This window comes from Hevea brasiliensis, chromosome 14, assembly GCF_030052815.1.
Source record: "Hevea brasiliensis isolate MT/VB/25A 57/8 chromosome 14, ASM3005281v1, whole genome shotgun sequence".
In the NCBI taxonomy this organism is placed as follows: Eukaryota; Viridiplantae; Streptophyta; class Magnoliopsida; order Malpighiales; family Euphorbiaceae; genus Hevea; species Hevea brasiliensis.
The window spans coordinates 56,455,282-56,599,460 of record NC_079506.1 but is presented as its reverse complement, the minus strand read 5'-3'; positions in this window follow the sequence as shown (position 1 = coordinate 56,599,460).

Here is a 144,179-nt window from a genome sequence, read left to right as displayed (position 1 = left end):
AATAGGTTTGGTTTGCAATTAGATTGCAAAGTCCCTAGCATGACTTAAAACCAAATCTAGATTATTGGATGTATAATATAAGTTAAATTTATATTTAAAGTGTTTAAATATGAATTTAATTAATAGAGATTAATTAATTAATTTATATTTGATATAAATTAATTAGAAGAAGAAAAATAATTATTTTGGGTTGAGAACTCAAAATTAAGACACAGGGGCATTTTGGTCATTTTGCAGTGTGACACGTGGCACCATGAGATGGTGACACATGGGATTACACATAAGCTTGCCAAATATTTTTTAATCAAGTAAGATGATTAAAATCAAAATTAAATATAGGTTTGACACTTGGCACAATGTGATTGGGTCACTTAAACCTAGAGCTAATCAAAGGGTGACATGTGGCAAGGGTTTTATGTGTTAACCTAGCTATTTAAGTGTTGTTATGAGAAAATAAAACACAACCAGCAGCCACACTCCTTTGTCACGCCACTTTGAGGGTTTTTATCTCTTCTTCTTCATCTCTTATCAATTCAAAGAGATTAGCCATCAATCTCTTGAATTAAGAACACTAGGAATTATTTCTAGTGTCCTGTTTACATCTCTAATCTCTTAAAAGGCAGAACTTGAATTTCTAATTAATAGCAAAGGCTTTAGAAGCTGTTCAAGGGCTGCCATAGGTGTTCTTGGTGTGGACAAGCTAGAGGGACAACATCTGGTGTCTTGAAGACGAATCTCAAAGGCGCAGACACGCTGCAGTGCATCAAGAGGTTAGTGTAATCGTTCTTGATTTAATCTAGGGTTCTAAAATTAATCTGATTAATTTTAAAATCTTAAATGGCAAATATAGATCCAAAAACATATTAAAAGAGTTTTAATATGTTGTTTATCATTGAAATCAAATAGATAAAAATAAATCTTGCATGATGCATGTGACCCTAGGTGAAAATTTTGAATTCAATGGTATAAACTTGTGTTTTTCACGCTTCCGTTCCTTCAGCAAGATGGACTCACCCAGTCTGCGGTTTACTGGGCTCACAATCAGTATCTCCAGAACCTACGCGTGGCAAAAGCAACGCGCTAAGCAATAATGCTTAGTGGTGCAATAATAGAATAAAAGGAATAGCAGAAAATAAATATGTATTGAATGTATCGATGTTTTACTGGTTTTGTACTTGTTATAATCATTTATTTTATTAACTTTATCCACTTTCATTCTTTTGGTTGCCCAAGTAACCTATACTGAACGACTGGACTGGATAAACGGGTAAACTGGCACTGGGTATCTAGTACCTCGGGCCGTCACACCATCGGTCACATATGCATCTCCCGGAGTGCAACAGAATAGCTAACAAGCTGTAAATAATATTAGGCACGAGGCCAAGTCTCAACACAATATCAAAATGGCTAAAAGCCATAAAATCATAGAATGGCATAATGCCATGTGCAGTACTGCTAACTGAACCCTATTGGCATGCCAAACTATCCAACCCAATCTTGTTAGGTATACTAGGGCATTTGATACTTTTAAATTCTTCAATTTTTGAATTTCAAGTTTTGGTGTCACTATTCACCTCATTGGTCAACAAAAATGTTGACTTTTGGATAGAAAATAGGTACATTGGTTTTGACACTCCCAACATACCACATTTTGCATTGAAAACTTGTTGGCATTAAGCATTAATACCATTTCTAAGCTTAAACCAAGGGAAGCAAAATTTTCAGTTTTTGTAACCCAATTTACTGTTCTATTAGGCACTGTTGCAGTGGGAATTTGAGGAAATGGTAAACATGAAAGTTGTTTCTTATTTTGTCTAGTTGAATTTCCTTTTTTGAATCACTTCATTTGGAGTTTTGTAGCTCCAGATATGGTCCAAAAACCACAGCTGCCCTGATGGCAAAACTGCAGAATTGACCATATCTACAGTGCAGTGAACAGTGATTGCCACTGCCTTGTTGGATGGGTTTTGGCCATAATTTGGGGTAGGTTTCTTCATGAAAGTTGTTTTTCTATGTCTTAACTTGTTGCTGTAAAAATTTCAGGTAAATTGACCATATCTACAGTGAGTTAAGGCCAAATGAACAGTTACTGTTCATTTGGTCATTCTGCAGATTCTGGTTGCAGGGTATCCGGATTGGGGCCAACTTTTGGTCCACTTGCCTTGGTCTTTTGGACATGGTTTCTTCAGAAAAATTGTGCCATTATAAGTCTAGTTTCATGTCCAATTGGCCAAACACCAATTGGACCTACATAGCCAAAGATGTGGCAGTCCAAACAGGCTGGACTCACAGCCTCATTGCTGCTGTCTCTAGGCAGCCTTCCCATTTCAGTTTGCCATGCATTAGTTCACTCCAAATTATGGTCAACTTACCTTAAATGGTCACTAATTGACCATTAGAATGTTCACTAATCATTTCATAAGCCAAGTCAAGTTTTCACTTCCAAAACCCTAATTTCCCATTTCAATTCACCCATACACCTTAGATACACACTTTCATTCATTATATATGTGTATATACACTTTAAACATAATCTCTAATTCATTCTAAGTCCATTAAAACAATCAAACTCATTCCTTCCTTAGGGCTGCCGAAATTCATGGTATATATACACATGAGTTTTAATCCATTTAATTTACAATTTCATACTAAATTTAAGTCCCTAACATGGAAATAAAGAGTTTTAGGTATATAGGTGCACTAACCTCTTGTAGGGCAGATTTTTCCAAGCTTAAACTTCACTTCCTTTCCTTTTCTTGGCTGCCAAAAGGTTATGCAAGGTGCAAGGATGAATTTTAGTGAAAGGAGTAGGAGGATTTCTAGTGAAACAAAGAGAGAAATGAAGCTTTTGAAGGTGTTAATGGAAGTTTGGTGCTAAGCAAGGTTTCGGCTGGTTGGGGAAGATGAAGATGGCTGTTGTTGCTTTTAATTTTTTTTTGGTCTCAATTATCTCTTTTATTAGTTAGTTGAATGTTTGTTTAATTGTGATTGGAGGGGGCTTTTAAATGACATCATAAAGATGTCATAATTTGCTTTATTTTGATTTTTCTTTTATTTTCATCTCTACTCATTTTCAATTTAATTTTTAGTAATGTTTATTCATATTTTATGTCATAATAATTATTTACTCAACTGGACAAGTCGGCCAAAAATCGTCTCTGAAGGCGAAATGACCAAAATGCCCTCCGTTTGGCTTAACGGGTCAAAATTGTCTGTACCGATTGAAAAATTTTTCTAAATATTTTCTTGGCATTCTAATGCTATAGGGACCTCAATGACCCTTCTCTGGAGTTCCAAAAATTATTTTATGAATTTTTTACCTGGGTCTAGGGCTCCTAGTTGCGAGAACCGCAACTTCCCTTTGGGTTACCCATCGCTTGGGCACCGGCTCATTTGACTTAGTTGTATTTTATTTCTAAAATTTTTACTAAATTTTTCTTATTAATATTTAAGTTAATTATGGTTCCTAACTTTAGTTTAAATATTTTTCCGAACGTTCTAGCTGTCCGGACCGACACCGGTCACCGAAACAGTAGAATGTATGGAGTTGCTACCGGGAGGGTGTTACAGAGAGGATCTCCTTTAAGAACTTCGCATAGGATGGCATTTGAGATAGTGCTTTAGTGAAGGGAATGTTAAAGTAAAGTTTTGTAAAACTTCTAAAAAATTTTCAAATCGCTTATCCAACTTGGCCTTCTGAAATCTTTGAGGAATAGGTAGAGTCGGTTGGTATGGCTCAGATAGCTTCTTTTTCTTTTTCTCCTCCTCTTCCTTATCCTTTTTAGCTTCTTTCTCTTCTCCCTTCATTTAGTTATTAGAATTACTAGAAGTTTCCTCTACTGATTTTTGCTTATCTTCTGGTTATTGATCCTTTAAAATTCTACCACTCCTCAGATTAACTGCTTTGCAATGTTCTTTGGGGTTCATCTCTAGCTGACTTGGCAATTTACCAATGGCTTTGCTTGAAGAACTAGCTTGCTGGGCAATTTAGTTCTTAAGCATTTTGTTGTGAGTAGCCAGTTGCTCCATTCTGGAAGCTAGTTACTTTATCATCTCATTTTTGTTGTTATTGTGCTGCTAAAAAGCTTTCCATCATGGATTTCATAGTCAACTTAGATTCAGGCTATTGAGCTTGAGGAGATGGTGGTGGCTGAGCTAGATTTTATCCCCTATTATGAAAACCTAGTGGTGGTGGTGGTCTGTATTCTTGTTGCTTATTAATGGGCTAACTATGTTGGTTCTGTGAGTTTCACCATGCAAAGTTAGGGTGATTCCTCCATGCAGAGTTGTGAGTGTTTGAGTTTGGGTTGTTAAGCTGCCTCTAGTTTAAGTTTCCTCCATCATTCACATAGTTTATCTATTCTATGGAGGGCTTACTATAGCTATTACATTCTAAAGTCATGTGGCCTCCTCCACAATTATCGCAGTTTTGATTACTTGAACCTACTACATTAACTTACATCTTGTCAAGTCTCCTTGTGAGTTGGTTAAACTGGGCATTGCTCATACTTAAGGCATCCAACTCTAGGATCCCAACTATTCTCCTCATGTCACCTCTCTCATTTGACCAATTGAAATTATGATAAGCAACCCTCTCTAGAAGTTCAAGAGCTTCATTTACTATCTTCTTCATGAGGTCTCCTCCTGCTGCTGAATCAACTATACTCCTTGTGGATGGTAGCAATCCATTATAAAAGTTCTAAACTAAGAGCCAGTCCTCTATGCCATGGTGTGGGCACTCCCTTTGAAGGTCTTTGTACCTTTCCTATGCATCATACAATGATTCTCCTTCCCTTTGCTTGAAAGTATTTAGCTCTACTCTCAATTTCGCAGTCTTTGCAGGTGGGAAGTACCTTTCTAAGAAGGCTTGTGAAAGAACCTCCCAAGTGGTGAATGTTCTAGTTGATTAAGAAAGTAGCCACTTTCTTACCTTATCCTGAGAGAGAATGGGAATGCTCTGAGTCTGATGGCCTCATCAAAGACCCATTCATCTTGAATGTGTCACATAGAGCAAGAAAGCATTGAAGGTGATAGTGTAGATCTTCCGTAGGTGAACTTCCAAACTGAGTCTGTTGAATCATATGGAGCCATATTGGTTTAAGCTCAAAGTTGTCGGCCTCCACTGTGGGCCGGTAACACTAGATTGGAATCCTTGGATAGTTGGGATTCCATAGTCCCTCAAGGGTCTTGACCTGTTATCGGTGGCCATGGTTAGAGTTTTAAAAACTACTGGTTCTGATTCTTGATGTCTCCTTCCCCTCTTGATGGCTCAAGAGTCTTATCTATTTCAGGGTCCAATTCAAGTAGCTCCTCCTCATGTTTGGTCCTAGTCATAAACTGAACAAAGGGCCTAAAAAAAGAATAAAAAGTTAAAATGAATAAAGTAATTTAAATAAACAAAAATAAATGCCTAAATCAGCTAAATTGCTTATCACTCAATATTCCTAAATTCCCCTTTAATGACACCAAAAACTTGTTTGCTAGTTTACAACACCACAAGTAAACGGATCATAAATAAGTAATGTAGTAGTGAGAAGAGTATCATTCCCATGAAGAATTTATAGGTGTAAGTATGTTAAGGGATTAAATTTGAATTAACTAAAGATGTGAAAAAAAAAAAAAAGACAAAGCAATAAACTTAGATTTAGAAATCAATTAACTAAAGCAATTCCAGAATTAAGATTTCACACTTCAACCTTATTATAGACTTAATCTTACCTATTTAACAGATTGAGAGTTGTTATCTTGAGAGAAATTAATCCTAAGATATCTCAAGTCCTCTCTTAAGGCACCTAAGATGTATTTTAATTAACCTAAACCCTACTTTCATAGTGATTAATCTTAATTAAAACTCTTTAAGCTCTTTGATTAATTATGAGATTTCACAAAGGATTTCAGCCTATCTCTAGGTTAGATTTACTAAGTTCAAAAATCCTGATGCATTAAGAACATAGAATATTAAATCAAATAACAAAATTCAAATCCATTAAATAATTTTAGTATATATCCATAATAGAAATTGAAAGTGCTACTCCCCAAATCATAGAATTAAACAAACTACTCACTCATTGTGAGTTTAACAAACATAATGAAATTAAAATGAAAGAAAATAAGACAATCTGAAGAAATAAAATAAAAGAACTCAGAACTAAGATCTGCAACCTTGGACTTTTGAAACTTTAGCTGGGAGTCCTTCGCCTTGAGCTTTGATTCAAATTCTCTTCAAATTGCTTAGAAAACTAAAGTAAAGTGAACTCCTCATGCTCTTCTATCCATTTTAGTCTTCTAATATTTATAACAAGTGCCTAAAAGTCATGTTTCAGAGTCCCAAAAGCCTTAGAAGTTTGTTCAAAACAAGCGCAGGAGAATCCAGATCAAAATAGAAGTCTTTTTGGCACTACCCTATCATAGCCTGTGTAATTCTTTGGACAACTTCATGCTTCACACTTAAGGGAGGATAGTAGGTTACACAAGGGTGAACAAGTTACATAGGGCAATTCACGCAGCCCATATAATGAGGTCCTTCCTTGGTTATTCAGGTTTTGATGGCTAAAAAGTTACATGGGTCATGGTCCATGATTACACGACCCATGTAATGTTGTGTAGCAGGCTCCCTATCTTTTCCTAACTTCTAGGCCTTTCCAATAGACTTCTATGCCTTGGATCTTCTGTAACGCCCTCATTTTACGTAGTCTGTATATTTGACTGTTCTGGTGACCTAAAGTCTGCTCGGACAAGTCAGGATGTCTGGGACTACACTTCAGTGATAGTGAAAAGGCATAAAATGATGAAATAAATAATAAGAAAATAAAAGAAAATTTAAGAAAAAATAAAAGAGAGGAAATGAAACTAGGTTAAACGAGCTGACATCGTAGCGATGGGTGACCGCACCGGGAAGTTACGACGAAGGCAATTATCGATCCCAAGACCGCGGGGAACCCTCGGAAATAAATTTTGAGATATAATTAAAGGCCTATAGAGGTGTAATTGACATTAGAAATATCAAAGAAATTAAAGAATTAGTACAAAGAAAAATCAAAAATCAAAAAATCGATAAAAATCGGTGTTATCAAAAAATCGAGAATACAACCCGAAGAGGGGCATTTTGGTCAATTGACACATAAAGTTGACTTTTGACCTAAATGTCCATGGAAAATTAGTAGTATTAAATTTTGAAAATGCCATAAAAATTGGGAGTCATATAAATAGAAGAATTAAAGAGAAATGAAGGGATGTAATTATAATTAATCAAAGTTAATTATTTAAGTGTTAATTGAAATGTAGTGGAGCACTATGGAATATTTAAATTCACTAGTGGACACCTATATAAACATTATAAAACAACAGCCCACCTCATCCTCTTCTTCTTCTTCAATTTTCATTCTTTGGCCGAATTGAATTGTTCCCAAAAAACTCCATTGCTGTCCCACACAACCAAGCTTCATCCACCATGATTTAAGCCATGTTTCTTCATACTTCCTTCATTAAACTTAGTCTACACATCATGGGCAGCATATTGGGAGTAAGAAAGATAAGTTTTGATGAAGTTTGATGAAGCTCCACAAAAGGGTTAGTGCTAGTTTTCTTATATTCCTTAATTAAACTTTGTGTTAAGCTTGAGACAAGTTAAATGGTTAAGAAATTGTGAGGAAATATTTGAGCTTTGCTACACCATGATTTCGGCAGCCATGAAACTTGGTTTACTTGAGTTTGTTTCTTACCTCAAATAGATGGGAATTAAGGTTGATTAACTCAAATTGAAGTGTAGCAAGTTAATGCCCATGTATATATATGTTAGTGCTTGAAATTAAGAGTTTAAAAAGGGAATTGAATACCTTAGTAAACTGCCATGGTTGGCAGCTTGTAAACCCTTGAATTTGCATGTGAATTGATGAAAATTATTCATGAAATATGATGGAGTTGAATTGGGGGCAGTATGTGTGTATTTGTTATGGGAGTGTATATGACAATTTGATGAGTATGTATATTGAATTTGAGTTAGCTTACATGTTGAATGTTAATGGAGTATTGTAAACTTTGAAATCTTAAGTATTTTGCCCAATTTACTTTGCTGGAATTGTTTTGAATAAATATAAAAGTGCCAAGAATGAACATTGAAGTATTGGGATGAGGAGGATTGCCAAATTGGGAGTGTAAATTCTCTTATGCAGGTTGTGATTATTGGCAGTGTATAAATTAGGTTATAAGTGTAAAGTTGTGACTCCAATTGGTATGAGGCCAATTGGAGGTGAAACTAGACATAAAATAGGCCAACTTTCATGTAGAAGTGTTTCCCAAATTCTGCCTAGAAGTGACCTAAAAAGATTGACCAAATCCGGATTGGTGACTTTGCAAACCTAAAAATTGACTATTTGAACAGCAGTCAGTATTTGGGCCATAACTCATTCAAAACAGGTCCAAATGACCTGAATTTTATACCATGGAAAGCTTAGATATAGAGCTACAACTCTTATGAAGACATAAAAGCCTAGAAATGACCATAACCAAGTAAAAATGCTTGCACAAGTTGGGTTACAAAAACTGACCGAATTGACTTTGACCTAAAAATGACCTAAACTTTGCAATATAAGTGCAACTTGACCAGCAATAGTAAAATGACCATAACTTGGTCCATAGAACTCCAAATGACATGAAATTAGCCCCAAAATTTCAATAAGATATAAATCTACAATATTTGTAATTTGACCAAAACCCAAAAATCAAGGGAACTAGGTCAATTAACTTGATTAATTTAGCACTTAAAATCTGGAATTGGCACATTTAACCATAAAATCCAGAAAATTCAAATAAGCATATCTCTCACAAGAAATGTCCAATTTAAATGAGTCAGACCAATCTAGAAAGCTAAGAAAGAGACCTAAAACATTGTTTTAGAAAACTTCCTCAAATTATAAACGTATAAGGTCAGAATTTAAGGTCAAAGCCATTGACCTAATTGAGGACCATGCCAATATAGGACCTTTGAGTCCAAGTTAACAATTTGTCTATAAAGAATTCTATAAGACTTGAAAAATGGTAAGCAAAGTTTCTGGTTGTCCCTAAGACATAGGGCAACAATACTTATGAAGAATGTTAGAGCTCAATGTGATTACAAACAGTCCAAATAAATTAGTAAATTCAGAACCGAAAATGCCTAAAAAGGAAACTAAAATTTAGATTTGACCTAATTATGGTTAATTGACCATCACTAGAGTTATACAACTCCAAATGGAGTGATTCAAAAAGGAAATTAAAGAAGACACAATGAGAAACAATTTAATGAAGAGAAATCTGCTAAATTTATACTGTGGCTTGGTCCAATAGACAGTAAACATTGGCCATGAAATCTAATTACAATAAAAATGCGATAAGCTTTAAAATGAAATTGGCAACATATAACAACATGTGAGGAATGAAAAATGGAACATATTAGTGACATTAAAACTAGTTCACCTAGTGTGCATTAAAGGTCAACATTATAGATTGACTAATGAAAGGAATAGTATTAATAAAATTTAATTATTGAACCTTATTGTTTGAAACAATTTAAATGAGTACTGAAACACTTTAAATTGTGTGTTTCAGTTAGAAAAGACACTGGGAAGGGAAAAGACCCACTGAGTCAAGGCCAAGAGGCGACTCATCAGAGGTTTGTGCACAACTAGTTTTCAATTGATTTTGTTCTAAAAATTTCATATGATTAAATGACATATTTCCTTATGTATTATGTTTATCAAGTATTGGATTTAATTCAATGATTATTGAAATTGTTATAGTATGTATGAATTTAGCTTTGTGAAATGGTATTTCAACAAGTATTAAGTATTGTTGTGGATTGAATAAATTATGTTTTGAAAAATTATGATAGAATATGTTTTGAATTGTAATGAGCATAAAAATTATTGGATATTGAAATTGACATTGAATTGAATTGTGTTGTGATTTATGCTCATAAAAAGGACAAAGAGATTCACGATATTGTTTTATATCTTACTATAGATGCTTGACTAGGTTATTACCCGTCTCTCTCATTTGTTGAGAAGACAATGGAGTTAGCTTTGTTTTGATTACCATGGTACGTGCACAGGCTTAGATTCTCCTCTTATTAGAGGTTAGATCTAAGTTTATATGTTATGGCCCTTTCGAAAGTTTCATTATTGTGATGTGTACTGTACACGATGATTCGACCTCCCCGACCATAGGGAGTTAGAATACGATTCGTCCTCCCCGACCATAGGGAGTTAGAATACGATTCGTCCTCCCCGACCATAGGGAGTTAGAATACGATTCGTCCTCCCCGACCATAGGGAGTTAGAATTCGATTCGACCTCTCCGACCATAGGGAGTTAGAATCACCCAGAAGATGGCCCTTACGGATTAGTCTTGCATAGTTAGTGAGATAAAGAATAGTTTTTGAATAGTAAAGAATTTCGATTTCAAATGGGATTTATGCATAATTGATTTTGCTGAAATTAATCTTTATTTCCATGATTGCTGGAATTACTTTAAATGTCCAATTGTGATTTGATAAATTGAATTTCTTGCTCAAAGTCATTTTAACTAATGATTTATATTATTGGCAACGAAGATTTTGACTTTTGGAATTTTATTGAATTTCGAGACTTTCAAATTAATTGTTATAATTTTGTCATTGTATATTGTACTATATTTTAAATTATAGTTGTGCACCACTGATTTCACCACTTAGCAATAGCTTTGTATGCTATCGCAGGTGAAAAGAGCATAGAGCAGTTGAGTAGGCTTCTTTGAAGACACATTCAGATCAGCTCCAAGTATATCATAGGTATACCCGTGTACATAGGTTTGATGTATGCATGTAATAATATGTATGTACATAATTTGAGCAGTTATATAAAAACTCTTGTAAAATATTTTGGTATGTAATTAAATGTAAATTATTGTAATGTAAATTTGAGATTTCATTTACCTGTATAGTTTTGTAATATTAATTTTTGAGTCTTATAATCAATGAAATGTTTCTTTTATGATAAGGTTGGTTTGAAAATGAATTGATTTGATTATTGAGATTTGAATTGTGAGATGAAATGAAGTTTATTGGGGTTGTATTTGAGAAATCATATTGGGAGTGTTTTCCTTTTCAGGTTTGAAGAACTGTTTTCTCAAAATACGACCGGCACTCTGCTGAAATTTGGAAAAATTTTTATAACACCAGATTTTAATCGATGATTTAAATTTCATAAGAATTGTTTTAAAATCCCTTGTAGTATATTTAATGGGTTACCGGTAGGCGAAGTACGGTAATTCATTAGGTGTACTACGGGATCACGTTACATCTTACAGAGGGGTAGGGTGTGACATCTTCATTAAAACACCTAAAAAGATACAAAAAAAAAAAAAAACGAAATTATGCCAATATTAACAAAACTAACAAAAACTAATGAATCAAAATAAAATGTATGCAATTAAATACCTAAATGCTATGAAATGCAATGCAGAAGTGCCTTAAAATACCAATATGATACAAGTGTATCATATATGTGCGTTGTAGATGGAAGAGCAAGGCAAGCAATATGAATTGCGTGTGACGTTGCATTTTAGAGGTAAGTTTTGTGAGGGTAGGTAGAAGAGAAGGTGCTGCGTTTTCATAAAGAGGTATTATCGTTTGGATAAAGAAAATGAACTATTTTCTTTCCTTCTGAATAGCAAAGATTTTTCCCTTTTTCTTTTTTTTTTTAAAGACAATTCCTCTCTTGATTCCTCTTTTTCTCCACTTTTGAATAATAAAACTTAGATATTTATAGAAGGTTAAAACCCTAAAATAAAGGGTTGGGATTTAAGATACTAAAAGAAGGGTTGAGATTTAAAAGTACCTGTCACACCCTACCCCTTCGTAAGGCATAACATGATCCCATAGTATATCTAATGAATTACCAACTTTGTCTACTGATAACCCATTAAATACACTACAAGGGATTTTAAAACTTTTCTTACTTCTTTTTACAGTGGTGAGCACTATTGACAGGTGTTACAATTTTTTTTTAACTGAAGTGAAACCAAATAACACATTTAAAGTATTAATAATTTATGTAAAAATTTTGGCAGAGTACCATCTGTATTTTGAATAAAATAGTTCTTCAAAAACCTGTAAAAAGCACTTCCAATAAGTTTTTTCAATCCCCAAACTCCAATAAATTTGTTCAACATAGTAAATTTCTCAACATTATCAACCCAGTTCAACAATCAATTTTTCAGTGTTTCCAAAAGCTGAGATAAGATAAATTTATCACAATACTTTTACAGGCCAAAATAGTTTACAATTTTAGTTTACAACTGCTCAAGACCAAGTACAATATATATATACAGTGCACATACATTACAACAAAAACTACACAATATGGTATACTCGATATACCCGATGAAATCTCAAAATGTGGTACAAGCAGCCTACTCTGCTGCTCTGTCCGTCTATCTACCTGCGACAGCAATGAAAAAGCTATCACTGACTAAAATTTACTCAATGGTGCACAATAACAATTTAAAATGCAGTATATAAAACTTTTATTGATAATTTACAATTCAAACAATTCACAATTTTTCAAAGCTCATATAACACAAATTTGATCAAACAATTGAATAACACAGTGTTGCCAATCAATAACACAATTTAGGTCATGACACAAAATTTTCCGAACATGCCGTGTGTATATCACGACAAGGCACACTCACCCCAATAATCAAAATCAATGAGGGAGGAAGCTAGCTAGATAATGAGAACTCATCCACACTCACCTCAGACTGGCAAGTCAAAGAGGGAGGAATATAATCACACTCACCCCATAAATGGAGGAGGAACATAGTAATATTGTCATGCCAAGTGTGAATCAAAATAATTTCAAATCACAATATTTAAATATTTCATACAAATCACAAATCATATTTTATCTCAAAATTTCTTTTTGCAAAGTAGGCAACACAATAATTTCCAAATAATATTCCCAAAGCCAAAACAATAAAAAACTATTCATAACTCATTTCTCCAAATAAATTTTCTGGTAAAAACAGTGAATATAAAAAGTATTGTGCACAAACACAATTTAAAACTATAATGTTCAATTAAATTTTTAAGTAGAAAATGAGAAATCAAAATTATTGTGCACAAACCTCTGATAAATGCCTCTTGGCCCTGACTCAGTGTTCCTTATGCTTCTCAATATCCTTTTCAACTGAAACACACAATTTACAGTGTTTCAGTACTCAATGAATTTGTTTCTAACAATAAAATCCAATATTTAAATTTTCTTGATACTATTCCCTTCAATTCATTTCATTAGTAAACCTATAATGTTGACCCTTGATGCACTCTAAGTGAGTCAATTCTAATGTTACCAATATGTCACATTTTATAGCCCTTAGTGTTGGTATATGTTACCAATTTCATTTCCAAGTGTATTGCATTTTATTGCAATTTATCGGATTTCGGTGTACTATTTTGACCTAGCCGGACGACCTAGTTCCCTCGATTTTCAAGTTCCGGTCCAAACTACAAACTTGTAGGTCTATGTCTTATTGCACACAGGGCAAAATTTCAGGTCATTCTAAGTTGTGTAGACTAAGTTATGGTCAATTTATCAATGCTAGACAGAATACACCAAAATGGTAACTTTAGGTCATTTTTATGTCACTTTTGGTTCGGCCAGTTTTGGTACCTAAATTTGTGCAAGCTATTTGGCTTGGTTCTGGCCATTTTTAGGCTTTGGTGTCTTCATAAGAATTGTAGATATATGTCTAAACTATTCATGGTAAAAATTTCAGGTCATTTGTACCTGTTTTGAGTAAGTTATGGTCAGAACACTAACTGCTACTTAAATGGTCAATTTTCAGGCTTTCAAGTCATTAATCCGGATTTGGTCATTTTTCAAGTCACCTTCTAGGCAGAATTTAGGTAACATTTTTACATGAAAGTTGGCCTATTTGGTGTCTAGTTTCACCCTCCATTGGCCTCATACCAATTGGGTTCACAGTTTGGCACTTATGACCTAATTTAGGTACTGCCATCAATACACAACCTGCACAAAATACTTACGCTTCCAATTTGATATTCCGTCACCTCCTCATTACTTCAATATTCAATCAATGACACTTCCATATATATATATATATATATATATATTGTACACAATTCTAGCAAGCATATTGGGCAGAAAACCAAGTGCTCAATGCACACAATTCACCATTCAAGCTCAACATTCACTTCCACCAAAATTCAACATATCTCAATATCAATATTATACATACACTTCAATATACTCATACTTCAATATCACTTACACATGCTGCCCACAATTTAACACTATCATATTTCATTAATAAACTTCATACTTACACACAAATTCATGATATTATAGGCTGCCAAACATGGTAGTTTGCCAAAGCACCAAGGTCCCATTTCAAACCCTTAATTCAAGCACTAACATGCACATACTTGGACATTAACCTACTACAACTTTTATTTGAGTTAATCAATCTTAATTCCCATTCAATACATATAAGAATAAGTCACTAACCCTGAATTTCCATGGCTGCCAAAATTAAGGTTCACCAATACTCATCTTTTTCTCAATTTTTCTTAGCAATTCAACTTACCCAAAGCTCAACATAAGGATTATTAAAGGAAAATGGAAAGATTAAGCACTAACCTCAACTTGAGCTTGAAAAATCCTTGAAATTTCCTCTCCTTTTTACTGCCTATAGGTTGCCCATGGTGTAAGGATCATTTTTCATGAAGGAAGCTTGAAGAAATAATGGCTTGATCATGGAGAACTTGAGCTCATGCATGAAACGGCCATGGTGAATTTGGGAGGATTTCATTTCGGCCATGGATGAAAGCTTGAAGAAAATGAGATGGTTTAGTGGAACAATCTGTCCCAATTACTTATATAGGTGGCTCAAGATGAGAGTTAGTGGAGCACTTAGGAATAATTTAATAGTTATTTATTTAAAGTTTCCAATTTTTGCAATTTGGCCACCACACTTTCACTATTTACATAATGTATCTCCTTTTAATTTTTCATGACATTTTCAAAGTATAATGTCATTTATTTTTAATGGACATTTAGGTCAAAAGGCAACTCGGGATGTCAAATGACCACAATGCCCCCTATTCGGGTTGCATTCCCGATTTTTCGGTAACACTGAGTTTTGTCGATTTCTCGATTTCTCGTTTTTCTTTGTACTAATAAATTAATTTTTTCTTTGATATTTCTAAAGACATTTATACTTCAATAAGTCTTTAATTATGTTTCGAAACTAAATTTTGAGGGTTCCCTGCAGTCTTGGGGTCGGCTATTGCATGCGCCGTAACTTCCCCGTACGGTCACCCATCACTGCGGTGCTGGCTCGTTTAACTTAATTTCATTTCATTGTCATTATTTTTCCTTTGTTTTTCTTGTATTTTCTTTTCTTATATTTCATTATTTTATGTCTCACTAACATTTAAATGTAGTCCTAGGCATCCTAGCTGTCCGGACAGACACTGGTCACCGGAACAGTAGAACGCACTACCGAACATAGGGGTGTTATAGCATCAAAATTTATTATTATTATTATTATTATTATTTCTTTACCCTAAATTTAATAGTCAAAAATTAAAAAGATAAAAGATCATAGGTTTAGAATAAATTATGACTATTTTACTTTTATTTATTTTGATCTAAGGGTCAAGAATTTTTCCTTACAAATTAGATCAATGGCTACAATTAAATTTTACGAAATTTGTCTTCTTTACTTTAACTAATTCTTGATCTAATGGTGTAAATTAAATCTCCAAAAAAACAAGAGATGGGATTTAATAGTACTAAAATTTGTCTTTATTTCATTAACAAACTCCTAACCTAATGGTCCAAAAGTAATTCTTAAAATATTTAATGGCTAGGATTAATTTGGGATTATTTTGTTTTGTTACCTTTGATCTAAAGGTCTAGATTTGCAACGCCCTCACTGTAGGTAGTCCGTACATTCTACTGTTCTGACGACTAATGTCTGTTCGGACAGTCAGAATGTCTGGAACTATACTTAAACTATAGTGAGGAGACATAAATTGATGGAATAAATATTAAAAAAATATAAGAAAAATTAAGAGAAAATAAAAGAAATGAAATGCAATTAGGTTAAATGAGCCGAGGGTCCGACGATGGGTGACCGTACCGGGAAGTAACTGAGAAGTCAGTTGTCGACCCTAGACCCGCGAGAAACCCTAGAAAATAATTTTTAGGACTAAATTAAAGGTTTATTGAGGTGTAAATGACATTAAAAATGTCACAGAAAATTTAGGAAAATTTATTAATCGATACAAACGAAAATAACCTGACAAGCATAACGAAGGGCATTTTGGTCATTTTAACCTCAAAGTTAAATTTTGAACTAAATGTCAATTAAAAATTAGAGAGATAAAAATACATAAAATGAATTAAAAATCACAAAATATGCAATGCAAAATGAGAAAAGAAAAAGGAAAAAGAAAGAAAATCAAATATATGTGAGTTATTATTTAAGCATGATGCAAATATTACACCAATAATATTTTAGACAATTTACCATAGGATATATATATATATATATATATATATATATATATATATATATATATATATATATATATATATATATATATATAAGAAGACAAATCCAACCACTCAAGGTCATTTGCATCTTCTTCCTTCTTCAACTCTCCCATGGCCGAACCTTCCTCTCACTAACTTCCACAATTTTCAAGCTTTTGAGCTTGATTTCCTACCCTTTCTCACCATATTTTCCATAAATCCCTTCAATAAAAGTTATCTCCACACCATAAGGAAGCTCTAAGCAGCCACAAGGAGTAGAAATTTTAGATTTTTCACAAGTTGAAGAATTGTCCATACAACGTTAGTGTAAGATTTATCTTACCTCTCTTCTTTAATCATGCTAAGCATGTTGAAATGAGTTGGTATGATAAGAAAATTGAAGAAAATGATGAGTATTTGAGAACCCTAGAATTCGGCAGCCTTGGGAAACATGGAAGTTTGATAAATTCATGCATGTAAATGGTGATTAGTGGTATTGATGGATAAGTAGATAAAGTTGTATGTATTAGAAATTAGATTGCATATGTATGTTTGAGATTGACACTTTGAATTAGGGTATGAGACCAATTAGAGATGAAACTAGACCCAAAATACTCCATTTTTCATGAAGAAATCATGCCCAAATTCTGTCCATAACTTGATCAATTTACTATTCCAATTTGGCTGACCATACAATGAACCTAGAAAAATGACCAAATGAACAGTACATATTTATTTGGTTATAACTCCCACTAGACAGGTCCAAATGACCTGAATTTTATACCATTGGAAAGCTTAGACATAGTACTACAACTTTTATGAAGAACATAGAGCCCAAAAATGCCTTTAACCAAACCAAATTACTAGCCCAAGTTATGTCATAAAACTGTCCAGAACCATATTACCCAGAAATTACTGTACATAGGCTTACCCGACCAATTTTGGCAAAAAAAACCATAACTTAGTCTAAAAAAAATCCAAATGCAATGAAATTAGTGGCAAAATTTCCATAATACATAAATCTACAATATTGGTATTTTGACCAAAACCTAGAAATCAAGGGAACTAGGTCAATTAGCTAGGTCAAGTTAGTATGCAAATTCTGGAAATTGCTTAAGTGACCACTTGACCCAGAACAGTCTTTAAGTCATATCTCCCACTAGAAAACTCCAATTGGGATGAGCCATACTATTCTGGAAACCTAAGAAATAGGGCTCCAACTTTATTTCAGACACATTCCTCAAATTGTGAGTGTAAGAACCCTAAATGTTGAGTCAAAGCCACTGACCTGAACTGGAATCCTATTGGCACAGGGTTTATGACTCTAGGCCAGTGATTTGGCTATAATTAATTCTAAAAAACTTAAAAAATTGCAATTCAAAATTTTGAGAAACCATAAGACATAGGGCAATAAATTCTATGAGGAACACTAAGCCTAAAAGTGGCTACAACATATTTAATTAAATTAGTAAAATGTAACTCTAAAATATGCCTAACTAAGGATCCATAATTTGGAAATGAACCAGTTATGGTTATTTGACCATAACTTGAGTTCTAGAAATCCAAATGACATGATTCAAAAATGGAAAACAAAGATAAGACATAGAAGAATAACTTCCATGAAGGAAGTATGGCCAAACAGTGACTAAAAATTTATCAAATTGATAGGTAAAGTTAAGACATTAAAACTGAACCTAAAGAAAGGTTCATAAGACAAATTATTTTATGGCAGAGTTTTAACCCTAATATATTGCTAAACACTAAATTACATGAAATAGGTATGTGAGACCCACTTTTTCACTACAAATTAACATGAAATTTCTAATAAGAAATTAATAATGCTTAATTGCCCTAAGTAAACCTAGGCTTATGTATATAGCTTGGATCGATTGGTATACCAATTAGGGACTACAGGTAGCAGTACTGCCTACATTGTCACACCCTACTCCTCCGTAAGATGTAACATAATTCCGTAGTACACCTGATGAATTACCGTACTTCACCTACCCGTAACCCATTAAATATACTACAAGGGATTTTAAAACAATTTTCGTGAAATTAAATCATCGATTAAAATCTGGTGTTACAAAAATTTTTCAAAATTTCAGCAAAGTGCTGGCTGTATTTTGAGAAAATAGTTCTTCAAAACCTGCAAAGAAACACACTTCTAATATGATTTCTCAAATACAACTCAACTAAACTTCATTTCATCTCATAATTCAATCTCAATATTCAAATCATTTCAGTTTCAAACCAACCTCATCATAAAAGAAACATTTCATTGATTACAAGACTCAAAAATTAATATTACAAAACTATATAGGTAAATGAAATCTCAAATTTACATTACAATAATTTACATTTAATTACATACCAAATTATTTTACAAGAGTTTTTACACAACTGCTCAAATAATTTACATACATATATTTACATGCATACATCAAAACTTATGTACATGGATACCCTATGATATACCTGGAGCTAATCTGAATGTGTCTTTAAAGAAGTTTACTCAACTGCTCGATGCTCTTTTAACCTGCGGCAGCATACAAAGCTATTGCTGAGTGGTGAACTCAGTGGTGCACAACTATAATTTAAAACATAGTACAATATATATTGACAAAATTATAACAATTAATTACAAAATCTTCATTGCCAATAATATAAATCATTAGTTAAAATGACTTTGAGTAAGAAATTCAATTTATCAAATCACAACTGGACATTTAAAGTAATTTCAACAATCATGAAAATAAAGATTAATTCCAACAAAATCAATTATGCAGAAATCCCATTTGAAATCAAAATTCTTTACTATTCAAAAACCATTCTTTATCTCACTAACTATGCAAGACTAATCCGTAAGGGCCATATTCGGGATGATTCTAACTCCCTATGGTCGGGCAGGTTGAATCGGATTCTAACTCCCTATGGTTAGGGAGGTCGAATCATCGTGCACAGTACACACCACAATAATGAAACTTTCAAAAGGGCCATAACAAATAAAAACTTAGATCTAACTTCTAATAAGAGGAGAATCTAAGCTTATGCACGTACCATGGTAATCAAAACAAAACTAACTCCATTGTCTCCTCAACAAATGAGAGAGACGAGTAATAACCTAGTCTAGCATCTATAGTGAGATATAAAATAATATAATGAATCTCTTTGTCCTTTTTGTGAGCATAAATCACAACACAATTCGATTCAAAGTCAATTCCAATATCCAATAATTTTTATGCTCATCACAATTCAAAACATAAATTTGTATTTTTCCATGCAAATTGCCCATCACAATTCAAAACATATTCTATCAAAATTTTCAAAAACATAATTTATTCAATCCACAACAATGATTAATACTTGTTGAAATACCATTTCACAAAGCTAAATTCATATATACTATGACAATTTCAATAACCATTGAATTAAATCCAATACTTGATAAACATAATACATAAGGAAAATACGTCATTTAGTCATATGAAATTTTCAGAACAAAATCAATTAAAAACTAGTTGTGCATAAACCTCTGATGAGTCGCCTCTTGGCCTTGACTCAGTGGGTCTTTCCTTTCCCAGTGTCTTTTCTAACTGAAACACATAATTTAAAGTGTTTCAGTACTCATTTAAATTGTTTCTAATAATAAGTTTCAATAATTAAATTTTATTAATACTATTCCTTTCATTAGTCAATCTATAATATTGACCTTTAATGTACACTAGATGAATTAGTTTTAATGTCACTAATATGTTCCATTTTTCATTCCTCGCATGTTGATATATGTTGCCAATTTCATTTCAAAGCTTATTGCATTTTACTGTAATTATTCAGATTTCATGGCTAATGTTTACTGTCTATTTGACCAAGCTACAGTGTAAATTTAATGGATTTCTCTTCATTAAATTGTTTCTCATTGTGTCTTCTTTAATTTCATTTTTAAATCATGTCATTTGGATTTGTATAACTCAAGTTATGGTCAATTGACCATAACTAGGTCAATTCTGAATTTTGGTTCCCTTACTAGGCAGTTTTAGTATTACACTTTGCCAATTTTATTTGAGTAGCTTGCTGCCATATTTAGGTCTATTACTCTTCATAGGATATGTTACCCTATGTCTTATGGTCACTAAGAATTTTTTATTGTAATTTTTCAAGTCTTATAGAGTTACTTATGGTTAAGTTATTGGACTGGACTCAATGGTCTTGTAGTGACAGGATGTTCAACTAGGGCAGTAGCTTTGACCCAACATTTGAGATTCTTACATTCATAAGGTTAGGGAGAGATCAAAAACAAAGTTCAAGGTCTATTTCTTAGCTTTCTAGAATGGTATGGCTCATTTTGTTTGAAGACTTCTAGTGGGAGTTATACTTAAAACACTTGCTGGAGTTAATGGTCATTTGAACCATTTCCAGATTTGGTATGCCAACTTAATCAAGTTAATTAACCTAGTTCCCTAAGTTTCTGGGTTTTGGTCAAAATACCATTATTGTAGGTCTATGTCTTAGTGAAAATTTGGCACTAGTTTCAGGGCATTTGGAGTTATATGGACCAAGTTATGGTCATTTTACTATTGCTCGTCAAGTTGCACTTATATTGCAAAGTTTAGATCATTTTTAGGTCAAAGTCAATTCGGCCAGTTTTTGTAACTCAACTTGTGCAAGCATTTTGACTTAGTTCTGGTCATTTCTGGGCTTTGGTGTTTTCATAAGAGTTGTAGCTCTATGTCTAAGCTTTCCATGGTATAAATTTCAGGTCATTTAGACCTGTTTTGAGTGAGTTATGGATACTGACTGCAGTTCATATGGTCAAAATTCTGGGTTTTCATGTCATGCAATTCCGGATTTGGTCATTCTTTTAGGTCACTTCTAGGCAGAATTTTGGCAAGTTTTCCATATGAAAGTTGGCCTATTTTATGTCTAGTTTTACCTCCAATTGGCCTCATACAAATTGGGGTCACACAAATTCACTTATAACCTAAAATGCATACTGCCCTTACTAACCACACTTTGCATTGAAAAATGGCACTTCTAATGGACATCATTCACTTTACAATTTGGTTAATTGTCCAACAACAACCCAATGTAATCAAATATCCAGTAATAACTCAATTCCATTAAATCAATTGTCCCACAACAACTCAATTTAAGTCAAATATCCAGCAACACTTAATTCAATTAAATCAATATCCAACATTTATACAAATCTTCAAACTCTAATCAATTGATCAAAACCACTAAAGTACATTCCATTAACTCATAATCAACATTAATATACATGATAATAAGGCCTTTCTAAGCACATCAAGGCTGCCCAAATTGGTACATATACTTCAACTTCCATATTGACTTCATAACCTTACTTCAAATACACAATTCAAACATACACATGTTAATTAAACTCTTATACATTTAAGCACTTTTAATCAACACCTCAAATCACCATTTACATGAAGAAATAATTCATACTCCCATGGACATGAGGGCTGCCAAATTGGAGACTTATCAACACGCAAAAATTTCTTGAAATTCTTTCATATTCCTACTCACCATAACCTCAATTACAAGTTTAATGAAGCAAGTAAGGAAAATAAGCACTTACCTCTTTTGAAGCTTGTCCAAAACTTCACCAAAGCCTTTCTTTCTTGCTCCCTATCTCTTCCCCAAGCTGTATGGACCAACTTTAGTAAAGGATAATGAAAGAAAATTAGCTTGGATCATGGAGAGAGAGAGCTTGTGTAACACCCCTATGTTCGATAGTGCGTTCTACTGTTCCAGTGACCAGTGTTGTCCGGACAGCTAGAATGCCTAGAACTACACTTACATATTGATAAGGAGACATAAAATAATGAAATATAAGAAAAGAAAATACAAGAAAAATAAAGAAAAAATAATAGCAATGAAATGTAACCAAGTTAAACGAGCCGAGAACCCTAGCGATGGGTGATCGCACTAGGAAGTTGTGGCGTGGACCGTTGACTAGCCCTGGATCACGGGGAACCCTGGAAAATACTTTTAGGACTTAAATAAATATCTATTGAAGTATAAATACCATTAGAAATATCAAAGAAAAATTAATTCATTAGCACAAAGAAAAGTGAGAAATCGAGAAAACGACAAAACTCGGTGTTACCGAAAAATCGGGAATACAACTCGAATAGGGGCATTATGGTCATTTGACACCCCGAGTTGTCTTTTGACCTAAATGTCCATTAAAAATACATGATATTACACTTGGAAAATGTCATGAAAAATTAAATTGGTGGTACATAGTTTAAATAGCAAAAATTTGAAGCTTAATGTGAGAAATTGGGAATTTAAGATTAAATAAACATTAAATCACACATAGTGCTCCACTAACTCACCAAAGTGGACCACTTAATCTTCATTTAGGACAGCAGATTCTCATCTTCCTCAAACTCCCAAGAACCAGCCAAAAATGGAAGAATGAAGAACTCCATTACCATCCACCTTGGAGCTTCATGCAAGCATGATCCAACAATGTAAACTTCAAGCATCTTTCATTAAAAGTTGTCCATACACCTTGGGCAGTAGATAGGCAACAAGAAGATCAAGTTTTGGAGAGGTTTTGAAGAGTTTCCAAAGTGGTAAGTAGGTATTTTTGATGCTTGCTTCATTAAAGTTTGTGTGGATGTTATGGGCTGTTGAATTGTGGAAGGATTTTTGGAGTTTGATGGTTAAAGGGAGATGTATATTTTTGGCAGCCATGGAAACTCCATAAGAACAGTTTATCCTTGCTTTTAAGTGGTAGATTAAAGTGTTGATTAAGTGTTTATGTGTGTAGGAATAAATTGGGTGATGTATATTAGGTGTATGTGAATGTACACTTGATTTTGGAAGCTTGGAAGTTAATTGAAAGGGATGTACAATTCGACAATTTGAAGTGTGGACCAAAATATGTTATTTCATGGGTTGGTTTATGGAATATTATTGTTGAATTATGGTACTTGTTGTGGCAGCTTGTGTATGTGTATAAGGGTTTGAATGTGGACATGTAAATGAGCTAGGTTATGTGGTTAAATTGTGTGTAACTTGGACTTGGTAAATTCTGTACTATAAGGTGCATATTGAGTGTGGTTATAAGCTACCAAAATGACCAAAAATGTGTTCTGAAATGTGTTTAAGTTATGGTACAAACCAGAATTGGCATGAATGTGTAATTTGGTAAGTGTTAAATGTATCCTTTGATGAGTGATTGACAATGTGCAATAGGGCAGTGTGTGTTTTGGCTTAGAACCTTAAGTGTGTGGCTCCAATTGGTATGAGACCAATTGGAGATAAAGCTAGGCACAAAAAGTGCCAACTTTCATGAAGGAAGCTTACCAAAATTCTGCTTGGAAGGTAACTTGAAAAATGACCAAATCCGGATTAGTGCATTTAAGGCTTGAAAATTTACCATTTGGGCAGCAGTTAGTTTTTTTGCCATAACTCACTCAAAACAGGTCCAATTGACTTGAAATTTTTTCCATGAATAGTCGAGACATATATCTACAAGTCTTATGAAGACAACAAAGCTCAGAAATGACCATAAGCAAGTCAAATAGCTTGCACAAGTTCGGGTCCAAAAACTGGCCGAAACTAAAATGACCTAAAATGACCTAAAGTGACCAATTTTGGTGCATTCTGACCAGCAATAGTAAAATGACCATAACTTGGTCTAGGAAACTCAGAATGACCTGAAATTTTGCCCCGCGTGCAATAAGACATAGATCTACAAGTTTTTAGTTTTGACCAAAACCCGAAAACTGAGGAAACTAGGTCATCTGGCTAGGTCAAATTAGTATGCCAGAATCTAACAAATTGTAATAAAACGCAATATACATGGAAATGAATTTGGTAACATGTACCAATACCAAAAGGCTACAAATGTGACATATTGGTAACATTAAAACCTAATTCACCTAGAATGCATCGAGGGTTGACATCTTAGATTGACTAAGGAAATAATAGAATTCAATGAATTAATTATTAAGCATTATCGTTAGAGACAGTTTAAATGAGCATTGAAACACTTCAAATTGTGTTTCTTAGTTAGCAAAGACTTAGGGAAGGGGAAGAAAACACTGAGTCAGGGCCAAGAGACAGTTATCAAAGGTTTGTGCACAACAGTTATTTCTTTTGAATTTTTCAACTGAAATAAATTATGACTATTTGTATATTATTGTTTTAAATTGTGGAAATGTGTTTGAATAGATACTTATTGCTTGAAAAGCATTGTAAATGGTTTGAAACTTTGAAAAATTGTTTGAATGATATTTGATGGATACTTATTGATTGAAAAGCATTCTAAATGGTTTGAAACCATAGCTATCATGTATATTGATTGAATTCCTCGCTAGCTTGTCTAGTGGGACGAATTGAATTCCCTCTCTGGCTGAAGTGTTGAGGTGTGTGCCTGTTGAGGACGAATAGAATGAGTACTCATATTTTTGCTAGCTAGCTATGTTATTCCTCATTAGCCATCAGCTTTTGGGACAAATTGAATTCCTCATTAGCTATTGGCTTTTGGGACGAATTGAATTCCTCATTAGCCATCGGCTTTTGGGACGAATTGAACTTTGGAACATGATTAAGCTGTGTGTGATTTATTGATATGTATTGTGAAATTGTGAAATGGAGTTTAAATTCTTATTGGCATTCACTGTCTTTTGAATTTAACCATGCTTTGATTTATTGAGATTTATTGTGATATTATGAAATGGAGTTTAAATTCTTTATTACATTCATTGTTTTTGAATTTAAATATGGTTTTAAGTATCCACTATTTATATGACTTATGATTTGTGATTTAAAGTTGTATTTGGCTAATGTTGTGCACCATTGAGACAATGGCTCAGCGATAGCTTTTCATTGCTGTCGCAGGTAGACTGACTGACAGGGCAGCAGACTAGGCTGCTAGTGCTTCAGTGAGAGATCATCGGGTATATTGAGTATACCATATTCTGCATTTTGTATTGTAATGTATGTTCACTGTATGTATATAGTGTTCTTGGTTTTGAGCAGTTGTAAATTAAAAATTGTACATTGAAGTTGTTAAATAAATTGTGAATTATTTTAGCTTGTAAAATTTGTAATATATTTCTTTTATCTCAGCCCTTGAAAATACTGAAAAATTATTGTGAATTTTAGTTGAGAAACATATTGTGTTGATTAAATGTTGGAGTTTGAGATTGAGAAATATATTTGAAGTGCTTTTTACAGGTTTTTGAAGAACTATTTTATTAAAAATACAGATGGCACTCCACCAAAATTTTTACAGAAATTCCTAATGATTCAAATGTGTTAGCTATTTCCCTTCAGTTCAAAAAAATTTTTAAAGCCTGTAAATAGTGCTCACCACTGTAAAAAGAAGTAAGAAAAGTTTTAAAATCCCTTGTAGTGTATTTAATGGGTTATCAGTAGACGAAGTTGGCAATTCATTAGGTATACTACTGGATCATATTATGCCTTACAGAGGGGTAGGGTGTGACATGTTTTAGTTGTATCAGAGCTAATTTTTAAATTTTGTTTTCACATGTTATTTGAATATTCTTTCTTCATAGTACAACAGCTCAATATCATTGTTTGATACATACAGTACATTACATTATATATATGCACTAACGGGAGGAAATCTCCTTGTGTTAATTGTTCAGGAGGTCTAAGATCCTCGCATTGACTATGGAAGAGGGTGATTCTTCAGTCGATCAATCTATAGACGCTGAGGTACAAGGGGATGCCCCAGCCCTACATAATGTCAGTGGATCGTGACACAGCCCCTCGATCTGCATTTTTACGCTCGATTCGCTCGTGAGATGGTTGCAATATTCCAACAAATGTCTGGTAATGTGCCTACTCAAGTCCCACTACAGACACCAGTGGTACAACCACAGTCTTCTACTAGGCAGTATGACAAATTGATGAAATATGGGGCTACTGAGTTCAAGGGGACAGTAGATCCTCTAGAGGCAGAACAGTGGTTAGAGAGAATGGATAGGGTGTTTAAGAAGCTACATTGTGCAGAGGAGCTCAGATTTGAATATTGGTATCTACGCTACTGAGGATGCATATGGTGGTGAAAAACCATTCCCCACAGTCTGGTAGAACCTGCAGTGCTAACATGGAATGATTTTCTCAGGGAGTTCAGACAAAAATATGTCCCTGATGCTTATGTAGACCAGAAGCTGCAAGAGTTCCTAAGTCTGAAATAGGTGAGTAGATCAGTGGCTGAATATGAAAGGGAATTTTCCTGCCTGAGCCATTATGCAGTAAGTCTACTTACTACCAGCAGGGAGAGATGTAAAAGGTTTGAAACCGGCTTGAAGCCCAGTATCAGATTGCAAGTGGTTGGATTCAAACATACTAACTTCTCTGAACTTATTTCTCAAGCACTGGAATTAGAAAGAATTGAATCTGAAGTAGCCCCAGAGAAAAAGAAATTAGAGAAGTCAGAAAAAGAGGGAAAGTCAGTAGAGCAGAGTTCCAGTGGTCCTACTAGAAAGAGGAAGAACCATGGGGGACACAGCAGAGGTGCTAAAAAGTCTGGTAAGGGAAGATATTCAGGACAGAAACCTCCTCTATCTGGTCAGCAAAGTACCAGAGGTTCCTACCCTCCCCGTCAATGTGAAACTTGTGGAAGAAATCATGGTGGGGTATGTTACAAGGCTTTTGGAGCCTGTTATAACTATGGAGGCACATGACACTTTGCTAAGGACTGCACCAGTACTCGCAGAGTTAGACCACCTCCTACTACTACTGAAAGGTCAGTTCAGAGCCCTGTCACCAGAGGTTCACAACCACCCAGCAGAGGTAGAGGAAGGGGTAGAGGTAACCCAGCGGGCAGCCAAGGCACTGTGAAACAATCAAAGCAAGACAGTGCTCCGGTCAGAGTTTGCGCAATGAGATAGAGAGAAGAGGTCGAGACATCTGATGTTGTGGCTGGTACCTTCTCAACTTTTAATCAAGATGTGTTTGTGTTATTTGATCCAGGTTCTACCCATTCTTATGTGAGTGCTAGCATCATTGATTGCATTGCTGTTCCATGTACAAAAATGGACTTTGAGGTTCTAGTAACAAGTCCGTTAGGACAAGAGGTCAGGGTTAATAGAATGTATAGGGATTGCCCTTTGGTGATCCAAGGACACACTTTTCTATCTAATTTCATTGAAATGCCCTTCAGAGATTATGATATCATCTTGGGCATGGATTGGTTATGGGACTTCCGAGGACTCATAATAGTCATTATGCAGTATGGGTTATAGTTGACAAACTAACCAACTCTGCTCACCTTTTGCCAGTTCGGATGGACTATAGTCTGGAAAGATTAGCCAGATTGTACATATATGAGATTGTAAAACTGCATGGAGTGCCAGCATCAATTGTATCTGACAGAGATCCTAGGCTCACTTCTAGATTCTAGAGTAGTCTTCAGAGAGCCTTAGGAACTAGATTGAACTTCAGCACAGCATTCCAACCACAAACAGATGGCCAGTCTGAAAGGGTAATTCAGATATTGGAGGATATGCTACGGGCTTGTGTGATTGAGTTTGAAGGTAGTTGGGATACACACTTGCCTTTGATTGAGTTTGCTTATAACAACAGCTATCAATCAACCACTGGGATGCCTCCATATGAAGTTTTGTATGGCAGAAAGTGCAGAACTCCCCTATGTTGAGATGAAGTAGGTGAAAGGAAAATGATTGGGCCAGAAATTGTTCAGCAGACAGAGGAAAAGATCAGATTGATCAGAGATCAACTCAAGGCTGCATCAGACCTTCAGAAGTCCTATGTTGATATGAAGAGAAGAGATATTGAATATGCAGTGGGTGATAAAGTATTCCTTAAAGTTTCTCCTTGGAAGAGGATTATGAGATTTGGCAGAAAGGGAAAATTGAGTCCTCGTTTCATCGAGCCATATGAGGTTCTGGAGAGAGTGGGTCCTTTGGCATATCGGTTGGCATTACCTCCAGAGCTAGAAAGGATACACAGTGTCTTTCATGTGTCCATGTTAAGGAGGTACAGATCTGACCCATCTCATGTACTATCAGTTGAAGAGATTGAGGTAAATCCAGACCTCTCATATGAGGAAGAACCCATAGAAATTCTGGCATATGAGGTGAAGCAGCTGAGGAATAAACAGATACACCTGGTTAAAGTGCTGTGGAACCATCATTCAGGCTAGGAAGCTACTTGGGAACGTGAAGAGAATATGAGGAGACAGCACCCACAGCTGTTCAGAGACTGATGCCAGGTAAAATTTTAAGACGAAATTTATTTTAAGGGGGGGAGAATTGTAACACCCCTATGTTCAGTAGTGCGTTCTACTGTTCCAATGACCAGTGTTGTCTGGACAGCTAGAATGCCTAGAACTACAATTACATATTGATGAGGAGACATAAAATAACAAAATACAAGAAAAGAAAATACAAGAAAAACAAAGGAAAAATAATAGCAATGAAATGTAACCAAGTTAAACGAGCCGAGAACCCTAGCGATGGGTGACCGCACCGAGAAGTTGCGGCGTGGACCGTTGACTAGCCCAGTGATCTCAGGTAGACAGACTGACAGGGCAGCAGACTAGGCTGCTAATGCTTCAGTGAGAGATCATCGGGTATATTGAGTATACCATATTCTGCATTTTGTATTGTAATGTATGTTCACTGTATGTATATAGTGTTCATGGTTTTAAGCAGTTGTAAATTAAAAATTGTACATTGAAGTTGTAAAATAAATTGTGAATTATTTTGGCTTGTAAAATTTGTACTATATTTCTTTTATCTCAGCCCTTGAAAATACTGAAAATTTATTGTGGATTTGAGTTGAGAAACATATTGTGTTGATTAAATGTTCGAGTTTGAGATTGAGAAATATATTTGAAGTGCTTTTTACAGGTTTTTGAATAACTGTTTTATTCAAAATACAGATGTTACTCTGCCAAAATTTTTACAGAAATTCCTAATGATTCAAATGTGTTAGCTGTTTTCCTTCAGTTCAAAAAATTTTTTAACACATGTAAATAGTGCTCACCACTGTAAAAAGCAGTAAGAAAAGTTTTAAAATCCCTTATAGTGTATTTAATGGGTTATCAGTAGACGAAGTTGGTAATTCATTAGGTATACTACGGGATCATGTTATGCCTTACAGAGGGGTAGGGTGTGACAGCTTGGCCATGGATGGCCATGGATGAATTTGAATGGGAAATGGAATTCGGCCAAATGAAAATGTGAGGAAGAAGAAGGTGAAAGTGGAGAAATTTGTCCACTTTGGGTTTTATATAGGTCCATTAAATAATACTTAGTGCAGAACTAATGATAACTAAAAGATTAATTAATCCAAGATTCCTAAAATTGCAATTATGCCCTCAATCTTTCACTATTTATATTATATACCCAATTTCTTATTTTCATGGAATTTTCAAAATTTAATACCACTTATTTCTCATGGATATTTAGGCCAAAAGTCCACTCTAGGTGTCAAATGACCAAAATGCCCCTCTTCGGGTTGTATTTCGAATTTTTTGGTACTACTAATTTACTCCTTGTATAGCCAGTCGATTTCTTTAATTTTCGTTTTTCGTTTATACTAACTTATTAATTTTTTTTTTGACATTTCCAATGTCAATTATACCTCAGTAGACCTTTAATTATGTTCCAAAAATGTTTTCTCGGGTGCCCCACGGTCTAGGGCTAGTCAACGATCATCGCCGTAACTTCTCGATGCGATCACCCATCTCTACGGGTTCGGCTAGTTTAACTTAGTCACATTTTATCTCTTTTATTTTTCCTTAATTTTTCTTGTATTTCTTTTTGTTTACTTCATCATTTTATCCCTGTTTATTATCACTGAAGTGTAGTTCCAGACATCCTGACTTGTCCAGATCGATATTAGGTCATCGGAGTAGTCAAATGTACGGACTATGTAAAATGAGGGCGTTACATACATGAATAATCATTGATCAACAAAATATGTCTGATATGATTGTTTTACAGGCTATATGCTTGCCCATTGGCCATTGTGCCTATTTTCATTTATGGCTTTAAAAGCTTACCCGCTGGCCTTGTGCCTGACATAACAGTTGTATACAGGATAGACATATGGTTGTCTAACCAGTATACTCTCATGTATCCAGCACTTATAGTCTGTTATAGGTTACCTAGGCACTATTATAAATTAATTAAGACTGAAAATAAGAGAAATGAATAGAAAAGATATTGTTAAATCTAATTATTCCCGAAGTGCAGAAAATTCAAAAATGACTTAGATTTTATGAAATAAAGCATAGAATAATTATTTTAATTATTTAGTTAATTTTATTTTAAAATTATGCACCACTAAGCAATTCGCTTAGCGCATTGGTTTTCCATCGCGTAGGTACTGGAGATCAGACACAGCCGCAGCAGTAGTGCCCTCACTAAGATTTGTCACACTCTACCCCTCTATAAGGCATAACATGATCCCGTAGTATACCTAATGAATTACCAACTCCGTCTACTGATAACCCATTAAATATACTGCAAGGGATTTTAAAAACTTTTCTTACTTCTTTTACAGTGGTGAGCACTATTTACAGGTATTAAAAACTTTGGTGAACTGAAGTGAAACAACTAACTCATTTGGTTTATTTGGAATTCCTGTAAAAATTTTGGCAAAGTGCCATCTGTATTTTGGACAAAACAGTTCTTCAGAAAACTTGTAAAAAGCACTTCAAAAATTTTCCAAATCTCAACTCCAACATTTTCTCAACACAACATATTTATCAATTCAGATTCACAGTGATTTTTCAAAGATTGAGATACAGGAAATATAATACAAATTTTTACAAGCCAAGTAACTCATAATTATTTTACAACTTCAAGGTACAATTTGAATTTACAACTGCTCAAAACCAAAACAATATGTACATACAGTGTCATACATTACAGTACAAAATGCAAAATATTGGTATACTCATTATACCCGGTAATCCTCATTTGGATGTACTAGCGGCCTTAGTCCACGCCTCTATCCGTCTCTCTACTGCGATAAAGAATAAAGCTATCATTTGAGACAATGTCTCAGTGGTGCACAACATTAACCAAATACAATTTAAATCACAATTCATAAGTCATGTAAATAGTGGATACTTAAAACCATAGTTAAATTCAAGACAATAAATGTCAACAAGAATTTAAACTCCATTTGTCAATATCACAATAATTTTCCATAAGTCAGATCATGTTTGAATTCAAAAGACAACATATGTCAATGAGGGTTTAAATCCATTTCACAATCTCATAATACACATCAATAAATCACACACAGCTTAATCATGATCCATAGTTCAATTCGTCCCAAAAGCCAATGGCTAACGAGGTATTCAATTCGTCCCAAAAGTCAATGACTAATGAGGAATAACATAGCTAGCTAGCAAAAATATGAGTACTCATCCAATTCGTCCTCAACAGGTACACACCTCAACACTTCAGCCAGAGAGGGAATTCAATTCGTCCCACTAGACAAGCTAATAAGGAATACAATCAATATACATGATAGCTGTGATTTCAAACCATTTCCAATGCTTTTCAATCAATAAGTATCCATCAATGTCATTCAAACAATTTTTCACAGTTTCAAACCATTCACAATATTTTTCAATCAATAAGTGTCCATCAAACACATTTTCACAATTTAAAACAATGATATACAAATAGTCAATATTTATTTCAATTGAAAATAATTCAAAAGAAACAGTTGTTGTGCACAAACCTCTGATGACTGTCCCCCTGGTCTGGACTCAGTGTTTCCTTCCTTTTCTTTGAGTCCTTGTTAATCGAGAAACACAATTTGAAGTGTTTGATGCTAAATTAAATGATCTCTATTGATGGTGTTTGGTAAATAATGCACTGAACTCAATTATTCACTTAATCACCTAATATACCGACCCTCGTTACGTTTTAGGTAAATTAGGTTTTAATGTCGTTAATATGTCACATTCGATAGGGTTTTAGGTTTGGTACGTTTTACCAAAGCCATTTCCTTGTTTAGTGCATTTTAATGCAAATTGCTGGATTCCGGGACACTGGTTTGACCTAGCCGGACAATCTAGTTCCCTCGGTTTTCGGGTCTCGGTCGAAACTATAAACTTGTAGATCTAGGTCTTATGGACCGCGGTGCAAAATTTTAGGTCAATCCGAGTTAAGTAGACCAAGTTATGGTCATTACACTATTGCTGGTCAAATGGTATCAATTTAGGTCAATTTTAGGTCAATTTGGTCAACTCTGGTTCGGCCAGTTTTTGGACCTGAACTTGTGCAAGTTGTTTGACTTGCTTATGCTCATTTCTGGGCTTTGGTTTCTTCATAAGACTTGTAGGTATGGGTCTTAACTATTCTTGGTTAAAACTTCAGGTCAATTGGACCTGTTTTGAGTGAGTTATGGCCTAAACACTCACTGCTGCCCAATTGGTCATTTTTCAAGTCCTAATTGCACCTAATCCGAATTGGTCATTTTCTTAGGTCACCTTGCAAGCAGAATTTTGGTATGTTTTCTCAATGAAAGTTGGCACATTTTGTGCCTAGTTTCACCTCCAATTGGTTTCATACCAATTGAGGTTACACATTTAAACTTATTGGCTAAAATGTACACTGCCCTCTATATGCCTTTCAAACCCCAATTCAAACACACATTTATCTTGCTCTACTTTAATCCCCTTACCTAATTCTGATTTTATACCACTCCATATTCATTTATCACTTCTTACTATGGTCAATTTGGACAGAATACAAATATTCTCAATACATCAAATACAACCCTAAACCACAAAGTCCAAATTTAGCAATATATGTACATAAATACACCTAATCATTACATATAAATTTCCACTACTAATTTACATACACATTCATCAATTCTTCTATGTCAACATTCTGCCAACACTTCCATCAATACATACAATTATTCAAGGGTCCCCAAGCTGCCGAAAACCTTCTTCAACACCACATTGCCCTACAATTCATCAATTCTCATCCAAGTGCCAAAATCACCTTATACATGTGAAGTAATTCACTAGGTTATTAAGTCATCATGATCAACAACAATTCTCATCAAATATATGCACAAATATCTCATCAAATACATGACTCCATGGCTGTCCAAAATGAACACAACAATAACTCTTCAAACTCAAAATTTTCCTTCACAAAACCAACACCCATAACATGTACACAAAACTTAACAAAGCTATCTTCAAAAATATGAACTTACCTTATGTTTGGAGCTTGTTAAACCTTGCTTAAACTTCTTAAATTTGGTATCAAACTCTTCCTTGTGATGTGTAGACAAACTTTAATGAAGAACCCTAGGTGATTGGAGTTGAAATGGAAGAGTGCATGGAGCTTGATTGAAAAATAGCCATGGAGGATTTTTCTTCTTCAATTCGTCTAAGTTAAGGGAGTGAGGAAGATGAACATTCTGCTGGATATAGTGGACTTACACCTGCCCCCATTATGTGTTTATTATATTCCTTTAGCGGCCCACTCACTCAATTTTAACTATATAATAAGCTTACATGTTTTATTTACACATTTTTCACTCCATTTTGGCTATTTACTTTAGGTACCACTAAACTAATTTTTCATTTTATTTTCTAAGTGTAATATTATTTATTTTTAATGGACATTTAGGTTAAAAGATAATTCGGGATGTCAAATGACCATAATGCCCCTGTTCGGGTTGCATTCCCGATTTTTCGGTAATACCGGGTTTTGTCTGTTCTTCGATTTCTCACTTTTCTTTGTACTAATTATTTAATTTTTCTTTGATCTTTCTAATGATATTTATTCTTCAATAAGGGTCTATTTAAGTCCTAAAAATGTTTTCCAGGGTTCCCCGCAGTCCAGGGCTAGTCAACGGTCCACGCCGTGACGTCTCGGTGCTGTCACCCATTGTTAGGTTTCCCGGCTCGCTTAACTTGATCACATTTCTTTGCTATTATTTTTTCTTTGTTTTTCTTGTATTTTCTTTTCTTGTATTTCATTATTTGATGTCTCCTCACTCATATTGAAGTGTAGTTCTAGGCATCCTAGCTATCTGGACAACACTGGTCACCTGAACAGCAGAACGCACTACCGAACTTAGGGGTGTTACAATTCTCCCCCCCTTAAAATAATTTCGTCCACGAAATTTTACCCAATAGCCATCTTACGATAGTCATACGTTTATTTTCTCCTTTCTATGTGATCGTATAGTCTTCTTTTCCTCAAATTTGAATAAGACTTTTAACAATCTAATACAACATTTAATTTGTTTGTATAACACTAATCTCCTCTTACTATTATGCTGTCTAATATTTTGGTTCACGTTGCTTCCTGAATGACCCTTGAGGTCATGTTAGAATCATTCATCAGTCATGGGTCCTCTGACCATTCTAATCCATAGTCTTCCTCACATTCGTAATATTTTTTTGTTATATATGAATCAACTGTTCAAATTTCTACTTCCATAACTCTTTTTATCTGTCAATATTCTATAACTTCTTTTTGTACTGAACTATAACCTTTTGATATTCTAACTTTTAAGTTTTGGATCCCTAAGTAGGATTTTCAAACTTATTTCTAACAATTAAATTCTGTCCTGGCATAACTATACCAAAACAGATGCCGTTGGCAACTATTCTCATCTAGATATACTATCGGGTAGTACGTAGCTCTACACAATAATCTCAAGTTAGTACTAAAATCTGCAGCTTACTCAATAGATCAAACTTTCCTATCTTTTATCCTTTTCGAATTCACTGATATCCGAACTTATTCTGATTACAATATCCATTAACAATTACTAACAGTAACATCTCTGCCTTCATCTAGAGCAATTCTATTTCTGTAACTTACTTTTACGTCCTCTTGCTTTATATTAAATAGGCTCGCCAATTAGCTTTATAATTTATGGTGTGTCAGGAAATACTTTTCGCCGATAAACTCTTCCAAAACTAATTTCACTTATTATCACAATCACTATCCTAAAGGACTAATCACTAATGTATCAAAATTTATTTCCCTGACCTCCTGTCCTAGCAGACTTGTTACTAGCACCTCAAAGTCCATTTTTGTACATGGAACCGCAATGCAATCAATGATGCTAGCACACACATAAGAATGGCTAGAACCCGGATCAAATAATACAAACACATCTTGGTTAAAAGTTGAGAAGGTACCAGCCACAACATCAGATGTCTCGGCCTCTTCCCTCTGCCTCATTGCATAGACTCTGACTGGAGTACTGTCTTGTTCTGAGTGTTTTACTGTGCCTTAGCTGCCTGCTGGGTTACCTCTACCCCTACCTCTACCTCTGCTAGGTGGTTGTGAGCTTCTGGTGACAGGGCTCTGAACTGACCCTTCTGTAGTAGTAGCAGGTGGTCCAACTCTGCGACTACTGGTGCAGTCCTTGGCAAAATGTCCTGTGCCTCCACAGTTATAACAGGCTCCAATAGCCTTATAGCATATCCCACCATGATATCTTCCACAATTTTCACATTGGCGGGAATGGTAGGAACCTCCGGTACTCTGCTAACTAGATAGATGAGGTTTCTGTCCTGAATGTCTTCCCCTACCAGACTTCTTGCCACCTCTGCTGTGTCCCTCATAGTTCTTCCTCTTTCCAGTGGGACCACTGGAACTCTGTTCTACAAATTTTCCCTCTTTCTCTGTCTTCTCTGATTTCTTTCTCTCAGGAGCAGTTTCAGACTCGATTCTTTCTAACTCTAGAGCTTGAGAAATAAGTTCAGAGAAGTTAGTGTGTTTGAAGCCGACTACTTGTAGTCTGATACTGGGTTTCAAGCCAGTTTCAAACCTCTTGCATCTTTCCCTGCTGGTAGAGAGTAGACTCACTGCATAATGGCTAAGGCGGGAAAATTCTCTTTCATACTCCGCCACTGATCTGCTTCCCTGTTTCAGACTGAGGAACTCTTGCAGCTTCTGGTCTACATAAGCATCAGGGACATATTTCTGTCTGAATTCCCTGAGAAAGTCATTCCAGTCAGCCTTTGCAGTTCTACTGCATGTGGGAATGGTTTTCCACCAGTCATAAGCATCCCCCTGTAGTAAGGACATTGAGTATTCAAATCTAAGCTCTTCTGTACAATGTAGCTTCTTGAACACCATATCCATCCTCTCTAACCATTGTTCAGCTTCTAGAGGATCTACTGTCCCCTTAAACTCTGTAGCCCCATATTTCATCAATTTGTCATACTGCCTTGTAGGAGACTGTGGTTGTACCACTGGTGTCTGTATTGGGACTTGAGTAGGCGCATTACCAGCCATTTGTTGGAACATTGCAGCCATCTGCTGAGTGAATCGAGCAGAAACTACGATGCTGCGGTGGTCTTCTTGAACCACTGACATTATGTAGGCCTGGGGCATCCCCTTGCACCTCAGCCTCAATAGATTGATCGACTGAACGATCACCCTCTTCCATATTCAATGCGAGGATTTTAGATCTCCTGAACAAATAACACAAGGAGATTTACTCTCGTTAGTGCATATTTATAATGTAATGTACTGTATGTATCAAACAATGATATTGAGCAGTTGTACTATGAAGAAAGAATATTCAAATAATAGGTGAAAACAGAATTTAAAAACTTTGCTCTGATACCACTAAAACATGTCACACCCTACCCCTCTGTAAGGCATAACATGATCCCGTAGTATACCTAATGAATTACCAACTCCGTCTACTGATAACCCATTAAATATACTACAAGGGATTTTAAAAACTTTTCTTACTTCTTTTACAGTGGTGAGCACTATTTACAGGTATTAAAAACTTTGGTGAACTGAAGTGAAACAACTAACTCATTTGGTTTATTTGGAATTCCTGTAAAAATTTTGGCAAAGTGCCATCTGTATTTTGGACAAAACAATTCTTCAGAAAACCTGTAAAAAGCACTTCAAAAATTTTCCAAATCTCAACTCCAACATTTTCTCAACACAACATATTTATCAATTCAGATTCACAGTGATTTTTCAAAGATTGAGATACAGGAAATATAATACAAATTTTTACAAGCCAAGTAACTCATAATTATTTTACAACTTCAAGGTATAATTTGAATTTACAACTGCTCAAAACCAAAACAATATGTACATACAGTGTCATACATTACAGTACAAAATGCAAAATATTGGTATACTCATTATACCCGGTAATCCCTCGCTGGATGTACTAGCAGCCTAGTCTGCTGCCCTATCCGTCTCTCTACCTGCGACAGCAATAAAAAGCTATCGCTGAGACAATGTCTCAGTGGTGCACAACATTAACCAAATACAATTTAAATCACAATTCATAAGTCATGTAAATAGTGGATACTTAAAACCATAGTTAAATTCAAGACAATAAATGTCAACAAGAATTTAAACTCCATTTGTCAATATCACAATAATTTTCCACAAGTCAGATCATGTTTGAATTCAAAAGACAGCATACGTCAATGAGGGTTTAAATCCATTTCACAATCTCATAATACACATCAATAAATCACACACAGCTTAATCATGATCCATAGTTCAATTCGTCCCAAAAGCCAATGGCTAATGAGGTATTCAATTCGTCCCAAAAGTCGATGACTAATGAGGAATAACATAGCTAGCTAGCAAAAATATGAGTACTCATCCAATTCGTCCTCAACAGGCACACACCTCAACACTTCAGCCAGAGAGGGAATTCAATTCGTCCCACTAGACAAGCTAATGAGGAATACAATTAATATACATGATAGCTGTGGTTTCAAGCCATTTCCAATGCCTTTCAATCAATAAGTATCCATCAATGTCATTCAAACAATTTTTCACAGTTTCAAACCATTCACAATATTTTTCAATCAATAAGTGTCCATCAAACACATTTTCACAATTTAAAACAATGATATACAAATAGTCAATATTTATTTCAATTGAAAATAATTCAAAAGAAACAGTTGTTGTGCACAAACCTCTGATGACTGTCCCCCTGGTCTGGACTCAGTGTTTCCTTCCCTTTTGCTGAGTCCTTGTTAACTGAGAAACACAATTTGAAGTGTTTCAGTGCTAAATTAAACAGTCTCTATTGATGGTGTTTGGTAAATAATGCACTGAACTCAATTATTCACTTAATCACCTAATATACCGACCCTCATTACGTTTTAGGTAAATTAGGTTTTAATGTCGTTAATATGTCACATTCGATAGGGTTTTAGGTTTGGTACGTTTTACCAAAGTCATTTCCTTGTTTAGTGCATTTTAATGCAAATTGCTGGATTCCGGGACACTGGTTTGACCTAGCCGGACGATCTAGTTCCCTCGGTTTTAGGGTCTCAGTCGAAACTACAAACTTGTAGATCTAGGTCTTATGGACCGCGGTGCAAAATTTTAGGTCAATCCGAGTTAAGTAGACCAAGTTATGGTTATTACACTATTGCTGGTCAAATGGTATCAATTTAGGTCAATTTTAGGTCAATTTGGTCAACTCTGGTTCGGCCAGTTTTTGGACCTGAACTTGTGCAAGTTGTTTGACTTGCTTATGCTCATTTATGGGCTTTGGTGTCTTCATAAGACTTGTAGGTATGGGTCTTAACTATTCTTGGTTAAAATTTCAGGTCAATTGGACCTGTTTTGAGTGAGTTATGGCCTAAACACTCACTGCTGCCCAATTGGTCATTTTTCAAGTCCTAATTGCACCTAATCCGAATTGGTCATTTTCTTAGGTCACCTTGCAAGCAGAATTTTGGTATGTTTTCTCAATGAAAGTTGGCACATTTTGTGCCTAGTTTCACCTCCAATTGGTTTCATACCAATTGAGGTTACACATTTAAACTTATTGGCTAAAATGTACACTGCCCTCTATATGCCTTTCAAACCCCAATTCAAACACACATTTATCTTGCTCTACTTTAATCCCCTTACCTAATTCTGATTTTATACCACTCCATATTCATTTATCACTTCTTACTATGGTCAATTTGGACAGAATACAAATATTCTCAATACATCAAATACAACCCTAAACCACAAAGTCCAAATTTAGCAATATATGTACATAAATACACCTAATCATTACATATAAATTTCCACTACTAATTTACATACACATTCATCAATTCTTCTATGTCAACATTCTGCCAACACTTCCATCAATACATACAATTATTCAAGGGTCCCCAAGCTGCCGAAAACCTTCTTCAACACCACATTGCCCTACAATTCATCAATTCTCATCCAAGTGCCAAAATCACCTTATACATGTGAAGTAATTCACTAGGTTATTAAGTCATCATGATCAACAACAATTCTCATCAAATATATGCACAAATATCTCATCAAATACATGACTCCATGGCTGTCCAAAATGAACACAACAATAACTCTTCAAACTCAAAATTTTCCTTCACAAAACCAACACCCATAACATGTACACAAAACTTAACAAAGCTATCTTCAAAAATATGAACTTACCTTATGTTTGGAGCTTGTTAAACCTTGCTTAAACTTCTTAAATTTGGTATCAAACTCTTCCTTGTGATGTGTAGACAAACTTTAATGAAGAACCCTAGGTGATTGGAGTTGAAATGGAAGAGTGCATGGAGCTTGATTGAAAAATAGCCATGGAGGATTTTTCTTCTTCAATTCGTCTAAGTTAAGGGAGTGAGGAAGATGAACATTCTGCTGGATATAGTGGACTTACACTTGCCCCATTATGTGTTTATTATATTCCTTTAGTGGCCCACTCACTCAATTTTAACTATATAATAAGCTTACATGTTTTATTTACACATTTTTCACTCCATTTTGGCTATTTACTTTAGGTACCACTAAACTAATTTTTCATTTTATTTTCTAAGTGTAATATTACTTATTTTTAATGGACATTTAGGTTAAAAGACAATTCGGGATGTCAAATGACCATAATGCCCCTGTTCGGGTTGCATTCCCGATTTTTCGGTAATACCGGGTTTTGTCTGTTTTTCGATTTCTCACTTTTCTTTGTACTAATTATTTAATTTTTCTTTGATCTTTCTAATGATATTTATTCTTCAATAAGGGTCTATTTAAGTCCTAAAAATATTTTCCAGGGTTCCCCGCAGTCCAGGGCTAGTCAACGGTCCACGCCGTGACTTCCCAGTGCGGTCACCCATCGTTAGGTTTCCCGGCTCGCTTAACTTGATCACATTTCTTTGCTATTATTTTTTCTTTGTTTTTCTTGTATTTTCTTTTCTTGTATTTCATTATTTGATGTCTCCTCACTCATATTGAAGTGTAGTTCTAGGCATCCTAGCTATCCGGACAACACTGGTCACCGGAACAGCAGAACGCACTACCGAACTTAGGGGTGTTACAAGATTGACCAGATTTGCCAGTGTCTGCTAGTCACCTCAGTAGTTTATATTTTGTTGGTAGGGCCCATGTATTAAATTTTATATTTTGGTTTATTGTACATAAATATCATGTAATTACATTCTGAGATTGTAAATGAAATTGTAAATTATTGTGTATAAACTTTTATATGAATGTTTGATGACATAATATGACATGGAAAAATATGAATGGAATATGATTGTATTGACAGGTAAATATTGGAAACCCGCTAGATGCTAATAAAATAGAGGAGGCTCTGCCCGGGTCTCCATAGAAATAAATTATGATAAAAAAGAAAAAAAAAATTTACCACATGTTTTCTATGATGTTTAAAATTAATAATGGACAGGACAAGATAAGACAGGGTGCTCTGGCATGGAATGTGGCACGCTTTGCTCGGCTACACTGTAGATGGGTGAGGGGCATCACATTTAATGGTATTAGAGCAAAGGTTTAGGTGGTCCTAGAGCTAGATAAGTAGAAATAGATAGAGTTCATCACATGCGTGGGCCTTTAAATAGAGTCGAGGTGACACTAATGCAGATCTGTTCTTTTTCTATTTTATAGGATCGATGGCATTTGATCCTTCAGAGCACGAGTCACACACTCGCACCTACTTCTAGTAGGGAGCGAAGCAGCAGAGCCTGTCGACACCATATTTTGGCCGACCCCTAGAATCAATAAAAATTCTTCTTTGAACAGCTAATCACGTTTCCGATCCCTCTTTGATAGGCGGTCACATTTCCGATCTCTCCTCACAAAGAATTGAATCAATGCTAAGTCCTCACATTCATTAAAGCCTCGCCGATCTCTCAAATCATTTACCGACCTCCCAAACCCGTTGTCGAATTTCCAGACCTGTCAAGTATATTCCTGATCTCTGTTGATAAATAAAATGAACTGGCACTAGATCTTTTCCTACCAGTTTTATTGCCGACCTCCTTTTCGGAAGATTAAGAGCTAAGGTTTTGGTTCGGTTTAACGAGGGTTCCGATCTTAAGTGTTCGAGTTAAATTTTCAATCAAGTTCCGTTCAGCATTTCTTCCCTACCGATCTCATGCTTAAAGTGCTTTCCGATCTCTCATACTTAGATTAATAATCACATTTAGTTTTTGTTTTGCTGTGCTCATACAATCAAATACTCAGACAAACAATGGTTTAAAATTTTCCGATCACAATCATTCATTGAACAAAGAGGCATTCCATTTCATGTCATAATCTGTACAAGTTATTCGGCTGGGGGATCACCCCCAGCCTGATCTACATTTGGATCACTCTCCCTCTCTCCCTCACCTTCGGCTTCCTCCTCGCTATCTTCGCCGTCGCCCTCGGGAGCCAGGTCATCCATCCAGGAGAAGTCCTCTTCAGGGTAGCGCTTTTGGAGTTCGGCCAAGAGATCCTTATGAGCATTCACATAGGCTCCGGCTATTCCTGACACCATCTCTTCATCCTTTTCCTTGAGCTCTTTTTCTTTCTCCGAAAGCTCCTTATCCTTCGCATTAAGCTCCTCTACAAGTTGAGCGACCTGAGCGGCTTCGTTGGCACAAGTGCACGGACTTCTCGAGAGCCGTTCACTTTGCCAAGTCACGAGACCTTTCGGCCGGTGGTCTTCATGGTACTTCGCCCGTCCCTCAACTTGAGATATATAATCTTGAGCGGATGAGAGTTGAGATCGGAGGAAGCCACTTCTGATTTTTCTTCCCGACCTCCTTACCCGGTATGAATCTTTTCCGAATCATGGTGCGGTTCACGGACACTCCACGTTTAGGCTCATGGTTCGAGTCAAGATATCATCGAGACCACTCCGGGATAGCTGTCCCAATCCTCTGAAAGAAGATGGTAGATCCTGGACTTTGGCAAAATCGGGGTTCTCCCTAACGATCGGTTATTCTTCAAGCGATCGGTCGATGTCGGCGCCACGAGAAGAGGTCCTCCCGAGAAGATTGAGAAGGCTCCCTTTCCGTGCTTGGAATAAGCGAGATAGGCGGGGCTGCTCTTCCGATCTAGGAGGAGATCCGACCTCAATGGTCGGCGGACCGAAGGTTGAGGCAGGTCTCTTTGCATCTCCCGTGTTCGTGGCCGGGTGTTTGAAGACGTTCCGAACGCTTCATCTCCTTTACTTTTCGGAAGATCTCTTTGTCCTTCTTCCGCTTCCTAGAACCCTCACCACCCGCCATACCTGCACAGAAAAGAGGTTAGTGAGATCGCTAAGGTCCCGAGCGAGATATAGAAAATACCAATGCCGAGTCGAGAGCGGAAGTTCGCGATCTCGGCGGTGATCGATTGCATGGTCCAATGGTGCGATTCGGCGATCACGCATTTGGACAGAATATTTTAGAGTGGTGGCACGACTTTTCAGCTCCATCACTATCAAGCTTTCCTCTTGACTCGGGGTAAAGTGCTTGAGCGAGGGCCCTGGTACCACCAGCTACGAGGAAAGTCCTCAAGCGGCTCGGATCTTTACTCCTCGGAATGAAGAACCGGTTCTTCCAATTCTTAAGGGATGAGGCGGATCGGAAAAGAGTCCATAGCGAGGCTTCGCTGAAAGAACCAATGTTCGTCTTCCTTTGTGAGTTAGTGCATGCAGCTCGGTGAACACCTTAGCCGTAGAGTCCGATTCCCTTAGCTCGGCATAGACCTCGGAAAGCTACCAAGATCCGCCACGAGTTAGGGTGGATTTGAACAATGGATATTCGGTGAAATTTTAGGACCTCCTTATAGAAATCGGCTAGAGGAACCTCGGATCGGCCTTTAATCGTTCTTCGTACACCATGACCATGTCATCCTCTTCAAAAGAATGATCGACACGAAGATCGCCATGGCACTTGATCACTCATATGAATCGGGACAAATATTGTATTCTTGAACAAGCGATTGCAGATCGGATTCAGAAGAACCGATGGAAGCTCGTCTATAGGAAGGGTCTCTCTCCTTGAAGGTGGTGCAAGCCTTGATGGTATGACCCGGCCCAGGCACTGGCGAGAGACCCTAGGGGTTTAGGTTGCCTGTTGGGCCGATCGCCTCTTCTTCATCGACGATGACCATGAGAACTGAATGGAAGGAGGGCTGCCGCTCTCGACCTTCGGCACGCTCATTTTCAAGAAAAACAAAGAACTTAAACTAAAAGAGGATTAAAGCCCTTACAGAGTCGATCGTCGGAGAAACTGGAGAAAATGAGAGAACTTGAAGTTGTGAGCGGGATTGAAAATGGAATGAGAGAGCAAGCGGCTAACCCTCCCACCCCTATTTATACTAGTCCGAGCATTTAATGCTCGCGAGGTTCTAAATGCGCATCGATTGGTGGGACTCGACGGTACATTCGACACTTTTCTCAAATATCCGAATGTTACGAGATCGGTTTATTAGAGGTCGGCATAATAAGTTAAAAATTTTGAATAAAGGATCGGCTAAGTGTCATTCGGGTAAAGAATCGATTGGATAATCACATTAGGGATCGGAAAATAATCAATGCAAAAATAATAAGATGATAACCGACAAAATAAAGTCTTTATTTTCAAAAGTTCGGATTACATCATTTGGGCGATCTCTAGGGATCGGATTACACTAACATTGGATCACATCATTTCGTGATCTCTAGAGATCGGATTGCATTGAAAATAAAATACATCATTTGGGCGATCTCTAGCGATCGGACTACAATAAAGGTCTAACTACAACATTTGGGCAATCTCTAGAGATCTGATTACATTTCAGATTACATCATTTGGGCGATCTCTAGAGACCAGGTGGAACATCCTATCTAAAGGCCTATGTCAAAGCCTAGTCTTGTGGTGAATCAAAAGATGTGTTTGACCAGGAGACCATTTGTTGGCATCGGATAGATATGCAGCTCGGATGGGGTGATTATGACTCCCATGAAGACGAGAGACATCGTCACCGATGTTACCACTCGAAACCGACCGTCGGAACACCCAATGTGGAGGAAAGACGCCGGAACACCCAATGCGATGAGAAGCGAATGAACTCGGTGAAGCGACTCGAGATCGGTACAACCAAAGTCCGCAATACTGATCGGTCAAATCGGTTCTCTCACCATCGTAAGTTAAGGTCATGCGATCACCGGATCATAAATTTTCATCGGTAAGTAAAGAAGTTCATCGGAAAAGATCAAAGCCACGATTATAGCGAACTTCCACCGAGCGGCTAGAACAGGAAAGTAAGAAAAGAAGAGAGGAAAGTCGGATGAAGAAAATGTCTCGTCGAGGGGTATATATAGGAAATGGGCATTTAATGTCGGCGGAAAGCAGCGGGCGCTTGAGAATCGAGATGTAATTAATGCTTGGACCGAATCGAGAATGATCAAGGGATAAAAGAGATCGGAGATAGGAGATCGATGAGAGATCGGAATAGGAGCTAGGGAGGATCGGAAGACAAAAAGAATAAGACAAATTCCAATAACCGTCGTCGAGAATCGGGTAGAGGTAGTTAAAGCGTGGCGACGAGATCTCCACCGCACGCCTAAGAATCGCCCTTAATCTTGTGAGTGCGAGGTATGTCATGTGATCCTGTACATCCCAATCTCCACCGTTGATCTCACTTGTAAGGATGAATCGGAACCCTTGGATCAAAAGAGAAGACGACAATACCAGCGTTTTCACTCTTAGCCCTCGGATCGTTCGGACAAGAGGATTAAAGACCGTCGAGTTAAAAGGAAAAGGACAAATACTCAGAAGCGATCTCGACCATTCGTTTTGATTCTCTTTAATTCTGAACATCCGATCATGTACTTCAAAATCTTGACCCTCCATCTTCCTCAAAATAAATCGACCCTTCATGGGAGCACCGATTCCTATAAATACTGCATGAAAAACTGTTCAAGGACGGACAAAAATATAGACAAGAGGCTGCTATTATCGTGGAGGAACTCTGAAACTTCATTCAGTTTGTTACTCTGCTGTTTTGTAGTGATCAAAAAGACTTTTGAAACTAGTTTTCAGGAGTGTTTTCTTGGAAAGGATTTTGAATACTGGAACTCTACATTTCCAGTTTGTTCATTATCTGGTCATACTCTCGTCATCTTTGCTTTCTTTTCTTCTGTTCAAGCTCAACTTCCTTCCACCTGGTTCTTACCGGTTACTTTTTAGCTAAAGCATCTCTCGGTTTCACGACAGACATCAACTCTCAGCTGGTTAATCCGCCATCTTCATCACTATTTACCACCTCATAGTTATTTCAATACATTTGGCTCCTCACAGACATCAACTCTCGGTGATCAATCCGCCATTTTCATCACTATTTACCACCTCAGTTATTTCAATATATTTGGCTCCTCACAGGTAAGAGTTCATATTACTGTTTTATTAAGTATTTGCGTTTACTTTTCGCACTTTCTTTGTTCTCTTTACGTACGCGGTTTACTCTAAGTTTATTCTAAGCAAAAAATCTCAAAGAACGTTACTCTCGAATTATCTCTTTAGTGATCGGTCCATCATTTCGTCAATTTTCGTCATTTCTGAATACGAGCTTTTAGCTCCTAGTAGCGTGTAAGTGGTCGGAGCAAAATATAGGTATCTGCAACTTAAGGGCCTCTTTTACAAGAGAAAGCTTGAATAACACGTCGGAAAATAGCCAAACTATTAGGTGGCGTGAGCGGAATTCGGCAAGATACCATGAAGAGGAATAAAACCAAAATAAACTAGACGAGCAGATCGGACATTAATAGGTATGCGTGAAATGACTACATGGAAGGTTGGTAAATCAAGTTTAGTATTACCCATTTAGTCATAGGGTATCAAGAAACCTAACCTCCAGCATTTTTGAATGCCAGAAAACTTAGTTTTCGGTTCTTGTGACATGTAGCTGAAATTGAAATTAGGGAGATCGGAAAAGCCCCTTCCAGTCTCCTGCTAATACGAAAGAGATCTGAGGAGAGTTCTTATCGGTCTCGACTTAAAATTTTAATAAATACTTAAAAGAGGTCGGAGGAGAGTTCTTATCCGACCTCAATTCAAAATTTTTAATAAATATTTAAAAGAGATCGGAGGAGAGTTCTTATCCGGTCTCAGCTTAAAATTTTAATAAATAGAGAATGGAGGAGAGTTCTTATCCGGTCTCAGCTTAAAATTTTAATAAATACTTAAAAGAGGTCGGAGGAGAGTTCTTATCCGATCCCAAATTAAAATCTCTAATAAATATTTAATAGGGATCGGAAGAGAGTCCTTATCCGATCCCCAACCAAAATTCTAATATCTAAAAGAAGATCGGAGGAGAGTTCTTATCCGATCTTCTAAATTAAACTTTAAATAAAACATTCCTTTTTAAGTGAAATTAACATGCAAAAGTAATTCACTAAGATTGTCTCATTTACTTATGTATCTGGGTGATCCTGATCAGTGAAAAATCAAACATTCCTTTTACCAAAAGGACTAACATTCCCATCCGAGCCCTTCTAACTAATTTATAAAGGACGCAAAATTAAATCTACCTACCCTTATTAAGGGACGAGGTGGGGTGCCTAACACCTTCCCCACCCGTTTACGGACCCCGAACCTAGAATCTCTGTCTTGAAGTGGTTTCATTCTTTATTTATCTTCTCAAATGGTTTTCTTTAGTTCCCCTCAAAACTAAGGTGGCGACTCCTCACTCTTTCCCACTTCGGTGAGTGATCGTCCGGGCGACCGCAAAATCCCATTGCGACAGCTTGGCGACTCCACTGGGGACATATTGACCCAACCCCATTCTAGAGGTCCAAAAGTAGGCTTAATTTTTGTCCGATCAAATTATATTTAGAGGGGCTCACTCGGCGATGTCTCATATGCTAATTATTATTGCTACTAACTATTTTGTTTTGCCTATTCTATCTCCTACAGTGCTTTTCATTTCAAAGAAAAAGGAAAAAAGAAAAAATGGAAAAATAAAATCCCCCTGAATTGGGAAGAGGTAAAAGTGTCCCTTCACACACTGAACACTTACACAATGTCCTCACACACTATGGTCCTAACCCGGGCTTTCTTACCCTTTTAGGAAAGTAGGAGGGGGTCATGTAGCGGTGCCCGTGGGTTTTACCCCGTTAGTATCCGTGAAGACTTCTGCTCAAATTGGAACTCGTTCTATTCACCGTGATACCCGTGGAATTTTCCCGACAATATCATGGGGGTAGAATGGGGCTCTCTTATTTCTGATGGGGGCAATTTGGGAACACTGTGGCTATTAGAAAATTAGATCTGAGCTAAACCGTCACGATAGTGAAAGCCGTAGTAAAGCGCCTCATAAGATAGAACTATCGGATAGGTAGCGCTTACAGGTGTTAGGAGTATCTCTACTATAGGACAAAAGGGGCATACTTACTCTTACCCTATTCTGCTTTAATTTCCTTTTGTTCATTTCTTTAGAGGGTAATCTTGAATCCTACTAAAACGCCTACACATTTTCCTACTTTGATAAATGTGTACGTGTCACCCTGTCAACAGTATGATTCAAAATTACCCTAATTTGTCTTACTAACAAATTTTCAATCAGGCGTTAACAAACCAAGAGTCAGTATAAGGATAGGCATCATTTTTATCATGGCATCCTTGAGTCAGTCGGCAGGAGAGGCTCAGCATGCTAAACTTTGGTCCAAATCAGCTCATTGGTCGGTACCCTCGCAAAATGATGTTTCCGAGGCACACATTAGTTCAATATCTTCATTGGATCTGGACAAAATAGAGATCAAAATGAACAACCTCGAAGTGCATCTAATAGATGGAGGTTTCTTACCGATCAGGTCAATGTACAGTTTGAAGAGAAATACGGAAGGATTGCAACCTTAATGCAAGCCAAGGTCCAAATCCCTGCATTAAAAGCCATGTTGACGGTTTGGAATCCTAAGTACGGAGTATTCTCTTTCAATGACATTGACACGGCCCCCACTATGGAAGAATATCGAGGCATTCTTTGGGGATCCCATACTCATCGCGAAGCGGATCTACTTACACCTCGAGCATGGCGGACACAGAAGCGGTTGGCACATATGTTGGGTTCTCCCGGAAAAGTAAAGTCGAGCGATCAAAGGGAACACGCATGGATGGCATTGGGCGTACCTTGAAGCGGTTAGATCATCACCTCCAGAGAAGCGGTGGGATCAAGCTTCCGTGGCACTCGCCTTGGGAATCTATGGTGCGATCCTGTTCCGGGGCCATTGGGGATCATCACTTACGGTGCGGTGGAGGTATTTTGGGCGGTAGAAAGCGGGGATCAATCCGATACTGGCAATTCTTGCGAAACCTTGTTAACCTAACTACTGCGGACAACAGGGAAAGGGTCCATTAAGTGTTGCCTCGGTTATTATACCTCTGGACTATCGGTCACATGTGTCTGTGGAGACAAAAGGATTGACTTGGTACCTTGACCAGCCTCCCATTGAGAAGATGATCCGGTTAGTGATCGGCTCGAAGAATGAAAACGATGGCGGGAGCGGATTTTGAGTTTCAATAGCCGTGATTCTTGTTGGAGGAAGCTGTGGGCGTCAAGCCAACCCGTCTTGATTGGTACAGAGGTATTCGATCGGTGTCCCGATTGGAATAACGGGTATACAAGTTACACTCGGCCGTAATGAGGCGGTTTGGCTCAACACGATCCATGATCAACATTAAAGAATACCACCAAGGTTACTTCTACCATGAGCTTAAGGAAGAAGAAGGGTTGAAAATGGCTGCAAGTCACGGGAAAACATCACTCTAATGGAGAGATCACCCAAAGGCCCAAGTGCCTCGGCGATTACCTTAAATGGAGGCGATAGGGACCAAGAACGCTCTACCATAGAATTCAGGGCGACAACCCTCGCCAAGACGCCCTATTAGAGGAAGGCGATGTCGCTGGTTGACTCGCTACAAAGGCAAATACCGAGAACTCACAGTGCAGAGCAGATGAAACAATTGGAGGACCAACAGTGAAACTTAAGAGAAGGGTAAGAAAGCTCAAGGAAGAGGCAAGGGCCGAAAGGATAGGGTTCGAAGAGCAAGAGGTACAGTGGGAAAAAGAAAGAAACTCTCTCAAGTGAGGTCAAAGAGATGAAAGGGCAGAATAGTAAGCTTCAGGAAAGGATGAAGTACCAAGAAGTACTCGTTGAAGAGTATAAACAGGAAAACAAGAAGAAGAAGCTTGAATTAAAAGAACAGGCACTCCTCATCAACGACATCTTGAAAGAGTGTGCTAAAGAAAGGAAAGAGAAAGAGAAACAAGCTGCCCTCTATCAAGGACTGAAAGAAAATGTGGACCAGTTGGAGAAAATGATAGCACAGGGAACAAAGGAACTATTACAGATAAGTATGCTCTGAAAGTGTTCGATCTGCCAAACAAGAGGAAAGGTTATATGAGTATCTCGAGAAAATGTCATCTCATTATAAAGAACCTCCCGAACCTAGGCGATGTAAAGAATATGCTGTACAAATTATTCAGTTAATGAAATGATTTTTGGACCATTGTCTAAGCAGATTTGTGAATGAATAATATGACTCCCGTAGGAACTCCCTCGCTAGGGTTATGTGAAAAATTGAAATGCGCTATATGGACAGGTATCATAAATGCGCATTCAATCCCGTCATTCACGGTCAGACTATCAAACGATGCCATGATAAAGGCGGCGATTATCCTTTTGCAGATTCCAACCTGGCTCTCAAATGCCACTGTATCCTTCGTCCAGATCAGGACTTTTAGTTTCTTTGCAAAACTCAAATTCATTTAAATTTTTTTTTTTTTTTTTTATTTATCCTCACAGGAAATCAATATTGATTCAAACAAGGCAAGTCTGACCAAGCACACGATCCAACCCAAGCGAGTGTACTTAACAAGATCTCGAACGAGGAAGATAATGGAAAATCGAGCAAGTCTGAGAACCTCTGAGGACAGGTCTCGAGTTGAAGGATCGACTTTACGAAATTATGAGACTAATGAAGGAAATGTCTCGAGCAAACACCTTGAGAACCTAGCCCACCATTACCTCCTCCGCCTCCTACAACAAATGATCCTCAGCAAGCTTCAACCTCTTTTACCTTTCAGTCTCCCATTCCGGACCCGACAATCACTGTCAATCCGGTGACCATAAATAATGACCCACCTTTTTCCTATTACCCGGCCGTCTCAAATGCCGAGCCTCACCATTCAATCCGATCCCTCGGTTTACTCCACCCCTCGGCTCCGGTTGGAGGAGTGTATCATGCGGTGGAAGGAGAACATAGGGCGAGAGAAAGCGAGAAACTATACGCCTAGAAGAAAGATTGAGAGCAATAGAAGGGTTGAACATGTATGGCTCGATCGATGTGTCGTCCGAGATTGGTGCGGATGTGGTGGTACCACCCAAATTCAAGGTTCTGATTTCGACAAATACGTGAACTTCGGACCCCGCATCCACACGCAACCTACATTGCCAAAATGCGCTTATATGAAGGCGATAGACTCCTCATTCACTTCTTTCACGAGAGCCTCTCGGGCGGCTACGAGATGGTGTATACAATTGGGCAGGAGCAAGTTGCACTCTGGAAAGATTTGGCCGATACCTTTCTTAAGCGGTACAAATTCAATTGTGATGCGGCACCCACAAGGAGGACCTCGAACACAGTGCAGAGAGGCGGGAAGGTTTTAAGCGACGCATAACGATGGAGGAGAAAGGCTGCGAAGTATATCCTCCGGTGACCGATAATGAACTCTGCTCCTATTCATCGAAACATTGAAGGCTCCTACTTCTTTGATGATCGGAAATACCTCCAGACTTCTCGGATATCATCCAAGCGGTGAGAGAATTGAAGCTAATCGAGAATAGGAAGGCTACAGGAGTTGGTGAGAACCTGTGAAAAAGGCGCCAATTTTGGCAAGAAGAAGGAGAGTGATGTACATTCCATCACTCGCAGAATAATTTTCCCCAATTCCCCAAAATAACTACCGCCATATCCTCCCTCTCATGGCCCAACTATCGCAAACATCCCACCCCCTTTCCCTAATTATTCACAACCACGCCCTGTACGCCCCACTGCAAATTTCCAACCAAGACCACCTCCTCCTCGGCTCAACCACGACCACCACAAAATAACCCAAGACCTCCAAGGAATCTGATCCACCCCTTCCCCTCCCTCTCGGTGAAATATATCGATACCTTGTCGGTATAAACCAAATCGTGCAGTCCCTTTAGACCCAATCCGGCCGCCATATCCCGGGTGGTATGATGCCTTGCCGTTGTGAGTATCATGGAGGAGCACAAGGGCATTCAGCGACAAGCTGCGGGGCACTCGGAGGAGAGTGCACGCTTTAATCCAAAAGCAGTGGTGAAGATCGAGGAAATGGTTCCCTCCCCAATGTTACCTCAAACCCCTTTGCCTAACCACAATGCGGGCAGTGGTGTAAATATGATAGAGTCTAAAGGAGAGCGATCAACACCAGAAGTGGATGAGCTGGTTCCATACTTTAAGGAGATTTTTACTATAGCAACGAGGGAAGGCTACCTTTGCCCTCAGGTAGCGGGATTCAAAGAGATGCAGGTGTCCTTACCATGGAGGGGCGGTGACCATGAGTGCGAGATTGTGAGGGTTGGGCAAGAAGTCGAACTTATTGTCTCTCGGGGTTACGAGATGCGGACAAAGGTGAAAGCGGAAAAGGAGTGAACACCACCGGATCTGACCGAACGCCTCCACCTCCAAACCCAGAATCACCTTCTCACCCCCGGTAGCCTCTCCGCCGGTAACAGTTATCCAAACTCCACCTCAGCTCCCCATCACCAATACTCACGCTGTTCCTTGGAATTATAACTTCCAAGTTTTCACTCGAGGGCGTCAAGCGGTACATCCGCTCTAGTCTTGCCTCACCTCGGCACCACCAAAACCATGTTTCGCTCCTCACGAGCACTTGAGAATGACTTATCTGGACTGCTAGCAACACTACTCCCAAGCCGGTTCTAGACCCGTTATTGCAACAAAATCCTCTCCACTGAGCAAGAAGTCGAGTTTATAACTCGAAGTGGGAGGTGTTCTGGGAACGAAGAAAGAGAGAAGAAAAAGGAAAGTAAAAATGGGAGAGTCATCGAAACACGGAAGAGGAGGTTGAGAAAGCGAGGAAGCGAGCCTATTGAGCACAAGGAAGATGAAGAAGCTGCTGCTCCAAATAATGAAACAGAGCGAGTATGGCGTGGTGGAGCAATTGAGAAAAACCCCGCGAATTTCACTGTTATCACCGATCCCGAGCTCGGAAGTCCACCAAGCGGGCCTACAAAGAATCTGGATCGGGCCTTTGTGAACCAGACATTACTCAGGCGGTTTGAGAAAATAGTAGGACAAATCCGGGCATCGGCTCTGTAGCCTTTTCTGAAGAGGAGGTAGACCCTGCGGGTTTAGGGCACAATAAAGCTCTACATGTAACTGTGAAGTGTAAGGGTTGTATAGTGGCCAAGGTTCTCATCGATAACGGATCAGCCCTCAATGTATTGCCTAGTGCGACCTTAGCGACTCTGCGGTTGACCAATCGCATATACGTCAAAGTGCAATGGTGGTAAGAGCCTTTGACGGTACCAGGAGAGAGGTGCTGGGAGACATTGACTTGCCAATTCAAGTCGGGGCATGTACTTTCAACGTCACGTTTCAAGTGATGAACATTGAGCCGGCTTACACTATGTTATTAGGGAGGCCGTGGATCCACTCTGCGAACGCTGTTCCTTCAACCTTACACCAGAAGATCAAATACATTAAGGACGGCAAAATCATCACGTAAGGCGAAGAGGCCATACTGGTCACCAAGCCGCAATCACTTCCTTATGTGGAAGCAGCCGAGGAATCATTGGAGAGTTCTTTCCAGGCCCTTGAATTGCAAGATACTGGGAAGGAAGGGGCTATGGCTATGGTGGCCAAAGTAATGTCAAGAAACGGGTATCAAGAGGGGAAAGGCTTGGGCACTGCCTTGCAAGGAATCATCGAGCCTATACCGGCTATTCAGAAGATAGGCCGTTGTGGTTTGGGGTATGAGGAGGATGCCCTCGTGGATGGGCGATTCTGGATGAGGAGGATGCTTCGGGATCAGAGGTTCGACCAGGAGACGAAAAAAGTGAAAATAGTCCCGAGAATTACGGAGATCTTCACCAAACCGGTCATCCAACATCCGGCAAGTACAGAAGGATCGCCAGATGATCCATCCATAGATGTCATCCAACTGGATTCCTTGTATGAGGCCCTAGTTTCACCCATGGCTGAGGAGCAGGAGCTTGACAACTGGACAACGGAGGATATCCCTGTACTCAATTTCGAGTAAAGTACCTCTGGTTATCTACACTTGATCATTTTGTCCATGGTGACAAGTGTAATACTGTAAATGGACCTTTTCTTAAGGCATTAATATTAATGAATTGATAGCGCATTTTAAATCCAATACTCTCTTTCCTTTTTAATTCCATCCTTATAACATGTTCTATTCTTTATTCATTCAGGACCATTCATCAATTAACACCTAATAATCCAATAGACTCCGAAATTCCTCTGGTTAATTTTGAAATCCCCATAACTGCCATTACTTCAAGTAATTCTGAGGAAGACCTTACAGAAGAAAGCAGTGAAAAAGATGAACCTTCCCTTGTACCTTGTGAAGATAAAACGCGCACAATAAACTTAGGCTCGGAAGAAGTAAAAAGGGAACTTAAGATAGTGGAGAGTGAGGAATTGGGAGATATGATCGGTCTGCTTAAGGAATATCTCGACGTATTTTCATGGAGCTATGATGATATGGTCGGTTTGGACCCCCAGATAGTGACGCACAAGATTCCCTTAATTCCAGGAACGATCTCGGTGAAGTAGAAACTGAGGAGAATGAATCCCGACACACTGCTCAAGGTTCGGGATGAAGTCAAGAAACAGTATGACGCCGGATTCTTGGAAGTAGTCAAATATCCCCAATGGGTGGCTAATGTCGTCCCAGTAATGAAGAAAGACGGGAGAGTCAGGGTGTGTGTTGACTACAGGGACCTTAATAAAGCAAGTTTGAAAGATGATTTCCCTCTCCCTCACATTGATGTGTTAGTTGACAATCTTTGCGGGATTGGGTAGGTGTTCGTGTATTGATGGGGCATCGTGGTACAATCGATTCCGATGGACAAGGAAGACAAGGATAAAGCGCTTTCATCACCCAATGGGAGTATTTTGCTATCGGGTCATGCCCTTCGGGTTGAAGAATGCCGGGCTACTTACCACAAGCAATGGTCACATTATTCCACGATATGATGCATAAAGAAGTGGAGGTATATGTGGATGATATGATCATTAAATCCAGGAGAAGAGAGCCACGTTCAGTGATGAGGAGGGTGCTCAAAGGCTCAGAAATACAAGTTGAAGCTGAACCTGCTAAATGCATCTTGAGCTAGATCGGGAAAAGCGTTGGGATTCATAGTAGCGAGAAAGGGATAGAAGTGGATCCGACAAAGTTCGAGCTATTCAAGAAATGCCGTCCCAAAAATGAAAGGGAGGTGCAGCTTTTCTAGGAAAGTTGAACTACATTTCAAGATTTATTTCTAATCTCACCGCCAAAGCCGAGCCTATTTTCGACTACTCGGAAGAACAATCCTACCCAATGGGATTCGGATTGTCAAAAGGCTTCGAGACAATCAAACAAGATTTGTCAAACCCACGAGATTGGTCCCTTTGTGGCAGTGTGGCCTCGATCCTGTACATGGCAGTCCAACAGAGCTCTATGGGATGTGTTTTAGGACGACATGATGATACCGCGAAAAGAGAGGGCCATTTACTACGAGCAAAAAGTTCAATGATTGTGAGTCAAGGTACTCTTTCTTAGAAAAGACTTGTCGCTGCGTTAGCTGGACAAAGAAATCGCCTCAAGCACTACATGTTGAATCACAAGACATGGCTTATCTCGAATGGATCCTATCGACACGTATTCGAAAGCCCATTCGTGTGGGAAGGATAGCCAAGTGGCAGGTTATACTCTCCCAATATGATATAGTCTACATGACCGGAAAGCGGTGAAAGGTAGCGTGAATTATGACCTCCTATCAGAAAACCCTATACAGCATTATGAAGCTCTGGATTTAGAGTTCCCGACGAACATATTAATGAAGTAGATGCGAAGAAGAGGGGTCCGATGTGTGGGAAATGTATTTTGACGAGCAGTCAATTTATCCGAATGGAATTGAGCCGTACTAGTATCCCGGAAGAAAGCACTTCCCAATAGCCGCTAAGTTGGGATTTGACTGTACCAACAATGTCGCAGAATATGAAGCTTGTGTAATGGGTCTACATCTCGCTCTAGAGATGAAAATCAGAAAATTGGAGGTGTATGGAGACTCGCTCGATAATTTATCAGTCAAGGGAGAATGGCAAACCAAGGATCCCAAGCTAATCCCCTACCGTAAATACTTCATGGAGATGATCAGGGAATTGAAGAAATCTCTTTCACTCATCCGAGTAGAGACAAGAATCAATTTCTCGACGCCTTAGCTACTCTAGCATTATGGCTCAAATCGAAGAAGGGCGACGTTTGAGATGTTGAAGATTAAAGTAAGGGATGAGCCCTATTGCTTCATGATTGAAGAAGAGCTCGATGGAAAGCCTTGGTATCACGACATCACGTCTCATCAGAGAACCGGAGAATTCCCTTGAGGGCAAGCAAAAATGAAAAGAAGATGATTCGGAGGTTAGCATTGGGGTACTTTCCTGGGGACACCCTATACAAAAGAAGCTCCAACGGTGAATTATTGAGATGTGTGGATGCAAAGGAGGCAAAGAGAATCCTTTTTGAAACTCATGAGGGAAATTGTGCAACTCACGCCAATGGACACATGATGGCCAAGCAAATCATGCGACGTGGGTACTTTTGGACCACAATGGAAAAGGATTGCATCGAGTATTTCCGGAAGTGCCACAAGTGTCAGATTTATGCAGATCCGATAAATGTGCCACCTCACAAGTCGTTCAATCTCGTCTCACCATGGCCTTTTGCAATGTGGGGCATGGATGTGATTGGTCCCATCAATCCCAAAGCATCCAATGGGCATAGATTCATCCTTGTAGCCATCGACTATTTCTCCAAGTGGGTCGAGGCGACATCATATGCTCACATCACGCAGAACACGTTTCTCAAATTCTTCAGAAACAATATCATATGCCGGCATGATCTCGAATGAAATTGTCGCCGATAACGCCAAGAACACGAACGGTCCGAAGATTCGAAGTTGTGTGATCAATACAGAAACCGACATCTCAATTCCTCCCCATACACACCACAGATGAATGGAGCGAAGGAAGCAGCGAAAAAAAAGCTAAAGAGGATAATCCAAAAATGACGGTCACATATAGGGATTGGCATGACATGCTCCCCTACGCTCTTCATGCATACCGACTTCCATAAGAACCTCAATCGGGCAACTCCATACTCACCGGTCTACGGATGGAAGCGGATACTGTTGAGGTTGAAATTCTTCCTAAGGATTACGAAGGAATCGTGGATTGGTGAGTCGAATGGATCCAGTCAAGGTTGGATCGATTAAACTTCTTTGGATGAGTAAAGGTTAACAGAAGCATGTCAGGGGCAATTATATCGAGGAGAATGGCCAGAGCATTTGATAAAACGCACGCCCACGGAATTCCTACCCGGGACTTAGTTCTAAAGAAAGTACTACCAAACCAAAAGCGATCCCCGTGGCAAATTGTCACCAACCTACGAGGGACTCTATGTGGTTAAAAAGGCGTTTACTGGAGGAGCCTTGATCTTGACCCACATGGACGGTGAAGAATTCCCGAGACCTGTGAATGCCGACACTGTCAAGAGATACTATGCATAAAAAGGAGAAGGGATGAAAACCCGAAAGGGCGTCCTAAAAAAAAAAAAAAAAACCTTCTTGGGGTGAAAACCAAAAAGGGCGTCCCAAGAACCAAACTGGAGGAATAAGGAAGGGGGCATGAAACCGCGGATAGAGAGGCAACCGTCACGGCATGGGACTTCAGAGAACTTGGAATATGGCAGTTAAAAGACTTCAAAACCAACTAAAAGGAATATATGAAATCTATCCTTGTACCTTTCCTTTTCCTTTGAAAGTCTATTTTTCCTAAAGCCATGATAAAGTTATACTCCACTCCTTCTGCTGTTGTTTTCCTGCTTACTCACTTTTTTAATACTATCCTTTCTCTTGGACTAATGCGCTATTGATTAGTTAAATTTCTGCCATAAGATTTGAATTTAAAAATTGATAACCTCACGTACTTTACTATGAGATTTGCAGGGAATAGCCTAAAAAAAAAAAAAAAAAAAAAAAAAAAAGAGGTGAAAACCCGAAAGGGCGCTTATGGTCGAATGGACTAAAAGAAAGTGAAAACCCACAAGGGAGCTTTCCGAATAATAAGGAGAAAAACAGTAACGTAAAAGGGACATCCGAAAGAACGGAGTCGTAGGTCAGGCCTTACAACTCCTCCTCCATTAATCGTCCGCCTTCATTATCTTGTTAAGTACACTTTGTCAGGGAATAACTTCATGTGCCAAAGTCAGACTTGTTTTGTGAGTTGATTTTAATTTCATGCAATTTACATTTCATGCTATCAACCTCTGGTTCCTTGATCTAAGTTGATTTTAATTTCATGCAATTTACATTTCCTGCTATCAACCTCTGGTTCCTTGATCTAAGTTGATTTTAATTTCATGCAATTTACATTTCCTGCTATCAACCTCTGGTTCCTTGATCTAAGTTGATCTCCTGCAATTCCACCATCAACCTCTGGTTCTTTGATCTAAGTTGATTTTAATTTCCTGCAATTCCACCATCAACCTCTGGTTCCTTGATCTAAGTTGATTTTAATTTCATGCAATTTACATTTCATGCTATCAACCTCTGGGTCCTTGATCTAAGTTGATTTTAATTTCATGCAATTTACATTTCATGCTATCAACCTCTGGTTCCTTGATCTAAGTTGATTTTAATTTCATGCAATTTACATTTCATGCTATCAACCTCTGGTTCCTTGATCTAAGTTGATTTTAATTTCATGCAATCTACATTATCTGGTTTTAAATTTCATGCAATTTACATTTCTGTTATCAACCTCTGGTTCCTTGATCTAAGTTGATTTTAATTTCATGCAATTTACATTTCATGCTATCAACCTCTGGTTCCTTGATCTAAGTTGATTTTAATTTCATGCAATCTACATTATCTGGTTTTAAATTTCATGCAATTTACATTTCTGTTATCAACCTCTGGTTCCTTGATCTAAGTTGATTTTAATTTCTTGCAATTCACATTTCCACCATCAACCTCTGGTTCCTTGATCTAAGTTGATTTTAATTTCCTGCAATTTACATTTCTGCTATCAACCTCTGGTTCCTTGATCTAAGTTGATTTTAATTTCATGCAATCTACATTATCTGGTTTTAAATTTCATGCAATTTACATTTCGATTATCAACCTCTGGTTCCTTGATCTAAGTTGATTTTAATTTCTTGCAATTCACATTTCCACCATCAACCTCTGGTTCCTTGATCTAAGTTGATTTTAATTTCCTGCAATTTACATTTCTGCTATCAACCTCTGGTTCCTTGATCTAAGTTGATTTTAATTTCATGCAATCTACATTATCGGGTTTTAAATTTCATGCAATTTACATTTATGCTATCAACCTCTGGTTCCTCGATCTAAGTTGATTTTAATTTCCTGCAATTTACGTTTTCTGTCATCAACCTCTGGATCCTTGATCTAAGTTGACTTTAATTTTTATTCCCCGATTCTTTGATCCAAGTTAATTTGGGTCTAACTTCTGTTGCCTATTTCTAGGTCATTAACTTAGGTGTGCTTTAGTTCCTTAACTTCAAACACCTAATCGTCCAAAATATGAGTCGGAATCTTTACATAATTCCTATACGGAAAATTTTCCTTTAATAGAAATCATGTAAAGAGGGGCAGCTGTCGACACCATATTTTGGCCGACCCCTAGAATCAATAAAAATTCTTCTTTGAACAGCTAATCACGTTTCCGATCCCTCTTTGATAGGCGGTCACATTTCCGATCTCTCCTCACAAAGAATTGAATCAATGCTAAGTCCTCACATTCATTAAAGCCTCGCCGATCTCTCAAATCATTTACCGACCTCCCAAACCCGTTGTCGAATTTCCAGACCTGTCAAGTATATTCCTGATCTCTGTTGATAAATAAAATGAACTGGCACTAGATCTTTTCCTACCAGTTTTATTGCCGACCTCCTTTTCGGAAGATTAAGAGCTAAGGTTTTGGTTCGGTTTAACGAGGGTTCCGATCTTAAGTGTTCGAGTTAAATTTTCAATCAAGTTCCGTTCAGCATTTCTTCCCTACCGATCTCATGCTTAAAGTGCTTTCCGATCTCTCATACTTAGATTAATAATCACATTTAGTTTTTGTTTTGCTGTGCTCATACAATCAAATACTCAGACAAACAATGGTTTAAAATTTTCCCGATCACAATCATTCATTGAACAAAGAGGCATTCCATTTCATGTCATAATCTGTACAAGTTATTCGGCTGGGGGATCACCCCCAGCCTGATCTACATTTGGATCACTCTCCCTCTCTCCCTCACCTTCGGCTTCCTCCTCGCTATCTTCGCAGTCGCCCTCTGGAGCCAGGTCATCCATCCAGGAGAAGTCCTCTTCAGGGTAGCGCTTTTGGAGTTCGGCCAAGAGATCCTTATGAGCATTCACATAGGCTCCGGCTATTCCTGACACCATCTCTTCATCCTTTTCCTTGAGCTCTTTTTCTTTCTCCGAAAGCTCCTTATCCTTCGCATTAAGCTCCTCTACAAGTTGAGCGACCTGAGCGGCCGTTGGCACAAGTGCACGGACTTCTCCGAGAGCCCGTTCACTTTCACCAAGTCACGAGACCTTTCGCCACTGGTCTTCATGGTACTTCGCCCGTCCCTCAACTTGAGATATATAATCTTGAGCGGATGAGAGTTGAGATCGAGGGAAGCCACTTCTGATTTTTCTTCCCGACCTCCTTACCTGTGCGCTGAATCTTTTCCCGAATCATGGTCCAGTTCACGGACACTCCACGTTTAGGCTCATGGTTCGAGTCAAGATATCATCGAGACCACTCCGGATAGCTGTCCCGATCCTCCCGAAAGAAGATGGTAGATCCCGGACTTTGGCAAAATCGGGTTCTCCCTAACACCGTTATTCTTCGCGCCGGTCAAGATTCGAGCGCCACGAGAAGAGGTCCTCCCGTAAGATTGAGAAGGCTCCTTTCCGTGCTTGGAATAATCGAGATAGGCGGGGCTGCTCTTCCGATCTAGGAGGAGATCCGACGGCCTCAATGGTCGGGCGGACCGAAGGTTGAGGCAGGTCTCTTTACATCTCCCGTGTTCGTGGATCGGGTGTTTGAAGACGTTCCAACGCTTCATCTCCTTTACTTTCGGAAGATCTCTTTGTCCTTCTTCCGCTTCCTAGAACCCTCACCACCCGCCATACCGCACAAAGAAAAGGTTAGTGAGATCGCTAAGGTCCCGAGAACCGAGATATAGAAAATACCAATGCCGAGGTCGAGCGGAAGTTCGCGATCTCGGCGTGATCGATTGCATGGTCCAATGGTGCGATGGCCACCGCATTTGGACAGAATATTTTAGAGTGGTGGCACGACTTTTCGGCTCCATCACTATCAAGCTTTCCTCTTGACTCGGGTAAAGTGCTTGGAGCAGGGGCCCTGGTACCACCACTACGAGGAAAGTCCTCAAAGCGGCTCGGATCTTTACTCCTCGGAATGAAGAACCGGTTCTTCCAATTCTTAAGGGATGAGGGCAGATCGGAAAAGAGTCCGCAACGAGGCTTACCTGAAAGAACCAGTGTTCGTCTTCCTTTGCGAGTTAGTCTGTGCAGCTCGGCGAACACCTTAGCCGTAGGTCCGATTCCCTTAGCTCGGCATAGACCTCGGAAAGCTACCAAGATCCGCCACGAGTTAGGTGGATTTGAACAATGGATATTCGTGAAATTTTAGGACCTCCTTATAGAAATCGGCTAGAGGGAACCTCGGACCGCCTTTAATCGTTCTTCGTACACCATGACCATGTCATCCTCTTCAAAAGAATGATCGACACGAAGATCGCCATGGCACTTGATCACTCATATGAATCAGACAAATATTGTATTCTTGAACAAGCGATTGCAGATCGGATTCCCGAAGAACCGATGGAAGCTCGTCTATAGGAAGGGTCTCTCCTTGAAGGTGGTGCAAGCCTTGATGGTATGACCCGACCCGACTGGAGCAGACCCTAGGGGTTTAGGTTGCACTGGGCCCGATCGCCTCTTCTTCATCGACGATGACCATGAGAACTGAATGGAAGGAGGGCTCGCTCTCGACCTTCTGCACCGCTCATTTTCAAGAAAAACAAAGAACTTAAACTAAAAAGAGGATTAAAGCCCTTACCGAGTCCGATCGGCGTGAGAAACCGGAGAAAATGAGAGAACTTGAAGTTGTGAGCAGGGGATTGAAAATGGAATGAGAGAGCAACGGCTAACCCTCCCACCCCTATTTATACTAGTCCGAGCATTTAATGCTCGCGAGGTTCTAGGCGCATCGATTGGTGGGACTCGACACTGTTACGACACTTTTCTCAAATATCCGAATGTTCGAGATCGGTTTATTAGAGGTCGGCATAATAAGTTAAAAATTTTGAATAAAGGATCACTAAGTGTCATTCGTAAAGAATCGATTGATAATCACATTAGGGATCGGAAAATAATCAATGCAAAAATAATAATATGATAACCGACAATATTCAGTCTTTATTTTCAAAAGTTCGGATTACATCATTTGGGCGATCTCTAGGGATCGGATTACACTAACATTGGATCACATCATTTCTGTGATCTCTAGAGATCGGATTGCATTGAAAATAAATTACATCATTTGGGCGATCTCTAGCGACCGGACTACAATAAAGGTCTAACTACAACATTTGGGCAATCTCTAGAGATCTGATTACATTTCAGATTACATCATTTGGGCGATCTCTAGAGACCGTGGAACATCCTATCTAAAAGGCCTATGTCAAAGCCTAGTCTTGTGGTTGAATCAAAAGATGTGTTTGACCAGAGACCTACTGTTGGCATCGGATAGATATGCAGCTCGATGGGGTGATTATGACTCCCATGAAGACGAGAGACATCGTCATCGATGTTACCACTCGAAACCGACCAGCCGGAACACCCAATGTGGAGGAAAGACGCCGAACACCCAATGCGATGAGAAGCCGAATGAACTCAATAGAGCGACTCGAGATCGGTACAACCAAAGTCCGCAATACAGATCGGTCAAATCCAGTTCTCTCACCAGCGGAAGTTAAGGTCATGCGATCACCGGGATCATAAATTTTGATCGGTAAGTAAAGAAGTTCATCGGAAAAGATCAAAGCCACGATTATAGCGAACTTCCACCGAGCAATGAACAGGAAAGTACGAAAAGAAGAGAGGAAAGTCGATGAAGAAAATGTCTCCGCGATGTGGGTATATATAGGGGAAATGGGCATTTAATGTCGAGCGGAAACGGCGGACGCTTGAGAATCGAGATGTAATTAATGCTTGGACCGAATCCGAATGATCAAGGGATAAAAGAGATCGGAGATAGGAGATCGATGAGAGATCGGAATAGGAGCTAGGGAGGGATCGGAAGACAAAAGAATAAGACAAATTCCAATAACCATCGCCGAATCGAGCCGAGGTAGTTAAAGCGTGGCACGAGATCTCCACCGCACGCCTAAGAATCGCCCGCAATGCCGACAGTGCGTGGTATGTCATGACATTCCTGTACATCCCAATCTCCACCGTTGATCTCACTTGTAAGGATGAATCCGGAACCCTTGGATCAAAAGAGAAGACGACAATACCAGCGTTTTTCACTCTTAGCCCTCAGATCGTTCCGGACAAGAGGATTAAAGACCGTCAGATTAAAAGAGGAAAAGGACAAATACTCCGAGAAGCGATCTCAGCCATTCGTTTTGATTCTCTTTAATTCCTGAACATCCGATCATGTACTTCAAAATCTTGACCCTCCATCTTCCTCAAAATAAATCGACCCTTCATGGGGAGCACCCGATTCCTATAAATACTGCATGAAAACTGCTCAAGGACGGACAAAAATATAGACAAGAGGTCGCTATTATCGTGGAGGAACTCTGAAACTTCATTCAGTTTGTTACTCTGCTGTTTTGTAGTGATAAAAAAGACTTTTGAAACTAGTTTTCAGGAGTGTTTTCTTGGAAAGGATTTTGAATACTGGAACTCTACATTTCCAGTTTGTTCATTATCTGGTCATACTCTCGTCATCTTTGCTTTCTTTTCTTCTGTTCAAGCTCAACTTCCTTCCACCTGGTTCTTACCCGGTTACCTTTTAGCTAAAGCATCTCTCGGTTTCACGATGGACATCAACTCTCAGTGGTTAATCCGCCATCTTCATCACTATTTACCACCTCATAGTTATTTCAATACATTTGGCTCCTCACAGACATCAACTCTCGGTGATCAATCCGCCATTTTCATCACTATTTACCACCTCGATTATTTCAATATATTTGGCTCCTCACGGTAAGAGTTCATATTCTTGTTTTATTAAGTATTTGCGTTTACTTTTCGCACTTTCTTTGTTCTCTTTACGCACGCAGTTTACTCTAAGTTTATTCTAAGCAAAAAATCTCAAAGAACGTTACTCGAATTATCTCTTTAGTGATCGGTCCATCATTTCACAATTTTCGTCATTTCGAATACGAGCTTTTAGCTCCTAGTAGCGTGTAAGTGGTCGGGCAAAATATAGGTATCTGCAACTTAAGGGCCTCTTTTACAAGAGAAAGCTTGAATAACACGTCGGGAAAATAGCCAAACTATTAGGTGGCGTGAGCGGGAATTCGGCAAGATACCATGAAGAGGAATAAAACCAAAATAAACTAGACGAGCAGATCGGACATTAATAGGTATGCGTGAAATGACTACATGGAAGGTCGGTAAATCAAGTTTAGTATTACCCATTTAGTCATAGGGTATCAAGAAACCTAACCTCCAGCATTTTTGAGTGCGAAACCTTAGTTTTAGGTTCTTGTGACATGTAGCTGAAATTGAAATTCGGGAGATCGGCAAAGCCCCTTCAGTGCTCTCGCTAATCCGAAGAGATCGGAGGAGAGTTCTTATCGGTCTCACTTAAAATTTTAATAAATACTTAAAAGAGGTCGGAGGAGAGTTCTTATCCGACCTCAATTCAAAATTTTTAATAAATATTTAAAAGAGATCGGAGGAGAGTTCTTATCAGGTCTCGACTTAAAATTTTAATAAATAGAGAATGGAGGCGAGTTCGTAGCCGGTCTCAGCTTAAAATTTTCAGAAATACTTAAAAGAGGTCGGAGGAGAGTTCTTATCCGATCCCAAATTAAAATCTCTAATAAATATTTAATAGGGATCGGAAGAGAGTCCTTATCCGATCCCCAACCAAAATTCTAATATCTAAAAGAAGATCGGAGGAGAGTTCTTATCCGATCTTCTAAATTAAACTTTAAATAAAACATTCCTTTTTAAGTGAAATTAACATGCAAAAGTAATTCACTAAGGTTGTCTCATTTACTTATGTATCTGGGTGATCCTGATCAGTGAAAAATCAAACATTCCTTTTACCAAAAGGACTAACATTCCCATCCGAGCCCTTCTAACTAATTTATAAAGGACGCAAAATTAAATCTACCTACCCTTATTAAGGGACGAGGTGGGGTGCCTAACACCTTCCCCACCCGTTTACGGACCCCGAACCTAGAATCTCTGTCTTGAAGTGGTTTCATTCTTTATTTATCTTCTCAAATGGTTTTCTTTAGTTCCCCTCAAAACTAAGGTGGCGACTCCTCACTCTTTCCCACTTCGGTGAGTGATCGTCCGGGCGACCGCAAAATCCCATTGCGACAGAGCCGAGTCATCTTTGGGCACTGCGAGTAGAGCACAGCAGGCCTTCCTGGAATAGATGACACAGTTGCTCCGTCAGGTCACCAGAGCCATACCTCAGTCACAGCCACAGGCACCTCCACCTCCATAGCCACAGCCACAGCCACAACCACCGCCATCGCCACTTGTACAGCCACCACCACCCTTAAAGCCGCAACCTATATAGAGGTCCCTATTAAAGAGATTGCGAAAATATGGGGCAGTTGATTTCAAGGGTAAGAAGGAGGATGATCCAGCTGTAGCAGAGTATTGGCTGAAGAGGATAGAGAGGGTATTGCAGCAGTTAAATTGCACCCCAGAGTAGTAGTTGGAGTGTGCTCTGTCACTACTTTAGGAGGATGCATATCGGTGGTGGGTAACAGTGTTGAGAGTGATACAGCCTACACAGATCACCTGCGATTTCTTTTTAGTGCAGTTCAGGAAGAAATATATCAGCCCTGTATACTTAGAGGCCAGAAGAAGAGAATTCTTATCACTGAGACAGAGGCAACTTACAGTCTCTAAATATGAGCGGGAATTTGTTAGACTTAGTGGATATGCATTGGAGATAATGCCCTCAGAGGTTGATAAATGCAGGAGGTTTGAGGACAGACTGAATGACAGCATCAGACTGATAGTTACATCTCACCACTTCACTGACTTCTCTTTGTTAGTAGCATCAGCTCTGGATGTGGAGAGAGTCGGAGATGAGGAACAGTCCAGGAGGGATAGGCAGCGTAAGAGGGGTTATCAATCTGGTCAGTCTGGTTCAGCAACCACTAGTAGTAAGAAGCCCAAAAAGTCTCAAGGTTAGACTCAGGGTCGAGGCAAGAGGTAGAGATCTCGGTTTGCTCCGATGAGAGGGAATAGTCTAGTGCATCAGTGGGTAGTTCTTCAAGTGTAGCTACACGGGGATCAACCCCAATACCAGCTTGTACACATTGCGGAAGGAGCCACTGAGGAGAGTGTAGACTATTGACTGGGGAATGCTTCAGATGTGAGTCTACATATCACTTCTTGAAGGATTGTCTACAGAGGAGTACTAGTGCTCCCACTGCTCCACCCCAAACAGAGAGGTCTACCCCAACAGCACCGAGGGGTAAAAGACCTGCGAGGCCTGATACAACTGGTCCATCACAAAGGCCTACTGCAAAGATAGTCTAGAGGCAAGAGGGTAGGGTAGCACCTCATGCTTATGCTATGAGGGCTTGGGAGGAGCCAGATCCAGCAGATATCATTAGAGCTACATTTTCTCTTTATGATAAGTTAGTATGTGCACTGATTGATCTCGACTCCACACATTCATACGTGTGTATTATACCACCAGTTGATAAAGGGGTACAGATAGAGGAGTTAGAGGAGGACATACAAGTTACTAACCCTTTAGGCCATAGGGTCATGGTGAAGAAGGTCTATAAAGGTTGTCCTTTAAGGATACAGGGTTATGAGTTTTGAACTGACTTGATTAAACTACCATTCCATGAGTTTGATGTGATATTGGGAATGGATTGGTTATGTAACACCCCTCACCCGTCTACAGTGTAGCCAAGCAAGGCGTGCTACACAGCGTGCTGGAGCACCGAGTCTGTGATTGTCTCATTTTCTGAACTCAATTTGATTTAATAAGTCTTTATGTGATATTCATAACATACTGATCCTATTTTTATACTTTAATAAAATTAGTGTTTCAAAAATGGTAATAAAAATCCGGCAAGGTGCCGTCTGTATTTTGGACAAATTGTCCTTCTAAACCTGTTAAAAACAGTTCAATATGATAATCTCAACCTTCCAAATAATTTTTCAGTCTCAAAATTTCATAGTTTCAAAAAACAATCCATCATAATTTACATTCATCTAAACACTCTCCATAGGAGTTTAATATGTATAAATTATTACAAACCTTTAAGTTTTATGATATACATATTACATAACAAAATGTCAAAATACAACTGATAGTCATTACATAAGATCCTAAGTCCTACCATGTATGCAGTGCAGTGCAGATGACTCTGGACTCCTGTGTAGATTTGATGTCTCACCCGATCATAGGTCTGCTGGTCTCCCCAGCTGTGTCTCCAATACCTACGCATAGCAAAAGCAACGCGCTAAGCAATTCTGCTTAGTGGTGCCAAATATAAAGAAATATACACTAAAATAAAAAATGAATTGTTTATGAATTTATGACATCGATATTCTTTGTAGTTGTTAATTCTACTTTTATTTGCTAACCTTTCATTTTTGCTAATTTTTTATGGTGCTGTATGTCAATAAACTAAATTTGGCTATTTGAATTTAATAATGCTTAAATTAACTTCCCATGTAGCCTATATACTGATCAGACTGGATAAATAGATATACTGGTACTGGCTATCTAGTACCTCGGGTCGTCACACTATCAGTCACAAAGTATCTCCCGGTGTGAAAACAGTGTGGCTAAAAGCCAAATAGTCAATCTGGCGATAAGCCAAGTATAATAACACAATCCGTATAGCCGTAGGCTATTAAAGTCATAGTGCGGCATAATAAGCCGTAAAAACATAGTTTGGCGTAAAGGCATTTGCAGAATAGCTATCAAAATCCTATTGGCATGCCAGCCTATCAAAACTAGTCAACTAGGCAAACTAGGACACATTATAAATTAATTGTTTAATTCTTCATTTTTAGAGTTTACTAGTTATTATGTAATTTACAAGTCAATGCAAATGTTGACCTTTTTAGATATCATGGATAAGTTGATTCTCATATCAACATGTCACAATTTGTAATTCAATAAGCTGCCAATATAGTGCAATTTACCCTTTTTCACAAGTTGGCATTTATTGCCAAATTACTTCAAGCTTCATTGTATGTAAATGTCAAATTTTCAGTTTTAGTGTGCTAGATTGGTCTAGCTTAATGTCCTATTTCTCTTAGTTTTTAGCTTCTGGTCAAAGAAGCAAAATTGTAGCTCTATGTCTTATTGAACTTTTGGCACAAATTTCAAGTCATTCTGAGTTGTATAGTCCAATATATGGTAAATTTATTAAAGCTGGACATATTGCATCTTTAGTGCAAAATTTGATCAATTTAAGGTCAAATTCAGTTCTGGCAGTTTTGGTACCCGAACTTGGGCAAGAAATTTGACTTGGTTCTGGCCATTTCTAGGCTTTGGTGTCTTCATAAGAATTGTAGCTCTATGTCTTAGCTTTCCATGGTAAACTTTCAGGTCATTTGGACCTGTTTTGAGTGAGTTATGGTCATCTTAGTGACTACTGTTCATATGATCAAAAATCTGGGCTTGCACTTACCAATTCCGGATTAGGTCATTTTTAAGGTTAGTTTCTAGGTAGAATTTTGGCAACATTTCTACATGAAAGTTGGCCTATTTTATGTCTAGTTGCACCTCCCATTGGCATCATACCAATTGGGCTCACCAATTGTCACTTATGGTTCAATTTACCTACTACCTTCACAACACAAAATCTGCACACAAAGAAAACTTCCAAATGACACTTCTCCTCCTCCCCAAAACTATAATATACATTCATAACACTTCTATAACATTTATCATATCTCAATCATGTCCATTTGGGCAGAATATACAAGTGCTCCATGTACATTATACAACCCTAATTTGCAAAGTTAATTTCAACATAATATATACATGAAAACACTTGATTATTACATATACCTCATAACCATTACTTCACATACACTGCCCACAATTCATCTTCACCATAATTCATCAAGAAAATTCATGAAACCAAACACTAATTCATAAATTTAAAGGCTACCAAAAGTGGCAGTTTGCTAAGGTATACAAATTGCTTTCCAAACCCTTAAATTCAAGTACTTAATGTACATATACATGGGAACTAAATTATTACAACTTTAAAATGACTAAATCAACATTATTTTCCATCCATTAGAGGTAAGAAAAATTCAAACAACATAGGTTCTCATGGCTGCCAAAATTGAACAATACCATTACTCAGTAAATTCTTCCGTTCTCTTCACCATTTAACTCACCTCAACCTAAACATGAAGTTTACTAAAGCAAGGGAGGGGATTTGGACACTTACCTCTTGAGTGCTTTCCTAAAACTTCACCAAATCTTCTTTTTCTTCTTCCCAATATCTTCCTCAAGTTGAGTAGGCAAGCTTTAATGAAGGAATTATATGTGAAAGATGAATTGAAGTGGAGTGCATGGAGCTTGAAGTGAGCTACGGCAATGGAGGTTCAATGAAGAACCAATTCGGCTGGTTGTGTTCTTGAGGTTGAAGATGAATAATTATGCCCAATTTAGTCTTTATATGTCCCATATTTTAAGGTTAGTAGAGCACTAAACTTTATGTTAATGTTTCAATTATTTAAAGTTTCATAATTTACATTTTATGCCTCATTTCTTTTACTATTAATATAATGTACCACCTTTTAATATTTCATAACATTTTCAAAGTGTAATATCATTTATTTTTAATGGAAATTGAGGTCAAAAGGCAACTCTAGGTGGCAAATGACCAAAATGCCCCTCTTCGGGTTGTATTCTCGCTTTTTCGATAACACCGATTTTTGTCTATTTCTCGATTTTTCGTTTTTCTTTGTACTAATTTATTAATTTTTCTTTGATATTTTTAGTGTCAATTATATTTCAATAAACCTTTAATTATGTCCCAAAATTTAATTCTGAGGGTTCCTTGCGGTCCTGGGGTCGGCAATTGCCTTCGCCGTAACTTCCCGGTGTGGTCACCCATCGCTACGGTGCCGGCTCATTTAACTTAGTTTCATTTTTTTCGCTTTTATTTTTCTTTAATTTTTCTCATATTTTCTTTTTATTTATTTCATCATTATATGTCTGTTCACTATCACCGAAGTGTAGTTCCAGACATCCTGACTTGTCTGGACAGATATTAGGTCATCAAAGCAACAGAACGTACAGAATACGTACAGTAGGGATGTTACAACTCTTCCCCTCTAAAAAAAAATTTCGTCCTCAAAATTTACCTGATGTGAAGAGCTGAGGGAACTGTTGCCTCATTGTCTCCTCGCTCTCCCATTTGCCTCTTCTGTGTTGTGATGCCTCCATAGGATTTTTACTAGTGGAATTGTCTTGTTTCTGAGCTCTTTTACCTCTCGTGCCAAGATTTTAATCAGTTCTTCTTCATATATTAGGTCAGGTTGTACAATAATTTCTTCTACTGAGATGACATGTGAAGGATCAGATCTGTATCTTTTGAGCATCCAGACATGGAACACATTATGTATCTTGTCCAGCTCAAGTGGTAAGACTAATCTGTAGGCTACTGGTCCCACACGTTCAATAACTTCATATGGGCTAATGAACCTAGGGCTTAATTTTCCCTTTTTCCCGAATCTCAACACTTTCTTCCATGGTGATACTTTGAGAAATACCTTCTCGCCAACTTCATACTCAATGTCCTTTCTTTTCAAGTCAGCATAAGATTTTTGTCAGTCTAAGGCAACTTTCAAATTGGCCTTTATCAGTTTCATCTTTTTTTCTGTCTGTTTTACCAGGTCTGGTCCCACTAGCTTATCTTCACCCAATTCAGTCCAACATATAGGCGTTCTATATTTTCTCCAATACAGTGCATCATGGGGTGCCATTTGTACACTAGCTTGATAGCTATTGTTGTATGCAAATTCTGCCAGTGGAAGGTATCTGTCCCAGCTTCCCTCAAACTCAATAACACAACTCCTCAGCATATCCTCGAGGACCTATCACATATGTTCGGTTATTGTTATCATTATCAGTTCAATTTATTATTTGTAATAACTAATGAGTTTCAAAATTTACCTGGATTATTTTTTCTGACTGTCCATCCGTCTGAGGATGAAAAGCCGTACTAAAATGGAGTTGTGTGCCCAAGGATTCTCGTAATTTCTTCCAAAATCTAGATGTAAACCTCAGGTCTCTACCAGATATAATGGAAAGTGGAATTCCATGTAGTCTAACTATCTCACTAATGTATAATTATGCTAGGTTTTCCAGTGAGTAGTCAGTTCTGACTGGCAAAAAATGTGCTGATTTGGTCAACCTATCCACAATCACCCATACTGCATCATGCTTCTTCTGAGTGAGAGGTAGACTACTGACAAAGTCCATAGTGACTCGGTCCCATTTCCATTTAGGTATGTTTATAGGCTGTAATAAACCTTATGGAACTTGATGTTCTGCTTTGACTTGTTGACATGTCAAGCATCTAGTTACATAGTCAGCTATGTCCTTCTTCATACCTGGCCACCAGTATCAAAGTTTCAGGTCATGGTACATTTTTGTGCTTCCTGGGTGCATAGCATATACACTATTATGTGCTTCTCTCATAATACTGGTTTTCAACTCTTTGTCATCTGGTACACATACTCTTTCTTTATAGTACAGGCACCCATTTTCTTTCACTTCATATTCAGTTTCCTTTCCCTCAGTGATTTTGCCCATAACAGTCATTAATCTCTCATCTGTCTTCTACCCATCTTGTATCTGTTGTAACAGATTCAGCTTCACTTGCAACTCAGCCAACATAACTCCGTCATGAGTTAAGGACAGTTGGGCATTAAGAGATCTTAATGCTATAATAGAATTTCTACTTAAGGCATTAGCGACTACGTTTGCCTTCCCAGGGTGGTAGTCAGTCACACAATCATAATCTTTTAGGAATTCAATCCATCGCCTCTTTCTCAAATTAAGTTCCTTCTGGGTTGGTAGATACTTCAGACTCTTATGGTCTGTGTATATGTAGCATTTTTCTCTATACAAGTAATGCCTCCATATCTTTAATGCAAAGATAATTGCTACTAACTCCAAATCATGAGTAGGGTAATTCTTTTCATGTGGCCTTAACTGCCTGGAAGCATATGTGACCACTTTCCCTTCTTGCATGAGTACACACCCTAACCCATTATGTGAGGCATCACTGTAGACTACGAAGTCTTTCCAGACATTGGCTGTGTTAACATTGGTGCCTCTGTCAACGTAGCCTTTAGCCTCTCAAACCTGGCTTGACACTTGTCATTCCAGTCAAATTTCATATTCTTGTGTAGTAATTTGGTCATTGGAGTAGCTATCAGGGAAAATCCCTTTACAAATCTTCTATAATATCCAGCTAACCCCAAGAAACTTCTAATCTCAGTTGTATTTCTGGGAGGCTTCCATTCCATCACTGCTTCAATCTTATTGGGATCCACTATAATCCCTTCAGCTGATACTGCATGTCCAAGGAATGCAATCTCATTCAACCAGAACTCACACTTGGATAATTTAGTGTACAGTTTCTTCTCTTTTAGAGTCTGCAGAACAATTCTCAAATGCTCATCATGTTCTGCTTTATACTTGGAATACACCAGGATGTCATCAATGAAAACCACTACGAACTGATCTAAGTATGGATGGAAGATACGGTTCATAAGGTCCATGAATGCTGCTGGAGCGTTTGTTAACCCAAATGGCATCACCAGGAATACATAATGCCCATACCGAGTTCTGAATACAGTCTTAGGCACATCTGCATCCCTAACCCTTAGCTGATGATACCTTGATCTGAGATCAATCTTAGAAAACACACTGGCTCCCTTTAACTGATCAAATAGATAGTCAATTCTAGGCAACGGATACTTGTTCTTCACTATTACTTTGTTTAATTGCTGGTAGTCAACACATAACCTCAGTGTCCCATCTTTCTTCTTAATAAATAGTACCGGAGCTCCCCACGGTGACACACTGGGGCGTATGAACTCCTTGTCTACTAATTCTTGCAGCTGGAATTTGTAACTCTTTCAATTCAGTAGGTGCCATCCTATACGGAGCAATTGAAATCAGAGCTGTACTTGGCATAATCTCAATAGCAAATTCAACTTCCCTTTCTGGTGGCAAACTAGGCAATTTCTCAGGAAATACCTGAGAGAAATCCCTTACTGTGGGTATATCAGACAAGTTAAATTTACCCTGCCTAGTGTCAACGACGGGTGCTAGATAGGCTTCACACCCTTTTCTCATCCATCTCCTTACAACTGTAGCTGAGATAACATTGGACAAGAAATCTGTCCTTTCACCCACAACTGTTATTTCTTCATTCTCAGCAGTTTTCAGAGAGATTATCCTCAATTTACAATCTACCATTGCATGATGATGGGATAACTAGTCCATTCCCAAAATCATGTCAAACTCATGGAAAGGTAGTTCGATTAAGTCTGCTGAGAACTCTTTCCCTTGATTCTTCAATGGACAGCCCTTATATACCTTGTTTACTACCATACTGTGGCCTAGCGGATTTGTGACTAGGATGTCTTGGTCACTTTCCTCTACTAGTATTCCCTTTTCTGCAGGCAGCTTGATACAAATATATGAATGAGTAGATCCAGGATCCACTAATGCATGCACAGAAGTATTATAGAGGAGGAACGTACCCTTGATGACATATGGAGCATCCTGTTCGTCCTATGCCCTTATAGCATAGGCTCTGGCTAGTTTTCTACTTTCTGCTCTCTCCACAGACTCTAATACAGGTTTCTGTGAAGTACCGGTTGCCTCAACCTTACCTGGCTTTCTACCCCTTGGAGCTAGAGGGGCAGGCCTATCAGTTGATACCGGAGTAGATGTAGTAGTTCTCTGCAGACAATCTCAGATTAGGTGGTCTGTAGACCCACACCGTAAATAAGCACCTATCATCCTACAACATTCCCCCTTATGCCATTTTTGGCAATGTGGGCAAGCAACAGATACTGTTGGGGCTAGTCCCCTGAACCCTGTCCTTGTAGAGCTAGCCACTGAAGGTGTGGACTGGCTTCTCCTCAATGAAAACTGAGATTTGGGCCTCTGTGACTGACCCTGACTTAGTGCTCTACTGAAACTCAAAGTAGGCGAACCTCTAAATTTCTTACTAGGGGCAGAAGATGTACTGGTCTAACCCTGACCTCTTTTCTGCTGTCTGTCCCTTCTGTTCTACTCATTTATTCTAACTTTTTCAACCTTCAATGCGGCTTCTACTAACTTGGAAAACTCTATAATCCCCAAGGCTATAATCATTACTTCAATGTTATCATTGAGTCCTTCCTCAAATCTCTTGCATCTCTCGGTCTCATGAGGGACTATTTTCCACCCATAGTGGCTCAGTCTGACAAATTCTCTTTCATATTTAGCCACTGTGAACTGTCTCTGGCGTAGGGTAATAAATTCCCTTCTCTTCTCTTTCAGGTATACACTACCCACATACTTCTTTCTGAACTCAGTGAGAAAGAAATCCCAAGTTATTTGTTCTGGTGGCACCTCACTAGTCACTGTATCCCGACATTGGTATGCATCATCTTGCCGTAGTGATACAGAAGCTTCCAAAATCTGCTCTGGAGTACAATGAAGTTATTTCAAGACTCTTCCAGTTCTGTCCAACCAGTTTTCAACTGTGATAGAATCATCTTCCCTTTTGCCTAAAAAATCCACTGCTTCGAACTTCTTGAGTTTCTCCATATGAGATTTTTGATATGGAGGTGGTGGTGGTGGTGGTGGCATAACTCCTGCTATCTGTCTAAAGAACTCAACCATTTACTGAAATGTGGCCGTTGCATCTGGTACTGGTGGAGTAGGTTCCATCCTATCTCCTAGTTCAGTCATAGATGGAGCATGACTCTCCACCTCCTCATCGACCGTTCTCTGCGATGTGGAGTCCATATTCTGATCAAAATAACAAATCAAAAGATCTGCATTAGAGTCATCTTAACACTTACAATGCAATGCATGATATGCAATCTATCTATGTAACACCACTATGTTCGGTAGTGCGTTCTACTGTTCCGATGACCAGTGTTGTCCGGATAGCTAGGATGCCTAGAACTACACTTAGATATGGATGAGGAGACATAAAATAATGAAATAAAATAAAAGAAAATATAAGAAAAACAAAGAAAAAAATAATAGCAATAAAATGTAACCAAGTTAAAAGAGCCGAAAACCATAGCGATGGGTGACCGTATCGGAAAGTTACGGCGTGGACCGTTGACTAGCCCTGGACCGCGGAGAATCCTGAAAAATATTTTTAAGACTTAAATAGACATCTATTGAAGTATAAATATCAAAGAAAAATTAATTAATTAGTACAAAGAAAAATGAGAAATTGAGAAAATGACAAAACTTGGTGTTACCGAAAAATCGAGAACGCAACCTGAATAGGGGCATTGTGGTCATTTGACACCTCGAGTTGTCTTTTGACCTAAATGTCCATTAAAAATAAATGATGTTACACTTGGAAAATGTCATGAAAAATTAAATTGGTGGTACTTAATTCAAATAGCAAAAGATAGGAGTTAAATGTGAGAATTTGGAACTATTAGAATAAATAACTATTAAAATGGGTGATGGTGCTCCACTAACTCCACTTAAGTGGACCACTAAGCATATTTTGGATAGAAACTTCATCTTCCTCACCTTTCCAAAACCAGCCGAAACCAAGAAGAAAAGAATCCTCCATGGCCGAAGCTTTCAAGCTCCATGCAAGCTTCACTCTTCCATGATCCAAGCCAATTTTCTTCCATTATCCTTTAATAAAGTTGTTCTACACAACTTGGGCAGTAGATAAGTAGCAAGAAAATTAAGTTTTGGTGAGCTTTTGAAGAATATCAAAAGTGGTAAGTATGTATTTTTTATTCTTGTTTCATTAAACTTTCAATGGGTGTTGTGGGTAGTTGATTTGTGGAAGGATTTTTGAAGTTTGATGAGTTAATGGAGAGGTACTTTTTGGCAGCCATGAAACTTAAAAAAGAACAGTTTATACTTGCATGTAAATAGTGGTTTGAATGATAATTTATAGGTTTGATTGTATGGTATTTGAATTCCATATGTAAGGTATGATTTTGGAAGCTTGGAAGTTAATTGAAAGAGATGTACAAATCGGCAACTTTGAAGTGTAGACCAAAATGTGTTGTTTCATGGTTTGGTTTATGGAATTATATTGTTGAATTATGGTGCTTGTTATGGCAACATGTATATGTGTATAAAGGTTTGAATTTGGACATGTAAATGAGCTATGTCATATGGTTAAATTGTTTGTAATTGGACTTGGAAAATCATGTACTATAATGTGCATATTGAGAATAGTTATAAGCTACCAAAATGACCAAAAATGAGTTGCTAAATGTGTTTATGTTATGGTACAAACCAGAATTGGCATGGAAGAGTGACTTGGTAAGCATAGGATGTGTAATTGGTAAAGGGTGAATAGTGTACAATAGGGCAGTGTATGTTTTGGGCTTAGAACCTTAAGTGTGTGACTCTAATTAGTATGAGACTAATTGGAGGTGACACTAGGCACAAAATGTGCCAACTTTCATGAAGGAAGCTTACTAAAATTCTGCCTAGAAGGTGACTTGAAAAATGATCAAATCCGGATTAGTGCTTTGAAAACCTGAAAATTGACTATTTGGGCAACAGTTAGTGTTTTGGTCATAACTCACTCAAAACAGGTTTAATTGACCTGAAATTTTTACCATGAATAGTTAAGACATATATCTACAATTCTTATGAGGACACCAAAGCCCAGAAATGGCCAGAACTAAGCCAAATAGCTTGCACAAGTTCAGGTCCAAAAACTGGCCGAACCAAAAGTGAACTAAAAATGACCTAAACCTACCATTTTAGTACATTCTGTCCAGCATTGGTAAATTGACCATAACTTGGTCTAAACAACTTAGAATAACCTGAAATTTTTCCCTGCGTGCAATAAGACATAGACCTACAAGTTTGTAGTTTTGACTGAAACCCAAAAACCGAGGAAACTAGGTCATCCGGCTAGGTCAAATTAGTATACCGGAATCCGACAAATTGCAATAAAATGCAATATACATGAAAATGAATTGGGTAACATGTACCAACACTAAAAGGCTATTAAATATGACACATTGGTAACATTAAAACCTAATTCACCGAGAATGCATCGAGGGTCAACATCTTAGATTGACTAAGAAAATAATAGAATTCAATAAGTTAATTATTAAGCTTTATTCTTAGAGACAGTTTAAATGAGTACTGAAACACTTTAAATTGTGTGTTTCAGTTTGCAAAGACTCAGGGAAGAGGAAGGAAACACTGAGTTAGGGCCAAGAGACAGTTATCAGAGGTTTGTGCACAACAGTTATTTCTTTTGAATTTTTCAATTGAAATAAATTATGACTATTTGTATATCATTGTTTTAAATTGTGAAAAATTGTTTGAATGATATTTGATGGATACTTATTGATTGAAAAGCATTGTAAATAGTTTGAAAACACAACTATCGTGTATATTGATTGAAATCTTGTCTAGTGGGATGAATTGAATTCCCTCTCTGGCTGAAGTGTTGAGGTGTGTGCCTGTTGAGGATGAATAGAATGAGTACTCATATTATTGCTAGCTAGCTATGTTATTCCTCACTAGCCATCGGCTTTTGGGATGAATTGAAATTTGGAACATGATTAGGCTGTGTGTGTGATTTATTGATATTTGTTATGATATTATGAAATGGATTTTAAATTCTTTATGACATTTATTGTCTTTGAATTTAACTATAGTTTTAAGTATCTACTATTTATATGACTTATGATTTGTGATTTAAAGTTGTATTTGGTTAATGTTGTGCACCACTGAGACAATGGCTCAGCGATAGCTTTCATTCTTTATCGCAGTGAAATGATGACAGGGCATCAAACTAGGCTGCTAGTGCTTCAGTGACAGATCATCGAGTATATTGAGTATACCATATTTTGCATTTTGTATTGTAATGTATGTTCACTGTATGTATATAGTGTTCTTGGTTTTGAGCAGTTGTAAATTAAAATTGTACATTGAAGTTGTAAAATAAATTGTAAATTATTTTGGTTTGTAAATATTATGATATATTTCTTTTATCTCAACCTTTGAAAATACTGAAAAATTATTGTGGATTTGAGTTGAGAAACATATTGTGTTGATTAAATGTTGGAGTTTGAGATTGAGAAATATATTTGGAGTGCTTTTTACAGGTTTTTGAAGAACTATTTTATTCAAAATAAAGATGGTATTCCGCCAAAATTTTTACAGAAATTACTAATAATTCAAATGTGTTAGCTGTTTCACTTTAGTTAAAAATTTTTTTTTTAACACTTGTAAATAGTGCTCACCACTGTAAAAAGAAATAAGAAAAGTTTTAAAATCCCTTGTAGTGTATTTAATGGGTTATCAGTAGACGAAGTTGGTAATTCATTAGGTATACTACGGGATCATGTTATGCCTTACAGAGGTGTAGGGTGTGACATGTTTTAGTGATATCAGAGCTAGTTTTTAAATTCTGTTTTCACCTGTAATTTGAATATTCTTTCTTCATAGTACAACTGCTCAATGTCATTGTTTGATACATATAGTACATTACATTATAAACATGCACTAACAGGAGGAAATCTCCTTGTGTTATTTGTTCAGGAGATCTAAGATCCTCGCATTGACTATGGAAGAGGGTGATCGTTCAGTTGATCAATCTATAGAGGCTGAGGTACAAGGGGATGCCCCAGCCCTACACAATGTCAGTGGATCAGCTGCACCAGCCCCCTCAGTACCGCAGTTTCCTGCTTAGTTCGCTTAGCAGATGGCTGGTAATATGCCTACTCAAGTCCCATTATAAACACCAGTGGTACAACCACAATCTTCTGCTAGGCAGTATGACAAATTAATGAAATATAGGGCTAGTGAGTTCAAGGGAACAGTAGATCCTCTAGAGGCAGAACAGTGGTTAGAGAGAATGGATAGGGTGTTCAAGAAGCTACATTGCACAGAGGAGCTCAGGTTTGAATATTCAGTATCTCTGCTACAGGGGGATGCAAATGACTAGTGGAAAACCATTCCCCATAGTTTGGTAGAACCTTCAGTGCTAACATGGAATGATTTTCCACAGGAGTTCAGACAAAAATATGTCCCTGATGCTTATGTGGACCAGAAGCTGCAAGAGTTCCTAAGTCTGAAACAGGGGAGTAGATCGGTGGCTGAATATGAAAGAGAATTTTCCCACCTGAGCCATTATGCAGTAAGTCTATTTGATACTAGCAGGTAGAGATGTAAAAGGTTTGAAACCAGCTTGAAGCCCAGTATCAGATTACAAGTGGTCGAATTCAAACATACTAACTTTTATGAGCTTATTTCTCATGCACTGGAATTAGAAAGAATTGAATCTGAAATGGCCCCTGAGAAAAAGAAATCAGAGAAGACAGAAAAGAGGGAAAGTCAGTAGAACAGAGTTCCAGTGGTCCTACTGGAAAGAGGAAGAACCATGGGGGACACAGCAGAAGTGGTAAGAAGTCTAATAGGGGAAGATATTTAGGACAGAAACCTCCTCTATCTGGTCAGCAGAGTACCAGAAGTTCCTACCCTCCCCGCCAATGTGAAAATTATGGAAGAAATCATGGTGGGGTATGCTACAAGGCTATTGGAGCCTGTTATAACTATGGAGGCATAGGACACTTTGCCAAGGACTGCCCTAGTACTCGTAGAGTTGGACCACCTCCTATTACTGCTGAAGGGTCAGTTCAGAGCCCTGTCACCAGAGGTTCGCAATCACCTAGTAGAGGTAGAGGCACGGGTAGAGGTAACCCAGCAGGCAGCGAAGGCACTGTGAATCAATAAGAGTAAGGCAGTGCTTCAGTCAGAGTCTATACAATGAGACAGAGAGAAGAGGCTGAGACATCTGATGTTGTGGCTGGTACCTTCTCAACTTTTAATCAAGATGTGTTTGTGTTATTTGATCCTGGTTCTACCCATTCTTATGTGAGTGCTAGCATCATTGATTGCATTGCTGTTCCATGTACAAAAATGGACTTTGAGATGCTAGTAACAAGTCTGCTAGGACAAGAGGTCAGGGTTAATAGAATGTATAGGGATTGTCCTTTGGTGATCCAAGGACACACTTTTCTTTCTGATCTCATTGAGATGCCCTTCAGAGATTATGATATCATCTTGGGCATGGATTGGTTAGCCAGGCATCACGCCATGATTGACTGTAGACTGAAGACAGTCACTTTTGGTCTCCTTCAGTACAGTGACGTGGTGATACATGGGGAGAGTGTAACACCCCTATGTTCGGCAGTGCGTTCTACTGTTCCGATGGCCAGTGTTATCCGGACAGCTAGGATGCCTAGAACTACACTTCAATATAAGTGAGGAGACATAAAATAATGAAATACAAGAAAAGAAAACACAAGAGAAACAAAGGAAAAATAATAGCAAAGAAATGTAACCAAGTTAAGCGAGCCAAGAACCCTAGCGATGGGTGACCGCACCGGGAAGTCACGGCGTGGACCATTGACTAGCCCTGGACCGCGGGGAACCCTGGAAAATATTTTTAGGACTTAAAGAGACATCAATTGAAGTATAAATATCATTAGAAATATCAAAGAAAAATTAAATTATTAGTACAAGGAAAAGTGAGAAATCAAAAAACAGACAAAACCCGGTGTTACTGAAAAATCAGGAATGCAACCCGAACAGGGGCATTGTGGTCATTTGACATCCCGAATTGTCTTTTGACCTAAATTTCCATTAAAAATAAATAATATTACACTTGGAAAATATAATTAAAAATTAAATTAGGGGTACCTAGTGTAAATAGCCAAAAGTGGAGTGAAAATTGTGTAATTAGCACATTAAACATATAAAATGATTTAACTACAGTGAGTGGGCCACTAAGGAACAAACTAAACACTAAATGGGCAGGTGTAAACCCATTACACAATCTGCAACTTCATCTTCTCCAATTCTCTCATCTATGCCGAAATGGGAAGTTGAAATCCTCCATGGCCGTTTGGCTTAAAGCTCCATCATCCTCTTCAATTCACCTCCAAACACCTAGGTTGTTTCATTAAAGATTACCTCCACATCACAAGGAAGAGTTTGATAGCAAAATCAAGGAAGTTTAGTGAAGGTTTAACAAGTCCTAACAATAGGTAAGTTTGTATTTTTGAATATTGCTTTGTTAAAGTTTGAAAACATGTTATGGGTGTTTGCTTTGTAAAGAAATTTTAAAGTTTGAGAAGTTATTTACACATCTAATTTTGGACAGCCATGGAGTTGTATATTTAATGAAATATTCATACATATATTTGATGGGAATTTATATTGAGTAAGGTGATTTAATGTCCTAGTAAGTTAATCCCACATGTATATGGTGATTGTGCACTTGAAATGGAAGTTGACGAAATCATGGGAAACTTTGGCAATAGGGAGCATTTCGGCAGCCTTGGGACTTCTTGATGAATGTTTAAATTCATGAAGATATTGGGTGAATTGTGACATTGAGGATTGATGAATATGTATATAAATTGGTTGTGAAAATTGTATGTAATAATTAGGAGTGTTTATGTGTACATATTGTTGTATTTGGACTTTGTGAATTAGTGTTTCATTTGGTGTATTGAGGATATTGTATTCTGCCCAAAGTGACTTTATTGTGAAGTAATAAATGGTTTTGGTAATGTACCAAATCAGAATTGGTAAGAGAGATGGACTTATAGCAAGGTAATGTGTAATTGCTAGATGTTAAGCAATGTATTTAAGGACAGTATGCATTTTAGCCTATAACTTTAAGTGTGTGGCTCCAATTGGTATGAGACCAATTGGAGATGAAACTAGGCACAAAATGTGCCAACTTTCATGAAGGAAACATACCAAAATTCTGCTTGCAAGGTAGCTTGAAAAATGACCAAATCCGGATTAAGTGCAAGTCAGGCCTGAAAACTGACCATTTGGGCAGCAGTTATTGTTTAGGCCATAACTCACTCAAAACAGGTCCAATTGACCTGAAATTTTAGCCAAGAATAGTTAAGACCCATATCTACAAGTCTTATGAAGATACCAAAGCCCAGAAATGACCATAAGCAAGTCAAACAGCTTGCACAAGTTCGGGTCCAAAAACTGGCCGAACCAAAGTTGACCAAATTTGATGCCATTTGACCAGCAATTGTAAAAAGACCATAACTTGGTCTACATAACTTAGAATAACCTAAAATTTTGCCCCGCGTTCCATAAGACATAGATCTACAAGTTTCTAGTTTTGACCGAAACCCGAAAATCGAGAGAACTAGGTCGTCCGGCTAGGTCAAACTAGTATCCCGGAATCCAGCAAGTTGCAATAAAATGCACTAAACAAGGAAATGAAATTGGTAACGTGTACCAACCCTAAAACACTATCGAATGTGACATATTAGTAACATTAAAACCTAATTTACCTAGAACGCATCGAGGGTCGATACATTAGGTTGATTAAGCAAATAATAGCTTTCAATGAATTATTTATCAAATATTATCGATAGAGACAGTTTAATTTAGTACTGAAACACTTCAAATTGTGTTTCTTAGTTAGTAAAGACTCAGGGAAAGGGAAGGAAACACTGAGTCCAGACCAGGAGACAATTATCAGAGGTTTGTGCACAACAACTATTTCTTTTGAATTTTTCAATTAAAATGAATATGAAAATTTGTACATTATTATTTTAAATTGTGGAAATATGTTTGAATGGATATTTATTGCTTGAAAAGCATTGTAAATGGTTTGAAACTGTGAGAAATTGTTTGAATGATATTGATTGAAAAGTATTAGAAATGGTTTGAAACCACAACTATCATGTATATTGATTGTATTCCTCGCTAGCTTGTCTAGTGGGACGAATTGAATTCCCTCTCTGGCTGAAGTGTTGAGGTGTGTGCCTGTTGAGGACGAATAGAATGAGTACTCATATTTTTGCTAGCTAGCTATGTTATTCCTCATTAGTCATTGACTTTTGGGACGAATTGAATACCTCATTAGGCATCGGCTTTTGGGACGAATTGAACTTTGGAACATGATTAAGCTGTGTGTGATTTATTGATTTGTATTATGAGATTGTGAAATGGAGTTAAATCCTTATTGACATTCACTGTCTTTTGAAGCTAACTATGTTTTGATCTCTGAGATTTATTGTGGTATTGTGTTAAATTCCTTCTGACACTCATTGTCTTGAATTTAACTATGATTTTACATAACCATCATTTAAATGATTATGAATTGTGATTTAAATTGTATTTGGTTAATGTTGTGCACCACTGAGACATTGTCTCAGCGATAGCTTTTTATTGTTGTCGCAGGTAGACAGACAGATAGGGCAGCAGACTAGGCTGCTAGTACCTCTAGCGAGAGATTTCTGGGTATAATGAGTATACCACATTTTGCATTTTGTACTGTAATGTATGACCACTGTATGTACATATTGTTTTTGGTTTTGAGCATCTGTAAATTAAAATTGTACATTGAAGTTGTAAAGTAAATTATGAGATATTTTGACTTGTAAAAATTGTATTATATTTCTTGTATCTCAGTATTTGAAAAATTACTGTGAATTTGAATTAAGAAATATGTTGTGTTGAAAAACATGTTGGAGTTGAGATTTGGAAATATATTGAAGTGCTTTTTACAGGTTTTCTGAAGAACTGTTTTATCTAAAATACAGATGGCACTCTGCCAAAATTTTTACAGAAATTCCAAATAATTCAAATGTGTTAGTTCTATCACTTCAGTTCAAAAAGGTTTTTAACACCTGTAAATAGTGCTCACCACTGTAAAAGAAGTAAGAAAAGTTTTTAAAATCCCTTGTAGTGTATTTAATGGGTTATCAGTAGACGGAGTTGGTAATTCATTAGGTATACTACGGGATCATGTTATGCCTTATAGAGGAGTAAGGTGTGATATGTTTTAGTGGTATCAGAGCTAGTTTTTAAATTCTGTTTTCACCTGTTATTTGAATATTCTTTCTTCATAGTACAAATGCTCAATATCATTGTTTGACACATATAGTACATTACATTATAAATATGCACTAACGGGAGGAAATCTCCTTGTGTGATTTGTTCAGGAGATCTAAAATCCTCGCATTGACTATGGAAGAGGGTGATCATTCAGTCGATCATTCTATTGAGGCTGAGGTGCAAGGGGATGCCCCAGGCCTACACAATGTCAGTGGTTCAGCAACACCAGCCCCTGCAGTATCGCAGTTTCCTGCTCAGTTCGCTCAATAGATGGCTGCAATGTTCCAACAAATGGCTGGTAATGTGCCTACTCAAGTCCCAATACAAACACCAGTGGTACAACCACAATCTCCTACTAGGCAGTATGACAAATTGATGAAGTATGGGGCTACAAAGTTCAAGGGGACAGTAGATCCTCTAGAGGCTGAATAGTGGTTAGAAAGGATGGATAGGGTATTCAAGAAACTGCATTGCACAGAGGAGCTTAGATTCGAATACTCTGTATCTTTGCTACAAGGGGATGCTTATGACTAGTGGAAAACCATTCCCCACAGTCTGGTAGAACCTGCAGTACTAACATGGAATGACTTTCTCAGGGAATTCAGGCAAAAGTATGTCCCTGATGCTTATGTAGACCAGAAGCTACAAGAGTTCCTAAGTCTGAAACAGGGGGGCAGATCAGTGGCTGAGTACCAAAAGAGAATTTTCCCGCCTGAGCCATTATGCAGTGAGTTTACTTTCTACCAGTAGGGAGAGATGTAAGAGGTTTGAAACTGGCTTGAAGCCCAGTATCAGATTACAAGTAGTCGGCTTCAAACACACTAACTTCTCTAAACTTATTTCTCAAGCTCTAGAGTTAGAAAGAATTGAGTCTGAAGCTGCTCATGAGAAAAAGAAATCAGAGAAGACAGAGAAAGAGGGAAAATCTGCAGAACAGAGTTCCAGTGGTCCTACTGGAAAAGAGGAAGAACTATGGGGGACATGGCAGAGGTGGCAAGAAGTCTGGTAGGGGAAGATATTCAGGATAGAAGCCTCCTCTATCCGGGACAGAGTACTGCAGGTTCTTACCCTCCCCGCCAATGTGAAACATGTGGAAGAAATCATGGTGGGATATGCTACAAGGCTATTGGAGCCTGTTATAACTGTGGAGGCACAGGACACTTTGCCAAGGACTGCACCGGTAGTCGCAGGGTTGGACCACCTCCTACTACTGTAGAAGGGTCAGTTCAGAGCCCTGTCACTAGAAGTTCACAACCACCCAGTAGAGGCAGGGGTAGAGGTAGCCCAGCAGGCAGCCAAGGCACAGTGAAACAATCAGAGCAAGACAGTGCTCCAGTCAGAATGTATGCAATGAGACAGAGGGAAGAGGCCGAGACATCTGATGTTGTGGCTGGTACCTTCTCAACTTTTAATCAAGATGTGTTTGTGTTATTTGATCCAGGTTCTACCCATTCTTATGTGAGTGCTAGCATCATTGATTGCATTGTTGTTCCATGTACAAAAATGGACTTTGAGGTGCTAGTAACAAGTCCGCTAGGACAGGAGGTCAGGGTTAATAAAATATATAGAGATTGTCCTTTGGTGATCCAAGGACACACTTTTCTGTCTGATTTCATTGAAATGCCCTTCAAAGATTATGATATCATCTTGGGCATGGATTGGTTAGCTAGGCATCATGCCATGATTAACTGTAGGCTGAAGACAGTCACTTTTGGTCTCCCTCAGTACAATGATGTGGTAATACATGGGGAGAGCCAGTTATTGCCATTAAACGTCATTTCGGCTGCACTAGCCAGAAAAATGATCAGAAAGGGGTGTGAAGCCTACTTGGCACATGTGGTAGACACCCAAGTGGGGAGTCCAGCATTGAAGGACATCCCTATAGTATATGACTTTCCAGATGTGTTTCCTGATGAATTGCCAGGATTACCTCCGGAAAGAGAAGTGCAGTTTGAAATTAATGTTATGCCTGGTGTGGATCCAATCTCCATAACGCCATACAGAATGGCACCAGCAGAGTTGAAGGATTTGAAGATACAATTGCAAGAACTACTTGAAAAGGGCTTCATCCGCACTAGTGTGTCACCTTGGGGAGCACCAGTGTTGTTTGTTAAGAAGAAGGATGGTACTCTCTGCTTATGCATTGATTACCGATAGTTGAATAAGGTGACAATAAAGAACAGATATCCATTGCCTCGCATTGATGATCTGTTTGATCAGTTGAAGGGTGCAGCTGTATTCTCCAAAATTGATTTGCGATCTGGTTATTATCAGTTGAAGGTGCAAGAGCAGAGTATTCCAAAAACTACTTTCAGAACTCAGTATGGCCACTATGAGTTTCTAGTAATGCCATTCGAGTTAACAAATGCTCCAGCTGCTTTTATGGATCTGATGAACACTATCTTCAGACCATATCTCAATCAATTTGTGGTGGTTTTTATTGATGAAATTTTGATATATTCAAGGAATGCATAGGAGCATGACAGACATCTGCGGATTGTATTGCAGACTTTAAGGGAGAAACAGCTATACGCCAAATTGTCGAAGTGTGAATTTTGGCTGAAAGAAATCTCCTTTTTGAGACATGTTGTGTCAGCCGAAGGGATCAAGGTAGATTCCAGCAAGGTAGAAGCTATCCTTAATTGGAAGCCGCCCAGGAACATCACAGAAATTCGCAATTTTCTGGGTCTAGCTGGATATTACCGTCGGTTTGTGAAGGGGTTTTCTATGTTATCTTCTCCACTGACCAAACTACTTCGGAAAGATGTAAAATTTTAGTGGACTGATAAATGCCAGCAAAGTTTTGATGAGTTGAAGAGGTGTTTGACTGAAGCTCCAGTTCTCACTTTACCTACTCCGGGTAAAGAATACACAGTTTATAGTGATGCTTCTCACAATGGGTTAAGCTGTGTACTGATGCAAGATCGGAATGTCATTGCTTATGCATCACGCCAGCTGAAATCGCATGAGAGGAACTACCCAACACATGATCTGGAGCTAGCAGCTATTGTTTTTGCTCTGAAGATCTGGAGACACTATTTGTATGGGGAGAAATGCTACATTTATACAGATCACAAGAGCTTGAAGTACTTAGGCACCCAGAAGGAATTAAATTTGAGGCAGAGGAGATGGTTAAAACTCATCAAAGATTATGATTGCTTAATAGACTATCAGCCAGGGAAAGCAAATGTAGTGGCTGACGCCTTAAGTCGTAAGACTATGGCAAGTCTCAGAGTTTCTCCTTTGTCCATGGTATATGAATTGAAAGCACAGCATGCTAGTTTAGAGATTGATGATGAGGGACAGACAGTAGTTGCATGGCATGTACAGCCAGTATTGATTGATCAGATCAGAATGGCTACTCAGAGTGATGAAAAATATCAGAAGCTACTGAAAGAAGTCCAGCAGGGCAAGAAACCTGAATTTTCTGTGAAAGATGATGATTTATTGCTACATCAGGGCAGAGTGTGCGTTCCTAGTGATGTGGAATTGAGACAGATCATTATGAAGGAAGCACATGAGTCTCCATTTGCTATGCACCCTGGTGGAACTAAAATGTACAGAGGGCTGAAAGAACATTACTGGTGGATGGGTATGAAGAGAGATATAGCTGAGTTTGTTTCCAAATGCGTAACTTGTCAGCAAGTAAAGGCAGAACATCAAGTTCCAGCTGGTTTGTTACATCCTTTGTCAGTACCAGAGTGGAAATGGGAACGAAAAACTATGGATTTTGTTACAAGACTTCCAAGGACACAGAGTAGTCATGATGCAGTATGGATTATAGTTGACAGACTGACCAAGTCTGCTCACTTTTTGCCAGTGCGGATGGACTATAGCCTGGAAAGATTGGCCAGATTGTACATATATGAGATTGTAAAATTGCATGGAGTGCCAGTATCAATTGTATCTGACAGAGATCCTAGGTTCACTTCTAGATTCTGGGGTAGTCTACAAAGAGCCCTAGGAACTAGATTGAACTTCAGCACAGCATTCCACCCACAAAAAGATGGCCAGTCTGAGAGGGTTATTCAGATATTGGAGGATATGCTACGGGCTTGTGTGATTGAGTTTGAAGGTAGTTGAGATACACACTTGCCTTTGATTGAGTTTGTTTATAACAACAGCTACCAATCAAGCATTAGAATGCCTCCATATGAAGCTTTGTATGGCAGAAAGTGCAAAACTCCCTTATGTTGGGATGAAGTAGGTGAAAGGAAGATGATTGGGCCAGAAATTATTCAGCAGACAGAGGAAAAGATCAGATTGATTAGAGATAGACTCAAGGCTGCATCAGACCGTCAAAAGTCCTATGTTGATTTGAAAAGAAGAGATATTGAATATGCAGTGGGTGATAAGGTATTCCTCAAATTTTCTCCTTGGAAGAGGATTATGAGATTTGGCAGAAAGGGGAAACTAAGTCCTCATCTCATCAGACCATATGAGGTTCTGGAAAGAGTGGGTCCTTTGGCATACCGGTTGGCATTACCTCCAGAGCAAGCAAGGATACACAGTGTTTTCCATGTGTCCATGTTAAGGAGGTACAGATCTGACCCATCTCATGTACTATCAGTTGAAGAGATTGAGGTAAATCCAGACCTCTCATATGAGGAAGAACCCATAAAAATTCTGGCTTATGAGGTGAAGCTGTTGAGGAACAAACAGATACACCTGGTTAAAGTGCTGTGGAACCATCATTCAGGCCAGGAAGCTACTTGGGAACATGAAGAGGATATGAGGAGACAGCACCCACAGCTGTTCAGAGACTAATGCCAGGAAAAATTTCGAGACAAAATTCATTTAAGGGGGGGAGAATTGTAACACCCCTATGTTCGGTAGTGCGTTCTACTGTTCCGGTGGCCAGTGTTATCCGGACAGCTAGGATGCCTAGAACTACACTTCGGTATGAGTGAGGAGACATAAAATAATGAAATACAAGAAAAGAAAACACAAGAAAATCAAAGGAAAAATAATAGCAAAGAAATGTAACCAAGTTAAGCGAGCCGAGAACCCTAGCGATGGGTGACCGCACCGGGAAGTCACGGCGTGGACCATTGACTAGCCTTGGACCGCGGGGAACCCTGGAAAATATTTTTAGGACTTAAAGAGACATCAATTGAAGTATAAATATCATTAGAAATATCAAAGAAAAATTAAATTATTAGTACAAGGAAAAGTGAGAAATCGAAAAACAGACAAAACCCGGTGTTACCGAAAAATCAGGAATGCAACCCGAACAGGGGCATTGTGGTCATTTGACATCCCGAATTGTCTTTTGACCTAAATGTCCATTAAAAATAAATAATATTACACTTGGAAAATATAATGAAAAATTAAATTAGGGGTACCTAGTGTAAATAGCCAAAAGTGGAGTGAAAATTGTGTAATTAGCACATTAAACATATAAAATGATTTAACTAAAGTGAGTGGACCACTAAGGAATAAACTAAACACTAAATGGGCAGGTGTAAACCCATTACACATTTTGCAACTTCATCTTCTCCAATTCTCTCATCCATGCCAAAATGGGAAGTTGAAATCCTCCATGGCCGTTTGGCTTAAAGCTCCATCATCCTCTTCAATTCACCTCCAAACAGCTAGGTTGTTTTATTAAAGATTACCTCCACATCACAAGGAAGAGTTTGATAGCAAAATCAAGGAAGTTTAGTGAAGGTTTAACAAGTCTTAACAATAGGTAAGTTTGTATTTTTGAATATTGCTTTGTTAAAGTTTGAAAACATGTTATGGGTGTTTGCTTTGTAAAGAAATTTTAAAGTTTGAGAAGTTATTGACATATCCAATTTTGGACAGCCATGGAGTTGTATATTTAATGAAATATTCATAAATATATTTGATGGGAATTTATATTGAGTAAGGTGATTTAATGTCCTAGTAAGTTAATCCCACATGTATATGGTGATTGTGCACTTGAAATGGAAGTTGACGAAATCATGGGAAATTCGACAGCCTTGGGACTTCTTGATGAATGTTTAAATTCATGAAGATATTGTGTGAATTGTGACATTGAGGATTGATGAATATGTATATAAATTGGTTATGAAAATTGCATGTAATAATTAGGAGTGTTTATGTGTACATATTGTTGCATTTGGACTTTGTGAATTTGTGTTTCATTTGGTGTATTGAGGATATTGTATTCTGCCCAAAGTGACTTTATTGTGAAGTGATAAATGGTTTTGGTAATGTACCAAATCAGAATTGGTAAGAGAGATGGACTTATAGCAAGGTAATGTGTAATTGCTAGATGTTAAGCAATGTATTTAAGGACAGTATGCATTTTAGCCTATAACTTTAAGTGTGTGGCTCCAATTGGTATGAGACCAATTGGAGGTGAAACTAGGCACAAAATGTGCCAACTTTCATGAAGGAAACATACCAAAATTCTGCTTGCAAGGTAGCTTGAAAAATGACCAAATCCGGATTAAGTGCAAGTGAGGCCTGAAAACTGACTATTTGGGCAGCAGTTAGTATTTAGGCCATAACTCACTCAAAACAGGTCTAATTGACCTGAAATTTTAACCATGAATATTTAAGACCCATATCTACAAGTCTTATGAAGACATCAAAGCCCAGAAATGACCATAAGCAAGTCAAACAGCTTGTACAAATTCGGGTCCAAAAACTGGCCGAACCAAAGTTGACCAAAATTGACCTAAAATGACCAAATTTGTTGCCATTTGACCAGCAATAGTAAAAAGACCATAACTTGGTCTACATAACTCAGAATGACCTAAACTTTTGCCCCGCGTTTCATAAGACATAGATCTACAAGTTTGTAGTTTTGACCGAAACCTGAAATTCGAGGGAACTAGGTCGTCCGGCTAGGTCAAACTAGTATCCCGGAATTTAGCAAGTTGTAATAAAATGCACTAAACAAGGAAATGAAATTGGTAACGTGTACTAACCCTAAAATACTATCGAATGTGACATATTAGTAACACTAAAACCTAATTTACCTAGAACGCATCGAGGGTCGATATATTAGGTTTATTAAGCAAATAATAGCTTTCAGTGAATTATTTATCAAATATTATCGATAGAGACAGTTTAATTTAGTACTGAAACACTTCAAATTGTGTTTCTCAGTTAGTAAAGACTCAGGGAAAGGGAAGGAAACACTGAGTCCAGACCAGGAGACAATTATCAGAGGTTTGTGCACAACAACTATTTCTTTTGAATTTTTCAATTGAAATGAATTATGACTATTTGTACATTATTGTTTTAAATTGTGGAAATGTGTTTGAATGGATATTTATTGCTTGAAAAGCATTGTAAATGGTTTGAAACTGTGAGAAATTGTTTGAATGATATTGATGGATACTTATTGATTGAAAAGTATTAGAAATGGTTTGAAACCACAGCTATCATGTATATTGATTGTATTCCTCGCTAGCTTGTCTAGTGGGACGAATTGAATTCCCTCTCTGGCTGAAGTGTTGAGGTGTGTGCCTGTTGAGGACGAATAGAATGAGTACTCATATTTTTGCTAGCTAGCTATGTTATTCCTCATTAGTCATTGACTTTTGGGACGAATTGAATACCTCATTAGCCATCGGCTTTTGGGACGAATTGAACTTTAGAACATGATTAAGCTGTGTGTGATTTATTGATTTGTATTATGAGATTGTGAAATGGAGTTAAATCCTTATTGACATTCACTGTCTTTTGAAGCTAACTATGTTTTGATCTCTGAGATTTATTGTGGTATTGTGTTAAATTCCTTCTGACACTCATTGTCTTGAATTTAACTATGATTTTACATATCCATTATTTAAATGATTATGAATTGTGATTTAAATTGTCTTTGGTTAATGTTGTGCACCACTGAGACATTGTCTCAGCAATAGCTTTTTATTGCTGTCGCAGGTAGACAGACAGACAGGGCAGCAGACTAGGCTGCTAGTACCTCCAGCGAGAGATTTCCGGGTATAATGAGTATACCACATTTTGCATTTTGTACTGTAATGTATGACCACTGTATGTACATATTGTTTTTGGTTTTGAGCAGCTGTAAATTAAAATTGTACATTGAAGTTGTAACGTAAATTATGAGATATTTTGACTTGTAAAAATTGTATTATATTTCTTGTATCTCAGTATTTGAAAAATTACTGTGAATTTGAATTGAGAAATATGTTGTGTTGAAAAACATGTTGGAGTTGAGATTTGGAAATATATTGAAGTGCTTTTTACAGGTTTTCTGAAGAACTGTTTTATCCAAAATACAGATGGCACTCTGCTAAAATTTTTACAGAAATTCCAAATAATTCAAATGTGTTAGTTCTATCACTTCAGTTCAAAAAGGTTTTTAACACCTGTAAATAGTGCTCACCACTGTAAAAAAGTAAGAAAAGTTTTTAAAATCCCTTGTAGTGTATTTAATGGGTTATCAGTAGACGGAGTTGGTAATTCATTAGGTATACTACGGGATCATGTTATGCCTTACAGAGGGGTAGGGTGTGACAGAGAGCCAGCTATTGCCATCCAACATCATTTCGGCTGCACTAGCCAGAAAAATGATCAGAAAGGGGTGTGATGTCACACCCTACTCCCTCGTAATATGTAACATGATCCCGCAATACACCTAATGAATTACCGTACTTCGCCTACCGATAACCCATTTTATATATCATTACTTTTTGAACCTAAGACCACTAAAACATCTCACACCTTATCCCTGGTAAGGCATGACATGTTCCCGTAGCATACCTAATGAATTACCGAACTCCACCTACCAATAACCCATTAGTTATGCTATAAAGGATTTTAAAACAAATCATAGATTTTTATCTTATCAATTCCTCTTGTGGTTGGAGCCCGATCGTTACAATTGATATCAGAGCCGCTCGAGTGTCCTCTTGGGCGATGGTGGGGCAAACCTCAGCGAGGACGCTGAGTCTTAAAAGGGGGGGAGAAAGATCCCTCAGGCAAATCCCACATCGGTAAAGCACGGAGATGGTCTTGGGCTCAAAAAGTAATGATATATAAAATGGGGGAACTAATCACTAGAGGCGCCTTTTGGTGGAATGGCCTGGAGGGTGGAAGAACTCCAGGGTTAAGCGTGCTCGCTTGAGAGAAATCCTAGGATGGGTGACCTCCTGGGAAGTTCTCCATTCCACCTATGGGACAAAACTGTGAGGTTTATGGTCAAAGCGGACAATTCCTCTTGTGGTTGGAGCCCGATTGTTCTTAACCCTGGAGTCCTTCCACCCTCCAGGCCATTCCACCAAAAGGCGCCTCTAGTGATTAGTTCTCTCATTTTATATATCATTACTTTTTGAGCCCAAGACCATCTCCGTGCTTTGCCGATGTGGGATTTGCCTAAGGGACCTTTCTCCCCCCCTTTAGGGACTCAGTGTACTCGCTGAGGTTTACCCCACCATCGCTCAAGAGGACACGTGAGCGACTTTGATACCAATTGTAACAATCGGGCTCCAACCACTAGAGGAATTGTCCGCTTTGGCCATAAGCCTTACGGTTTTGCCCCATAGGTGGAATGGAGAACTTTCCAGGAGGTCACCTATCCTAGAATTTCTCTCAAGCGAACACGCTTAACCCTGGAGTTCTTCCACTCTCCAGGCCATTTCACCAAAAGGGCCTCTTGTGATTAGTTCCCCCATTTTATATATCATTACTTTTTGAGCCCAAGACCATCTCCATGCTTTGCCGATGTGGGATTTGCCTAAGGGACCTTTATTGTAACACCCCGAACCTCCGAGTTGTGAATAGTACCATTTTTAGTCCGTGACTAGTACTATTCAAAGACACCTTGAGGACCAAAAATAAATAAAAAATTAATTAAGATAGACAAAATAAAAATTCAAGTGAACCAAAAACCTAAGGATTTAACAGGTATCAAAAAAAAAAAAAAGAAGGATTGACCCGATGAGGGGCATTTTGGTCAATTCACTTCAAGAGTTGACTTTTGACCAAAATGTAAATTCAATTAAATAAAAATAAAATATTGAATTATGAAGAAATATTGAGGGAAAAATTAGAGTAAAAGTGAAAAGAAAATAAAAGAGGCAAAAATATAGAACTTAAATTCCATTTTTTGATCTAATTAAAATTTAAGGGACCAATGAGCTTTGGACAACTCATTAAATGAATTAAAAAGGAATAAATAAGTATAAAAGAAGACAAAACCCTCCCTTTCTTTCCCATTTAGTTATCATCCACTCTCTTTCCTTCTCTCTTTCTTTCTTTCTTCTTCTTCCTTCTTTCTCCATTGACACCCATTCTCAAAACTTAATTCTTTGCTTTTCCTCTATGGGTTTTGTTTCTAATTGGTAGAGAGCATCAAATTAATATTTGATTTAAAGATTAAAAGCAAGGGAAAACAAGAGATTAGAAGAAAATTGAAGATTTGGGGAGTTGGAAGGAAGTCATCAAGAGGTAAGTTCTTTAATGCTCATTTTATTATACAAACCTTAAATTAAGTTAATTTATGATGAAACTTCATAAGAAAATGAAAGAAAACATGCATGAAACCTAAACTAAGGTTTTGGCCAAATTAGAGAAAAATTAGGATTTGATATATTTCAATGAAAATGATGATGAAATCAAGCTTAGTTGAAGTAGTATGCATGATTAGAGCAAAGAAATTGTATGAAATGTGTATAAATTTAATTATGGGAGATTAGGGTTCATGGGAAAATTGGGTTTTGGTGCTAGAGAGTGAAATTGGTGTGTGTAGTGCTAAATTATGATCATTTGAGGTTTATTTAGTTTGAATTGATATTGGGTTGATGAATGAAAGTAATGAAATGGTAGGATTAGGGAAAATTGCAAACTTTGGTGTTTGAAAATTGTGAAGTTTGTGCTAGGAAGTGCCATTGATGTGTCAATGCTAAATTATAGTCATTTTTGGTGAATTAAATGTGAATTGAGGTTGGTTAGAGGGAATAATTGAAGAAATGAACATTTTAAACCTATGGCAGAATTTGCACACTGAGTTCAGTGCGTTTGACAGCCCATAAATTGAGCTACACAACTCTAATTGGTGTGAAACCAATTGAAAATGAAACTTAAGACATAGGTCTAGAATTTTCATGAAGAGACCCACCCCAGAAACTGCCCAGAAATTGCCTAAACCTTGGCTTGAACTTAGAGACACAATTCTAGAACCTGCAGAATTTGACTATATGAATAGTAAATTTTGCATGGCCATAACTCTCTCTAGAAAACTCCGATTTAGGCGATTCTTGAACCAATGGAAACCTAAGACATATTAGAACATTTCATATGAAGAACATGAGGCTAAATTATAGACTTAACCCATTCAAATTGCTGAGCAAAGTTAATCACCGAATCTGCAGAATTGCAGATTTACCATATGAACAGTAAATTTTGCATGGCCATAACTCTCTCTACAAAACTCTGATTTAGGCGATTCTTAAACTGATGGAAACCTAAGACATAGTAGAACATTTCGTATGAAGAATATTAGGCCAAATTATGGACTTAACTTGATCAAATTGCTTAACGAAGTTGGATTGATAAATCTGCCAGAACTGAATCTGCAGCATGAACAGTGACGTAAATAGTAATCTTGTTTTGGGCATAACTTGAGCTACACAGCTCCGAATTAGGTGATTCAAAAAGTAAAATAAATTTAAGACCTAGATGAACAATTTTCATGAAGAATACCTCACCAAATTATGATCGAAACTAGGTAAAAATTGGGTTCAAAGATTAGGGCACCAAGCTGTCCAAAACCAAAATTTTCTAAAATTTGCAAAGCTAACTTGGGATGCATTAGACATGCATGTAATGAGTTTTTGGCAGCAGTTGAGATTAGTATTAAGGTATTCTATTTGTGTATTTTCAGTAGAGAAAGAGGTTGGGACGGACAAGGAATAGTGAGTAAATAAAAAGGAGAGCATTGAAGGTTTGTGCACAACTAACCTTTTCTTCGTTTTTAAACTTGTAAATTGCTTAGAATGTGTTAAATTGAATGAGTTTGCTTTGAACAAGTTTACTTTGACTGAAATATGATTTTTCTCTTGCATTTAAGAAAATTGGGTGCTGCCACCTTTATATGGATATTATGATGAATTTAAATGTGTTTATTGTTTTATAAATGTGATTGTTGAGTGGAAAATTTTTGAAAACTGTTTTGAAACCACAGTTAGCATGACAGTCCCTTTCAGAACTCCCCAGTAGTAACGGCTACTTGGGGTTGATAATTGATATTGATTATGTCTCCCATTAATAACGGTTAGTGGGGTAAGACTACATGAGTACTCACTAGCTAGCTAGCCCTTCCTTCATTAATAACAGTTAGTGAGGTTGAGATTGCTTTGTCGTGGTGTACAACACGGCACTGATCATGAAATTTTGTGTCATGGCCTGAACTGTATGTTGATGTTGGCAACACTAATGCTTTTTGAATTGTGATTTATGAAGTGTGATTTCTCATTTGAAATGTTATTCTAATAAATGGCCTTATGGACTTAGAACTATTATGAAGTTTTCATGCCTAAGAAAAATGTGATTTATTATGTTTTGACAAATTGTGTTTTACCTTAAGTTTTAAAGTCATTAGTTGTGCACCACTGAGTAATATACTCAGCGATAGCTTCTTTATGCTATCGCAAGTAAGGGAAAGGAGAAGGCTGCCAAGTGAGAGACTTGAAAGCGACATTTGTTATTGTTTGTGGGTATTTACATTAGGTATACCCTTGTGATTCCTTTGGATGTATTTTGTACCTATATGTATGAATGTACGGACATTAAGCAGTTTGTATTTAAAAGCATTGCATTGCTATCACATTTTGAGTTTGTAACTATTTTGTATTTTACTTTAAGACTTATGAAAATGTAACTTTTGCAATATTTAGTCTATCATTATTTCTAATGAATGTTTACATGGAATTTTAACTATTCTCATGCAGTTTTCCGCAAAAAAAATTGATAAGATAAAAAGCTATGGTTTGTTTTAAAATCCTTTGTAGCATAACTAATGGGTTATCGGTAGGTGGAGTTCAGTAATTCATTAGGTATACTACGGGAACATGTCGTGCCTTACAACGGATAAGGTGTGACATAGTGCATGTGGTGGACACCCAAGTGGGGAGTCCAACATTGAGGGACATCCCTACAGTATATGACTTTTCAGATGTGTTTCTTGATGAATTGCCAAGATTACCTCCGGAAAGAGAAGTGCAGTTTGAAATTAATGTTATGCTTGGTGTGGATCCAATCTCCATAACACCATACAGAATGGCACCGGCAGAGTTGAAGGAGTTGAAGGTACAGTTGCAAGAACTACTTGAAATGGGCTTCATCCGCCCTAGTGTGTCACCTTGGGGAGCGTCAGTATTGTTTGTTAAGAAGAAAGATGACACTCTCCGCTTATGTGTTAACTACCGGCAATTGAATAAGGTGACAATAAAGAACAGATATCCATTGCCTCGCATTGATGATCTGTTTGATCAGTTGAAGGGTGCTGCTGTATTCTCCAAAATTGATTTGCTATCTGGTTATTATCAGTTGAAAGTGCAAGAGCAGAGTATTCCAAAGACTACTTTCAGAACTCAATATGGCCACTATGAGTTTCTAGTAATGCCATTCAGGTTAACTAATGCTCCAGCTGCTTTTATAGATCTAATGAACACTATCTTCAAACCATATCTCGACCAGTTTGTAGTGGTATTTATTGATGATATTTTGATATATTCGAGAAATGCAGAGGAGCATGACAGACATCTGCGGATTGTACTGCAGACTTTAAGGGAGAAACAGCTATACACCAAATTGTCAAAATGTGAATTTTGGCTGAAAGAAATCTCCTTCTTGGGACATGTTGTATCGGCTGAAGGAATCAAGGTAGATTCCAGTAAGGTAGAAGCTATCCTTAATTGGAAGCCGCCCAGGAATATCACAGAAATCACAGTTTTCTGGGTTTAGCTGGATATTACCGTCGATTTGTGAAAGGGTTTTCTATGTTATCTTCTCCACTGACCAAGCTGCTTCGGAAAGATATAAAATTTCAGTGGACAGATAAATGCCAGCAGAGTTTTGATGAGTTGTAGAGGTGTTTGACTGAAGCTCTAGTCCTTACTTTATCTACTCTGGGTAAAGAATACACAGTTTATAGTGATGCTTTTCACAATGGGTTAGGCTGTGTATTGATGCAACATCGAAATGTCATTGCATATGCATCATGCCAGCTAAAACCGCATGAGAGGAACTACCCAACACGTGATTTGGAGCTAGCAGGTATTTTTTTTGCTCTGAAGATCTGGAGACGCTATTTGTATGGGGAGAAATGCTACATTTACACAGATCACAAGAGCTTGAAGTATTTGGGCACTCAGAAGGAATTGAATTTGAGGCAGAGGAGATGGTTAGAACTGATTAAAGACTATGATTGCTTAATAGACTATCAGCCAGGGAAAGCAAATGTGGTGGCTGACGCCTTAAGTCGCAAGACTATGGCAAGTCTCAGAGTTTCTCCTTTGTCCATGTTACATGAGTTGAAAGCACAGTATGCTAGTTTAGAGATTGATGATAAGGGACAGACAGTAGTTGCATGGCATGCACAGCCAATGTTAATTGATCAGATCAGAATGGCTTCTCAGAAGGATGATAAATATCAGAAGCTACTGAAGGAAATCCAGCAAGGCAAGAAACCTGAATTCTCTGTGAGAGATGATGGTTTATTGCAACATCAGGGCAAAATGTGCGTTCCTAATGACGTTGAATTGAGACAGATCATTATGAAGGAAGCACATGAGTCTCCTTTTGCTATGCACCCTGGTGGAACTAAAATGTACAGAAGGCTGAAAGAGCATTACTGGTGGATGAGTATGAAGAGGGATATAGCTGAATTTGTTTCGAAATGCCTAACTTGTCAGCAAGTAAAGGCAGAATCTCAAGTTTCAGCTAGTTTGTTACATCCATTGCCAGTACCAGAGTGGAAATAGGAACCGATAACTATGGATTTTGTGATGGGACTTCCAAGGACACAGAATAGTCATGATGCAGTATGGGTTATAGTTGATAGACTAACCAAGTCTGCTCACTTTTTGCCAGTTCGGATGGACTATAGCCTGGAGAGATTGGCCAGATTGTACATATATGAAATTGCAAAACTACATGGAATGCCAGTATCAATTGTATCTGACAAAGATTCCAGGTTCACTTTTAGATTATGGTATAGTCTTCAGAGAACCCTACGAACTATATTGAACTTCAGCACAGCATTCCACCCACAGACAGATGGCCAATCTAAAAGAGTAATTCAGATATTGGAGGATATGCTACGGGCATGTGTGATTGAGTTTGAAGGTAGTTGGGATACACACTTGCCTTTGATTGAGTTTGCTTATAACAACAGCTACCAATCAAGCATTGGGATGCCTCCATATGAAGCTTTGTATGGCAGGAAGTGCAGAACTCCCCTATGTTGGGATGAAGTAGGTCAAAGAAAGATGATTGGGCCAGAAATTATTCAGCAGACAGAGGAAAAGATCATATTGATCAGAAATCGACTCAAGGCTGCATCAGACCGTCAGAAGTCCTATGTTGTTCTGAAGAGAAGAGATATTGAATATGCACTGGGTGATAAAGTATTCCTTAAAGTTTCTCCTTGGAAGAGGATTATGAGATTTGGCAGAAAGGGGAAACTGAGTCATCGTTTCATCGGACCATATGCGGTTCTGGAGAGAGTGGGTCCTTTGACATATTTGTTAGCATTACCTCCGAAGCTAAAAAGGATACACAATGTCTTTCATATGTCCATGTTAAGGAGGTACAGATCTGACCCATCTCATGTATTATCAGTTGAAGAGATTAAGGTAAATCCAGACCTCTCATATGAGGAAGAACCCATAGAAATTCTGGCTTATGAGGTGAAGCAGCTGAGGAATAAACAGATACACCTGGTTAAAGTGTTGTGGAACCATTATTCAGGCCAGGAAGCTACTTGGGACCGTGAAGAGGATATGAGAAGACAACACCCACAGCTATTCAGAGCCTGATGCCAGGTAAAATTTCGAGATGAAATTTATTTTAAGGGGAGGAGAATTGTAACACCCCTATGTTCGGTAGTGCGTTCTACTGTTCCGGTGACCAGTGTTGTCCGGACAGCTAGGATGCCTAGAACTATACATAGATATGGATGAGGAGACATAAAATAATGAAATACAATAAAAGAAAATACAAGAAAAACAAAAAAAAAATTAATAGCAATGAAATGTAACCAAGTTAAACGAGCTGAGAACCCTAGGATGGCTGACCGCAACGGGAAGTTACGGCGTGGACCGTTGACTAGCCCTGGACCGCGGGGAACCCTGGAAAATATTTTTATGACTTAAATAGACATCTATTGAAGTATAAATATCATTAGAAATATCAAAGAAAAAGTAATTAATTAGTACAAAGAAAAATGAGAAATTGAGAAAACTATAAAACTCGGTGTTAGCGAAAAATCGGGAATGCAACCCGAACAGGGGCATTGTGGTCATTTGACACCCCGAGTTGTCTTTTGATCTAAATGTCCATTAAAAATAAATGATGTTACACTTGGAAAATGTCATGAAAAATTAAATTGGTGGTACCTAATTTAAATAGCAAAAGATAAGAGTTAAATGTGAGAATTTGGAACTATTAGAATAAATAAACATTAAAATGGGTGATGGTGCTCTACTAACTCCATTTAAGTGGACCACTAAGCATATTTTGGACAGAAACTTGATCTTCCTCACCTTGCCAAAACCAGCCGAAACCAAGAAGAAAAGAATCCTCCATGGCTGAAGCTTCCAAGCTCCATGCAAGCTTCACTCTTCCATGATCCAAGCCAATTTTCTTCCATTATCCTACACTAAAGTTGTTCTACACAACTTGGGCAGTAGATAGGCAGCAAGAAAATTTATTTTGGTGAGCTTTTGAAGAATTTCAAAAGTGGTAAGTATGTATTTTTTATTGTTGTTTCATTAAACTTTGAATGGGTCTTATGGGTAGTTGATTTGTGGAAGGATTTTTGGAGTTTGATGAGTTAATGGAGAGGTACATTTTGCCACCCATGAAACTTCAATAAGAACAGTTTATACTTGCATGTAAATAGTGGTTTGAATGATGATTTATAGGTTTGATTGTATGGTATTTGAATTCTATGTGTAAGGTATGATTTTGGAAGCTTGGAAGTTAATTGAAAGAGATGTACAAATCGGCAACTTTGAAGTGTAGACCAAAATTTGTGGTTTCATGGTTTGGTTTATGGAATTATATTGTTGAATTATGGTGCTTGTTATGGCAGCATTTATATGTGTATAAAGGTTTGAATTTGGACATGTAAATGAGCTATGTCATGTGGTTAAATTGTTTGTAATTGGACTTGGAAAATCCTGTACTATAATGTACATATTGAGAATGGTTATAAGCTGCCAAAATGACAAAAAATGAGTTGCTAAATGTGTTTATGTTATGGTACAAACCAGAATGGGCATGGAAGAGTGACTTGGTAAGCATAGGATGTGTAATTGGTAAAGGGTGAATAATGTACAATAGAGCAGCGTATGTTTTGGGCTTAGAACCTTAAGTGTGTGACTCCAATTGGTATGAGACTAATTAGAGGTGCAACTAGGCACAAAATGTGCCAACTTTCATGAAGGAAGCTTACCAAAATTCTTCTTAGAAGGTGACTTGAAAAATAACCAAATCCGGATTAGTGCTTTGAAAACCTGAAAATTGACTATTTGGGCAGCTGTTAGTGTTTTAGCCATAACTCACTCAAAACAGGTCCAATTGACCTAAAATTTTTACCATGAATAGTTAAGACATATATCTACAGTTATTATGAAGACACAAAAGCCCAGAAATGGACAGAACCAAGCCAAATAGCTTGCACAAGTTCAGGTCCAAAAACTGGCTGAACCAAAAGTGACCTAAAAATGACCTAAACCTACCATTTTGGTACATTCTGTCCAATATTGGTAAATTGATCGTAACTTGGTCTACACAACTCAGAATAACCTGAAATTTTTCCCCACATGCAATAAGACATAGGCCTACAAGTTTGTAGTTTTGACCAAAACCCGAAAACTGAGGGAACTAGGTCATCCGGCTAGGTCAAATTAGTATACCGGAATCTGACAAATTTCAATAAAATGCAATATACATGAAAATGAATTGGGTAATATGTACCAACACTAAAAGGCTATTAATTATGATACATTGGTAATATTAAACCTAATTCACATAGAATGCATCGAGGGTCAACATCTTAGGTTGACTAAGAAAATAATAGAATTCAATAAGTTAATTATTAAGCTTTATTCTTAGAGACAGTTTAAATGAGTACAGAAAAACTTCAAATTGTGTGTTTCAGTTAACAAAGACTCAGGGAAGAGGAAGAAAACACTGAGTTAGGGCCAAGAGACAGTTATCAGAGGTTTGTGCACAAAAGCTATTTCTTTTGAATTTTTCAATTGAAATAAATTATGACTATTTGTATATCATTGTTTTAAATTGTGAAAAATTGTTTGAATTATATTTGATGGATACTTATTGATTGAAAAGCATTGTAAATGGTTTGAAACCACAGCTATCATGTATATTGATTGAATTCCTCATTAGCTTGTCTAGTGGGATGAATTGAATTCCCTCTCTGGCTGAACTGTTGAGGTGTGTGCCTGTTGAGGACGAATAGAATGAGTACTCATATTATTGCTAGCTAGCTATGTTATTCCTCACTAGCCATCGGCTTTTGGGATGAATTGAATTCCTCACTAGCCATCGGCTTTTGGGATGAATTAAACTTTGGAACATGATTAAGCTGTGTGTGTGATTTATTGATATTTGTTGTGATATTGTGAAATGGAGTTTGAATTCTTTATGACATTCATTGTCTTTGAATTTAAATATGGTTTTAAGTATCCACTATTTATATGACTTATGATTTGTGATTTAAAGTTGTATTTGGTTAATGTTGTGCACCACTGAGATAATGGCTCTGCGATAGCTTTTCATTGCTGTCGCAAGTAGACAGACTGACAGGGCAGCAGACTATGCTGCTAGTGCTTCAGTGACAGATCATTGGGTATATTGAGTATACCATATTTTGCATTTTGTATTGTAATGTATGTTCACTGTATGTATATAGTGTTCTTGGTTTTTAGCAGTTGTAAATTAAAATTGTACATTGAAGTTGTAAAATAAATTGTAAATTATTTTGGTTTGTAAATATTGTGATATATTTCTTTTATCTCAGCCTTTGAAAATACTAAAAAATTATTGTGGATTTGAGTTGAGAAACATATTGTGTTGATTAAATGTTGGAGTTTGAGATTGAGAAATATATTTGAAGTGATTTTTACAGATTTTTGAAGAACTATTTTATTCAAAATACAGATGGCACTCCGCCAAAATTTTTACAGAAATTACTAATAATTCAAATATGTTAGCTGTTTCACTTCTGTTAAAAAAAAAAAATTAATACCTGTAAATAGTGCTCACCACTGTAAAAAGAAATAAAAAAAGTTTTAAAATCCCTTATAGTGTATTTAATGGGTTATCAGTAGACAAAGTTGGTAATTCATTAGGTATACTACGGGATCATGTTATGCCTTACAGAGGGGTAAGGTGTGACAATCTAGGTCCAGAAATGTCTAAACTGTACTCTGATACCATTAAATGTAACACCCCTCACCTGTCTACAGTGTAGCCGAGCAAGGCGTGTTAGACGCCGTGCCGAAGCACCTAGTCTATGATTGTCTCATTTTCTGAACTCAATTTGATTTAATAAGTCTTTATGTGATATTCATAACATATTGGTTCTATTTTCATACTTTAATAAAATCAGTGTTTCAAAAATGGTAATAAAAATCCGACAAAGTGCCGTCAGTATTTTGGACAAATTGTTCTTCTAAACCTGTTAAAAATAGTTCAATATGATAATCTCAACCTTCCAAATAATTTTTCAGTCTCAAAATTTCATAGTATCAAAATACAATCCATTATAATTTACATTCATCCAAACACTCTCCATAGGAGTTTAATATGTATAAATTATTACAAACCTTAAAGTTTTATGATATACATATTATATAACAAAATGTCAAAATACAACTGATAGTCATTACACAAGATCCTAAGTCCTACCATGTATGTAGTGTAGTGCAGATGACTCTAGACTCCTGTGCAGATCTGATGTCTCACCCGGTCGTAGGTCTGCTGGGCTCCCCAGCTGTGTCTCCAATACCTACGCGTAGCAAAAGCAATGCGCTAAGCAATTCTGCTTAGTGGTGCTAAATATAACGGAATATACACTAAAATAAAATAAATGAATTGTTTATGAATTTATGACATCGATATTCTTTGCAGTTGTTAATTCTACTTTTATTTGCTAACCTTTCATTTTTGCTAATTTTTTGTGGTGCTATATGTCAATAAACTGAATTGGCTATTTGAATTTAATAATGCTTACATTAACTGCCCGTGTAGCCTATACACTGATCAGACTGGATAAATGGATATACTGGTATTGGGTACCTAGTACCTCGAGCTGTCACACCATCGGTCACAAAGTGTCTCCCGGTGTGCAAACAGTGTGGCTAAAATGCCATATAGTCAATCCGACGATAAGCCAAGTATAATAACACAATTCGTATAGCTGTAGGCTATTAAAGTCATAGTGCAGCATAATAATCCGTAAAAACATAGTATGGCATAAAGCCATTTACAAAACAGCTGTCAGAATCTTATTGGCATGCCAACCTATCCAAACTAGTCAACTAGGCAAACTAGGGCACATTACAAATTAATTGTTTAATTCTTCATTTTTAGAGTTTACTGGCTATTATGTAATTTACAAGTCAATGCAAATGTTTGCCTTTTTAGATATCATGGATAAGTTGATTCTCATATCAACATGTCACAAATTGTTATTCAATATGCTGCCAACAAAGTGCAATTTACCCTTTCCACAAGTTGGCATTTATTGCCAAATTACTTCAAGCTTCATTGTATGTAAATGTCAAATTTTCAGTTTTAGTGTGCTAGATTTGTCTAGCTTAATGTCCTATTTCTCTTAGTTTTTAGCTTCTTGTCAAAGAATCAAAATTATAGCTCTACGTCTTATTGAACTTTTGGCACAAATTTCAGGTCATTCTGAGTTGTATAGACCAAGATATGGTCAATTTACTAAAACTGGACAGATTGCATCTTTAGTGCAAAATTTGATCAATTTTAGGTCAAATTCAGTTCTGGCAGTTTTGGTACCCGAATTTTGGCAAGAAATTTGACTTGGTTCTGGCCATTTTTGGGCTTTGGTGTCTTCATAAGAATTTTAGCTCTATGTCTTAGCTTTCCATGATAAAAATTTCAGGTCATTTGGACGTGTTTTGAGTGAGTTATGGTCATCTTAGTGACTACTGTTCATATGATCAAAAATCTGGGCTTGCAGTTACTAATTCCGGATTAGGTCATTTTTAAGGTCAGTTTCTAGGCAGAATTTTGGCAACATTTCTACATGAAAGTTGGCCTATTTTGTGTCTAGTTGCACCTCCCATTGGCCTCATACCAATTGGGGTCACCAATTGTCACTTATGGTTCAATTTACCTACTGCCTTCACAACATAAAATCTGCACACAAAGAACACTTCCAAATGACACTTCTCCTCCTCCCCAAAACTAGAATATACATTCATAACACTTCTATACCATTCATCATATCTCAATCATGTCCATTTGGGTAGAATATACATGTACATTATATAACCCTAATTTGCAAAGTTAATTTCAACATAATATATATATGAAAACACTTGATTATTACATATACCTCACAACCATTACTTCACATACACTGCCCACAATTCATCTTCACCATAATTCATCAAGAAAATTCATGAAACCAAACACTAATTCATGAATTTAAAGGCTGCCAAAAGTGGCAGTTTGCTAGGGTATACAAATTGCTTTCCAAACCCTTAAATTTTAGTACTCAATGTACATATACATGGGAACTAAATTAGTACAACTTTAAAATGACTAAATCAACATTATTTTCCATCCATTAGGGGTAAGAAAAACTCAAACAACATAGGTTCTCATGCCTGCCAAAATTGAACAATACCATAACTCAACAAATTCTTCTATTCTCTTCACCATTCAACTCACCTCAACCTAAACATGAAGTTTACTAAAGCAAGAGAAGGGATTTGAACACTTACCTCTTAAGAGCTTTCCTAAAACTTTACCAAATCTTCTTTTTCTTATTCCCAATATCTTCCTCAAGTTGAGTAGGCAAGCTTTAATGAAGGAATTATATGTGAAAGATGGCTTGAAGTGGAGTGCATGGAGCTTGAAGTGAGCTACAGCAATGGAGGTTCAATGGAGAACCAATTTGACTGGTCGTGTTCTTGAGGTTGAAAATGACTAATTCTACCCAATTTAGTCTTTATATGTCCCATATTTTAAGGTTAGTGGAGCACTAAACTTTATTTTAATGTTTAAATTATTTAAAGTTTCATAATTTACATTTTATGCCTCATTTCTTTCACTATTAATATAATGTACCACATTTTAATTTTTCATGACATTTTCAAAGTGTAATATCATTTATTTTTAATGTAAATTGAGGTTAAAAGGCAACTCTAGGTGTCAAATGACCAAAATGCCCCTCTTCGGTTGTATTCCTGCTTTTTCGGTAACACCAATTTTTGTCTGTTTCTCGGTTTTTCATTTTTTTTTTGTACTAATTTATTAATTTTTCTTTGATATTTTTAGTGTCAATTATATTTCAATAAACCTTTAATTATGTCCCAAAATTTAATTCCAAGGGTTCCATGATCCACAGGGTTAGTAATTGCCTTGTAGTAACTTCGGTGCGGTCACCCATCATTCTGATCTTAGCTCGTTTAACTTAGTTTCATTTTTTCTCTTTTATTTTTCTTAAATTTTTCTCATATTTTCTTTTTATTTATTTCATCATTATATGTCTGTTCACTATCACCGAAGTGTAGTTCCAGACATCCTGACTTGTCCGGACATATATTAGGTCATCGGAGCAACAGAACATACAGAATACGTACAGTGGGGATGTTACAGGTTATCACGTCATCAGGTGATGGTAGATTGTCTGTTGAAGAGGATTTCATTATAGACAGTAGATGAGGACGGGATTACAGTTGTGGGTGAAGGAACGGGTTGTCTTTCTACCATTATATCAGCCATAGTAGTCAGGAGATTGATAAGGAAGGGCTATGAGGCTTTTTTAGTGCATGGTTGACACTAGGAAAACTAGCCTAAGTTTACATGACATCCCCACTATATGTGACTTTTGGATGTATTTCCGGAAGAGTTGCTGGGTTTGGCACTAGAGAGAGAGGTGGAGTTTGCTATAGAGGTTATGCCAGGCACTGCACCAATTTCCATTACTCCATATAGGATGGCACTTACTAAACTGAGAGAGTTGAAAGTTCAGTTGCAAGAGCTACTGGATAAGGGCTTCATACGCCCAAGTGTGTCACCATGGGGAGCACCGATGCTATTTGTGAAGAAGAAAGATGATACATTTTGGCTTTGTATAGACTACTGGCAGCTAAATAAGGTGACTGTGAAAAACAAATATCCTTTACCACAGATAGATGACTTGTTTGATCAACTGAAGGGAGCCAGTGTATTTTCCAAAATATATCTCATATCAGGCTACCATCAGTTAAGGGTAAAAGAGACAGATGTGCCAAAAGCTACTTTTAGAACCCAGTATGGACATTATGAGTTCCTAGTGATGCCATTTGGCTGACGAATGCACCATCAGCTTTCATGGACCTAATGAATCGTATCTTTTATCCCTACTTGGATCAATTCGTTGTGGTCTTTATAAATGATATACCGGTATATTATAAGAATCGGGAAGAGCATGATGAACACCTGAGAGTAGTACTACAGACACTGTGGGAAAAGCAGTTATATGCCAAGTTATCCAAGTGTGACTTCTAGTTAGATGAGATATCTTTCCTTGGACACATTGTATTAGCAGATGGGATCAGGGTAGATCCAAAGAAGATTGAAGTAGTAGTTGAATGGAAGCCTCCCAGAAATGTAACAGAGGTATGAAGCTTCTTGGGTTTAGTTGGATACTACAGGAGATTTGTGAAGGGATTCTCCCTTATAGCAGCCCCAATGACTAAGTTGATATATAAGAATGTCAAGTTTGACTGGAATGACAAGTGTCAAATCAGTTTTGAGAAACTGAAGGCTATGCTCACAGAAGCTCCAGTGCTGACCCAGCCAGAGTCAGGGAAAGACTATGTGATCTACAGTGATGCCTTTCACAATGGACTTGGGTGTGTTCTGATGCAAGAAGGGAAAGTAGTTGCTTATGCTTCCAGACAGCTAAGGCCACATGAAAAGAACTACCCAACACATGATTTGGAATTGGCGGCAATAATATTTGCATTGAAAATATGGAGGCATTACCTATATGATGAGAAGTGCTATATCTACACGGATCACAAAAGTCTGAAGTACTTGCCAACCTAGAAAGAACGTAATCTGAGACAGAGGAGATGGATTGAATTCCTTAAAGATTATGACTGTGTGATCGACTATCACCCTAGAAAGGCAAATGTAGTGGCTGATGAAGGAACGAAAGCGTGAAAAACACAAGATTATACCATTGAATTCAAAAATTTTCACCTAGGGTCACAAGCACCATGCAAGATTTATTTTTATCTATTTGATTTCAATGATAAACAACATATTAAAACTCTTTTAATATGTTTTTGGATCTGTATTTGCCATTTAAGATTTTAAAATTAATCAGATTAATTTTAGAACCCTTGATTAAATCAAGAACGATTACACTAACCTCTTGATGTGCTGCAGCGTGTCTGCGCCTTTGAGATTCGTCTTCAGGACACCAGATGTTGTCCCTCTAGCTTGTCCACACCAAGAACACCTATGGCAGCCCTTGAACAGCTTCTAAAGCCTTTTATATTAATTAGAAATTCAAGAAAAGCCTTTTAAGAGATTAGAGATGTAAACAGGACACTAGAAACAATTTCTAGTGTTCTTAATTCAAGAGATTGATGGCTAATCTCTTTGAATTGATGAGAGATGAAGAGAAATAGCTAGAGAGGCTCAAAGTGGCGTGACATATGAGAGGAGAGGCTGCTGGTTGTGTTTTCTTTTCATAACCCCACTTAAATAGCTAGGTTAACACATTAAACCCTAGCCACATGTCACCTTTTGATTAGCTCTAGGTTTAAGTGACCCAATCACATTGTGCCAAGTGTCAAACCTATATTTAATCTTGATTTTAATCATCTTACATGATTAAAATTATTTGGCAAGCTTATGTGTTATGCCATGTGTCACCATCTCATGGTGCCACGTGTCACACTGCAAAATGACCAAAATGCCCTGTGTCTTAATTTTGAGTTCTTAACCCAAAATAATTATTTTCTTCTTCTAATTAATTTATATCAAATATAAATTAATTAATTAATCTCTATTAATTAATTTCTCATCAATTAAATTCATATTTAAACACTTTAAATATAAATTTAATTTATACTACACATCCAATAATCTAGATTTGGTTTCAAGTCATGCTAGGGACTTTGCAATTTAATTGCAAACCAAATCTATTTAATTAATCAATTAAACTCTTTAATTAATTAATTAAATCATATTTAAATAGGTGATAACTTGTGTATGTGTGTGACTTACTAGGCTCATCACTAATTGGCAATGAGACATGATATCAACTCTTAATATCATCAGAACTCTTTCTTATCATAAATGATTTCTCTAAATCATTTTATGAACCTCATAGACCATGGTTAACACCTAGCATAGCATGCCATGGCCACCCAATTAGTAATAAGATTTACCTTAAATGAACCTATAATCATATGTTACCATGCACTAGAATCTCTCTGTTACAAAATCCCAACTCAAGTGAGTCATGGTTTATGTCAAACTCCATTTGCTATGAATATTATGTTCTCTTTTAATTCCAGTTCTTGATTAAAAGATTTTTCTCATCGAAACTCTTTTACGAATAAATCTATCTGTCTGGCAGAACTTGAAACATCAAGAATAATTAAATGAACATAGGATTTTAACTCTATTTACTTAGAGGCAGATTCCATCTTGATCAACACCTACCTCCATAAATAACTAGTAGCAGCCAACACATGCCCATATAACCATACACAGTACAAGTATGAAAGAATTATCAAACTCAAACTACCTATATACAAGATAACTGTGCTATCTCAGGTCTAAAGATTATATGCACTGATATGATTTATGACAAAACATTGACAAGAGTAAACTCCATGTGCTTGTCATAAGTGTCACTGGTTCGGCCTACTTATCATTTATAAGTGCCTATCATGTTTGTTATATGGCATGAGACTCACCATTCCATCTTATTTATATCTCATATAAATAACTTGGGAACAAACATGAATACAATCTTTATGGATAAGTCATGTCCTTATTATGAAGTATCCTTGATTGTGAACCTATTTATGATACTTTGTGCTAGAAATATTGTCACTCATATTCTTAACAACTTAAGAATAATATTTCTAACAAAATATCAATGGACCTTTTCTATTACACATAAATATATTATGTAAACGGAAAAGTGGAAATGCCTTTTATTAATAAAATATATACAAGATACATACTAAATGATATGCTCTAGGGCATACTACTAACAATCTCCCACTAGCACTAGAGCCATTCATTACAATACCTTAGACCCATCTTCTCAAGATGTCAGTCTAACTGAGATTGTGACAAAGGCTTAGTGAATGAATCAGCTGGATTTTCAGCTGATGCTCATTTCTGCATGGCTATATAGCCTTGCCCAACTATATCTCACGATAATATGGTAGTGCCTTTCTATGTGTTTGGATTTTGGGTGAGAACTAAGTTCCTTAGCCTACATGACTGCTCCATTGTTGTCACGGTGTAGTGGGCTGGCGACTTAATGGAAGGAACTACTATAAGTTCTCACGAACTTCTTTATCCAAGCGACTTCCTTTGCGACATCGATGCAACAATATACTCGACCTCGATAGTGGAATGCGCAATCGTGCTCTGTTTGGAACTCTTCCAACCGATCGCACCTCCATTACAAATGAACACATATCCAGAGGTAGACTTTCTATCATCGATATCTGATTGGAAATCAGAATCAGTATAACCATCCAATTGCAAGTCTCCACCTCCATAAATCAAGAATAAATCCTTAGTTCTTCTTAAGTACTTAAGAATATTCTTGACAGCTATCCAGTGTTCCAAACCTGGATTGGATTGATACCTGCTAGTCAAACTAACAGCATATGCGATATCCGGCCTAGTACACAACATTGCATACATTAAACTTCCAATAGCCGAAGCATATGGAATCCTGGCCATCTTATCTCTTTCTTCAGATGTCTTTGGAGACATCTCTTTAGAAAGATGGATACCATGTCTCACTGGTAACAATCCTCTCTTGGAATCAAGCATGTTAAACCTCTTTAACACCTTTTCCAAGTATAGACTTTGTGATAAACCAATTATCCTTTTCGCTCTATCTCTATAGATGCGAATCCCAAGAATATAGGTTGCCTCCCCTAAGTCTTTCATGGAGAATGTATTTGACAACCATACCTTTATAGTCGTCAACATACCTGTATCATTACCCATCAACAGTATGTCATCCACATATAAGACAAGGAAAGTGATAGCACTGTCACTAACCTTCTTATATACACATGGCTCATCCTCATTTTTGATAAAACTAAAGGATTTAATGGCTTCATCAAAATGGATGTTCCAACTCCTCGAAGCTTGTTTCAACCCATAAATGGATCGCTTTAGCTTGCATACCTTGGAACCATCTTGGGATTCAAATCTCCTAGGTTGTTCCATGAAAATGTTTTCTTCAATGTATCCATTAAGAAAAGCTGTTTTGACATCCATCTGCCAAATCTCATAATCATAGTATGCAGCTATTGCTAATAAAATCCTAATTGATTTAAGCATGGCAACAGGCGAGAAAGTCTCCTCATAGTCTATTTCTTGCCTTTGGCGAAACCCTTTCGCTACTAGCCTTGCCTTATAGGTCTCTACCTTTCCATCAGAACCAATTTTCTTCTTGAAAACCCATTTGTTTCCTATAGGTACAATACCTTCAGGTGGGTCAACAAGATCCCAAACTTGATTCTTATACATGGAATCAATCTCGGATTTCATAGCATCAATCCATTTTGAAGAGTCTATATCTGATATAGCTTCTTCATAGGTAAGTGGATCATCCCCATGATCTACTTCTTCATGAGTAGACAACTCTTGTTCTTCTTCATGAAGAAAACCATATCTCATCGGTGGGTGAGATACCACAGTTGTTCTACGAGGAGCAGTGTAGATGTTTCATCAACGGGTATAGGTTGACTAGATGGATCTATATCCATCGATGCATTGGTTGGTTAGAATTCTCCAATTCTAACTCTAGTTGCCTTCCTTTGCCTCCTTCTTGAACAAACATTTGTTCAAGAAATGTGGCATCTCTACTTATCACAACCTTTTGTGAAGTAGGCAAATAAAAATAATATCCAAAACTATCTTTTGGATATCCAACAAATCGACCTTTTACGATCGGTCTCCAATTTATCGGTGTTGACTTTTGATATAATTTGGACAACCCCAAATCTTAACATGCTTAAGACTTGGTTTTCTTCCATGCCATATCTCATAAGGTGTGGAAGAAGCGATTTTGATGGAATCCTATTCAGAATATATAAAGTGATTCTAATGCAAATCCCCAAAGGAGATTGGCATATCGGTATAGCTCATCATACTACGTACCATATCCAATAAGTACGATTTCTCCTTCAGATACACCATTCGGTTGTGGCGTTCTGGAGGAGTCGGTGAGAAACAATGCCATGCTCTCTCAAGTATTCATCAAATTCGAGACTCAAATATTCACCTCCACGATCGATCGAAGAGCTTTAATATTTTTTCTGTTTGATTTACTACTTGATTTAAATTCCTTAAACTTTTCAAAGGATTCATGTTTGTATTTCATCCAATACAAATACCCAAACCTTGATTTATCATCAATAAATGTAATAAAATAATGAAAGCCCCCTCTAGCCATTTCTTTAAATGTACCACATACATCACTATTTATTATCTCCAAAATATTATCACTCTTAGCCCTTGTCCAACAAAGGGTGATCTAGTCATTTTGCCACAAGGCAAGATTCACAAGTTGGAGTAGGCTCAGAGCCAAATGAGGATATAATCCACATTTTCTCCAAGTGTGCACTCCTATCTTAGGCATGATGTCCTAACCTGAAGTGCCCAGTATATTTTGTACTTGAGTTGGTTTTCACCAAGGCAGTGCTTTCATTTAGCTGGCTACACTCGGCGGTGGAAACACTTTCTTCGGCAATGGAAACACTTTCTGTTGGCGGTGGAAACACTTTCCTTTGCCTCCATCACTTTAGTCTTACTTTTACGTTTAGCTATTTTCTTGGAAGGACCAGAACTGAGGTTTCTTTTTCTTATTGCCTTTCTTCTTGTTGGACTTTCCACAGGAAGAAGATGCAACCAAAGCTACCTCTTTTTCTTTATTGCTGGCATATTCTTTTGGGCAATAACCAGATGTTGAGTAATTCACTAAGGTGCATTCTGTTTAGTCATATGGAAATTTGTCACAAAATTCCCAAAAGACTCGGGAAGGGATGAAGGATCAAATCCGTTTGTAGTTGGAAATCCATGTTGAAGTCAAGATGTTCCAACTGCTCAATCACCGAATCATCTTGTGGACATGATCCCCAACATTCTCGCCCTCAGACATCCTCATACGGAATAACTGTTTAGATATCTCATACCTAGCATTCCTGCTGTGCTCACCATACAACTCTTGTAGGTGAAGGAGGATCTCACTAGCACTCTGCATGTTCTCATGTTGCTTCTGTAACTCATTACTCATGGAAGCAAGCATGTAACACTTAGCTCTCATATCATGCTCCTTCCACTTGTCCAAAGTATCATGTTCCTCTTGTGTGGCCTCTGGAGGTAAGGGACCAGGAACATTTGAATATAGAACATATCCTATATGTTCAAGGTTCAGACAAGTTTCAAATTTCTTAGCCAATCGCATGATTAGGTCCTGTCAACTGTTGTGATCAAGTATGCTTGCAAGGATATTGGATGGTGGTGGTTGTTTTGTGCTCATTTTTATCGTAAAATTAATCGCAGAAAATAACCAGATTAATTAGTAAATGTATCATGTAATTAACCAAAATGATTATGGTCTTTTAATCAAATTGGTCCTCCCACTAACTTAGCGAATCCTACACTTCCAAAGTAGAAAACGAAAATCCTAGTTGGATGGATTTCTAGTAGGTGATTGAATTCTTATAATTCTATTGATCATCCTCAGGTACATCCATTATTGGAATTACAATAAACTATAAGTGAGCAACTCCTTGCCCATCACATCTCATGTGAGGTTCAATCCTTTACCTAGCCCCTAATGCTCAAAATCTCAGGTACATCCAATATTGACTTATCTTGCATTAGTTAAGTTGATCCCATTGAGCAAGTAATTATGCAAATAATTTTAATGTCCTCAGGTACATCCAATATTGGCCACCAAACCATTTACATATTTACAACATCTCATGCTTAACAATTATTCTTAAGAAAATCTCTTAAATTAATTGCATCTCATGCAACTATTTAAAATTTCTTAAAATAATTGCCCCAATGGAGGGCTTATGTTATAATTACTTTAATTATAGCATTTCCAACTTAATCATTTGTTTGGAAGATTTTATAGCCATCCTAATTACTATTAAGGTCTCACTTTGCACATTATCCATTTAGCATGCATATATCATATAATTGCATACATTCCCATACATCTCATGCATTCATGGATAAGCGAAATATGGTATGATCATGGACTTTCTAAGGGATTCAATTGAGCCACCAAGAATTGAATCAGGGCATTCATAGATGCATTTCATTCATTCATTTTACAAGAGTTGCTGAAGGAGTACATAATCAACACTTGATCTTGAATTCCTCCCACTGGTCCCACCAATGCTCTTGACCTCCTTGAACTTCTTGCAATCCAATATTACATAGTAATCCTTGGCATACCAAGGCGAATTTACAAGAACTTAAATAAATGAAATTACAACCCAAAAATATTACAAACTTAATAATATATGCCCAAAATAAATTAAAATAAATTAATTTACAATCCCAAAGAAACATAAAAGAAATAAATCCAATCACATTGGTCTTTTATAGTCCATGATCATCCATCATGCATATCACTATTTAACAATTAAATAAAACATACATACTTATATTAAATTGAATATCTCATATTCAACTTAAAAATCCAGATTTGAATATGATTCAAATAAATTTAAAAATTCAGATTTGAATCTCATTCAAACAAATTTAAAAATTCAGATTTGAATCACATTCAAACAACTTCAAAAATTCAGATTTGAATCACATTCAAATATTTTTTTAAAAATCAGATTTGAATCACATTCAAATATTTTTTTAAAAAATCAGATCTGAATTTTATTGAATCAATTTTAAAAAATCAGATTTAAATATGATTCAAACAACTTTAAAAATTCAGATTTGAATCACATTCAAACAACTTTTAAAATTCAGATTTGAATCACATTCAAACATTTTTTTTTTAAATTCTGATTTGAATCATAATTTAATTGTGTGATTAAAACAACTAATTAAACACTTTAATTAGTCAAAGAATAGGCCTTAGATCATACAACAATTGCAGAATTAAAAGCCAAACCTTGAATCACCCATGGAACCATTGTTGCCGCCACCATTGGTGGCTCCACCATGTGTGCCGCCACACCTCATGATCCAACCAGCAATTAAATTATATAATCAACAATCTAAATGGCAAATATAGTGGCTCTGATACCAATTGAAGGAACGAAAGCGTGAAAAACACAAGATTATACCATTGAATTCAAAAATTTTCACCTAGGGTCACAAGCACCATGCAAGATTTATTTTTATCTATTTGATTTCAATGATAAACAACATATTAAAACTCTTTTAATATGTTTTTGGATCTGTATTTGCCATTTAAGATTTTAAAATTAATCAGATTAATTTTAGAACCCTTGATTAAATCAAGAACGATTACACTAACCTCTTGATGTGCTGCAGCGGCGGTTCGCGCTTTGAGATTCGTCTTGAGGACACGGATGTTGTCCCTCTAGCTTGTCCACACCAAGAACACCTATGGCAGCCCTTGAACAGCTTCTAAAGCCTTTTCTATTAATTAGAAATTCAAGTTCTGCCTTTTAAGAGATTAGAGATGTAAACAGGACACTAGAAACAATTTCTAGTGTTCTTAATTCAAGAGATTGATGGCTAATCTCTTTGAATTGATGAGAGATGAAGAGAAATAGCTGGAGAGGCTCAAAGTGGCGTGACATATGAGAGGAGAGGCTGCTGGTTGTGTTTTCTTTTCATAACCCCACTTAAATAGCTAGGTTAACACATTAAACCCTAGCCACATGTCACCTTTTGATTAGCTCTAGGTTTAAGTGACCCAATCACATTGTGCCAAGTGTCAAACCTATATTTAATCTTGATTTTAATCATCTTACATGATTAAAATTATTTGGCAAGCTTATGTGTTATGCCATGTGTCACCATCTCATGGTGCCACGTGTCACACTGCAAAATGACCAAAATGCCCCTGTGTCTTAATTTTGAGTTCTTAACCCAAAATAATTATTTTCTTCTTCTAATTAATTTATATCAAATATAAATTAATTAATTAATCTCTATTAATTAATTTCTCATCAATTAAATTCATATTTAAACACTTTAAATATAAATTTAATTTATACTACACATCCAATAATCTAGATTTGGTTTCAAGTCATGCTAGGGACTTTGCAATTTAATTGCAAACCAAATCTATTTAATTAATCAATTAAACTCTTTAATTAATTAATTAAATCATATTTAAATAGGTGATAACTTGTGTATGTGTGTGACTTACTAGGCTCATCACTAATTGGCAATGAGACATGATATCAACTCTTAATATCATAAGAACTCTTTCTTATCATAAATGATTTCTCTAAATCATTTTATGAACCTCATAGACCATGGTTAACACCTAGCATAGCATGCCATGGCCACCCAATTAGTAATAAGATTTACCTTAAATGAACCTATAATCATATGTTACCATGCAATAGAATCTCTACATACAAAATCCCAACTCAAGCCGGAGTCATGGTTTATGTCAAACTCCATTTGCTATGAATATTATGTTCTCTTTTAATTCCAGTTCTTGATTAAAAGATTTTTCTCATCGAAACTCTTTTCAATAAATCTATCTGTCCTTGCCAGGAACTTGAAACATCAAGAACAATTAAATGAACATAGGATTTTAACTCTATTTACTTAGAGGAACAGATTCCATCTTGATCAACACCTACCTCCATATATAACTAGTAGGAGCCAACAGATGCCCATATACCCATACACAGTACAAGTATGAAAGCAGATCAAACTCAAACTACCTATATACAAGATAACTGCTATCTCGTGTCTAAAGATTATATGCATCGATATGATTTATGACAAAACATTGACAAGAGTAAACTCCATGTGCTTGTCATAAGTGTCACTGGTTCGGCCTACTTATCATTTATAAGTGCCTATCATGTTTGTTATATGGCATGAGACTCACCATTCCATCTTATTTATATCTCATATAAATAACTTGGGAACAAACATGAATACAATCTTTCTGGATAAGTCATGTCCTTATTATGAAGTATCCTTGATTGTGAACCTATTTATGATACTTTGTGCTATAAATATTGTCACTCATATTCTTAACAACTTAAGAATAATATTTCTAACAAAATATCAATGGACCTTTTCTATTACACATAAATATATTATGTAAACGGAAAAGTGGAAATGCCTTTTATTAATAAAATATATACAAGATACATACTAAATGATATGCTCTAGGGCATACTACTAACAGCTGACACACTGAGCAGGAAGTCCATGATGGCTTTGAGACCACTGAATGTTCACTTGTCCTTAGTTCTAGATGGGACTATTTTGGCTGAGTTATGTGTAAAGCCAAGCTTGCTACAGCAAATACAGGAAGCACAAATAAAGGATGAAAAGCTGATAACAATTATGGACAGAGTTAAAGAAGGGAAGGAGACTGATTATGAGCTGAAAGGAGATGAGTGCCTATATTATAAAGGCAAAATCTGTGTACCAGGAGATGAGGAACTGAAGAAGAATATCTTGAAAGAGGTGCACAGTAGCTTCCATGCTATTCATCTAGGAAGTACTTGACCTAAAGGCACAGTACTGGTAGCCTGGAATGAAGAAAGAGATTTGTTATTTTGTGACCAGATTTCTGACATGCCAGTAGGTTAAAGCTGAGCATCAGGTTCCATTAAGGTTGTTGCAACCCATATCTATACCAGAGTGGAAATGGGACCACATCACCATGGATTTTGTAACTGGGATACCTTTGGCATAGAAGAAACATGATACTATCTGGGTGATTGTTGATAAACTAACAAAGTCAGCTCACTTCCTACTTATCAAAATCGACTATTCACTAGAAAAATTAGCAGAAATCTACATAGCTGAGATAGTACAACTACATGGAGTGCTGATATCGATTATATCTGACCAAGACCCGAGGTTTACTTTGAGGTTTTGGAAGAAGCTACAGAAGTCATTGAGCACCAACTGTACTTCAGTACTGCTTTTCATCCTCAGACGAATGGACAGTTTGAAAGGGTGATTCAGGTAACCCTTAGAACTTAGTAAATTATTATAAAGGTTAAAGAAATGATAATAATAATGATATGACATGAATGACATGATAGGTGCTAGAAGATATGCTTCGAAGCTGCATTATTGACTTTGAAGGAAGTTAGGAGAAGTACCTTTTCTTGGTAGAGTTTGCTTATAATAACAGCTACCAAGCCAGCATAAAAATGGCTCCATATGAAGCATTATATGGGAGGAGATGCAGGACTCCCTTATGTTGGACAGAGATGGGTGAAAAGAAAGTAGTGGGCCTAGACTTGGTAAGGCAGACTGAAGAAAAAGTGAAACTCATCAGAGACAATTTAAAAGCCACCTCAGATAGACAGAAGTCATATGCTGACCTGAAGAGAAGAGACATAGAATATGAGGTTGGCGATAAGGTGTTTCTCAAGGTATCACCTTGGAAAAAAGTGCTAAAATTTGGCAAAAAGGGTAAGTTAAGCCCTAGGTTTATTGGTCCATATGATCTCATTGAACGTGTGGGTCCAGTAACCTAGAAGCTAGCTTTACCACCTGAGCTCAACGTATTCTATGTGTCGATGCTCAGTAGATATAGATCAAATCCTTCACATGTCATTTCAGCAAAAGAAATAATTGTGCAGCCTGACTTGACATATGAAGAAGAACCAATCAGAATCTTGGCACGAGAAGTAAAAGAGCTCAGAAACAAGAGAATTCCATTGGTAAAAGTCCTATGGAGACACCACAACACAGAAGAGGCGACATGGGAGAGTGAGGAGACGATGAGGCAGCAGTTCCCTTAGCTCTTCACATCAGGTAAATTTCGAGGATGAAATTTTTATTTAGAGGGGAAGAATTATAACGCCCTCACTGTAGGTAGTCTGTATATTCTACTGTTCCGACGACTAATGTCTGTTCAGACAGTCAGAATGTCTGGAACTACACTTAAACTATAGTGAGGAGACATAAATTGATGGAATAAATGCTAAGAAAATATAAGAAAAATTAAGAGAAAATAAAAGAAATGAAATACAACTAGGTTAAATAAACCGAACTTCCGGCGATGGGTGACCGTACTGGGAAGTAACTGAGAAGTCAGTTGCTAACCCTAGATCTGCGAGGAACCCCAGAAAATAATTTTTAGGACTAAATTAAAGGTTTATTGAGGTATAAATGATATTGAAAATTAATGTCACAAAAAATTTAGGGAAATTTATTAATCGGTACAGACGAAAATAACCCGACAAGCATAACAAAGGGCATTTTGGTCATTTCTACATCAGAGTTGAATTTTGACCTAAATGTCAATTAAAAATGAGAGAGTTAAAAATACATAAAATGAATTAAAAATCACAAAATGTGCAATGGGAAATGAGAAAAGAAAAAGTAAAAAGAAAGAAAATCAAATATATGTGAGTTATTATTTAAGCATGACGTAAATAATACACCATTAATATTTTAGATAATTTACAATAGGATATATATATACATAAGAAGACAAATCCAACCACTCAAGGTCATTTGCATCTTCTTCCTTCTTCAACTCTCCCATGGCCGAACCTTCCTCTCACTAACTTCTACCATTTTCAAGCTTTTGAGCTTGATTTCCTCCCCTTTCTCACCATATTTTCCATAAATCCCTTCAATAAAAGTTTCCTCCACACTGAAGGAACGGAAGCGTGAAAAACACAAGATTATACCATTGAATTCAAAAATTTTCACCTAGGGTCACAAGCACCATGCAAGATTTATTTTTATCTATTTGATTTCAATGATAAACAACATATTAAAACTCTTTTAATATGTTTTTGGATCTGTATTTGCCATTTAAGATTTTAAAATTAATCAGATTAATTTTAGAACCCTAGATTAAATCAAGAACGATTACACTAACCTCTTGATGTCTTTGCGTGTCTGCGCTTTGAGATTCGTCTTGAGGACACGGATGTTGTCCCTCTAGCTTGTCCACACCAAGAACACCTATGGCAGCCCTTGAACAGCTTCTAAAGCCTTTTCTATTAATTAGAAATTCAAGTTCTGCCTTTTAAGAGATTAGAGATGCAAACAGGACACTAAAAACAATTTCTAGTGTTCTTAATTCAAGAGATTGATGGCTAATCTCTTTGAATTGATGAGAGATGAAGAGAAATAGCTGGAGAGGCTCAAAGTGGCGTGACATATGAGAGGAGAGGCTGCTGGTTGTGTTTTCTTTTCATAACCCCACTTAAATAGCTAGGTTAACACATTAAACCCTAGCCACATGTCACCTTTTGATTAGCTCTAGGTTTAAGTGACCCAATCACATTGTGCCAAGTGTCAAACCTATATTTAATCTTGATTTTAATCATCTTACATGATTAAAAATATTTGGCAAGCTTATGTGTTATGCCATGTGTCACCATCTCATGGTGCCACGTGTCACACTGCAAAATGACCAAAATGCCCCTGTGTCTTAATTTTGAGTTCTTCACCCAAAATAATTATTTTCTTCTTCTAATTAATTTATATCAAATATAAATTAATTAATTAATCTCTATTAATTAATTTCTCATCAATTAAATTCATATTTAAACACTTTAAATATAAATTTAATTTATACTACACATCCAATAATCTAGATTTGGTTTCAAGTCATGCTAGGGACTTTGCAATTTTATTGCAAACCAAATCTATTTAATTAATCAATTAAACTCTTTAATTAATTAATTAAATCATATTTAAATAGGTGATAACTTGTGTATGTGTGTGACTTACTAGGCTCATCACTAATTGGCAATGAGACATGATATCAACTCTTAATATCATCAGAACTCTTTCTTACCATAAATGATTTCTCTAAATCATTTTATGCGCCTCATAGACCATGGTTAACACCTAGCATAGCATGCCATGGCCACCCAATTAGTAATAAGATTTACCTTAAATGAACCTATAATCATATGTTACCATGCACTAGAATCTCTCTGTTACAAAATCCCAACTCAAGAGTCATGGTTTATGTCAAACTCCATTTGCTATGAATATTATGTTCTCTTTTAATTCCAGTTCTTGATTAAAAGATTTTTCTCATCGAAACTCTTTTACGAATAAATCTATCTGTCTGGCAGGAACTTGAAACATCAAGAACAATTAAATGAACATAGGATTTTATCTCTATTTACTTAGAGGAACAGATTCCTTCTTGATCAACACCTACCTCCATATATAACTAGCGAGCCAACACATGCCCATATACCCATACAGTACAAGTATGAAAGTAGTATCAAACTCAAACTACCTATATACAAGATAACCGTGCTATCTCAGGTCTAAAGATTATATGCACTGATATGATTTATGACAAAACATTGACAAGAGTAAACTCCATGTGCTTGTCATAAGTGTCACTGGTTCGGCCTACTTATCATTTATAAGTGCCTATCATGTTTGTTATATGGCATGAGACTCACCATTCCATCTTATTTATATCTCATATAAATAACTTGGGAACAAACATGAATACAATCTTTCTGGATAAGTCATGTCCTTATTATGAAGTATCCTCGATTGTGAACCTATTTATGATACTTTGTGCTAGAAATATTGTCACTCATATTCTTAACAACTTAAGAATAATATTTCTAACAAAATATCAATGGACCTTTTCTATTACACATAAATATATTATGTAAACGGAAAAGTGGAAATGCCTTTTATTATTAAAAATATGTACAAGATACATACTAAATGATATGCTCTAGGGCATACTACTAACACACACCATAAGGAAGCTCTAGGCAGCCACAAGGAGTATAAATTTTAGAGTTTTCACAAGTTGAAGAACTGTCTATACAAGGTTAGTGCAAGATTTATCTTACCTCTCTTCTTTAATCATGCTAAGCATGTTGAAATGAGTTGGTATGATAAGAAAATTGAAGAAAATGATGAGTATTTGAGAACCCTAGAATTCGGCAGCCTTGGGAAACATGGGAGTTTGATAAATTCATGCATGTAAATTGTGATTAGTGGTATTGATGGATAAGTAGATGAAGTTGTATGTATTAGAAATTGGATTGCATATGTATGTTTGAGATTGACACTTTGAATTAGGGTTTTGACCTAACTATTGGAGATTTTGTGTAATTGCTAGAATTTGACTTTATTGAGATGATTTGATGATATTTAGAAGTGCCATGAATGCCAATTTGTAGTTTGGGAGTTAGAGGTAATGAAATTTGAAAGTGTACATTTCTTTGCAGGTTTAGGACTTTATAAATCCAGTATGTGTTTTGAGCTATAACTTGAATTGTGTTGCTCCAATTGGTATGAGACCAATTGGAAATGAAATTAGACCCAAAATACTCCATTTTTCATGAAGAAATTATGCCCAAATTCTATCCATAACTTGACCAATTTACTATTCTAATCTGGCTGACCATACAATGAACCTAGAAAAATGACCAAATGAACAGTACATATTCATTTGGTTATAACTCCCCCTAGACAGGTCCAAATGACCTGAATTTTATAGCATTGGAAAGCTTAGACATAGTACTACAACTTTCATGAAAAACACAAAGCCTAGAAATGCCTCTAAGCAAACTAAATTGCTGGCCCAATGTAGGTCATAAAACTGTCTAGACCCATATTGCCTAAAAATTGCTGGACATAGGCTTACCTGACTAGTTTTGGCAAAAAGGCCATAACTTGGTCTAAAAAAATCCAAATTCAATGAAACTAGTGGCAAACTTTCCACAAGACATAAATCTACAATATTGGAATTTTGACCAAAACCCAGAAATAAGGGAACTAGGTCAATTGGCTAGGTCAAGTTAGTACGTAAATTCTGGAAATTGCTTAAGTGACCACTTGACCTAGAATAGTCTTCAAGTCATATCTCCACTAGAAAAATCCAATTGGGATGAGTCATACTATTATGGAAACCTAAGAAATAGGGCTCCAACTTTGTTTTAGACACCTTCCTCAAATTGTGAGTGTAAGAACCCTAAAAGTTAAGTCAAAGCCACTGACCTGAACTAGAACCCTGTTGGCACAGGGTTCATGAGTCCAGGACAATGATTTGGCTATAATTAATTCTAAAAAATTTGAAAAGTTATAATTCAAAATTCTGAGTGACCATAAGACATAGGGCAACAAATTCTATGAAGAACACTAAGCCTAAAAGTGGCTGCAACATGTTCAATTAAATTGGTAAAGTGTAACTCTAAAATCTGCCTAGCTAAAGATCTAAAATTTGAAAATGAACCAGTTATGGTTATTTGATCATAACTTGAGTTTTAGAAATCCAAATGACATGATTCAAAAATGGAAAACAAAGATAAGACATAGAAGAATAAATTCCATGAAGGAAGTATGGCCAAACAGTGACCACAAATTGATCAAATTGATAGCTAAAGTTAAGACATTAAAACTAAACCTAAATAAAGGTTCATAAGACAAATTATTTTATGGTAGGGTTTTAAACCTAATATATTGCTAAATACTAAATTACATGAAATAGGTATGTGGGACCCACTTTTCCACTATAAATTGACATGAAATTTCTAATAAGAAATTAATAATGCTTAATTGCCCAAAGTAAACCTAGGCTTATGTATATAGCTTGGATCAATTGGTATACCAATTAGGGACTACAGATAGCAATATTACCTACATGAATAATCATTGATTAACAAAATATATCTGATATGATTGTTTTACAGGTTATATGCCTGCCCATTGACCATTGTGTTTAATTTCATTTCTGGCTTTAAAAGTCTGCCCACTGACCTTGTGCCTAACATGACAGTTGTATACAGGGTAGACATATGGTTGTCTAACCAGTATACTCTCGTGTATCCAACACCAGAATAATTATTTTAATTATTTAGTTAATTTTATTTTAAAATTATGCACCACTAAGCAATTCGCTTAGTGCGTTGGTTTTCCATCGCGCAGGTACTAAAGATCAGACACAGCCGCAGCAGTAGCGCCCTAACCAAGATTGATCAGATTTGCCAGTGTCTGCTAGTCACCTCAGCAGTTTATATTTTATTGGTAGGGCCCATGTATTATATTTTGTATTTTGGTTTATTGTACATAAACATCATGTAATTACATTTTTAGATTGTAAATGAAATTGTAAATTATTGTGTATAAACTATTATATGAATGTTTGATGACATAACATGACATGGAAAAATATGAATGGAATATGATTATATTGACAGGTAAATATTGGAAACCCACCAGATGCTAATAAAACAGAGGAGGCTCTGCCTGGGTCTTCACAGAAATAAATTATGATAAAAAAGAAAAAAGAACTACCATATGTTTTCTATGATGTTTAAAATTAACAATGGATAGAATAAGATAAGATAGGGTGCTCCGGCACCGAATGTGGCACGCTTTGCTTGGCTACATTATAGATGGGTGAGGGGTGTCACAAGATTTATTCTTACAAAAATAAAAGGCTTATATTAAAATATACAAAATTAATTTAACCAACTCCTAATCCTAGGGTTTAAAATTAAATCCTAAGAAAATGGATGGCTAAGATCACTTTGTACCATTTTTATCATTTTCACTTTTTATCCTAAGGTCTAAATTAATTTATACAAAAAAATAAAGGGTCAATATTAAAAAGACAAAATGCTTTAACTAATTTTTAATCGAAGAGTGGAAATTAAATCCTAAGAAAATGAAAGGTTAAGATTAAAAAAAATTAAATTTGTTTTTATTCTCCTAAATCTAATAGTTAAGAAGCAAAGTTAAATGAAATTAAGGGTATGGATTAAAAGCAACAATTTTATTTTTTTTCTTTAATCTTTTAAAGATTCCAAATTTAATGGTTGGGTTAAATCTTTATAAAATTGATGATCAAGATTAAAATTGGTACAAAAGGATTTTTTTAAAAAAATTAAAAATAAAGTTTTAAAATAAATAAATAAATAAACAATCTAATTAAGAGTTAGGGATAGAAAGGAAAATTCTAATTAAAATTTGATCAGGCTCGAAAGGAGAATAAAATGGAAGATAGATTAAATTTGATAATTGGAATTACAACTTGTTTTAAAATTAGCAATTGAATTTCCATATAGAAAGAATCAAATTTTGATTATTATTATTTTTTATCATTTTTATTAAAATACTCAAGCAAATTGTAGTATCTATAGTTGCCCCTCTTTACATGTTTTTATTTAGAGGAAGTGAGAGAAGTAATTTTGAGTTTTCTCCAAAGAAGAAACATATAAAGACATAAACTTATATTTTGGATCGGTGAAACATAAAATTAAGTCAAATCACAAAACATTTGGGATACAAAAGTTGGTAGGTCAAAATTTGAAAAAGAAAAAAATGCGACTCACAATTGACATATAAAATAAACTTGAGAAGTTGATGAACATGAAAATACATTACCTGATGTGCAAAAAATTAAAATCAACATGGGCCTTGAGTCCAAAAATTGATGACATGAAAAGTCAACGGTAGAAAATAAAATTAATATGGACCTTGAATCCAGAGGTTGATAATATGAAAACTAAATACTGGAATTAAAATCAATATGGGCTTGAGTCCAAAGGTTGATGACATAAAAAGGTAAATGGTAGAAAATAAAATCAACATGGACCTTTAATCTAGACATTAATAACATGATAACTAAATGCTGAAATTAAAATCAATATGGGCCTTGAGTCTAGAGGTTGACGATAGGAAGAGTAAATGCAGAAATTAAAATCAACATTGGCCTTGAGTCCAAAGGTTGATAAGTTTGAAAATATAATCAACATGGACCTTAAGTCTAAAGGTTGATAAACATAAAAAGTAAATGCATAAATTAAAATCAACATGGACCTTGAGTCCAGAGGTTGATGATTGAAAAATTAAATGCTCAAATTAAAATCAACATAGGCCTTGAGTCCAGTGGTTGATAAGGTAGAAAATAGAATCAGCATGGACCTTGAGTCTAGAGGTTGATAAACATAAAAAGTAAATGCAAAAAATTAAAACCAACATAGGCCTTGAGTCCAAAAGTTGATGACGTGAAAATTAAATGTAAAAATTAAAATCAACATAAGCCTTGAGTCCAGAGGTTGATGACAGGGAAATTAAATGCAAAAATTAAAATCAACATAGTACTTGAGTCCTGAGGTTGATAACATAAAAGTTAAATGCAGAAATTACAATCAACATAGGCCTTGGCTCTAAAAGTTGATAATAGGAAAATTAAATGCAAAAATTAATATCAATATGGGCCTTGAGTCCAGATGTTAATAACATAAAAAGTGAATGGTAGAAAATAAAATCAATATGAACCTTAGATCTAGAGGTTGATGGCAAAAAAATGAAATGTAGAAAAAAAGCAAATTGGAGTTTGGGATGTTAAGGGCCAATAATTACCACTGGGCATATACCTTCTTGATAAATGAATATGCTGATTTTAAGCTTGCTAAGAGCATCTGTTTATTAAGGAAAGGCCAAGTATATGATGGATGCTTAATTACTAACTAATAACCAATGTCTAAATTTTAAATTTAATAAATATGATGGAACTAAATAAGAACAAAACATGCATGACTTTATTAATATTTAGACTTCAAAGCAAATCTGATGAAAAATCTTGCCCACCATTGAGAGTTTACTTAATCCTGAACTTAAAGCTGTGGAGTTGATTGGAGGATCAATCGTAGTTCTAAAGACAAGGTATTTTATCTTCTTCTATTCCATTTCTTCCTCTATTTTCCTTCGCCCAATTTTAATCACTTTTTCTGGATGATTTTCATCCTCCCCTCATCTTATAGAAAGTGCCCTTTTGGGTTTTCACCATTTTTCTCTCATTTTGCTAGAAGCGCCTTTTCAAGTTTTCACTCCCACCTCTTTTTTTTTTTTTTTTTTTTTTAGTAACAGTAGTTTGTGTCCCAATCCCTTTAGTGGTCTCTCATGCCCATATGCTGCTTGTCCATCAGTTACCTTATCCCATGCAATTTCAAAGCAATATATATAGTTACCTATGTTAGAAAATTCTTATTTTATAATAAAACATTAATAAGAAAATAGCGCATATTCCAAAGAAAAAGCAAGTGGTAAGTTATGCACAAGGTATCATAATAGGAACATTGAAATAATTTATTTGAATATATTCTTTTAACAATAAGAAAGCCAGATACATAAGAAGTCTACAATTTTTGGAGGAAGGATATGAATTCCTTTTTATTAACTTTTAAGACCACTTATTGTCGTGAATACCAGTAATGCCAAAAAAGAACCCCTATGCCATAGCCATCAATTATATTTTTTTTAGCTTCATATTTATTAGACCTCCTTATCCCTCCATTTGGTATCCTGTAGGTTTTCAAAGGATGCCCTTTATGGGTTTTATCCCCTCTTTTTTTTTTTTAGGCATAATACCTTTTTACAACATCTGCATTTACTGGTTTTGATAGTTCTTCGCCATCCATATGAGTCAAGATGAAAGCACCACCAGAAAATGCTTTTTTTACTACATGTGGTCCCTCATAAGTTGGTGAACATTTGCCTCAAGAATCACTTTGGTTTGGTAATATTTTCTTTAAAACAAGATCTCCGGGCTGAAATTCTCAATGGTGTACTTTCTTATCAAATTCCCTAGCCATTCTGCTTTGATATAATTGCCCGTGACAAATTGCTTCTAGCCTTTTCACATTAATGAAATTAAGCTGGCCAAGTCTTGCTTTGACCCATTCAGTTTCGTCCAGTTCTGCTTTCATCAAGATCCGTGGAGAGGGAATTTCCACGTTAATTAGCAAAACTTCTTCCATGCCATATACTAATGAATATGGAGTTGCCCCAATTGATATCCTTATTACAGTCTGATAAGCATGAAGAGCAAAAAGGAGCATGTCATGCCTATCTTTGTAAGTGATGGTCATTTTCTCAATTATTCTTTTGAGATTCTTATTTGTAGCCTTGACAGCTCCATTCATTTAAGGCCGATAAGGTAATAAATTAAGGTAAAGGATCTTATACTGATCACACAATTTCTTATCATTTGAACCATTCAAATTTTTGGCTTTATTAGTAATAATCTCACTAGGGAGACCATATTTGCAAATGATGTTGTTCTTAAGAAACTTTACGTTTGCATTCCAAGTGACATGAGCATATGAAGTAGGCTCAACCCACTTAGTGAAATAATCAATAACTACCAAAATGAATCTATGCCCATTGGAAGCTTTTGGAGTAACTAGACCAATGACATTGATGCCCCACATTGCAAATGGCCACAGGGCTACCAAATTATAGAGTTGATGGGGAGGGGCATTTATTCGATCATCATAAATTAGACATTTATGACACTTTCGAAAGTAATCAGTACGGTCCTTTTCTAATGTGATCTAATAATATCCTCGTCACAAGATTTTCCTAGCCATTATATGTCCATTGGCATGCATGGCACAATTTCCTTCATATGTTTCAAAAAGAATCCTTTTGGCTTTATTTGCATCCACACATCTTAACAATTCACTATTAAAGTTTCTTTTATATAGAATTTTGCCACTAGGAAAATACCCTAAGGCTAATCTTCTTATCATCCTTCTTTCATTCTTCCTTGTCCCTAGTGGGTATTCTCTAGTTTTAATGTACTACTGAATATCATGATACCAAGGTTTTCCATATATCTCTTCTTTGATCATAAGGCAATATGCAAGCTCATCTCTTGCTTTTATCAATAATAACTGCACCTCCTGTAATGCCCTCACTTTAGGTAGTCCACACATTCAACTGTTCCGATGACTAACGTCTATTCGGACAGCCAGAATATTTGGAACTACACTAGCACTAGAGTGAAGAGTCATGAGATGATTAAATAAATACCAAGAACAATTAAGAAAAAATAAAAGGAATCAATTTTAAATGAGTTAAACGAGCTGGAGTCACGGCGATGGGTAACCGTACCAAGAAGTGACCGTGAAGACAGTTGCCGACCCCAGACCCATGAGAAACTCTATGAAATAATTTTTGGGACTCAATTGAAGGTTTACTGATGTATAAATGACATTAAAAATGTTATAAAAAATTAAAGAAAATTTATTAATTGGTACAGATAAAAATAACCCAACAAGCTTAACGAAGGGTATTTTGGTCATTTCACCCTTAGGGTTGAATTTTTTACCTAAATGTCAATTAAAATGAGAGAGATTAAAACATATAAAATGAATTAAAATCATGAAAAATGCAATGGGAAAAGGGTAAAGAAAAGAAAAGAAAAAGGAAAAGAAAGAAATAAAAAAAAATTAAATGAATTATGATGTTGTGATGACATCATTAAAATTTAAATCCAATTAAATTGAAACACCTACATAAATATAAGACAAAGTTATTTAATCCCTTCTTATCATCAAACCATCATCTTCCTCTTTCATTTTAAGTTGGCCAAACCCCATAGCCATTCCTCCACCATTTTTTTTTTCAAGCTTTAAAGCTTGATTTCCTCTCTTCTTCACACCAAAACCCATACTTGCATTCACTAAAACTTGATCCTACACCTTGAGTGTAAAACCCCTCACCCGTCTATAGTGTAGCTGAGCAAGGAGTGCCACATTCGATGCCGGAGCACCCTATCTTATCATTTCATGTCCATTGTTAATTTTAAACTTTACAGAAAACATGTAGAAATTTTTTTTTTATATCACAATTTATTTCGGTGGAAACTCAGGCAGAGTCTCCTCTGTTTTATTAACATCTGGCGGGTTCCACTAGCAACCTGTTATAAGCAATTTCATATATATTCATCTTGTCATATAACATATCATTTCTTACTCATACAATTTCAAGTGAATATACTTTTCATACATTCATTCATATGGGAATTTATATACATACATTTACAGCCTTAAAATATAATTACAATTTATTACAGAGTTCAAACTTAATATACATTAGACTGTACATGATACAAAATGCAAAATTCTAATTACATGGGCCCTACTAGAATAAAACACTGCTGAGGTGGATACTGAGCTGTAGCTATAGCAAATCTGGTCAGCGTGTAGTCGATACACTATTGTGGCGGCTGTTGCTGTGTCTAGTGGGTCTGGTCTCCAATACCTACGCGATGGAAAAACCAACGCGCTAAGCTAATAGCTTAGTGGTGCATAATTTTAAAGAAAATCAACTAAATAATTAAAAATAAGAATTCTATGTAGACTTTGGAAATTTTAGTTCATTTGCATATTCTACTGCACTTTGGGAATAAATTAATTAGCAGTGACTTTTCTGTGTATTTATTTCATTCTCTGTCTTTTAAACTCATGTTAGAGTCTTTGAAATCATATCAGTGTATTTTATGTCATATCGATGTATTTCATGTCATATCTGTATATTTCATGTCATATCTGTATAATTCAAGTCATATATGTATATTTGTGCCCAAGTAACCTATAAAAAACTATAATGCTGGATACACGGGAGTATACTGGTTAGACAGCCATATGTCTACCCTGTATACATCTGTCAGGCATGAGGCCAACTGTTAGGCTTGTAAAGCCAGAAATAAAGTTATGCACAATGGCATCTATCATGTCAGCCATAAGGCCAGTGGGCAGGCATACAATAGCCTGTATACAACTATCTGTCAGGCACAAGGCCAGCAGTCAGAAATCATATCAGACATATTTTTTCAATCAATGATTATTCATGTAAGCAGTACTGCTATCTGTAGTCCCTAATTGGTATACCAATCGATCCAACTATATATATAAGTCTAGGTATACTTTGAGCAAATTAGTATTATTAAGAACTTATAGTTTTATTATTTCATGCTATGTACCATTAAAGGTTCATAACATATTGTTATTTCACTTCATGTACTATCTATGCTTTATACCATTTTCATGTCATTATAATGGGAAAATAGGTCCCAAGTACATATTCATATAACTTATGTATTTATCACTCTCATTATTTTATGTCATATACTATACATATTTACATTTTATGTGTCAACTGATTTCATGTCACCTTGTAGTGGGAAAGTGGGAAAAGTGTGTCCCACATATCTATTTCATGTAATTTAGCATGTAACAACTTATTAGGGATAAGTTAATAATTTATTTCTAGAACATTTCTTTAGGTTTAGCTTTAATGTCTTGTCTTTGCATATCAAATTGAGCAATTTGTGGCTACTTTTTGGCCACACAACCTTAATGGAAGTTGTTCCTCTATGTATTGGTTTTATTTTCCTTTTTGAATCATGCCATTTGGATTTTTATAACTCAAGTTATGGTCAAATAACCATAACTAGGTCAATTCTGGATTTTGGTTCCCTTACTAGGCAGTTTTGGTATTGAATTTAACCAATTTATTTGGATAGCTTGTAGTAACATTTAGGCCTAGCATTCTAAATAGGATTTGTTGCCCTATGTCTTATGGTTAATTAAAAATTTTATTTGCAATTTTTCAAGTACTGTAGAATTTATTATAGCCACATTATTGAACTGGACTCAAATGTCCTATACTAACATAATCCTCAATTAGGTCAGTAATTTTGACCTATGATTTAAGCTTCTTACATTTATAAGTTGAGAAAGATGTCTAAAACAAAGTTGAAGATCTATTTCTTAGGTTTCTAGAATGCTATGGCTCATTTCAATTGAAGATTTCTAGTGGGAGATATGTTAAAAAGAATATTTTGGATTCCTTGGTCACTTATGAATTTTCCATACTTTTGTGCATCAAATTGATCAAGCTAATTGACCTATTTCTCTTGGTTTCTAGGTTTCGATCTAATTACCAATTTTGTAGGTCTATGTCTTATTGAAATTTTGGCACTGATTTCATGTCATTTGGAGTTCTATGGACCAAGTTATGGTCTCTTTACCAAAACTGGTCAGGTTGCATTTATTTGGCAATTCTGGGTTGCAATGGTTCTGGATAGTTTCAGTACCTCAAATTGGCCAAGCAATTAGACTTAGTTAATGGCATTTCTGGATTCTGTGATCTTCACAAAAGTTGTAACCATATATCTAAGCTTTCCAATGGTATAAATTTCAGGTCATTTGGACCTATTTTGAGTGAGTTATGGCCAAAAGACTGATTACTGTTTATATGGTCAATTACTGAGTTTACATTTTAGGCAATCCGAATTTGGTCACTTTTTAGGTTACTTTCTAGGCAGAATTTTGGCATGACCTCTACATGAAAATTGGTCTACTATATGTCATATTTCACCTCCAATTGGCCTTATACCAATTGGGATCATACAATTTCATTTATAGCCTAAAATATATATTGCTCTCAACAAACACAACCTGCATTGAAAATTGGCACTTATAATGGACATTATTCACATTGCAATTTGGTCAATTGTCCGACAACTCATTGTAATCAAATACCCAGAAACAAATCAATTCCATTAAATCAAATGTCCAATAAAAATTCAATTTTTTCAATATCCAGTAATAACACATTCACTTAATTCAATTAGGTCAAGTGTCCAACAATTTATACAATTCTCAAATCACTAATTCCAAACCTCAATTCAATTGGTCAAATCCACTAATACACATTCATTAATTCATTAATCAACATTAAAATCAAGGCTCTCCTAAGCACATCAAGGCTGCTCAATTGTACATATACTTCAAACTTCCATACTCAATTCACAATCCTCTTCAAAGTATCCATTTCACATTGCTAACCTCACATGTACACTTGCAATTAAATTCTAATACTTATAATCAACTTAATTAACATCATTAATCACTAATTATATGCATAAATTAATCCATATCCATGCTCATCAAGGCTGCCAAATTGAATAGTTTCAAACATAATACAAAATCCCCAATTTAATCATCAAACCCTACTTCAATTTTTCTCAATTTATACCTATCACATACAATCAACTTCTAACACATATAACCACTTAAATCCATATCCCTAATCATCATTTACAAGTAAAAATTAATCAAACACCCATGGTTTTTATGGCTGCCTAATTCATGGCTCTTCAATGCTCATCATTTTTCTCAAATTTTCTTAGCAAATCAACTTACCCAAAGCTCAAAATAAGAATTAGTGAAGGAAAATGGGAAGATTAAGCACTAGCCTCAAATTGAGCTTGATAAAACTTTACCAAATCCTCTCCTTCTTACTGCCTACATGTTGCCCATGGTGTGAGGATCACTTTTAATGAAGGGACTTACAAGAAATTATGGCTTGAAGTGATGTAAATGGAGCTTTGCATGCAATCCAGCTATGGAGAAACTTGGAAGAACATTCGGCCATGGGAGAGCTCTAGGAAGAAGATGAGTTAAGTGAGTGGAAAATTCTGCCACTTAGCCCCTTTTATACGCCCACTAAATATAAAATAATAATATTATAATTAAACTTTTAATTATCCCACATTATACCCCTTTAATTTCCCTTAATTGCATTTCATTTCTAACTTCATTTTTTATGCGATTTTCAAAATTTAATACTATTTATTTTTAATGGACATTTAGGTCAAAAGTCAAATTTAGGTGTCAAATGACCAAAATTTCCCTCTTCGAGTTGTATTTCAAATTTTTCAGTAACACCAATTTAATCCTTGATCTGTCGATTTCTTAAATTTTCGTTTTCATCTGTACCAATTAACTAAATTTTCTTTGACATTTTCAATGTCATTTATACCTCTGTAGACCTTTAATTAGGTCCCAAAAATTATTTCTCAGAGTTCCCCACGGTCCTGGAGTCGGCAATTACCTTCATCGTATCTTCCTGGTGCGGTCACCCATCATTACGGTTCCGGCTTGTTTAACCTAGTTGCGTTTCCTTTCTTTTATTTTCTCTTAATTTTTTTTATATTTTCTTATCATTTATTCAATTATTTCATGTCTCCTCACTATCATTTAAGTATAGTTCTAGACATCTTGACTATCCGGGCAGGCATCAGCCGTCGAAATAGTATAACGTACGGACTACCGATGGTGTGGGCGTTACATTGAGGAAGATAGTGGCAGGCATGAAGTAAAGTAAAACTGAAGCTTAGGCAAGGGAAAGTTGGACACAAGTGAGGCTAGTGCACTAATTATACTTTCTTTCTCTTATAGGTATGGTAAGCATGTTAAATTAGATTGAAATTGCATGAAATCAGAAGAAAACCATGGACAAATGGGAACCCTAAATTTTGGCAGCCATGAAATGAGGTGGGATTTAATGATTTTTTATGAAATTAATTGGCTTATTAGTGTTGCTGATGTGTTTGTGTATGGTAGAAACCAAATTGTATGGAAATTGCCTTAGCAGTGAACATTGAAGTTAGGGTTTTGACTCAATTTTGGGAATTTTGTATATGACTTGAAATTCAGAATTTTGAGATGACTTGTTGGCTATTAGAAGTGCTATGAATGCCAATTGAAGTTTGGGGGTTGGAGAAATTGAATTTGGGAGTGTTAAATTTTCATGTAGAAATTCGGACCTATGAGTCCAGTGTAGTTTTTGAGCTATAAGTAGAGTTATGATACTCCAATTGGTATGAGGCTAATTGGAGATGAAACTAGGGTTATAATGCCCTATTTTTCATGAAGAGACCATGCCCAAAAACTATCCGTAACCTGACCTAAAAACTACTTGAATCCGGGTGACCAAATGCTGGCCCTGAAAAAATGACCAAATGAACAGTAAATGTTCAATTGGCCATAACTTGCTCTAGAAAGGTCAGAATGACCTGATTCTTAAACCAATGGAAAGGTTAGATATAGGAGCACAACTTTCGTGCAGAACATAGAACCTAGAATTGCCACTAACCAAATCAAATTACTAGCATGATTTAGGTCAACAAAACTGTCCAGAACTAAACTGCCTAGAAATTATGGACTTAGGCATACCCGACCAGTTTTGGCGAAAAGGCCATAACTTGGTTCACAAAATTGCAAATGTAATGAAACTAGTGCCAAAAGTTTTATAAGACATAGATCTACAATATTGGTTTTTTTAGCAGAACCCAGAACCCAAGGGAATTAAGTGAAATTGTTAGAATAATTCAGTACACCAAATCCTGGAATTTGCCTCAACCACGTCCTGACCCCAGAATAGAGTTTATATCATATCTTTCACTAGGAAATCCCAAATGGGATGAGCCAAACTATTCTGGAAACCTAAGAGATAGGGATCCAACATTGATTTAGAAACTTGCCTCAGATTTTGAGTGTATGAACCCTAAAATAAGAGTCAAATCCACAGACCTGAACTTGGAATTCTGTAGACACAGGGTACCTGAGTCTAGGCCAGTTAATTGGCTATAAATAATTCTACAAAACTTGAAAATTTGTAATTCAAAATTCTAAGTGATCATAAGACATAGAGTAACAATTTCTAAGAACATTAGGCTTAATAGTGACTGTAACATGTCTAAATAATTAGGAATAATTAACTCCATGATCTGCCTGGTTCTGGAACTAGTGTGAGTTAATGAACTAGTTTTGGTTATTTGACCATAATTTGAGTTCTAAAACTTCAAATGACGTGAATCAAAAACAAAAACAAAGATGAGACATAGAGGAACAACTTCTATGAAGGAAGTGTGGCCAAACAGTGTCTACATCTTAGCCAATTTGATAGGTAATGTTAAGGTACCAGCTTTGAACTTAAAGAAAGGTTCATGCAATCATTTAATACATAAAATGTAAATTACCTAAATGGTTTGCTAAGCACATAAATCATATGAAAATACACTTGGGACCTATGTTCCAATTATAATGATATGAAAATGATATAAAGCATAGATAGTGTATGAAATGAGATAATAACATGATATGAACCCTTAATAGTACATAGTATAAAATAATAAAATGATAAATGCTTAATAATACTAATTTGCCCAAAGTATACCTAGACTTATGTATATAGCTTGGATCGATTGTTCTACCAATTAGGGACTACAAATTGCAGTACTGCCTAGAAGAATAATCATTGATAGAGAATATATGTCTAAAATGGTTATTCTACTGGCTTTATGCTTGCCCGTTGGCTATTGTGCCTAATTTTATTTTTGGCTTCATGCCTGCCCGCTAGTCTTGTGCCTGATATGATAAATGTATACATGTTAGACATATGGATGTTTAACTAGTATACTCCCATGTATCTAGTCTTTATAGTTTGTCATAGGTTACTTGAGCACCGATATGAGTAATACACTTTAAATTTAAATAAGTACATGAAGAGATCAATATTATGGATTTAATAAGACTGAATATCAAATATATGAATAAAAAGATCCTGATAAATTATTTTCTCCCAAAGTTTCGCAAATATGTAATTAATTCAAAAATTGAGGAGATTTTATATAAAATAATTATTTCAATTATTAGTTATTTTTATTTTAATTATTGCACTACTAAGCAAAAATGCTTAGCACGATGGATTGTTTCCTCGCGTAGGTATGGGAGATCAGCACCAACAGTAGCAGTAGAGCCTAAATAGGATTTTGATAAGATCTACTACAGTGTAGGTTATCACCACATCAATTATCTTGGTAGGGCTCATGTATATATTAGATGTTACATTTTGATCATTGTACATAAGTAAATGTTGTAAATTACTTTAAGATATTGTAGACACCATATTTTGGTCGATCTTCAAATGCAAGGTTCTTTTAAAATTGAAATATCATTATGTTATCCGATCTCAACCGATGACCCGATCACAGGTCACTTTTTCGAACTCAGCAACGGCTTGTCTTCGGAATAACTCGATCTCACGTTCAAGTTAGATTGACTTTCGATCTCTTCGCCTTTATCCGATGTGTTCGGATCGATATTGGATCTCCGGACCATTCAATCTTACATGCTATTATTTTTCAATCTCTCTATGTTCTAATACCTCAAAATTCCAAATCTGCATATAGTGTTGTGATTAGGTATCTCGCTCGAATCGTTCAAACATTCCTCAAACAAAGCTAAGGTTTTATCCAATCTCTAAATGATTATCCTGACCCTAATAAGCTTAAGTCATTTTCAAATCTCTACTATTCTACCAAATCACTCTTCAAGTGTTTCAAGGTTTTAGTCGAAATTCAGTCATAGCACCGTCCGATCTCATATTCACGTGTAATGGTTTTCCAATCTCTAGAAGTGGTTTGATGTTTTATGATTAATAACCGATCTCAGGTTTAATGTTCAACTATATTCAATTGATTAAGTACTCAGGCAATTTGGTTTGGATGTTTTCCAATCTCATCAAGAAAATAAAGCATGAAAAGACTTAGATTCATTTCAAAATATAAAAAATATACAAGTCATTCGGCATAAAGGTCTCCCCAAACCTACTCTCCAGGTACATTATCACTTTCATCATTCTCTCTTTCTCTCTCTCAGGCTCCTCCTCGCTGTCTTCTTCAGCTCTTGGGATGAGATCCACCATCCAGGAGAAGTCTTCCTCAGGATGGCGCTTCATGAGCTAGGCCAGAAAATCACCATGTGCATTCACATAAGCACCATCCTCTCTCGCCAGAGCCTCTTTTTCCTTTGCCTTGATCTCTTCGGTAAGCTGAGAAACATCAGCAGATCGGTAGGCCCGAGCATCTTCAAGTTCCCACTCCGGTTCACCACTCCGGTTCAGCTATCCTTTCCTCATAAGATTTTGCCTGACCTTCTATCTCGGTGATGTAGTCCTGGGCAGTGGAGAGTTGGGCCTTAGCAGAAGATGCATCCTGGACCCCCTTTAGTATCTCCTGTCTCATGAGATGAGCCTTTTCTCTAATCAAATGTTGGTTCGAAATAGCCTCTAAACCTAGGCACATCATCTGAGGCAGGAGTTCATCGATGCTATCTTGGGCCAATCTATTCCGATCTTCTTAAAAATAGATGGTGGCGCCCAAGACCTTAGCTAGGTCAGGATTACCCCAAACAAAACGGTTCCTTTCTAGAGAATGGATAAGGACCTGAGCACCTCGAGAAAGAGTCCTTACAGTCGATCGGGAAGGCACCTCTTCTGCACTTAAAGAGGCTGGCAGAGGCGGAGGTTCAGCATACTGAGGTGGAGAAAGAACCACTTCTACCTCTGAGACTGGTTGCTCTGAAGGTCGGAACGGAGAGCTCGGTACTGCTGCCGAGTCCTGCCTCGGTGTCTGAGTAGCAGCAACAGCAACCTTTATCTCCCACACTTTCTGGGTAAGCTCCCTCTTTCGCTTGTGGCTCTCCTTTGCACTCTTGCTTCCTACCATACCTGCACAGAGAACAAGTTAGTGAGATCACCAAAGTTAGGAGACTGGAGATTTAGATTATACCGATCCCAGGGCCGAGGCTAAAGAGTTACAGTTCATAGTCCTCATGGGCGATCACTTGCATTAACCACCATTTCAGTTCGGCCATAACCGCGTTTAGACATGAGTACTTATGGGTGGCCACCTGATCCTTCAACTCCTTCACCATGGCATCCTCATCTTTATTTAGGGCGATCTTCTTTGGAACTGAAGAAACCAAATATTGCCAACTACGTAGGATGCCCTCGAAGCCATTCGGGTCCTTGCTCCTCAATATGAAAAATTGATCATTCTAGTTCTTCAACGAAGAAAGGAGATCGGTGAAGAGCCCGCAATTTGGCTTAGCTTGGAAAAACCAATATTCATCATCCTTCTGTCGAGCAAGCCTATGTAACTCGGCAAAAACCTTCATTGTAGGCTCAAGCTTTTTAGCTTGGCCTAAACCTCTGAAAGCCACCAGAGTCCACCAGGAGTTCGGATGCACCTGGGCTACATAGACATAATGGAACTTCATAACGACTCTATAGAATTCGTTCACGGGAAACCGAAGCCCAGCTTTCAATTGTTCCTCATATACTATGATCAGGTCGGTTTCTTCAAAGAAATGATCGGCTTGGAGATCGCCATGACATCTGATAAGTTCGAAGGAGTCAGTCAAAAGGTTGTACTCTTAGCTAATAGACTAGAGATTGGTCTCCTTGAGAATCGATAGCAATTCGTCCATGGGTAAGTTCTCTTTCCTTGAAGACGATGCTTGTTTTTACTTGGTCGATTAACTGCGGACCGGGACAGTGGTTGTAGATGTCACCCCTAACCCCTCGAAAGATGTAACATATTCCCGTAGTACACCTAATGAATTACCGTACTTTAACTATCGATAACCCATTAAATATACTACAAGGGATTTTAAAACAATTTTCGTTCATTTTGGAATTGGTGGGTAAATTTTTTTTTTTTCAAATTTTAAAAGCCTTCATTTAGAGTCCAAACATAAATCAAATTTTTGGATATTTAAAATCTCATAATTTTACAAAAATTTCGTGAGTCCGTTATATTTTGAGAAAACAGTTCTTCAAAACCTGAAAATAGAAACACTCCCAATATATTTCTCAATCACAACTCCATTTGCAACCACCAAACTTCAAATCAACAGCAATAGCAACACTTCAATTCAAAATTCAAATTTCAAATTAAGAATTAATATCTCAAAACATTACATAACTCATGCACATTACATTTTAAATCACTAATTTACAATCATAAGTTAATTTACAGATGCAAAATCTCAAAAATAATATTATTACAATTTTATCTGTACAACTACTCAAATTACAAAGATACATATGCATACTATCATATTTACATCAAACTAAACTACCAGGGTATAGACAAATACCCGTACAAAAGTTCTTCAATTTTGCTCCTCTCTAAGCAGTACTCGCTCTCTTTGCTATGTCCTTTTCTCTATCTGCGACAGCAAGTTAAAGCTATCGCTGAGTATATAAATACTCAGTGGTGCACAATAAAGCATAAAATGCATAAAATAAAACATTTATGAACAAATCATCATTCAAAAATCTCATAATCGCATTTCACAATTTTTTTTCTCAAATCACATTTATAACAACTCATAATTTACAAAGCTTAATTTAGCACAACTTGATCAAACAATTTAATAAACATAGTGTTGCCAAACAATAACACAACTTAAGACATGACACAAAATTTCTGAACATGTCTTGTGTACATCACGACAAGGCATACTCACCCCACTAATCGAAATCAATGAGGGAGGTGGCTAGCTAGCTAATGAGTACTCATCCAAACTCGCCCCTCAGACTGGAAAGCTAGAGAGGGAGGAAAGTGATCAAATATCAAACTCACCCCATAAGTGGAGGAGGAACATATTAATATTGTCATGCCAAGTGTGAATTAAAAACAATTTAAATCAAGTTATTCAAATATTTTATACAATTCACAAATCATATTTCATTCTAAACCTTTCATTTATAAAGTAGGCAACACATTATTTTTCAAATAATATTTTCAAAGTCATAACAATCAAAATTATTCACAACATTTATTTCAAGAATTGTCAAGTAGAAACAAAGAATTTTAAGTTTATTGTGCACAAACCTGACGTGAGTTGCCTCTAGGCCTTGACTCAGTCCCTTATACCTTTTGGGTCTTTTTCAGCTGAAACACAAAATTTATAGTGTTTCAATATCTTATTTCACCATAAATCCAATAATTAATTTATAAATACTTAATTCTAGCCCAAATATGCTTAAACTAACATTCTTGGAAATTTTCATTTTGGAGTTACTATTCATGATACTATTCAAGTCAATTTATTGACTTTCTAAGGCTTAATAGGTATGGGAATTCCAACTTCACCCACATACCATATTTTGGTCACTAAATTTGTTGGTTTTGGTTGTTTACTCAAATTCTAAGTCTTTTAGGCAAATTTGCAAATTTTCAGTTTTGGTGTCTTGAGTTGCACTATTCCATTGGTCATTTTACTGTTAGAATTTGGCAAAACTTTCTTCATAGAAAATGTTCCCTATTGTCTTAAGTTTATTCTCCTTTTTGAATCACTCCAATTGGAGTTTCGTAGCTCAAGTTATAGCCATTTGAACCATGGCTGCCAGATTGGACTTAACCCAGATTTTTGGGCAAATTTTGGTTCTGGCAGTTTTAGGTCACTAACTTTGGGTGGCCAAATGACTTGGTTAATGGCATAATTTGGGTTTGTGTTCTTCATGAAAGTTTTAGGTCTATATCTCATCTGTCCATTGGTAAAATTTCAGGTCATTTAGACCTGCCTAGCTCAAGTTATGGCCAAATGAACATTTGGTCAGTTTGTACAGGGCAGATTGAGATTTTCCAAGTTTGGTCAATTTGTTTACTAGGTTTTGGTCACTTTTGGGCATGCTTCCTAAATGAAAATTGTGTCATTTAGTGTTTATTTTCATTCCCAATTGGTCTCATACCAATTGGACTTGTAAATTTTCATTTTTGGTCCCTCAAAGGGACCTTGGTCATGCTGCTAGCAGCATAACCACACTCAATCCGAATTTGATCTCAACTCCAACACTTCCAACACACTTCATTTGGTCACCATTGACCATTTCCCACTTCAAACTAGGTCAAAGATATTATTTACCAATTTCTCACATTTTTTTCTCTAAACCCTAAATGTTCAAAACCCTAACTACACTAGTAATTACATTTAACCAAATCCAAGTATCCTAACATCACCTCTACATTCATATAAGCTTGACTACTCTTATAATCCAATCAAATTCATGTACTACCACATCAAACCCTAGCTGATCAAAATCCATGTTTAGTCCTCCAACAATTAATTTCATTTCATTTTAAGTTTATTTCTAAGTTAATTAAGCTATAAACACAACTAATAAACTAATTTTGCAACTTAAATCACTAACCTCAATCTTTGATGTCCAATTCTTCAATTCTCTTCCTTTTTCTTTTTCTTTGCTCTTTCAATCACCTCTTCTAGTTGCCAAAACAAGCTTTAACCATGGTAGAATAATTTTCTATGGAGAGATTTTTGGTTTTTCAAGCTCAAAGATGAGCTTTCATGGAGGATGAAGTGAGGGAGAGTGAGGCGGCACAATGGGAAGAAGAACAAGACTTTTGCTTTTTTTTTTCTTTTTTTTTTATGACTTTTATCCTTATGGAAGACCCAAAAATCAAATTAATTAAATTTATTAATTCTAATATTTATGGCATCATGCATGATGTCATGCATGATGTCATCTCCCTTCACTTTTTCATTTTCTTTTTTTTTTCTATTTATTTTTCTATTAGTTCTTTAATTTAATTCCTGACTCTGAAATTTTCTTTTCTCTGATTTTATTTGACAGTTAGGTCAGGAGTCAGCTTTCAGGCTCAATTGACCAAATTGCCCCTCGCCGGTTCAACCCGGTTTACAAATAATTCAATATTTCTTCCGGCTCTCTGACCTAATTATTTGACTAACTTAATAATTCTTTTTCGTGATTTTCTTTTTTCAACTGTGATGTGAACCTTCAAGTAATTGGTAACTTGAAAACCCACATTCAAGAATTAAGGAACAATATGGAAAGCATCGAATCAAGATGTATGAATTTGTTTCTTTGAACCAGTACAATCAGATTGCTGTGTAATTCAAAGAAAATATCAGAAATGGGATTCTTGACCTAATTCATATGGAGAATGAATAAACCAAGAATATTATGCACATTAAACCTTGCAAGATAGAAATCTCAGCAAGTTAATGAGCTTCACAAGAACAAAGGCAACAGCCAATTCACTCACTAATGGAGCAGAAACAATCTTTCATTAATATTCAAAGTGTGTCCTCCACTCTCTCATTACACTTGTATTTATAGCCTCTTGGCTTCAAAGTTAAAGACAAAAATATCCCTACTTTAGTAACAGCTATAAGGAGCTTTAAGTCCAAACAAAAATTAATCTATCAAAAGACTAAAAACTCCTTACAAAAAGTAAATTTAATACAGCAGCAAGT